The sequence below is a fragment of the Haematobia irritans genome, chromosome 1, assembly GCF_050003625.1.
Source record: "Haematobia irritans isolate KBUSLIRL chromosome 1, ASM5000362v1, whole genome shotgun sequence".
Classification (NCBI taxonomy): domain Eukaryota; kingdom Metazoa; phylum Arthropoda; class Insecta; order Diptera; family Muscidae; genus Haematobia; species Haematobia irritans.
The window spans coordinates 197,860,415-198,004,593 of NC_134397.1; the positions used below are offsets into that span (position 1 = coordinate 197,860,415).

Below are 144,179 nucleotides of genomic sequence, written 5' to 3' on the forward strand. Positions count from 1 at the left end.
TTATTATAACATAGATACACGATGGATAAAAATGGTATAAAATCAATGGAATGTAGCATCGCATATATCATAATCAGGGACGGATATGGACAAAAATTTTCTAGAATGTGAATACTAACAAACAGATCCCTTCATACAACTATTTTTGTTTGGAAAGTCACATACCGAATTTCAAACGAATCAAATCAATCACGGCCTAGAACCAGAGAATGAAGCCGACCCATTTTTGTTGGCGGCTAATACTAATTTTTTGCCTCCGGCGGAGACGGCTTGATGGCTAAGCCGATATAAATTTGTCTTATCGACGGCGGACAATTATACATAATAAAATCAATTTGATGTTATCCGAATGGTAATGACATTAGTTGTACAACTTATCTTACAATCACATGTACACATAATTCAAATGTTCTGAGCCAAATTTTTGCAAAATTATTATAAAGGGTGATTCTTTTGAGGTTAGGATTTTCATGCATTAGTATTTGACAGATCACGTGGGATTTCAGACATGGTGTCAAAGAGAAAGATGCTCAGTATGCTTTGACATTTCATCATGAATAGACTTACTAACGAGCAACGCTTGCAAATCATTGAATTTTATTACCAAAATCAGTGGCAGAAAATCCGCTTTTTTATCGACAAATTTTGTTCAGCGATGAGGCTCATTTCTGGTTGAATGGCTACGTAAATAAGCAAAATTGCCGCATTTGGAGTGAAGAGCAACCAGAAGCCGTTCAAGAACTGCCCATGCATCCCGAAAAATGCACTGTTTGGTGTGGTTTGTACGCTGGTGGAATCATTGGACCGTATTTTTTCAAAGATGCTGTTGGACGCAACGTTACGGTGAATGGCGATCGCTATCGTTCGATGCTAACAAACTTTTTGTTGCCAAAAATGGAAGAACTGAACTTGGTTGACATGTGGTTTCAACAAGATGGCGCTACATGCCACACAGCTTGCGATTCTATGGCCATTTTGAGGGAAAACTTCGGAGAACAATTCATCTCAAGAAATGGACCGGTAAGTTGGCCACCAAGATCATGCGATTTGACGCCTTTAGACTATTTTTTGTGGGGCTACGTCAAGTCTAAAGTCTACAGAAATAAGCCAGCAACTATACCAGCTTTGGAAGACAACATTTCCGAAGAAATTCGGGCTATTCCGGCCGAAATGCTCGAAAAAGTTGCCCAAAATTGGACTTTCCGAATGGACCACCTAAGACGCAGCCGCGGTCAACATTTAAATGAAATTATCTTCAAAAAGTAAATGTCATGGACCAATCTAACGTTTCAAATAAAGAACCGATGAGATTTTGCAAATTTTATGCGTTTTTTTTTTTTAAAAAGTTATCAAGCTCTTAACAAATCACCCTTTAGCAACTTGATACTGACGGATTTTGGGTGGAAAGTTAAACATTTTGACAAAAAATGCAACCATTATTAATAATTTTTTCTGATTCAAATCAATATTTTTGATTAATTGAGTCGAGATGAGTCGACAAATTCGGCGACGGCTTCGACTGGTAAAAACTAGTCGGCGGCGGCTAAAATCGGCGGCGCGACTCGGCGGTTCATTCTCTGCCTAGAACCCCATGAAGGTAAGTATATAGTATCTATGGGGACTATAGGTGCCGATATGATCCAATTTTTTTTGTGTACGAGCCCTGGTTCAGCACCTGTACCGGACAGTTTTGTACGGATATTTTTGTAACATTCTGTTTGTTACACATTGAACTATTGACCTGACCGCAAATATAGCGTATGTGTATTAGGGATTGTAATGACAAGTAGGTTCGGCCGGGCCGACACCCACCACCATGAATCAAATATAAGAGTTTCCTTTGAAAACTCCTGCGGAAAACTTGAAAATATATAGAATTTCAGATGGATTTGATAACAAATATTCTCACAAGAAAACATATTCCGCACACTTATGTGTGGACCTAAAATACGTCTAGATTTCCAATTTCAGGTAAATCGAAAAAGATTTGCTGTGTCTAGAACCCCAAGAAATCGGGAGATCGGGCTATGTGGAGGATATATCGAAAAATGAACCAATACAAACTATCTTCGGCATATTTGTTTATGGACCTGAAATACCTCTGGATTTTGAATTTCAGAAAAATTTCACCAAGCGTGGTGAAATGAGCACGGAGGACGGTGAACGCAGTGGACGCCCGAAAGAGGTGCTTACCGACGAAAACATCAAAAAAATCCACAAAATGATTTTGAATGACCGTAAAATGAAGTTGATCGAGATAGCAGAGGCCTTAAAGATATCAAAGGAACGTGTTGGTCATATCATTCATCAATATTTGGATATGCGGAAACTCTGTGCAAAATGGGTGCCGCGCGAGCTCACATTTGACCAAAACCAACAACGTGTTGATTATTCTGAGCGGCGTTTGCAGCTGTTAACTCGTAATACACCCGAGTTTTTCGCTCGATATGTGACAATGGATGAAACATGACTCCATCACTATACTCCTGAGTCCAATTGACAGTCGGCTGAGTGGACAGCGACCGGTGATCCGTCTCCGAAGCGTGGAAAGACTCAAGAGTCCGCTGGCAAAGTAATGGCCTCTGTGTTTTGGGATGCGCATGTAATAATTTTTATCGATTATCTTGAGAAGGGAAAAACTATCAACAGTGACTATTATATGGCGTTATTGGAGCTTTTGAAGGTCGAAATCGCGGCGAAACGGCCCCATATGAAGAAGAAGAAAAGTGTTGTTCCACCAAGACAACGCATCGTGCCACAAGTCATTGAGAACGATGGCAAAAAATCATGAATTGGGCTTCGAATTGCTTTTCCACCCACCGTATTCTCCAGATCTGGCCCCAGCGACTTTTTCTTGTTCTCAGACCTCAAAAGGATGCTCACAGGGGAAAAAATTGGCTGCAATGAAGAGGTGATCGCCGAAACTGAGGCCTATTTTGAGGCAAAACCGAAGGAGTACTACCAAAATGGTATGAAAAAATTGGAACGTCGTTATAATCGTTGTATCGCTCTTGAAGGGAGCTATGTTGAATAATAAAAATGAATATTGACAAAAAAATGTGTTTTTCTTTGAAATATGCTCCGCAAGCCAAATCTGAGGGTCCGTTTATATATATCCGACCTACATCGATAACAACTACTTGTGCCAAGTTTCAAGTCGATAGCTTGTTTCGTTCGGAAGTTAGCGTGATTTCAACAGACGGACGGACATGCTTAGATCGACTCAGAATTTCACCACGACCCAGAATATATATACCTCTTGGGGTCTTAGAGCAATATTTCGATGTGCACTCATAGAAAAAGTTTCGTTATATTAACGAAACGTTTCATTAAAAGTGAGCCAATGAAACAAATTCGTTAATACAATGAAATTTTTCGTTATTATAACGAATTTTCTGTTAATCAACGTAACGTTTCGTACTATTAACGATTTATTTCATTGTATTAAAGAAATTTTTTCGTTATATCAATGAAAAATTTTCGTTGGATCAATTTTAATGAAATTTTCTTTGTGTGTGTTACAAACGGAATAACACACACCTCCACCATCCTGTGGTGGAGGGTATAAAAAAGGTTTACTTGGATCCAAATAATTTAAAGAATTTTTGGTCATTAAACTAATTTATCGAATTTTCATTCGCTAGTTCCACCACCATCCTGTGGTGGAGGGTATAAAAAAGGTTTACTTGGATCCAAATAATTTAAAGAATTTTTGGTCATTAAACTAATTTATCGAATTTTCATTCGCTAACTCTATTTTAGTTCATGGCAATTGTTATGTTTTAATTAAAATGTCTCTGTGTCTTTAATAATTTTTAGTCTACATTATACTCAAAAAAAGGTTTCCTTGGATCCAAAGAATTTGAAAGAATTTTTGATCAGTAAATTAAAATTAGGCTACAGAACTAATTTATCGGATTTTCATTCGCTATTTGCAAACAAAAATCTTTTTCTTTTTACTTTAAGGAAATTTTGCCTTATTTCAAAGACATACGACTTTAACACATGGATGCAAATTTCCGAGATTAGTGTACTAAATTTAATGAAAAACATTTTTGAATCAAAGATTATAAACTTTCTTTTAATGGAAATCTAAATATTATAAAGAAATGAGTCCTTAATATTATGCAAATTACGTGTCCTAAAACTTTAAGTTTAAGTTAATCCTTCATATTACGTCAACATGTTTTTTTTCAATGTAGTTAAATGAACTAAAAAAGTTCAGAATTTCCCAAAATTTGTACATTTGACCATTTTTTTTTTCTTAAAACTGGGAAATTTTCTTTAACAAATCCATCTTCTTAAAGGTCCAGAAGGCGAAGCCTCCACCCTTATTACACCAAAACTAAGAGTCCAAACTTGCTGTCCTATATCAAAACCAAATGTTCCCCGAACATTTTGTATAACTCAAAATGTCTCAACATTTTCCTTGGCGGACATCTTTCCTAAAAGATCTTCAACATTAGTTGTGGTCAACATAGCCTCCGTCATACACTTGTTGCTCGAATTTTAAATTTAGAAAAGACAGCAGTATTTTATATTCTCTGTGTTCTAAGTTTGCATAGACTCATCATACTTTTGTAGCAGCATCACCTTGTCTCCCCTTAAGTGAAAACTAAATTTCAAACACACACACGCACATCAGACAAATGGACCCAGGGGGTGTTAAACATGGCAGAGGGTTGTGTTTTTATTCAATTTTCTATGATGACCATCGCATTGCCGTTGGCGGTTTGACGTGAATGTTTCTTAATCATGAAAAAAAGAAACTCAAAGTAAAAGAAATATTTTCATCGAATAAACTACGTAGGACCGAATTTAAGAACAAAAAAAAACAAACTGATGTGTGTTTTTTTCGATGAAAATTCCACGCAAAGAAAGTGGCTACGGAATTGCCTTTAGAAACCCAAATGATAGGTGTGTTGAGATTCGACAAAGCTGTAAAGCCAAATGATTTGCTAAACGCCACAAATGATTTAATTTCATCTAAGCGAACGTCATATGAAATCGTAAATCCGAAAATTGCCAAAGAATATCACCATGGCCAAAATTCGCCTACCCTATGAGAGCTTACTACCAACAACACTGTCAGTGTTAATACACTTAGAGAAAAGTTGCCTATACCGCTTAATGATACCCATCAAGGCGATACTGTTTGTCCGCAATTCTTGTTTGTTAGCGAAAAGCATAAGACAGACATATGACTACTAAATATTATAGTGGGTAACGGATATAAGCACATCTCATATAAGAAGACAACGGATATAAGGAAATGTAGCAGGAATCCCATTTCTTTTTGGTGCGAAAAATGTTTCATATGAGAAAAACGTGTAACGTAAGAAAAAACTGATAAAAGAACAATTTTGCAATACACAAGACCAAAATCCCGATATAAAAAATTTCCTATAAAAAACCTTTTTTATTTGTAGATTGTTATACCCTGCGCCACACTGTGGAACAGGGTATTATAATTTAGTGCATATGTTTGCAACACCCTGAAGGAGACGAAATAGACACATGGTGTCTTTGGCAAAAATGCTCAGGGTGGGCTCCTGAGTCGATATAGCCATGTCCGTCTGTCCGTGAACACATTTTTGTAATCAAAGTCTAGGTCGCAGTTTTAGTCCAATCGACTTCAAATTTGGCACAAGTATGTGTTTTGGCTCAGAATAGAAGCCTATTGAGTTTGGAAGAAATCGGTTCAGATTTAGATATAGCTCCATATATATATTTCGCCCGATATGGACTTATATGGCCCCAGAAGCCAGAGTTTTACCCTAATTTGCATAAAATTTTGCACAAGAAGAAAAATTAGTGTGCCAAATTTTATTGAAATCGGCTCAGATTTAGATATAGCTCCCATATATATCTTTCGCCCGATATGGACTAATACGGTCCCAGAAGCCAGAGTTTTACCCCAATTTGGTTGAAATTTTGCACTAGGAGTACAATTAGTTGTGTAGTCAAGTGTGCCCAATTTTATTGAAATCGGTTCAGATTTAGATATAGCTCCCATATATATCGTTCGCCCGATTTACACTCATATGACCACAGTGGCCAAACTTTTACTCCGATTTAATTGAAATTTTGCACAGAGATTAGAATTATCATTGTAGCTATGCGTGCCAAATTTGGTTGAAATCGGTTCAGATTTAGATATAGCTCCCATATATATGTTTTTCTGATTTCGACAAAAATGGTCAAAATACCAACATTTTCCTTGTAAAATCGCCACTGCTTAGTCGAAAAGTTGTACAAATGACTCTAATTTTCCTAAACTTCTAATACATATATATCGAGCGATAAATCATAAATAAACTTTTGCGAAGTTTCTTTAAAATTGCTTCAGATTAAAATGTTTCCCATATTTTTTTACTAACCTACTGCATTAGCTGACTTAAATTTTGTGTCTATAGATTTTGTAGAAGTCTATCAAATTCTGTCCAGATCGAGTTATATTTAAATGTATGTATTTGGGACAAACCTTTCTATATAGCACCCAACACATTTGACGGATGTGATATGGTATCAAAAATGTAGATCTACAAAGTGGTGCAGGGTATAATATAGCCGGCCCGCCCGACTTTAGACTTTCCTTACTTGTTTTTTTTACGATTATTTTAAATTGTAGCTAAGCAATTAGCGAACTAATGGTATCAAAAAAGACTATAAAACTAAGCCCCTACACGGACCAAAAAAAAACTGTTTTTCATATGTTTGGGTGTAAACATTAATTGTTTGGAACTCAAATTTTTTAACACAATATTTGTAAGTGCAAGCATACTATGTTCATAAACTAGCATAACATGTTTGGGACATATATGTTAATATTTTAGAACAAATTATGTTTGGGACATAAAATGTTTGTACATATAATATGCTTGGATGCAAACGTATATTAATTTAAAATTAGCTTATAAACACATATGTGTTTAGAAAGAGAGACCTATAGAGTATGCTGCAAGCAAAATAATTGAAGTAACCAACTGGCGCCTTAAAAGTATATATACACAAAGAAAATTTCATTAAAACTTTTTTCTACCAGTGTATGCCTAAGGTGAAACATAATATGTTTGAACAATACAAACAATATTTTGTTTGGACCAATATATGTGATTGAAGCAGAATGTGTTTGGGAGTATATGTTACAGAAGCGATGAAGAAGCATACACTCAAAAAAAAGTGAACTCTCTATTTCACTAAAGCCATATTAACTTTATATTAGTTCATAGAATCATTATGTTTGGAAAAAGTTTATTTTAGTCAAATAATTTTTTGTGTATGTTAGTTAAATGAACTAAAAAACGGGAAAAAGTTATACACAAATAAAGCATAAAGATTTCCTAATTTCGTATTTCTTACAAAATAGTTCATTATTTCTTAATATTTGTAAATTTTACCAAAAATGTGTCCATCATGTACTTCGTATGTCACTAAAGACATTCTTGCAATTTTGAACTCCAAGATTTCTCTTAAAACTACAAAATTTTCTTTAACTACTGAAAAAATTTAGTTATGTCTAATAAATTTTCTTGAATTTGTCGAAAAATATTTACTTATTTTTGCCATATCGGAGTGATGCCAGCGCTTGTAATACCGTTTAGTTAAAATTTTCTAAAAAAGTTCCAAATTTTCTAAAATTAATCGAAAGTTATCTTTCCTGGTGGGTTCACTGTTTTTTCAGTGTATACATTTGTATTTTTTATACAAATAAAAAAAAGCGTCTCCAAAAAAGTAATGAAAATGTTTTTTTGGATCCAGAAGTGGTGCAAAATTGACGCAGAAGCGATAAATTTAACATGGGCTTATCATAGGACGGAAGTCCTCCATTTCAACAGCCGTTGCACTGAATTTGCATCACTTCTTTAGGTGTGAAACGAATTCAATGTTTTGTATGTAAATTAAAAAATTCTGAGATATATTGTCAAATAAATAATTTTTATAATTTTTTATAATTTTTAATGAATTCTAACGATTGTCGGAAACGTTTGATCTCAAATATTTTCAAAAATTCACAATTTTTCCAGATTGGATTTAGCATTTTTTTCGACAAAATTTAAATGATTTGTACCATTTTATGAATTCTTACTCTGTTTTTTAACCTCTTTGAAACAAAAAAAGTTAAAATTATCCATTAAAAGTATGAATAAACCAAGTTATAAAAAATTGAATTAAAAGAACTTCCTGGGTAGTTAAAAAAAAGAACATCATTGGAAGTGCATCTTCTGGAAGTGCTTTTAAAGTTGTGCCTTTGGAAGAACTTCCAAATTTTTTTGCTGGGAATGTATATGCTTATAAGAAACGCATATATGAAAAAATTGCCGGATTTTTTGAATTTCTTATATCCGTTATCCACTGTATAGAGGCTAAATACTGCAAAAAATATAAAATTTATATGAGGGATTATGGGACCTAAATTTTGAGACACGCAATCTACACAACATTAAGGACAAACGAAGAAGATTTAATATTAGTTTTAATATTAAAAGAAAATCATAACTGTGACTTAGTTTCGTTAATTTTTATACCCTTCACCACTACTGTGGTACAGGGTGTAATAAATTTGTGCATTTGTATGTAACGCCAAGAAGGAGTAATCATAGACCAACCTTTTAGTATACGGATCGGCTTAGAATTAAATTCTGAGTCGATTTAGCGATGTCCGCCTGTCTGTCTGTCTGTCTGTTGATGTATTTTTGTGTGCAAAGTACAGCTCGCAGTTTTAGTCCGATTGTCCTAAAATTTGGTATAGGGTCCTGTTTCGGCTCAAAGACGATCCCTATTGATTTTGGAAAAAATCGGTTCAGATTTAGATATAGCTGCCATATATACTTTTCACCGATCTGGTCATAATGGGCATGTATATCAACCGATCTTCCTCAAATTCCGTACATCCGAATATTTTATGAGTCTCGAAAAACTTGCAAAATATCAGCCAAATCGGTTCCGATTTAGATATAGCTCCCATATATAGCTTTCGCCCGATTAACACTCAATTGCCCCCAATTTTTTGCTCCGATTTAGTTGAAATTTTGCATAGGGAGTAGAATTAGCATTGTAACTATGCGTGCCAAATTTGGTTGAAATCGGTTCAGATTTGGATATATCTCCCATATATAGCTTTCGCCCGATTTAAATCGCCACTGCTTAGTAGAAAAGTTGTAAAAATGTCTCTAATTTTCCTAAACTTCTAATACATATATATCGAGCGATAAATCATAAATAAACTTTTGCGAAGTTTCCTTAAAATTGCTTCAGATTTAAATGTTTCCCATATTTATACCCTTCACCACTACTGTGGTACAGGGTATAATAAGTTTGTGCATTTGTATGTAACGCCAAGAAATAGTCATCTTTTAGTATACCGATCGGCTTAGAATTAAATTATGAGTCGATTTAGCGATGTCCGTCTGTCTGTCCGTCCGTCCGTCTGTCTGTATATGTAATTTTGTGCACAAAGTACAGCTCGCAATTTAAGTCCAATCGTCCTCAAATTTGGCATAGGCCCGTTTCTTGGGACAGAGATAATCGCTATTGGTTTTGCAAAAAATCGGTTCAGATTTAGATATAGCTGCCATATATATCTTTCGTCCGATTTAGACTCATATGACCACAGAGGCCAAAGTTTACTACCGATCTTCGTGAAATTTTGCACAGAGGGTATAATTGACATTCTACCAATGCTTGGTAAATTTGATAGAAATCGGTTCAAATTTAGATATAGCTCCCATATATATCTTTCGTCCGATTTGAACTTATATGGCCACAAAAGCCAGAGTTTTGCCGTGATTTGCTTCAAATTTTGCACAAGGGGTACGTTTAATAGTATCGTTAAGTGTGTCAAATTTTGTTAAAATCGGTTCAGATTTAGATATAGCTCACATATATATCTTTCGCCCGATTTGGACTTATATGGTCTCAAAAGCCCGAGTTTTGGCCTGACTTACTTCAAATTTTGCACAAACGGTACTTTTAACGATACTATTGTATGTGCCAAATATGGTCAAAATCGATTCAGATTTAGATATAGCTCCCATATATATCTTTCGTTCGATTTGAACTTATATGGCCTCAAAATCCAGGGTTTTGCCGTGATTTGCTTCAAATTTCGCAGAAGGAGTACGTTTAGTAGTATCGGTAATTGTGCCAAATTTGGTTGAAATCGGTTCAGATTTAGATATGGCTCCCATATATATCTTCCGTCCGATTTGCACTCATATGATCATGGAGGCCAAAGTTATACTCCCATTTACGTGAAATTTCGCATGTCAAATTTAGCCAAAATCGGTTCAGATTATATATAGCTCCCATATATAAGTACTCTAGAGTTGGGGAAATATGGTAGACTGTTACACATTTTAGAACCATTTTCAAAGGAAGTTTCCTCCAATTAACTGTATAGCGTTAGCCGATTTAATTTTTAATTCTAGAGATTTTGTAGAAGTAAAAAAATTGTCTCCTTTATATAGCTTCCAGCAAATGTGAAGTAGTTGAGATGGTAACACAAATTTTGGCCTACATAATGGTGAAGGGTATAATATAGTCGGCCCCGCCCGACTTTAGACTTTACTTACTTGTTTTTCTTTAGTTCACAGATTCAATATATATTTTTTTACTTTAGAAAAATTTACCATGCTTCAAAGACATAGGACTTTAAAGGATGCACGCCATTTTCAAAGATTCGTGTCTAAATATAGTTAAAAATGTAAAACAAAGTTTAAGAAACTTCATTTAAATAAAAATTTCTTTCTTTTGAAAAAATTCGTCCTTAATATTTTGTAAGTTGCATGTCGTAAAATTTCGATTTTATAATCATACATTTTTGGTCAAAAGTTTTTTAAGTGTAATACATCCCCGTTAAAAAAATCTTAATTATTAATCATTTTGTTTAATTTTATTTTTTCTCATTTTATTATTAACGATGAAATTCATATGACATCGTTAGACACAGCTGCGATCGGTCGTCGTCGTCGTACATATTCGAGAACCTTTTTCCTCATAAGCCCCACCGGAAGAAAAATTGAAAAGTGCAATAGAAAAATAAACGAATTTGACAACATTTAATTTTGTACAAATAATGCAGCTTGTTTACAATGGCCGATATTAATGTTTTTGTCATATAATTTCCCATTTCACAAGTTTTGATACCTATGAGGTTTTGAGATTTTTTTTTGTTTGTGCTAAGTTGATAAAGGTTAAAAGTCTATTTATGATTGAATAATAGATAAAAAATAATTTAGTGTTGAAAGAACACTTTTACATGGTGAAATATTACGAAGGCAAGAGAAATAATTTCAAATTGTGTACACTGAAAAAATTATTAGCATATGCACAAATTTTACTATACAAAATGAACACATTATTGTAAAATTGAGCAAACTACTTTATTCTCAATGATGAAACGAAATATTTTCATTAAGGCAATGGAAATATTCATCAATAGTATAAAAGATTGATTAACACAAAATTCGTTATAATGACCAAAAATGTGTGGTTAAATGATAATCCAAGGGTGTTAAAACGGTCATAAAATTTCAAATTTTTTTAAATAAGAGTTAGGCGATCCCCTTTAGTTACGCCTTGCTATTAAGCAAATACCGACAATCAAAGTTCTGCTCAACCGAAAAAATTGTAATTACCTGATAGCAAGAAACTACTTTCCTAACAATAAGTTTAGGTTTCTGTTTTTAAAAAACAAATTTTCTGAAAAATGTTTACGTTTGATATAAAATCATCGCAACCATTTTGGGAGAAAGTTTCAGAGGCTCCAACATATTTAGGAATGTCAAAGTCTGCAGACAATAACGACAACGCCATGGCGTTTATGCAAATTTACCAAGTGATCAAATATGTGCAACTATTTTGGAAAAATGTGACTGTTTGGGCTTGTCCCTATAAATCCCGGAATGTACGGCACAATGTCCTGGATTTCTGCAACCATCTAGTTCGGAGATAGCGGCCATATCGGTTCAGGTTTTGATATAGCCCCTATATAAATTGATCCCCCCGATTTGAAGTCTTGAGTATCTCGACACCGCAATTTTCATTCTATTTGTTTAAAATCTGGAAATCTAGAGCTATTTTAGGTCCACAAAGAGGTATGCCGAATATGGTGTTTATCGGTTCATGTGGTCTAGACAATCCATTTTTTGTCCTATCGGGCTGAAACTCAAAATCTAGAGGTATTTTAGAACCACAATTAAGTGAGCCGAATATGGCGTCAATCGGTGCATGTTTTGGTATAGCCCCATATAGACAGATATCCCGATTTAGTATCTTAAGCATCTATATATCGACATTTTCATTCGATTTGCCTCAAATTGGAAATATAGGGTATTTTATGTCCCCAAAAAGTGAGCTGACCTATCTACTGATTTCACTTCTTGGTCGTCTAGACACCCTAGTTTCAATTTCACAGAAAAAAATATTTTTTATCTTCAATCACGAAATTAATTGAACCAATTAAAAAAGTATTAAAATTGAAAATTAATCAATTAAAAATAAAAAAAACAAGTATATACGGCCGTAAGTTCGGCCAGGCCGAATCTTATGTACCCTCCACCATGGATTGCGTAGAAACTTCTACGAAAGACTGTCATCCACAAATTTCAACTCACATGGTTGTTAAATATCATATACTACCACCACGTACCAAATTTCAACCAGATCGGATGAATTTTGCTTCTCCAAAAGGCACCGGAGGTCAAATCTGGGGATCGGTTTATATGGGAGCTATATATTATTATGGACTGATAGGAACCATTTCCTGCATGGTTGTTGGATACCCTATACTAACATCACGTACCAAATTTCAACCGAATGGGAAGAATTTTGCTCTTCCAAGGTGCTCCGGAGGTCAAATCTGGGGATCGGTTTATATGGGGCCTATATATAATTATGGACCGATATCGACCAATTTTTGCATGGGTGTTTGAGGCCATACATTAACATCACGTACCAAATTTCAACTGCATCAGATAAATTTTGGTCTTCCAACAGGCTCCGAAGGTCAAATCTGGTGATCGGTTTATATGGGGGCTATATATAATTATGGACCTATATGGACCAATTTTTGCATGGTTGTTAGAGACCATATACTAACACCATGTACCAAATTTCAGCCGGATCGGATGAAATTTGCTTCTCTTAGAGGCTCCGCAAGCCAAATTTGGGGGTCCGTTTATATGGGGGCTATACGTAAAAGTGGACCGATATGGCCCATTTGCCATATCGGTTGTTATTGACCTACATCAATAACAACTACTGGTGCCAAGTTTCAAGTCGATAGCTTGTTTCGTTCGGAAGTTAGGGTGATTTCAACAGACGGACGGACGGACATGCTCAGATCGACTCAGAATTTCACCACGACCCAGAATATATATACTTTATGGGGTCTTAGAGCAATATTTCGATGTGTTACAAACGGAATGACAAAACTAATATACCCCCCATCCTATGGTGGAGGGTATAAAAATTAATTAAAATTTTAATTGGAAAAAATTTTGTGATATTTTTTTTTGGGTGTTTGTAGAGCCTACATTTAAAACTACATTATTCCCTAACAATTAATTTATTTTATAGAAGCAACATCTTTGACTCGGAATCAAGAGCAAAACCCTTAAGAGATGGTCAACATTTTAGGATCCAAGTAAACTTTTTTTAGTGTACGCACATATCTACCATGCTACACACACTATACTTGTGAAAAATTACGGAATTAAAATTTGAGAGATATAAATAAAACCTCGTATATTATGACCAGCATTAAATTAATGCTTCGATGAATTTAATAAATGTTTTAAAGATTCTCTTTGATTGGCGGGATAGAAATAAATTTAGTTCCTTTAAGGGATTAGGAATCAAAATATGAATCATGTGTCACATTTCTCGAAAACCATGGTGTCCAAAAATATTGCATTATTGGTCACTTTTAGTTGAATACTCAATGGGTAAATTTTCAACAAAAAAAATTAAAATTGGTCGCCAAAATCAAATCAGTAAACTTTTTAGCTCTTATTGGATGTTAAACATAATATACTTCCCAGAGGCACTCACGAATTCATTGGGCAATAATAAAAAAAGGAAATTAGAATTAGTGAAAAAATTCGGTGAACCCACCATTTCCCTATAATATTGGAAGCAGCAAACAGTTTACTCCGCGACATAATTTTCGTTGTTTGATTGTAGAACTCAATAGGATCTAATATGAGCAAATGTTTGTTTAGCCAAAATCGAACAAAATGTTTATGTCTCCGTCTCCAGGAAAATCTTCAGACTGCGAATCCACAGACCTGGTTTATACAAACAAATTCTTAAATACTCCAGGATATAACCACGGTTGCCACAATTGGCAGAATTTTTGATGTTTTAGTAAATTTTGCAAAATATTCCTCTCTCACTAAGAGGTATTTTACAAATTTTTCTGGAAAAACAATTTGAGAAAATTTTCTATAGAAATAAAATTTGGAGAAACATTTATAAAGAAACAAAATTTGGAAAATTTTGACAAAATGTTCTACAAAAATAAAATTTTGACAAATTATCTAAAGCAATACAATTTTCACAAAAATTTCTATAGAAACAAAATTTTTATAAATTTTCTACAGAAATAAAATTTTAAAAAAATTTTCTATAGAAATAAAATGTTGACACAATTTTCTATAGAAATAAAATTTTGACAAAATTTTCTATAGATATAAAATGTTGACACAATTTTCTATAGAAATAACATATTGGACAAAATTTTCTATAGAAATAAAGTTTTGGACAAAATTTTCTATAGAAATAAAATTTTGAACAAAATTTTCTATAGAAAAAACATTTTGAATAACTTTTCTATGAAAATTTTCTATAGAAATTTTTATAAAATTGTCTATAGAAATAACATTTTGACAAAATTTTCTATAGAAATAAAATTTTGGACAAAAATTTCTAAAGCAATAAAATTTTGACAAAATTTTCTATAGGAATAAAATTTTGACAAAATTTTCTATATAAATAACATTTTGACAAAATTTTCTATAGAAATAAAATTTTGACAAAATTTTCTATAGAAATAAAATTTTGATAAAATTTTCTATAGAAATAACATTTTGACAAAATCTTCTATAGAAATAAAATTTTGGACAACATTTTCTATAGAAATAAAATTTTGATAAAATTTTCTATAGGAATAAAATTTTGACAAAATTTTCTATATAAGTAACATTTTGACAAAATTTTCTATAGAAATAAACTTTTAACTAACTTTTCTATGAAAATGAAATTTTGAACAAAATTTTCTATAGAAATAAAATTTTGGACAAAAATTTCTATAGATATAAAATTTTGATAAAATTTCCTATAGAAATAACATTTTGAGAAAATTTTCTATAGAAATAAAATTTTGGACAAAAATTTCTATAGCAATAAAATTTTGACAAAATTTCTATAGAAATAACATTTTTATAAAATCTTCTATTGAAAATTTTCTATGTAAACAAAATTTTGACAAACTTTTCTATAGAAATAAAATGTTGGACAAAATTTTCAATAGAAATTTTTATAAAATTTTCTATAGAAATAAAATTTTGACAAAATTTTCTATAGAAATAAAATTTGGACAAAAATTTCTATAGCAATAAAATTTTGACAAAATTTCTATAGAAATAACATTTTTATAAAATTTTCTATTGAAATAACATTTTGACAAAATTTTCTATAGAAATAAAATTTTGACAAAATTTTCTATAGAAATAACATTTTGACAAAATTTTCTATAAAAATAAGATTCTGACAAAATTTTCTACCGAAATAAAATTTTGATAAAATTTTCTATAGAAATAACATTTTGACAAAATCTTCTATAGAAATAAAATTTTGGACAAAATTTTCTATAGAAATAAAATTTTGGAGAAAAATTTCTATAGAAATAAAATTTTGACAAAATTTTCTACAAAAATAAAATTTTGACAAAATTTTCAACAAAAATAAAATTTTGTCAAAACTTACTATGGAAATAAAACTTTGACAAAATTTTCTATAGAAACAAAATTTTGACAAAATTTTCTATAGCAATAAAATTTTGGAGAAAAATTTCTATAGAAATACAACTTTGACAAAATTTTCTATAGAAATAAAATTTTGACAAAATTTTCTATAGAAATAAAATTTTAACAAAATTTTCGATAAGAAACAAAATTTTGACAAAATTTGCTATAGAAATAAAATTTTAACAAAATTTTCTATAGAAATAAAATTTTGACAAAATTTTCTATAGAAATAAAATTTTGACAAAATTTTTCATAGAAATAAAATTTTGACAAAATTTTCCATAGAAATAAAACTTTGATAAAATGTTCTATAGAAGTAAAATTTTGACAATTTATCTAAAGCAATACAGTTTTGACAAAATTTGATATAGAAATAAAATTTTGACAAAAATTTCTATAGAAATAAAATTTTGGACAAAATTTTCTATAGTAATAAAATTTTGGACAAAATTTTCTATAGAAATAAAATGTTGACAAAACTTTGTATAGAAATAAAATTTTAACAAAATTTTCTATAGAAATAAAACTTTGACAAAATTTTCTTTAGAAGTAAAATTTTGACAAAATTATCAATAGAAATAAAATTTTGACAAAATTATCTATAGAAATAAAATTTGGACAACATTTTCTATAGAAATAAAATTTTGGACAAAATTTTCTATAGAAATAAAATTTTACTATGGAAATACAATTTTGCCGACATTTTCTATAAAAATAAAATTTTGACAACATTTTCTATACAAATAAAACTTTAACAAAATTTTCTATAGGAATAAAATTTTAACAACATTTTCTATAGAAATAAAATTTTGGACAAAATTTTCTATAGAAATAAAATTTTACTATGGAAATACAATTCTGCCAACATTTTCTATAAAAATAAAATGTTGACAACATGTTCTATACAAATAAAACTTTAACAATATTTTCTATAGAAATAAAATTTTGACAAAATATAAAATATAGAAATACAATTTTCACAATTTTTTTTAGAAACAGAATTTTGACAAATTATCTATAGAAATAAAATTTTGACAAATTTTCTATATTAGAAATAAAATTTTAACAAAAATTTTTATATTTGACAAAATTTTCTATACAAATAAAATTTTGACAATATATACTATGGAATTAAAATCTTGACAAAACTTTTTATAGGAATAAAATTTCGACAAAATTGTCTATAGGAATTTGCAATAGCAACCGTGGATATAACACGGTAATTACCATTGTCTTTAAATGGTGGTCGCTAATAAAAAATCGCTAGGAGAACACTCATTTCAAAAGATCTCGAATGCGAAAGTTTTTAACTGGACTTTTTCAAATTGTGTACAAAATATAGCGCATTGTATATCCGTCCCGTAAAATGGTCCATATGTGGCTTGGCATTAATCGAGAAATATCATTATTGAGGAAAAATTATTTCACTGCTTCCGTTTCCCTTGTAGTCTAAACCCAAGAGTGCAGTACAGATCTACGAAATGCCATCATTGCGCTTGCAAGAAATAAAATATATTTATTTATCGTAGTATAGATATGATTTATTATCTTAAATTTCGAAATACCGTATAGAAATATTCTTAAAATTTAATTCATTTAAAAGTAATAGTTTGGTATATTGTTTTGTTTAGTTAGTTGATTCTATCAGAATCACAATACAAATGCAATACAAGTGGGAGTGTATTTTAAATTATTGTATATTTGTGTGAGTGTGTGTTTATGTGTACGTGTTTTTGCGAGTGTTTTTCTTGGTGTTAAATGTTTGAGTAGGTCTAGAAAATGACGACAAATCGTTTAGGCTTCATTGCCCATACGTTTGTCCTTCAAACGAGTACAATAGTAGCGATCACTATTCTCAATCCAATCGCAGACATTTGACACAGTGTGGAAGGCCGTACCTTCTTTACATTCAAATTCCACAGGTTTACCATGCACGCAACGATAATACTGAAATTGAAATATGAAATGAATTATTTTTTGAATGATTTTTGCACTAAAACAATCACAGTCGACACTTTTAAAATAAGTTTTGTTTTTTACAGTGTACTAAAACATTTTTAGATATACTCAATTTAATCATACCTTTCTACAATCCTGATGTGGCACATAATCTTTATGTGTACAATCGATGTGACTCAAATCTGGTTGAACCACCATAACCTCTGGGTCTGGATGTACTACTTCTGGCTCTGGTACGGGTGCAGTAGTAGTAGTAGTAGCCGGTTTTTTCGTAGCTTTCATGGGTTTCTGCAAACATAAATAGAATAAAAAAAATTAAAGTTGAATTTGTCAATATAATTAAATTATTCATTATTAAAACATATTTATTTTCCTTTTTCCAAAAATCTCCACAAGCCTGACTATTCATATGAGTGCCAAACTTTTTGCCAGGAGCATTTTCGAAATAGCTGGTTACCGTTTTTGGAAAACACTGTATACAATAGGCGATGTTATGTATACAAAATGAGATAAAAATGTTTGCTGGGTTGGTTGCGGGGATGATTTTTTTTTTTTGAATTCTGTCAAATATCTACCAAGTGTGACTGTACCGTAAGAATTCATTACGGATCAAAATTAATTGAAATGTGAATTACAAATATGTATGTACTGGGAATATCGAACAGATTCATTTTGGAAAGGTAAATAAAACCTTTAAATCCAAACCCTTTTCAAAAGTTATCTGGCTTTGTAAAATTTTTTATGTTATCCATTTCTAAAGCAGAAATGGAGAGAACGTTTAGTGCTATGTTTTTTTTTTTATTTTAGAAATAAAAGAAGAAATAGAGTATGTCTTAAAACAATTAATTATTTAATGCATATGAAATATGGATTAAAATATCAAAATTGTTTCTCTATGTTGTCGATAAAATTTGTGTAAACATTCAACACACAAAAAAAAAATGTTCGGACACAATCACGAAATTAATTGATCCAATTAATTTTTAATTGAAATGTCTTCAATCACGAAAATGATAGTATCAATCACAGTTTTATTTGGGCATAAAAAACCCTTTTAAAAATCAAAAAATGTATTGAATTCATTAACAAATTTCATTTTTAATTGATTCAATAAAAAATTTAATTGATGTTGATTGCAAAACTCAATTGACATTTTAATTAAAAAACTTAATTATTTTCAATTACTTGAATTGACTTTTTAGTTTGATTAACAATCGGTTGTTTGAAATAAGAGTTAAAAAAATGACCATCACTTTTTTAATAATTTTTATACCCTCCATCATAGGATGGGGGTATATTAACTTTGTCATTCCGTTTGTAACACATCGAAATATTGCTCTAAGACCCCATAAAGTATATATATTCTGGGTCGTGGTGAAATTCTGAGTCGATCTAAGCATGTCCGTCCGTCCGTCTGTTGAAATCACGCTAACTTCCGAACGAAACAAGCTATTGACTTGAAACTAGGCACAAGTAGTTGTTATCGATGTAGGTCGGATGGTATTAAAAATGGGCCATATCGGTCCACTTTTACGTATAGCCCCCATATAAAGGGACCCTCAGATTTGGCATGTGGAGCCTCTAACAGAAGCATATTTCATCCGATCCGGCTGAAATTTGGTACATGGTGTTGGTATATGGTCTGTAACAACCATGCAAAAATTGGTCCATATCGGTCCTTAATTATATATAGCCCCCATATAAACCGATCCCCAGATTTGGCTTGCGGAGCCTCAAAGAGAAGCAAATTTCATCCGATCCGGCTGAAATTTGGTACATGATGTTGGTATATGGTCTCTTACAATCATGCAAAAATTGGTCCACATCGGTCCATAATTATATATAGCCCCCATATAAACCGATCCCCAGATTTGGCTTGTGGAGCCTCTAAGAGAAGCATATTTCATCCGATCCGGCTGAAATTTGGTACATGGTGTTGGTATATGGTCTCTAACAATCATGCAAAAATTGGTCCACATGGGTCCATAATTATATATAGCCCCCATATAAACCGATCTCCAGATTTGGCTTGCGAAGCCTCGAAGAGAAGCAAATTTCATCCGATCCGGCTAAAATTTGGTACATGGTATTGGTATATGGTCTCTAGCAACCGTGCAAAAATTGGTCCACATCGGTCCATAATTATATATAGCGCACATATAAAACGTTCTCCAGATTTGACCTCCGGAGCCTCTTGGAGGAGCAAAATTCATCCGATCCGGTTCAAATTAGGAACGTGGTGTTAGTATATGGTCGCTAACAACCATACCAAAATTGGTCCAATCACACAAAAATTGATTCATATCGGTTCATAATAATGGTTGCCACTAGAGCCAAAAATAATCTATCTAAAAATTTTATTTCTAAAGAAAATGTTGTACAAATTTTATTTCTATAGAAAATTTTGTACAAATTTTATTTCTATAGAAAATTTTGTCAACATTTTATTTCTAGAGACAATTTTGTTAAAATTTTATTTGGTTCATAACATGGTTGCCGCTCGAGCCAAAAATAATCTACCAAGATTTTATTTCTATAGAAAATTTTGTCAAAAGTTTATTTCTATAGAAAATTTTGTTAAAATTTTATTTCTGTAGACATTTTTGTCAAAATTTTCTTTCTATAGAAAATTTTGTGAAAATTTTTCTTTCTATAGAAAATTTTGTGAAAATTTTATTTCTATAGAAAATTTTGTTAAAATTTTATTTCTGTAGAAAATTTTGTCAAAATTGTATGACTACTTTGTCAAACTGAATTATATACGTATTGGATCGATCTTTTTTGATTTAATATATACCACGTATGGACTTACATACAATTTAGAAGATGGTGTTAGGAGGTTATAAGATACCTTGCCATCGGTAAGCGTTACCGCAACTTAAGTAATTCGATTGTGGATGGAAGTGATTAGAAGAAGTTTCTACGCAATCCATGATGGAGGGTATATAAGCTTCGGCCTGGCCGAACTTACGGCCGTATATACTTGTTTTAATTAAAAATTTTAACATTTTCAATCATTGTCTTAATTAACTTAATATTTCTATCTTGATTAATTCTATCAATTAATTTATTAATTGAAAAAATCTTCAACTTTAATCAACTTTTTAATTAGAAATATTATGGTGACATTTTTTCTGTGTAATGAAACATATATAAACTCTTTATATATTATGAAGTCCAAAAATATACAATTATATTTATACTTTTAAAAAACATCGACTAGCAGATATAACAGGTTGGCTGATAAGTCCCCGGTCTGACACATAGATGGCGTCGCTAGTATTAAATGCATATTATTTTTATATAGTGCCAACCTTCAAATGATTCGTGTCAAAATTTGACGTCTGTAAGTCAATTAGTTTGTGAGATAGAGCGTCTTTTGTGAAGCAACTTTTGTTATTGTGAGAAAAATGGAAAAAAGGAATTTCGTGCTTTGATAAAATACTGTTTTCTAAAGGGAAAAAATACGGTGGAAGCACAAACTTGGCTTGATAATGAGTTTCCGGACTCTGCCCCAGGGAAATCAACAATAATTGATTGGTATGCAAAATTCAAGCGTGGTGAAATGAGCTCGGAGGACGGTGAACGCAGTGAACGCCCGAAAGAGGTGGTTACCGACGAAAACATCAAAAAAAATCCACAAAATGATTTTGAATGACCGTAAAATGAAGTTGATCGAGATAACAGAGGCCTTAAAGATATCAAAGGAACGTGTTGGTCATATCATTCATCAATATTTGATGAACAGTCTCCGAAGCGTGGAAAGACTCAAAAGTCCACTGGCAAAGTAATAGCCTCTGTTTTTTGGGATGCGCATGGAATAAATTTTATCGATTATCTTGAGAAGGGAAAAACCATCAACAGTGACTATTAAAGGGTGATACGGTCAAAATTTGGTCAATATAAACTTGACGTATTTCTTTCAATTTTGCATTTAAAAAACCTGCTCCTATTTTGATTTTGGAATTCACTCTTCAGTTGTCAAAATGCCGTCCAAGCAAGAAGAGCAGCGTATCACCATTTTGCTCGCGCATCGCGAAAATCCGAGCTACTCGAACGCAAAGCTGGCAAAATCGCTAAAAGTTGCCAAATCAACCATTACAAATGTAATTAAAGTGTTTGGGTAACGTTCGTCGACAGCCAGGAAGTCTGGATCGGGGGGAAATCTAAAACCGGAAGCCGCTGAGACGACAAAGAGAGTTGCCGGTAGTTTCAAGCGAAACCCTAACCTCTCTCTCCGAGATGCCGCAAATAAGCTGGGTGTATCGTCTACAACCGTGCATCGAGCCAAAAAACGAGCCGGACTATCGACTTACAAGAAGGTAGTGACTCCAAATCGCGATGATAAACAAAATACGACGGCCAAAGCGCGATCCCGGAGGCTGTACACGACGATGCTGACGAAGTTTGACTGCGTGGTAATGGACGACGAAACCTACGTCCAAGCAGCTTCCGGGACAGGAGTTTTATACGGCAAAAGGAAGGGGAAAGGTAGCAGATATTTTCAAACACATAAAACTGTCAAAGTTCGCAAAGAAATATCTGGTTTGGCAGCATTTTCATAGCTTCCGGGACAGTCAGCCAAGAAATTTACGTGAAAGAGTGTTTGAATAAACGTCTGCTGCCTTTCCTGAAGAAACACGGTTGTTCGTGTTGTACTGTTTTGGCCGGATTTGGCATCTTGCCATTACGGTAAAAAGGCCATGGAGTGGTACGCCGCCAACAACGTGCAGGTGGTTCCCAAGGACAAGAACCCTCCCAACACGCCAGAGCTCCACCCAATTGAGAAATACTGGGCTATTGTCAAGCGGAACCTAAAGAAGACCAAAAAAACTGCTATGGACGAGCAGCAGTTCAAGGCAAACAGGCTTTCTGCGGCGAAGAAGGTGGACAAGGTGGCTGTACAAAATCTGATGGCAGGTGTCAAGCGTGGGGCCCGGCAATTCGTATTTGGAAAAGCGAAAGCCTAACTGAATATTTTTCCTGAATTTTATAGTAATTGAACTTGAAAAAGAAATTTAATTTGATTTTTTAAATAAACGATTCCACCGATTTACACGCGTTTTCCCTTGACCAAATTTTGACCGTATATTATATGGCGTTATTAGAGCGTTTGAAGGTCGAAATCGCGGCAAAATGGCCCCATATGAAGAAGAAAAAAGTGTTGTTCCACCAAGACAACGCACCGTGCCACAAGTCATTGAGAACAATGGCAAAAATTCATGATTTGGGCTTCGAATTGCTTCCCCACCCACCGTATTCTCCAGATCTGGCCCCAGCGACTTTTTCTTGTTCTCAGACCTCAAAAGGATGCTCGCAGGGAAAAATTTTGGCTGCAATGAAGAGGTGATCGCCGAAACTGAGGCCTATTTTGAGGCAAAACCGAAGGAGTACTACCAAAATGGTATCAAAAAATTGGAAGGTCGTTATAATCGTTGTATCGCTCTTGAAGGGAACTATGTTGAATAACAAAAACGAATTTTGACAAAACAAAAATTAGTTTTTCTTTGTTAGACCGGGGACTTATCAGCCAACCTGTTATTAACCTATTTAGAAGTGCCTATATGTAATAGATGAGTTTAGTTAATATGGTATCATGATGAATTGAATAGTCTATGTGAGCCTGAAATAAATCGGGCTTCCACTTAAATCTAACCAACCAAACTAGTTGTTGCTTAGAATAGACGGAGGGTACGAAATGACGTCGACGACGAATCAAGTTTTTCATAAAAATAATAGAATTTTTCATGGTGACAACATTCTTCACGGAAAAAACCCTATTTTGTCTTCAATTATTAATTGAACTAATTAATTTTTAATTGAAATGTCTTGAATTACAGAAATTATGGTATCAATCACCAAAGTCAATTAAAAAATTAATTGTTCCAATTAAAAAAATAAATGATACAATTAGTATGATTCTGTCCCAATTAAAAACTTTATTGTATCCAATTAAATTTTTAATTGAGTTTTTGTTTTATTTTAAATTTTAAAAATTTTTGGTTATATATTTTTTTGTGCAAAACTGCAAAAAACTTTTTCTTACAGATCATAAAATTTTATTTTAATCAATACCATATCATCTCAGATGAAAACCATATTATTTTTATTAGCACTATATTCACTGGGAGAACATGTAGTGCGGTGAGAAGGTAGAAGGTGTGGTAGCCATGTACACCACAAAAATAACTCAAATCATATTATTTTGCTCTTCGAACATGATCGTGAATACCACCATGTTTCTTCTCAGCGTGTAGATCTATAATTTGATCTTCAGATCAGTAGACGAACTATCAATGCATATCATATCCTGACCTAATCAATAAACCCATTAAACTGTGACTAATTGATTTATTATCTAATATTCGATGTTTTCCCTTTTGTCTGACAATACTCGTGATTTTTTGTGAGTGGTCACACATCTTGCGCAGTTTTTTTTTTATGTCCTCAATCTGTCTTACCTTAGTGGTTGTTGTTACTGCAGTAGGTTTTGGTTTTGTTGTCACGGGTTGTGGACGCTTTGTTGTTGTTACTGCTGGGGGTAGTAGACTGCCCTCGTCGGGATTAGGTGAGGTTGCTGGTGGTTTGGCCCATTCTGGCTGCAAGACAAAACAAAATGAAGAAAACATTGCCAATAAGTATTATCATGAACGAGAATCTTCATCAGACACAAGACAAGAGTACAACAAAGATATAAGAAAATAAATTTATTTGGCACCTGTTTTCCCTTGGTTATAATGCCTTGAGTCGTATCAGCATTATCGTGATTATGATCATCATCAAATCACACCACATAATTTCACCATGCAATGAAATACAACTTACCCTAGGTGTTGTTTCGCGTGTTGGTTCCGGCACCCGGTAATTTTTCATATTCGTATACAATATATGCATCAAGGCATTGGGACGACCACACAAACCATGGAAGTCATCCATATCAATGGCCCATGTCATAGCACCTGCATAGCCCTTCTTCTTTATCCAATCCATTTTAATTTGTACTGATGCCTCATTTTCATAGCCAACCCATTGGGTGTCACGGTATGTATAGGGAACCATACCTTCATCATCCCATTCAACAGTCCAGCCATTTGATTTATCCTTGACCTCAGGGCATATTTCATAATAGGCCAAGAAGCCACTGGCATTGGTAAAGGGACCAGGAGCACCACCTCCAGCCTCTTTATTGATGTAGGTGCCCATATTGTAGTTTTTATTGGAACTGCTTAGCGTGAAGGTTCGACCATAGAAGGGTACACCAACGACCAATTTATTAGCAGGACAACCCATTTCTTCCCACAAGGCTAAGCCATCGTTGACATTTAATTTTTCATAGGCATACTGGTCATGTTTACGTTTATACAAAGGACTATGGACATCTGCAAATCCAGCCCAGTTGCCACGTAAATCATAGGTCATGGCATGGATGGCATCCAAAGCTCTGCAAATAAAATAAAAATGTTCTTCAATATACTCTAATATTTACATGCAACCAAGGAATATGGTCACCTCAAACATGTTGCAAGAGCATAATTTTACTTTTTCATGGGTGCATTGTTTTTGTGGCAATAATATTTTTTCTCTCCAAATGCTTGCTGAAACACATAGACATTTTTCGAAAAAATAATATGGTTGCGACAAACAGTTTTCATTTTCCTTGTGAAAAAGTAACATTATGCTCTTCAAAAATATTTCAATGGCATAATGTTAATTTTACACTGGAAAGCCACAATAATATTATGTTCTAGCCAAACATATACATGCTTACCGATATCACATAGAAATTTTCCGAGACAATAACATGGTTGGGACAAACATGTTACAAGTTCTCCTTAAAAATAACATTATGCTCTTCAAGCATATTTCAATAGGATATTGTTATTTTTTTTACGGGAAACATGTATAATTTTTGTCACAATAATATTATTTGCTCACCAAAAATATATATGTTTGCCGAAATCGGATACATAATATCCAAAAAAATAATATGGTTGCAACAAACATGATACCTGTGGAAAGTAACATTATGCTCTTGAAACATGTTTGAGGTCATCATACTTGGCGTACACGAAAAATAAAAATTTTACTTAAACAAAATATCTGTGTCTCTTTTAAGGAATTTTTAAGTTAATGTATACTTGAATGAAGGCCTACATAGACTTCATTGCCTTAATTACACATAAAGAAATTTTAGAAAAAAAATCGTTTGTGTTAATTTTTTTTTATTTATGATTAACTTACTCGCACAACTCTGGCACATGATAACCTTCCTGCAAACGGAATTTGGCCACTGGTACAGCCATAGTTATTTCCCATCCTCTACCTTCTCTATCAAAGGCTCTACGCAGCTCTTGAACAAAATACAAAAATTTATCCTTATCACCAAAGGTACCACCACGATCGGTAGCGCCAGGATATTCCCAATCCAAATCGAAGCCATCAAAATCATATTTCTTCATAAAGTCCACAACGCTGCGTATGAATCTCAAACGATTTTCTCGTACAGCTACCATTCGTGAATATTTCGAACCACCTTCAGCCCAACCACCAACGGCAATCTGTAGCTTTAGATTCGGATGCGTATGACGCAATTGTGTAAAATTACGGAAACCATTTTGTTCCACATCAATTTCTGGATCAATGATCACCACTTGCCATGATTTGTCATCGACTCCAATGAAGGAATAAACCAAATGGGTACACATTTCAGCGGGTATATCTTCGATGCCATAACGTCCCAAGCCTGGTCGATAAACAGCCCAATTGCTGAAATAGCAGACAATGCGAGCTGGTTGTTCGGAGGCTTCCACTGACCGAGAGGACAATGAAATTCCCACCAATAGAAGTAGTGGTAATATCAGGCTTTTGGCTGTAAGAGAAAGAAATAAAATGTTTATCAAGTGTATTGTTTTTTTTTGAATTTTTGTCTTCTAAAAATCTTGCAAAAATATATAGCTCGTATATAAACCGATCTGTAGATTTTAAATTTTTTTCTGTGCGGAATACTCTATATTCAGAAGTTCAAAATTAAACATCTTCCTCTAGGTTAGGTTAAATATGTACGGGTATATTGGTATAGTATCAATGAGTGCTGTCTGATTCTATGTTTAACGGATGAACGGGCACGGGAAACACAAAAATCGTAGAATAGTGCAAAGGTCGGAAGGGCGACGAAAATACTATGGGTTTAACCATTATTCATTAAATCTTAAGAAAATATACCATATACGAGATAAATCACATGAACTCTTAAAAAAATTTACTAAGAATTTTTTTTTATCAAAAGGTGAAGTAATTACAAATAAATAAAAATGCAATAAATAATTGAAACAATAAATTTTTAATTGAATTTAAATTTGTAAAAAATTGGTTAAAAGTGTTGAAAAATCGTTATCAAGTCTATTTTTATACCCCCCACCATAGGATGGTGGGTATATTAACTTTGTCATTCCGTTTGTAACACATCGAAATATTGTTCGAAGACCCCATAATGTATATATATTCTGGGTCGTGGTGAAATTCTGAGTCGATCTGAGCATGCCCGTCTTTTGAAATCACGCTAACTTCCGAACGAAACAAGCTATCGACTTGAAACTTGGCACAAGTAGTTGTTATCGATGTAGGTCGGATGGTATTGCAAATGGGCCATATCGGTCCACTTTTACGTATAGCCCCCATATAAACTGACCCCCAAATTTGGCTTTCGGAGCCTCTAAGAGAAGCAAATTTCTTCAGATCCTGCTGAAATTTGGTCCACATCGGCCAATAATTATATATAGCCCCCATATAAACCAATCCCCCGATTTGATCTCCGGAGCCTCTAAGAGAAGCAAATTTCATCCGATCCGGCTGGTACATGGTGTTAGTATATGGTATCTAATGACCATGCAAAAAATGGTCCACATCGGTCCATAATTATATATAGCCCCCATATAAACCGATTGCCAGATTTGACCTCCGGAGCCTCTTGGAAGACCAAAATTCATTTGATTCAGTTGAAATTTGGTACGTGGTGTTAATATATGGCCTCAAACACCCATGCAAAAATTGATCGAAATCGGTCCATAATTATATATAGCCCCATATAAACCGATCTCCAGATTTGACCTCCGGTGCCTTTTGGAGAAGCAAAATTCATCCGATCTGGTTGAAATTTGGTACGTGGTGGTAGTATATGATATTTAACAGCCATGCCAAAAGTGGTCCATATCAGTCCATAATCGTATATAGCCCCCATATAAACCGATCCCGAGATTTTGTTTTGGAGCCTCTTGGAGGAGCAAATTTCAGCCGAGTCAGTTGAAATTTGGTACATTGTGGTAGTATATGGCCGTTAACAACCATGTCTAACTAGCCATTATGAACATGATATGGGCCTTAAAATTGGTATTATAAGTTAGTGCATATGTTTGTAACACCCAGAAGGAGACGAGTTAGACACATGGTGTCTTTGGCAATAATGCTCAGGGTTGGTCCCTGAGTCGATATAAACATGTCCGTCTGTCTGTCTGTCCGTCTGTCCGTCCGTCCGTCTGTCTGTGAACACATTTTTGTGATCAAAGTCTAGGTCGCAATTTAAGTCCAATCGCCTTCAAATTTGGCACATGTTCCTAATTTGGGTCAGATTAGAACCCTATTGATTTTGGAAGAAATCGGTTCAGATTTAGATATAGCTCCCATATATATCTTTCGCCCGATATCCACTAATATGGATCCAGCAGCCAGAGTTTTATACCGATTTGCTTGAAATTTTGTACAAACATAACATTTAGTCGTATAGTCAAGTGTGCAAAATTTGATTGAAATCGGTTCAAATTTAGATATAACTCCCACATATATCTTTCGCCCGATATGGACTAATATGGTCCTAAAAGCCAGAGTTTTGGCCCAATTTGGTTGAAATTTTGCACAGGGAGTAGATTTAGCATTGTAGCTATACGTGCCAAATTTGGTTGAAATCGATTCAGATTTAGATATAGCTCCCATATATATCTTTCGCCCGATATGGACTTATATGGTCCCAGAAGCCAGAGTTTTATCCCGATTAGCTTGAAATTTTGCACAAGGAGTACAATTGGTAGTATTGTCATGTGTGCCAAATTTGATTGAAATCGGTTCAGATTTAGATATAGCTTCCATATATATTTTTCGCCCGATATGGACTTATATGGCCCCAGAAGCCAGAGTTTTGGCCCAATTTGGTTGAAATTTTGCACTAGGAGTACAATTAGTAATACAGTCATGTGTGCCAAATTTGATTGAAATCGGTTCAGATTTAGATATAGCTCCCATATATATTTTTTTCTGATTTCGACAAAAATGGCCAAAATACCAACATTTTCCTTGTTAAATCGGCACTGCTTAGTCGAAAAGTTGCAAAAATTACTCTAATTTTCCTAAACTTCTAATACATATATATCGAGCGATAAATCATAAATAAGTTTTCTTAAAATTGCTTCAGATTTAACGGTTTCCCATATTTTTTTTTTACTAACATTGTGTTCCACCCTAGTGCATTCTGTCCAGATCGAGTGATATTTGAATGTATGTATTTGGGACAAACCTTTATATATAGCCCCCAACACATTTGAGGGATGTTATATGGTATCGACAATTTAGATCTACAAAGAGGTGCAGGGTATAATATAGTCGGCCCCACCCGACTTTAGACTTTCCTTACTTGTTTTTATTTAATTCTGTGATTGATATTATCATTTTTGTAATGCAATTTCAAATAAAAAATTTATTAGAAAAATGAATTTCGTGATTGAATCAGAAAACATTTTTTTCTGTGTATGAGATACTTCTGACCGAATCTATTTTTAACGCAATTATAATATCGAAAATTAATCAATTGAATCGAAATGTTAAATTTAATAAAAATTTTAAAACGTGTTTGATAAATTTATTTAGGTGGATTTTGGCACCTATATCTATGTGTACATTATTAATATGAATGTATACACTGACAACGAATATACCTATGTATCTAATGTATGTTCATATAAAAATTGATAATTCCTATAAATTTAAATAAAAATCCAAACACACACTTTACTATTTGGCATTGTTCCAAAACGATACATACAATATTACGTTGAAACATGAAAGATTTTTTATGTTATAAAAGAATATATATTTTATATCAAAAATACAATTTAAGAGAAAACTAAGACGACTTTTATTTTTGCATTTTTTTCGATGTATTTCAATAATACAAATATTAAAATATCTTTGATGGCGTTGTATTTTGTAGCTTGCATAGACAGAAATAAGTTTTTTTTGTTGGAAAATGAACTACTTTATGCGTAAATTTATGGAACTTATTATACGGTCATTGAAATTTATACCCACGTTTATTTCATAAAATTTTTGAGACATATCGTAGTTAGAAATTTCATTGGGGTGTTGACCATTCCTTATAAAAAAAAAACAAAATAAATTGGTTGTTTTGGAAAAAAATTTTATCACAAATTAATTTCTATAAAAAATTTTGTCAAAATTTCATTTCTATAGAAAATTGTGTCAAAATTATATTTCTATAGAAAACTTTGTCAAAATTTTTTTCTATAGAATATTTTGTCAAAATTTTATTTCTATAGAACAATTTGTCTAAATTTTATTTTTATAGAAAATTTTGTCTAAATTTTATTCCTATAGAAAATTTTGTCTAAATTCTATTTTTATAGAAAATTTTGTATAAATTGGATGGCTATTGACCATTCCTTATATAAAAAAAATTGTTTGTTTTGGAAAAAATTTTATCACAATTTAGTTTCTATAGAAAATTTTGTCAAAATTTCATTTCTATAGAAAATTGTGTCAAAATTATATTTCTATAGAAAACTTTGTCAAAATTTTTTTCTATAGAATATTTTGTCAAAATTTTATTTCTATAGAACAATTTGTCTAAATTTTATTTTTATAGAAAATTTTGTCTAAATTTTATTCCTATAGAAAATTTTGTATAAATTGGATGGCTATTGACCATTCCTCACAATTTAGTTTCTATAGAAAATTTTGTCAAAATTTCATTTCTATAGAAAATTGTGTCCAAATTATATTTCTATAGAAAATTTTGTCTAAATTTTATTTCTATAGAAAATTTTATCTAAATTTTATTTTTATAGAACATTTTGTTTAAATTTTATTTCTATAGAAAATTTTGTCAAAATTTGACCAAAACTTCAAGAATTCTACCAATCTACCAAACAGTAAAAAATCTACTATTTTTGGTAGAATTCTACCAGATGTTGCAACCGTGGTGGTTAAAATTTGGTTAATACCGAGAATAGTATGATTTTTATTACTGGTAATGATAAAAGGAATGACTTTTAGTCTACACAGGTACACTGAAAAAAATATTGTCGTGAGGTCAAAGATTTCATGTCTTTAAAGTACGAATATAAATTTTGCTTAGCGTAGAAGACGCATTTCTCTAATATAAAGTGTTTTTCCTTGTCCAAAAGTCGATAAACTTTTCACTGAAGTCGTATTGTCCTTATAATTAAGTGATTTCACTTAAAAATGGGTATCATAACATGAAAGAAAAAATTTTTGGGCTAAGGTCAATTTGACTTTAATAATTCAGAAAAATTCTTTAAATTTAATTAAATTGTCTTTAAATTTGTTGCCTTTCTGCATCTTGACTACAAAGCAAAAAATCGTTCAAATATAGGACATGTTTTTCAACACTTTATTTTAAAGACGTTTTTACTTGAAACATAGCATAATTTCTACTGAAAGTCGAGTCTTAATTAGGGAAATAAAGTTGTCGTTAACTCATTTTTAAAGGACTTTAATAGCATACTACGAAAAAAAGCTGAAAAAACGAAATACTAAAATTTGCTTCCTGGGAACAAGTACACAAAACCCAAATTTGAAAGAGAATTGTGTCATAAAATTATCCTTACTTGTATTCTCCGCGACTTTGGCTCGCAATCAATACCAAAATTTTTAAAGTAAAGACAAAATCTTTGGACCCGGGCATGCTTTTTTTTTCAGTGTAATATATTATTTTTAAATCCCCGGTACTACTGCAAGTAGTAAGTTCTTGTAGTAGTTCATGTAGTAGTTAAAATAAAGAAATTTCATTGGGCTGTTGACCATTCCTTATATAAGAAAAAAAAACAAAATAAATTGTTTGTTTTGGAAAAAAATTGTATCACAATTTAATTTCTATAGAAAATGTTGTCAAAATTTTATTTCTATAGAAAATTTTGTCAAAATTTTATTTCTATAGAAAAGGTTGTTAAAATTTTATTTCTATAGAAAATTTTGTCAAAATTTTATTCCTATTGAAAATTTTGTCAAAATTTTATTCCTATAGAAAATTTTGTCAAAATTATATTTCTATAGAAAATTTTGTCAAAATTTTATTTCTATAGAAAATTTTGTTAAAATTTTATTTCTATAGAAAATTTTGTCAAAATTCTACCAAAACTTCAAGAATTCTACAAATCTACCAAACAGTAAAAAATCTACTATTTTTGGTAGAATTCTACCAGATGTGGCAACCGTGGTGGCTAAAACTTGGTTAATACAGAGAATAGTATGATTTTGATTACTGGTAATGATAAAAGGAATGACTTTTAGTCTACACAGGTAATATATTTATCTTACCTGCCCTTAAATCTAGGCTCTATAAATGTACAAGTAGGACATCCCAGCAAAAACTGGGTAAGCACTAGTGATTCTTTCAGTAATACCGGTAATCAAAAAGTTACTACTTGCAGTATTACCTGGGATTTAAAAATAATAACTTACCTGTGTAGGCAAAAAGTGATTCTTTCTATTAATACCGGTAATCAAAATCATATCTTGAGGTCCGGGTTCGGCTCTACAGTGGGTACCGTTAATAGTAGCGAGTAATGCCAAATTACATTTCAGAAAAAATTGCCAATAAAATATACCTTTGTTTTCTAAAGTTGTATAGTACATAATTTATATTACAAAATAACATCATTAAATAGATCCATGTCGTGGAGCGTGGTATAGTGTGTTGGATTACAAAACAACAGGGGTGAGTTCGCACTTTTTGGGTATCGTTATGGTAAAGATATTAGTTTTGGAGAGCTGGTATGCTTGCGAAGAAGTACTTATTTTTCGACTTCTGGTATGCTTGCACGGAAGTACTTTCCTCCAATGTCATGCCCATGTAAAAGTATTACTACTGATATATGCACGAGGAAGTTGTTACCAATTTGGCGCAGGCATACTTGTACTCATACCTGGTAATAGGAGTTTTTGCTGGGATAGATCGCATTTATAAATTTTTTTGCGATATATCAACAAAAGTTTTCATGTACAAATAAATGTGGGTGTAAAACAATCTAAGTTATAACAAATACTTCAACGCAAAAAATTTCACAAAAACTTTAACCCAAATATACAAAATCCTGAAAATAAATAATAGCATATTCTTTGTTTTTTTATCTTTAACCCAAAAATTAAATATTGCAGTTAATTTATAGATTACTTCTTTACCTAAAAAATGTTTGACAGTTTTACTACTGGTAATGCAAATTGTAATGAGATGTGGTTACTTAGTTTTTGCTGGATATTTTATCCATCTGCACTCCCTAGAATAACGGGAAAATATTTAGGAAGCTTAACGACAATCAACTCAAATGGTTCCTTATAGATTACTTCGTGGCAGTTCAGTAAGTATTGGAACATTCCATATTACTTTGCATACTAAAAGATGAAAGTCTTTAAAGTCATTGACAATGAATCAAATTCATTTTGTGGATGGATACTTCCAACACTAGAGGGATATAAATATAGTATGTTAACACAATCAAAAAGAAATTGATTGAAAGAATATGCACTGCAGCACCATCGCAATGTAAGAATTCAAGCCAACCAAATATTTAAACAACAAAGTGACAATTTGAAAATGTTAAATAAAATTATGTCTACGGTTAATCAATTGATCCAACGTGTATGCATTGTGTATTCTGAACACATATCAATTTTTTATTTTATTTTATTTTGGGTATTTTAATTTTGTGTTTGTCGCATGATTCCTTTCCGCTTTTGGCAACGTCAAAGCCAACTCATTGGCATTTAAATGATTTCTTCACCAATCATTGGACTAAACACAATTGTTTGGGGTGGATAAGTGAATGAACTTTATTTGTAAGTTTATTATTACAACTAAATAAAAAAAAACAAATCTTCCGACACGAACTTGTAATACTTTACAGGTCGAAATAATTTTTATCAAATTAAAATTATCTTTTACAAAGAATTTAATTTTGGATATTTTAATTTTTTTACGTAAATGAATAATTTGAAATCGTATAAACTTGAAGTATTGAAGATAAAACAAATGCATTATCTGATTCAGCGTACATAAATTTTAGCAATTAACTTCGAATGAGACCATATACGTTTTCCAACATAAATTTCTACATAGAGTGTAATTACTGATATCAACAATTCCATTGTTTTGCTTTTTCTAATTTTGCATAGAATTTTCCTGAAATTTCCTATGAAGCATTTAATAGTTTAAGCAAAGATAAAAATAATTTCCAATTCATTTCTATTGATGTTGCCAATTAAAATTATTTTCCTAATATTAGTCTCCCACTAAATTGGAGAATGAATATTTTGAATACTTGAAGTTATTTTTTAAACATCTTTCTAACTCAGAGGCACTGGTTGCAATTAGGGTTTTTTCCCGGACTTTTTCCATTCCCGGGAAAGCGGGAATTTTTTTCGAGTTTCCCGGGATCCCAGTCAAAGGGAAACCTGCTTTGATGTGGGTATGCCACATCAAAGCAGGATTTAGATATTTGAATAAATTAGAAATCGCCTAAAGCTATGGTTATAAGGCGCTACCTGGACGACTAACAATATATATTCTGTTGATCTCTTAACATACATCAGCCATAAATCATACTAAAATACGAACTATTTTGTAATACAAAATTTTTTTACAATGGTTAAGACAGTCTCTTTGGGTATAGCTTTCGGAAGCACACTATTAGTATAGAGGGATTTTTTGAACAATAAAGAACTATTTGGAAAATGAAAGAAACTTATGTCGATTTCACAATCGTAAAACCGGGTCACTATATGCACATATTCGATCAATATTCCCAAAAAGGAAACACTATCGCCTAATACCCCATTCACATTACACTTCCAAAATCCACTTTAAGTACATTTTAACTGTCATTTGCCTTATAAATAAGGGATTTAAAATCAATTTTTAATAGATTTCGACCCTAATGTGTATGAGGTATTAGCTTGAAATTAAAATAACTAACATATCTTAATAAAAGTTAGAATTTTCATATTTCATTAAAACATCCTGCAATAATTATGAAATTTTGAAATTATGCAATTGCAAACGTGGGTTACATAAGGTACGGGACATTTTACCTTTATAAAGGTTTTCTCAGTCTACCAGTCTATCGGAATGCCGGTTTACAGATATAAAGGGTGATACGGTCAAAATTTGGTCAATATAAACTTGACGTATTTCTTTCAATTTTGCATTTAAAAAACCTGAACACACCTCATTTTGAAGGTGTGTGTGTGTGTAGAATGTTGCTCCTATTTTGATTTTGGAATTCACTCTTCAGTTGTCAAACTGCCGTCCAAGCAAGAAGAGCAGCGTATCACAATTTTGCTCGCGCATCGCGAAAATCCGAGCTACTCGCACGCAAAGCTGGCAAAATCGCTAAAAGTTGCCAAATCAACCGTTACAAATGTAATTAAAGTGTTTGGGGAACGTTTGTCGACAGCCAGGAAGTCTGGATCGAGGGGAAATCGAAAACCGGAAGCCGCTGATACGACAAAGAGAGTTGCTGGTAGTTTCAAGCGAAACCCTAACCTCTCTCTCCGAGATGCCGCAAATAAGCTGGGTGTATCGTCTACAACCGTGCATCGAGCCAAAAAACGAGCCAGACTATCGACTTACAAGAAGGTAGTGACTCCAAATCGCGATGATAAACAAAATACGACGGCCAAAGCGCGATCCCGGAGGCTGTACACGACGATGCTGACGAAGTTTGACTGCGTGGTAATGGACGACGAAACCTACGTCAAAGCCGACTACAAGCAGCTTCCGGGACAGGAGTTTTATACGGCAAAAAGAAGGGAAAGGTAGCAGATATTTTCAAACACATAAAACTTTCAAAGGTCGCAAAGAAATATCTGGTTTGGCAAGCCATCTGTACCTGTGGCTTGAAAAGCAGCATTTTCATAGCTTCCGGGACTGTCAACCAAGAAATTTACGTGAAAGAGTGTTTGAATAAACGTCTGCTGCCTTTCCTGAAGAAACACGGTTGTTCCGTACTGTTTTGGCCGGATTTGGCATCTTGCCATTACGGTAAAAAGGCCATGGAGTGGTACGCCGCCAACAACGTGCAGGTGGTTCCCAAGGACAAGAACCCTCCCAACACGCCAGAGCTCCGCCCAATTGAGAAATACTGGGCTATTGTCAAGCGGAACCTAAAGAAGGCCAAAAAAACTGCTAAGGACGAGCAGCAGTTCAAGGCAAACTGGCTTTCTGCGGCGAAGAAGGTGGACAAGGTGGCTGTACAAAATCTGATGGCAGGTGTCAAGCGTGAGGCCCGGCAATTCGGATTTGGAAAAGCGAAAGCCTAACTGAGTATTTTTCCTGAATTTTATACTAATTGAACTTGAAAAAGAAATTTAATTTGATTTTTTAAATAAACGATTTCACCGATTTACACGCGTTTTCCCTTGACCAAATTTTGACCGTATCACCCTTTATGAAAATCATAAATTAGGAAGAGCAACATTCTTTTTAACAATTGGAAGCCCCTTAGAATCTGGGCTAGAACCTACGAATATGTATGTCCCACAAGTCAACTACTACTACTTGGTACCATAGTCATTCACATTATATTTCCAAAGACCACTTTTACTAGATTTAACTAGATTTCCACTTTAACTAGATTTCAACTGTCATTTGCCATATAAAACCCTTTATTATATATAAAATATCGTAAAAAAAAAAATCCCGAGAATTCCCGCACTTAATTCCCGGGAAAGCGGGAACGAAAAAATAGCAAATTCCCGGGAATTCCCGGGATCCCGTTCCCGGGACAAAACCCCTAGTTGCAATGCATCGAAAAATTAGATTGGATCTTTGAGGGACCGAATAATGGCTGCATTCTCCAAAGCAAAGTACTGTATCACAATACAATACGGTAAAAACGAGGGTAAAAATCTTTAAATTGGGGTTTTATTTGCTTTCGGATCTACTTTATACCCCTGATATGGATTTTACAGACTTTTTACTGTTCTGTTTGCTGGGAAAGAAATGTAGACGTAGTCGCAAAAAGAAATATTTTCTTATTCCCAATTACAACTGTGATTGATACTATCATTTTCGTGATTGGAGACATTTCATTTAAAAAAATTAATTGGATCAATTAATTTCGGCCAATTAATTAAGTTGGCCGAAGATCTAACAGGTTGACTGATAAGTCCCCGGTCTGACACATAGATGGCGTCGCTAGTATTAAATGCATATTATTTTTATATAGTACCAACCTTCAACTGATTCGTGTCATTTGATGTCTGTAAGTCAATTAGTTTGTGAGATAGAGCGTCTTTTGTGAAGCAACTTTTGTTATTGTGAAAAAAATGGAAAAAAAGGAATTGCGTGTTTTGAAAAAATACTGTTTTCTGAAGGGGAAAAAATACGGTGGAAGCAAAAACTTGACTTGATAATCAGTTTCCGGACTCTGCCCCAGGGAAATCAACAATAATTGATTGGTATGCGAAATTCAAGCGTGGTGAAATGAGCACGGAGCACGGAGGACGGTGAACGCAGTGGACGCCCGAAAGAGGTGGTTACCGACGAAAACATAAAAAAAAATCCACAAACTGATTTTGAATGACCGTAAAATGAAGTTGATCGAGATAGCAGAGGCCTTAAAGATATCAAAGGAACGTGTTGGTCATATCATTCATCAATATTTGGATATGCGGAAGCTCTGTGCAAAATGGGTGCCGCGCGAGCTCACATTTGACCAAAAACAACAACGTGTTGATGATTCTGAGCGGTGTTTGCAGCTGTTAACTCGTAATACACCCGAGTTTCCGTCGATATGTGGCAATGGATGAAACACGGTTCCATCACTACACTCCTGAGTCCAATCGACAGTCGGCTGAGTGGACAGCGATCGGTGAACCGTCTCCGAAGAGTGGAAAGACTCAAAAGTCCGCTGGCAAAGTAATGGCCTCTGTTTTTTGGGATGCGCATGGAATAATTTTTATCGATTATCTTGAGAAGGGAAAAACCATCAACAGTGACTATTATATGGTGTTATTGGAGCGTTTGAAGGTTGAAATCGCGACAAAACGGCCCCATATGAAGAAGAAAAAAGTGTTGTTCCACCAAGACAACGCATCGTGCCACAAGTCATTGAGAACGATGGCAAAAATTCATGAATTGGGCTTCGAATTGCTTCCCCACCCACCGCATTCCCCAAATCTGGTCCCCAGCGACTTTTTCTTGTTCTCAGACCTCAAAAGAATGCTCGCAGGGAAAAAATTTGGCTGCAATGAAGAGGTGATCGCCGAAACTGAGGCCTATTTTGAGGCAAAATCGAAGGAGTACTACCAAAATGGTATCAAAAAATTGGAAGGTCGTTATAATCATTGTATCGCCCTTGAAGGGAACTATGTTGAATAATAAAAACGAATTTTGACAAAAAAAAATGTGTTTTTCTTTGTTAGACCGGGGACTTATCATCCAACCTGTTACTTTATTTTATCGAAAAAGTATGTTCAGCGACGAAGCTCATTTTTTGATTCAATGAGCAAGTGATTTTGTAGTTAAAATAAGTCAGAAACGTTGCAAATTCTTCCAATACATCCACAAAAAGCCACAGCTTGGTGCGGTTTATGGGCTAGTGGAATCATTGAACCGTACTTCTTCAAAAACGATACAAATCATAATGTAACTGTGAAGGGTGAACGCCTCCGTGGGATACAGAAGATTGACTTGCATGACATGTGGAAAACAACATTGAAGCATTTATTCGTGTAATACCAGCCGAAATGTTGCAGAAATTATGCCAAAATTGGACTAAGCAGATGGAACCTTTGAGGCACAGTCGCGGTCAACATTTGCATGACATAATCGTCAAAATTCAATCAAAATCGAACTTTGCAATCATCTAAGAAGTCGAAAGTCGTCTTTTTCAAAGTATTGAAATTATTATAATTTTTTTTTTATTTGAAAATTTACTTTTTTTTATTTCGAAAATCTCGACTTATGATTCTCGTTGTAATCAATTGTGGAAATGCGACACTTCATATTAGATATTTTATTGTGGTCTTCGGAAATGATCACGATAATAACACTAGATTACACTGAACATGTACATTTGATGAGATGTAACTTTTTTATGTATTTTGATCTGCAGAATTCGAAAAAATGTTGAAAATTTTTTTATGAAACAGTTTTTGATTTATACCGTTATTTTTAGTATTTCGCTCTTTTTTCACTAAACAAATTATATCTCGAGTTAAAAATGTCCGATTATATCGCTGTTGGTACTTAAATGAAAGGTATTGAGATGACGAATAATCATGTATAATTGAATCTGTGATAAGTTAAGTGGTTCATCGATGCAAAAAGGACAAATTTTCAAAAAAATGATGTTTTACAGTGGCCCTTTTCCGCCGGAAAAGTACAAACCATTGAAAACTATTTTTTTTTCTCTTCATGGTCATATAGATGATACTCTAACGTAAGTAATAGGTTAAAAAGGCAAATTTTCAAAAAGAAAATCATGTTTTACAGGGGCCCTTTCCGCCGGAAAAGTACAAACCATTGAAAATAATTTTTTTTTTGTCTTCATGGTCGTATATATGATACTCTAACGTAAGTAATAAGACCAACGACCGAAAAATGACAAAGTTATAAGAAATTGAGTGAACAAATCCGATGTCAAAGCATGCAAATATGAGCAACTCATCCACACATAAATGCCACTCGGCCACACAAAAATGTGTGTGGGTGAGTTGGTCATATTTGCATGATTTGACATCGGATTTTTTCATTCAATTACTTATAACATTGTCATTTTTCGGTCGTTTTTCTTCTAGTTGGTCGTCTTACTTACGTTAAAGTATCATCTAAAAGGTGGTTAAATTGTAGGAGCCGATGTTGAATGTGAACCACACCTAAACGGCAAGTTTTTCCGAATTTTATTTGACATTTCTCTATTTCAGACTTACTCAATTTAAACCATGCAGAGATACACAATCCAACAACGTGCTAAATGGTTCGAAGAAATGGCAACAGTGGATGATCAATTTTCGAAGAAAATCATCTTCAGTGATGAGGCACATTTTCACCTCAGTGGATTCGTCAATAAACAGAATTGCCGCATTTGGGCGAATGAGAATCCAAGAGTGATTTTGGAAAAACCAATGCACCACAAAGAGCGGCATCATCGGGCCGTATTTTTTCCAAAATGAGGCCGGTCAGGCAGTTACTGTGAATGGTGTTCGCTATCGTGAGATGATAACGAACTTTTTATAGCCCGAATTGGAAGATATGGATCAGTGTTGCCAGGTCATTTTTGATTCTTCCCCCCAAATCTTAAGAAAAAACCCCTAAATTGGTCTAAGCTTTTTTCAAAAACCCCCAAAAAATGTCAGAATATAAAAGTGGTCCCAAAATTACGTGAAAAAAAATCCTGTAGTGATACACTTTAAAAATTAAATTTAACACAAATATATATCCTGAAAGAAGAGTTCTTTCCTGAGAAACGAAATTTTAGAAAAACTAAGTTTTCTTTTGATGCTAAATTTTTTTTTCGTTTGAAGTAAATAAAAAATAAAATTTGCTATTTAAGAAAATACTTTAAAACAAAAGAGATTTTCGTTTGTTTAAAATTTCATCCCTGAGGAATTTTTTTTTTCTTTGGATGTAATAGTACAATATGGATATCAATTTAAAAAGCGGGCTTATTCTTAAAAAGCTTTCAGCTGCTAAGTTAAAATACGATTGTTTTTAATTTTGTCAAATATTAAAAATGCCCTTTCAACAGAAGAGTTTTAAAAAGATAACGAAAATAATGCTATTGAATACTTGTTTGTATTTAGGATCTTCTTGTTGACTTTCCGCATCTTTTTTCTCATAACTTATGCTAGAATTGTTCCGAATTTGCTTGAGAATTGCTCCACTTTATAAGGTCTGAAATAATTTTTTACCCCCAAAAAACCCCCCAAATAAATTTTACCCCTAAAAATCCCACTAAACGTGAAAAAACCCCCTAAATTTGGGGGGAAAACCCCTAACCCGGCAACACTGATATGGATTGAACAAATTCAATGGCCGTGTTATCTCACGTAATGGCGATGTCAATTGGCCGCCAAGATCATGTGATTTGACACCGTTGGACTTTTTTCTTTGGGGTTATTTGAAAGAAAAGGTGTACGTCGATAAGCCAGCAACAATTCAAGAGCTAAAGGATGAGATAATTCGGCACATTAACGGCATAGAACCTCCATTATGCCTCAGCGTCATCGAAAATTTGGACCATCTGATGAAGGTGTGCCACCGAGGTCGCGGCGCCCATTTGGCCGATATATTTTTCCATTCGTAATTGAGTAATACCAATATATCATAATAAAATAAAATTACAATAATTTCCTAAATAGTTTGTGTTTTATTCAAAATCAACATCGGCCCTTGAAATTTTAACCACCCATTATATGACCATGAAAAGAAAAAATATGTTTTCAATGGTTTGTACTTTTCCGGCGTAAAAGGGCCACTGTAAAACATATTTTTATTTTATTTTTTTTTTTTTTTTGAAACTTGCCTTTTAAATATTTTTGAACCACTTAACTTATCACAAATCCAATTATACACGATTATTCGTAATTTCAAGAACTTTCATTTAAGTATCAACAACGATATAATCGGACATTTCGAACTTGAGATATAATTTGTTTAGTGAAAAAGAGCGAAAAACTAAAAATAAGGGGATATCTCAAAAACTGTTCAAAAAAAATTTTAAAAAATTGTTTCGAATTCAGCAGATCAAAATACATAAGAAAAGTCATATCTCATCAAATTAATTAGAATCTGTCCATCAATTTGTTTCACTTTATTCAATTAAAATTAATTCCAGAAATAACAGACACAAATATATATTCCGAAAATTACAACAACAATTGGGCATTGCACTACCATTGCCATATATCTTGAGTTTGTTTGGTAAACAAGCACTAATTAATGCATTTTGCATTAATGATGCACTACTTATTCATGCATGGGAAAGTGAGCAAAAAAGTTCATTAACACCGGTAAATAAAACCACTTGTGGATGCAATGGATCACATTTGCTTTAACATTTTTATAGTTTCTTTAAAAATTTTAATGCGGCTTTTGTATTGGACCCGTTTCACTTGTCTTAATATAGTTTTGTATTTTTTTTATTGTAGTTTTTGTACTTCTTCAAAGGTTTCTTCATATACTTGTTCCATTCAATTGGATTCTTTAATCACAACACATTCACAATCACGGCCTAATTAAAAACAATTTCTTTATGACTTTCTTACCCATTTTGACAATAACAAAAAAAAAGACAACGATCAAATAAACTAAAAAACGATCTTCTTTGCACGAAAGTTGGTTTGACAATAACTCGAAAGTGTTATAAAGTGCTGTCTTTTATACAAACATTATGGAAATGAGCCTGACTGCCGCCTCATTGTTTCTCCCTCACTCTCTGGAATGGTGATAGATGGGTGGTGCGTAGTTTACGGTAACGGATTACGAAAAAATATCGTTTACGAGATATTCTACCCTATAGGCTTTTAACTACTTTGTATGCTATATGGATGAAGTGATGAAAAGCTTAGCAAAATGAAATTTGTAGAACAGACGGACATAATTTGATCCCATCATTTTAAGAAATGCTACCTACACCAACACTCAAACATATGATAAATATCAACACGTTCAGGCTTATAGCATTATTTTAAATATTCTTTGTTAAGTTGCATTAATGTCGTATTGTCCGTTATAGCGCCCTCAATGCAATACAACAAAAACAAAATAAAATGCCTTCCGGTTCCTTTCGTGTTGGTTGTTGTTGTTTTTTTTTTGTCCCTTTGTTAGTTTTTAAGCAGAAATATGGGAATGGTTTTGTATTTCTTTTTATTTGTGGTTGGAATTTTTATCCTGATAAATGTATCATCCATTGAGTGAGTCATTAGGAGTGCTCCAAAGAACGCCGTTGATGGGACACAATCCAAAGACCAAATGTATGCGAATTGAATGCAAATAAGGATCATTATTGCCGTGAAAAAACATAATTGGGTCTATTTTGAAGAGAAGCATTTGTAAAGCTAGCGTGCTTTAGTACGACTTGTCAGGGATGTAAATGTTGGTACAATTGGTACATCTCTCTTCCCAAAAGTACAATTGTACTACAATCTATGATCTATTTGGTATAATTTGAAATATTCAGTTCATCTTCAAACTTGGTCTAGAAACGGCAATTTATAATTATAATAATTTTGTCCAATATACATGATCTTGTTCACATATTTCTCGGTACTGACTTAATTACAGTCAAATTGGATAAAATTTATCCATTTTAAACCCGGTGAGCAGGGCATTCATCGACGAAAATTGTATGTTATCCACCATTTGACAATCAAATGCAAAATTTCGGAAGATTGATGGCAAAATGCATTTTCAAAATATTCAAGATATCAAATATGGATTCCACATATCCCGAAATGAATTAAAATATTTATATATTTATTTTATTAAATATTTCCATTGATCTTTAGTCTTGATACTGAAGACATCTCGAAACTTCTGCCAGACCGTGGACAACTCCTGAGTGAAATAAATTTAACAAGTATATACGGCCGTAAGTTCAGCCAGGCCGAATCTTATGTACCCTCCACCATGGATTGCATAGAAACTTCTACGAAAGACTGTCATCCACAATCGAATTACTTGGGTTGTGGTATATTAAAACTTCTTAACATCGCTTTGTAAATTATGAGTTAATCCTTACGTAACTATAGACCGATATGGGCCTAGATATGCATGGTTGTTAACGGCCATATACTAGCACAATGTACCAAATTTCAACTGACTCGGATGAAATTTGCTTCTCCAAGAGGCTCCAAAAACCAAATCTCGGCATCGGTTTATATGGGGGCTATATACGATTATGGACTGATATGGACCACTTTTGGCATGACTGTTAAATATCATATACTACCACCACGTACCAAATTTCAACCAGATCGGATGAATTTTGCTGCTCCAAAAGGCACCGGAGGTTAAATCTGGTGATCGGTTTTTATGGGGGCTATATATAATTATGGACTGATATGAACCAATTCCTGCATGGTTGTTGGATACCATATACTAACATCACGTACCAAATTTCAACCGAATTGGATAAATTTTGCTCTTCCAAGGGGCTCCGGAGGTCAAATCTGGGGATCGGTTTATATGGGGGCTATATATAATTATGGACCGATTTCGACCAATTTTTGCATGGGTGTTTGATGCCATATATTAGCATCATGTACCAATTTTCAGCCGGATAGGATGAAATTTGCTTCTCTTAGAGGCTCCGCAAGCCAAATCGGGGGATCGGTTTATATGGGGGCTATATATAATTATGGATCGATGTGGACCAATTTGTGCATGGTTGGTAGAGACCATATACCAACACCATGTACTAAATTTCAGCCGGATCGGACGAAATTTGCTTCTCTTAGAGGATTCGCAAGTCAAATTTGGGGGTCCGTTTATAGGGGGGCTATATATAATTATAGACCGATGTGGACCAATTTTTTCATGGTTGTTAGAGACCACATACCAACACCACGTACCAAATTTCAGCAGGATCGGATGAAATTTGCTTCTTTTTGAGGCTCCGCAATCCAAATCTGGGGATCGGTTTATATGGGGGCTATATATAATTAAGGACCGATGTGGACCAATTTTTGCGTGGTTGTTAGAGACCTATACCAACACCATGTACCAAATTTCAGCCGGATCGGATGAAATATGCTTCTGCTGAAATTTGGTACATGGTGTTAGTATATGGTCTCTAATGACCACGTAAAAATTGGGTTATGGGTTCAATATTTCGACCTTGGACAAATAGTCGAGTCTGACTAGGATGTCCAAATAATTGGTTTTTCTAAACGGTTTTTGGTATCCGAATATAACCTTATTTAAATACCCGGTTTTTACTTCTTTATTTAACGAAACCCTTTTAACCGATGTCGGCTTTGAACACTCTAAGTCTGGGTCTCCATATTAGCAAAACCTGTTGGTCTAAAAAATTCTCTCCACCTCAATATACAAAATACTACTTATTCTCAAAACAAAGTAGTCATTTTGTTGTTTAGTATTTAATATCATCTTCTAATATGTTGTGAGATATTCTACTTAAAATGAATCCCGTTCTGACAATCTCATTTAATTCGGTGTTTATCTTAACGGCTTTCGTTTTTGCAAAATGAAAATGAGTGAAGATTTAAAAACGAAGCCATTGTGTCTATCAGCATTGCATTTTTTTATTCTTGTCATAAAAATTAATTAACTTAAAGGAGTTGTTCATAGTTTCCGTGGAAAGTTTACTTACCAGTTTGTATGTGCTATTGATAAGAGGATTGTTAGGCATAGTGTCGTCGTAAAAGGTAGCGATGCGCGTGAGTGTTTTTCGATTCACTCACGTGTACGAATAAACAACCTCCACGAAGCTAGTTTTTTAGAATGTCAAAGCAAATATCAGATATATATAATTTTTTTTGGCTTTAATCGAATAGAACCGCGAACTATTGGTTTTGTAAGCCTATCTAGGTTATGCACACAAAAATTCAATCACGAAATTATTGATCCAATTAATTTTTTAATTGAAATGTCTTCTATCACGAAAATGATATATTTGATTGAAAAAATAATTGAATTTCAATTAAATTTTATTCTTCAATTAAAAATTTAATTGATGTTTATTACAAACAAACTTTTTATTTAAAAACATAACTATTTTCAATGACTTGCTTAACTGACTTAGTTCTATTAGTTTGATTAAAAATTGATTGTTTCAAATAATTTTTTAATTTAAAATTTAAAAAATATTCCATAATTTTATCTAACTGACATCCGAGTTTGATTAAAAATTTAATTTATGAATTAATTAAAAATTTAAACATTTTTATACATTGATTTAATTGACTTAATGTTTCTAGTTTGATTAAAAGGTTTATTGTATGAAAAATTTTTTAATTGAAAATGATCGAATCAACTTTTTGATTGAGAATATTTTGATAATATTGTTTCTGTGTGAAGCTCTTATACACAGAAAGAAAATTTTTCTGATTCATGAAATTAATTGATGTCTCCAATCATGAAAATGATCACAGTTTTATTTGGGCATAGTATCAATCACAGTTTTAATTGGGCATAAAAAATACTTGATTAAAAAATTGATTGATTTCATTGACAAATATCAATGAAGTTATTACCCAGCAAAAAAGAGCTTCCACAAAAGTAATTTGGATCCCCAATTTGGATCATCTCCAATGAATTTTACATGGGCTTGTAATAGGACGGCAATACTCCATTTTTGGATCCTTAGCATTGCTTTAGAAGTTGGGCCTTGGAAGTTCATTTGGATGAAGACATTTAAAAAATTAAAACCCAAAATGTTTTTCCAATTTCAACTTTTATTTTTATCAGTACTGTTTGTAACACTTTTATTTTCTACCTAATTTTTAAAAATTGAAAAACTTCTTCGCTTCCACCCGGGGTTGAAAATTGGTCTGTTGGCACCATAACAAACGCCATTAAACACGATGCATCAAAACGGCTATTCAAATATTTGTGAAACTAATAACTACTAACTACTTCCTGAGATGTTTTTTATTATTATGAATAAAAACATAAAGAATGTTTTATTTTATATATGGTTTTTATTTTGTTTTTTTTTTTTTCGGCATATATTTTTGTATAAATATATTTTTTAAATTAAAAATCAATAAAAAAATAAAAATTATCGTAATATTAAAAATAACTATGAAAGTGAAAAAGTCTAAGGACACCGGTTCAAATTTTTATTTTTTTTTTTTTTGAAATATTTTTTTAGTTTTTTATTGATTTTGTATTTTTTCCGAAATTTAATTATGAAAAACTTTAATTTTCACTTAAAACGACCTAATTTCGTACTTTCTAACACTTTCCTTGTCCAAAAGGATTGAATCAGAAGTGAAAAAAATCTACAGGGGATCCCGGGATGCACTTTAAAAGAAATGTTTGTGGAACAACTTCCAATTTTTTTTCTAGGCAATTGATTCAATTAACATTTAATTGATATTGATTGACCATTTTTTAACTAAAAACGTAAATAACAGTTTGGTCTAACAAAGAAAAACACATTTTTTTGTCAAAATTCGTTTTTATTATTCAACATAGTTCCCTTCAAGAGTCATACAACGATTATAACGACCTTCCAATTTTTTGATACCATTTTGGTAGTACTCCTTCGGTTTTGCCTCAAACTAGGCCTCAGTTTCGGCGATCACGTCTTCATTGCAGCCAAATTTTTTCCCTGCGAGCATCCTTTTGAGATCTGAGAACAAGAAAAAGTCGCTGGGGCCAGATCTGTAGAATACGGTGGGTGGGAAAGCAATTCGAAGCCCAATTCATGAATTTTTGCCATCGTTCTCAATGACTTGTGGCACGGTGCGTTGTCTTGGTGGAACAACACTTTTTTTCTTCTTCATATGGGGCCGTTTTGGCGCGATTTCGACCTTCAAACACTCCAATAACGCCATATAATAGTCACTGTTGATGGTTTTTCCCTTCTCAAGATAATCGATAAAAATTATTCCATGCACACAGAGAAGGAATATGATCACCTCAAACATGTTTCAAGAGCAAAATGTTATTTTTGTATGGTGACCATGTAACATGTTTGCCACTAAAATGTTATTTTCTCGTCAAATATAACCTGCTTGCCGACATCAGATACATGATTTCCGAGAAAATAACATGGTTGCGAAAACCATGTTACATGGTCACCACCCAAAAATAACATTTTGCTCTTAAAACATGTTTGAGGTGATCATATTCCTTCTCTGGGTGTGCGCATCCCAAAAAACAGAGGACATTACTTTGCCAGCGGAGTTTTGAGTCTTTCCACGCTTCGGAAACGGTTCACCGGTCCCTGGCCACTCAGCCGACTGTCGATTCGACTCAGGAGTGTAGTGATGGAGCCATGTTTCATCCATTGTCACATATCGATGGAAAAACTCGGGTGTATTACGAGTTAACAGCTGCAAACACCGCTCAGAATCATCAACAACATTTGTTTTTGGTCAAATGTGAGCTCGCGCGGCACCCATTTTGCACAGAGCTTCCGCATATCCAAATATTGATGAATGGAATGACCAACACGTTCCTTTGATATCTTTAAGGCCTCTGCTATCTCGATCAACTTCATTTTACGGTCATTCAAAATCATTTTGTGGATTTTTTTTATGTTTTCGTCGGTAACCACCTCTTTCGGCCGTCCACTGCGTTCACCGTCATCCGTGCTCATTTCACCACGCTTGAATTTTACATACCAATCAATTATTTTTGATTTCCCTGGGGCAGAGTCCGGAAACTCATTATCAAGCCAAGTTTTTGTCCCACCGTATTTTTTCCCTTCAGAAAACAATATTTTATCAAAACACGACATTCCTTTTCTTCCATTTTTTCACAATAACAAAAGTTGCTTCATAAAAGACGCTCTATCTCACAAACTAATTGACTTACAGACGAATCATTTGAAGGTTGGTACTATATAAAAATAATATGCATTTAATACTACATCTATCTATGTTAGACCGGGGACTTATCAGCCAACCTGTTATATTCGAACACTTTCTTAACTGACTTACCCCACTTTCTTAACACTTTCTTAATCATTGCACCACGGGAGCCACCGTGGTGCAATGGTTAGCATGCCCACCTTGCATACACAAGGTCGTGGGTTCGATTCCTGCTTCGACCGAACACCAAAAAGTTTTTCAGCGGTGGATTATCCCACCTCAGTAATGCTGGTGACATTTCTGAGGGTTTCAAAGCTTCTCTAAGTGGTTTCACTGCAATGTGGAGCGCCGTTCGGACTCGGCTATAAATAGGAGGTCCCTTGTCGTTGAGCTTAACATGGAATCGGGCAGCACTCAGTGATAAGAGAGAAGTGCACCAATGTGGTATCACAATGGACTGAATAGTCTAAGGGAGCCTGATACATCGGGCTGCCACCTAACCTAACCTAACCTACCCCCATTTTCATAAAGCTCCGTTAACCAACTTTTAAACCATATTATGGACAAAGTTGTCATCTTGCCTTTATATTTCATAGGCCAGTCAGGAACTTAACTGACGAAAATTTTTCAGTGAAAGAAGATATTTGCAATTTACTTTCGGCTAACTGGCAGTTAAATGGCCGTTATTAGTGTTTTTATTTTGATTAAATTATAGATTGCTCCAAATAAATTTTTAATTAAAAATTTAAAAACAAATCTTTAATTTTTTTAACTGACTTACGCCCATTTTCATGAAGCTCCGTTAGGGTTTAACTGTCAGTTAACAGAAAATAAAATGGAAATATCTTCTCTCCGGTTAATTATAACTGAAAGATTTTCAGCAGTTAAGCTCCTAACTGAAATATGGAATATATAGGCAAGATGACAGATATATCCATAGCACGGTTTAAAAGTTCGTTAGCTAACGGAACACTAACGGAGCTTCATGAAAATGGGGGTTAGTCTTTTTAATTTTGAAAAAAAAGTTAATAGCGTCATCTATTTGTCTAATTAATTCTGTTATAGACTTAATTGATTTAATGTTTCTAGTTTGATTAAACAGTTAATTGTATAAATTAAATTTTTAATTGAAATTTTTAATTTTAAGTTTTAATTTTCAGCTTCAATTAACTTTTTGGAATTGGAAATATGTTAGTGATCCTTTTTTGTGTACCAACCACCCACAAACATCGCTATAATCATCAGTACACAAGTAACGCATACAACCAAGCATATCTTTTTATATTCCATGTGCATACAAGCTGATTTAAAGAAACTTGAAGCTAATGACAATAGATAGAACAAAAAAGTTTTTCATATAATTTCGAAAGGGCCAATTTAGAATGTCCGATATTACATAGTACAATGTTATGTGTTTATTATGAAATATCCAAATGTGTCATATTTTCGCCGTAAACCCATTTATTTTTCAGTTTGAGGTAAACGATAACAACTATGTGGTTTTAGATTAAAAAGGTTTTTACAAACGACAAAAATAAAAAGTTTGTAATTTTTTTTTATCGTAAATATGATATCACGCTCCCAACCCTAGGAACTTCCATTCTCCAAGTAGCATACTTTCAACCAATTGAAACTTCTATGAACTTATCAAGTGGACTTTTTTATTTGTATAGAAATATTTATAGAAAAAATTTCTTGAAGCAAAGAAATGATAATATACCATCAATTATCAATTAAAAAAATTAATTGATTAATTGAATTTGTGTGTTGTTCTTGTAAAAAATAATATGGTAATTTTTTAATTCATAGTTTCTTGTTCACTAGTTAGTTTCACTAATATTTTTTCTGTAATGCGGTTAAATACCACATATTTCAATAAAATTAATTAATTTAATTTTCAAATTCAAACTTCATTAATTTCATTTCATTATTTTGTGCCTCATATGGTTAATTTTGATATAGTTTTCCAAAAAAAAAAAAAAGAAAACTTGAAGTAAATACCATCCTAACTTCTATGCCTGAATTTCTTAAGGTAATTTATTCAAAAATATAATTTAATATACAATATTGAAAAACAAATTTGTACAAAAATATAAAATTATTCACCAAAACGCACATCAATATCATATATCAAACCATCAGCATTAGTTGTAGACGATGGTGGCGTGTCGGATTTTGTTGCACTTGATGTTGGGGCAATCGTTGTTGTAGCTGACAAAGGTGAAGTTGGAACAATTGGCTCTGGAGATGTAGAACTAACAATCATCCAGGGATTGATGAAATCTTCATCCGTTACAGGCGGTGGGGGAAAACGTGGGGGTTTAACTGAAATATTTTCGATTTTTAAATCAGTTTATTTAGTTCAATAAAAATTTATATCATACTTGGTTTATTGTGGCCTGGTGGTTTACCACCATGTCCTGGTGGTATACCCCCATGACCTGGCGGGATTCCACCATGACCTGGTGGTATACCCCCATGACCTGGTGGTATTCCACCATGACCTGGCGGTACTCCGCCATAAGAACCTTCATGTTTTCCATGCCGTCCGTGCCCGTGTCCATGTCCATGTCCATATCCATGCCAATGACCATCATATTCATGACTATCGGAATCGGAAGAGTCATCATCATAGTAATCGCTTAGATCTGGGCCATGGTGTCCATAATGTTTCTCTCGTTTATGTGGTTTATCATATTCAATATACGGCCAAAAATTGGAATAACTCTTCGATTCTTCAGCTTGTAAGTCATATGCCGGATTTATACTAATGAACAAGGTAAAAGATATATACACATATTCAAAACAATTTATTGACAGTTTATCGAAGGTATTTGTATGGTAAAAGTAGGTTTAAAGTTTGCATCAGATTTTTTGAACCTGCACCCTCAAAAAAATCGCTTTTGTAACATATACCCCAAAGACATTTTGCTTTAGTCATATACATTTTCAGGATTGGTCCAAACAAAATATTGTTTGTATAGTTCAAACATATTATGTTTCACCTTAGGCATAACAGGTTGGCTGATAAGTCCCCGGTCTGACACATAGATGGCGTCGCTAGTATTAAATGCATATTATTTTTATATAGTACCAACCTTCAAATGATTCGTGTCAAAATTTGACGTCTGTAAGTCAATTAGTTTGTGAGATAGAGCGGTTTTTGTGAAGCAACTTTTGTTATTGTGAAAAAAATGGAAAAAAAGGAATTTCGTGTTTTGATAAAATACTGTTTTCTGAAGGGAAAAAATACGGTGGAAGCGAAAACTTGGCTTGATAATGAGTTTCCGGACTCTGCCCCAGGGAAATCAACAATAATTGATTCATTGGATTCAAGTGTGGTGAAATGAGCACGGATAACGGTGAACGCAGTGGACGCCCGAAAGAGGTAGTTAACGACGAAAACATCAAAAAATCCACAAAATGATTTTGAATGACCGTAAAATGAAGTTGATCGAGATAGCAGAGTCCTTAAAGATATCAAAGGAACGTGTTGGTCATATCATTCATCAATATTTGGATATGCGGAAGCTCTGTGCAAAATGGGTGCCGCGCGAGCTCACATTTGACCAAAAACAACAACGTGTTAATGATTCGGAGCGGTGTTTGCAGCTCCATCACTATACTCCTGAGTCCAATCGACAGTCGGCTGAGTGGACAGCGACCGGTGAACCGTCTCCGAAGCGTGGAAAGACTCAAAAGTCCGCTGGCAAAGTAATGGCCTCTGTTTTTTGGGATGCGCATGGAATAATTTTTATCGATTATCTTGAGAAGGGAAAAACCATCAACAGTTAATATTATATGACGTTATTGGTGCGTTTGAAGGTCGAAATCGCGGCAACACGGCCCCATATGAAAAAGAAAAAAGTATTGTTCCACCAAGACAACGCACCGTGCCACAAGTCATTGAGAACGATGGCAAAAATTCATGAATTGGGCTTCGAATTGCTTCTCCACCCACCGTATTCTCCAGATCTGGCCCCAGCGACTTTTTCTTGTTCTCAGACCTCAAAAGGATGCTCGCAGGGAAAAAAATTGGCTGCAATGAAGAGGTGATCACCGAAACTGAGGCCTATTTTGAGGCAAAGCCGAAGGAGTACTACCAAAATGGTATCAAAAAATTGGAAAGTCGTTATAATCGTTGTATCGCTCTTGAAGGGAACTATTTTGAATAATAAAAACGAATTTTGACAAGAAAAAGTGTTTTTCTTTGTTAGACCGGGCACTTATCAACCAACCTGTTACACTGGTAGAAAAAAATGTTAATGAAATTTTCTTTATGTATATACATATATTTTTAAGGCGCCAATTGGTTACTCCCATTCTTTTACTTGCTAGCTTAATCTCTAGGTCTCTAAATTAATATATGTTTGCAGCCAAACATATTATATTTACAAACATTTTATGTCCCAAACATAATATGTTCTAACATATTAACATATATGTCGCAAACATGTTATGCTAGTTTATGAACATTATATGCTTGAACTTAAAAATAATGTGTTAAAAATTTTGAGTTCCAAGCATATCATTTTTACCCCCAAACATATGAAAAACAATCTTTTTCGTCCGTGTGGGTGATTAAATATAAATATGAAACATAAAGTCTATAAGGTAACGTAATAAATACAATATCTATAATTGGAAAATTGAAGTACACTGAAAAAAAAACAGTGAACCCACTAGGAAAAAACATTTTAGTTAATTTTAGAAAAACTAGATTAATTTTAGAAAATGTTAACTAAATTGTATTAGAAACGCAGATGCAATGCCGATTTCACAAAAATAAGTAAATAATTTTCGAAAAGTTCAAGAAATTTTATTGAACAATCTTATTATTTTTCACTTATTAAAGAAAATTTCATAGTTGGAAGGAAACAATTGGTGCTTAAAATTGCAAAATTGTCTTTAGTGCCATACGAAGTTCAAGATGGTCGCATTATTGGTCAAATGTATAAATTTTAAGAAATTTTCAACTATTTTGTGGGAGACACGAATTAGTTAATCTTTTTGCTTAATTTGTGTATAAATTTTATACCCTCCACCATAGGATGGGGGTATATTAACTTTGTCATTCCGTTTGTAACACATCGAAATATTGCTCGAAGACCCCATAAAGTATATATATTCTGAGTCGTGGTGAAATTCTGAGTCGATCTGAGCATGTCCGTCCGTCTGTTGAAATCACGCTAACTAACCGCACGAAACAAGCTATCGACTTGAAACTTGGCACAAGTAGTTGTTATTGATGTAGGTCGGATGGTATTGCAAATGGGCCATATCGGTCCACTTTTACGTATAGCCCCCATAAAAACGGACCCCCAAATTTGGCTTGGGTATCCTCTAAGAGAAGCAAATTTCATCTGATCCGACTCAAATTTCGTACATGGTGTTAGTATATGGTCTCTAACAACTATGCAAAAATTGGTCCACATCGGTTAATAATTATATATAAACCGATCACAAGATTTTACCTCCGGAGCCCCTTGGAAGAGCAAAATTCAACCGATTCAGTTTAAGTTTGGTACGTGATGTTAATATATGGCCTCAAACGCCAATGCAAAAATTGGTGGAAATCGGTCCATAATTATATAAAGCCCCCATATAAACCGATCCCCAGATTTTACCTCCGGAGCCCCTTGGAAGAGCAAGATTCAACCGATTCGGTTGAAATTTGGTACGTGATGTTAGTATATGGTATCCAACAACCATGCAGGAATTGGTTCATATCAGTCCATAATTAAAAATAGCCTCCATATAAACCGATCCCCAGATTTGACCTCCGGTGTCTTTCATCCGATCTGATTGAAATTTGGTACGTGGTGGTAGTATATGATATTTAACCATATCAGTCCATAATCTTATATAGCCCCCATATAAACCGATCCCGAGATTTAGTTTTGGAGCCTCTTGGAGGAGCAAATTTCATCCGAGTCAGTTGAAATTTGGTACATTGTGCTAGTATATGGCCGTTAACAACCATGCCTAACTAGGTCCATATCGGTCTATAGTTAACATATACTTGGTTTCCTCTGTTTTTGTTAATTTAACTAACGTACGCAAAAAGTTATTAAAGTCATGGAAACTTTCTTAAAACGTAATAATTCCATAAACTAAAATAGAATTAAAACTTTAGTGAAATAAAGGGTTCACTTTTTTTGAGTGTAAAATCAGAGAAAATGATTTATTTTAAAAATTAGTAAAATTTATTTATATATTAAAGAATTTAAAACCATAATAAATTATGATATTAAATGAGATAGGTACTAACAACAAAGGTTCTCGACCTTATAAGTAAATATTTTCGGACATATAATATTTTTAGTACATGTAACTAAAGTAAGAAAAAAATGATTAAAGTTAAGGAACTTTCAACTAAAACATAATAATTTCCATGAGTGTATTTCTCAAACGGGCCAGAGTGGAACTACTCAAGTTTCAATAAGCTTAGATTTTACACAAAAACAAATATTATCGAAAGCCCAACAATTTCATGTCCTTCAACTACGAATATCTTAGAATAGAAGACGCACTTCTGTTATATAAAGTTGTTTTACTTGACCAAAAGACAAACAAGTTTTTACCTCCAAGCAAAAAAAATCTGATTCGATCACAAAATTAATTGATTTTTGAATTGAAATTTCTTAAATCACAGAAATGATAGTATCAATTAAAAAATAAATTGAATATCAATTAAAAATGAATTGATACAATTAAAAAATTAATTTATACTATTAAATTTTGTGTTAAATACAATTAAATTTTTAATTGAATATTTTTAAAACTCAGTTAAAATTTTAATTGGAAAAATGTTCGTGAAATTTTTTCTGTGTTGTGTGGATGTGGATGCACATTGACTACCTAGAGAATGCTAAAGCAATCAATGCAAATTATTCTTCCATCATGAAATAGCTGAACTTAATTTATTGAAATATTTTTTTTTTGTCTGTTGTACGATACTTTTTCATATTTTTTCGAGAAAATTCAAAAACAACATTGCAAAATCAGCTTCTTATTGCCATCACTAATGTTAATGCCAATTTAACATAAAACATATCCGTCCATGTCAAGAAATGGACCACCACCCATGACTACAAAAATAGAATTCTCGTAAATATTTTCTGTCAAATTTCAAATAAGTAGTACCACATTTCAAACATATTCTTAATGTATTGTCTAATGATTTCAAACAAACAAGACATTTCTCATATAGCACGCGTTACTTCCTAATCAATATAGTAAAAACAAAAGGGCTATACATAGTCGGGCAGCACCTTTACCTATTCTACAAATAACACAGCACACATTTACTGCACTCTTATGCTATGATCACAAACGAATCCGTCGCCACAGCCAAACCAGCTAACATTTTAAGCTCATATTACACTCAAAAAAAAAAATGTTTACTTGAATCTAAAGATTTTTACCTTCACTTAAGGATTTTAGTATTGATTCTGAGCCGAAGATGCAGCTTCTTCAAAATAAAGAAAATTTTTAGCGACCTATCTGGCTTTAAATCTAGGACCAATAAAATTAAAATTAGCATCCTAAAATTTAGGTTGTGTAATCTTTAATATTACGTAAATATTTTTTTTAGTGTAGATATATCACTTCATGGTAGGATTATTTTCCAAAAACAGTATTCACATATTTGGAAAATGCTTCTGGAAAAATGTTTGACACTAATTTTGGCCAAATATTTGCCTAGTGTGACCATAGACTTACATAGAGCTCAGCTCAGCTCACTTTCAAATGATGGTGTTTAAAGCGTTTTGACCGCAAACAATTTCCAAAGCTTTGGGTATATTGACCTAAAAAAAAAGATTATGCAACCTGAATTTTAGGACACGCTATCAACACAATATTAAAGACAGAGGAAGAAATTTTAACTAAACAAATATTTATAGTATTTGCTTTAAATTTTTTCTTTGAATTGGACATGAATCTTTGAAATTTGAGTCCCTGAAAAGTCTCTAAAGTCGTATGTCTTTGTATTAACGCAAATTATACTTAATCCAGCAAAACTATTGGAAGTTGTTCCATAAACATTTCTCCTAAAGAGCATCCCACACTGAAAAAAATATTTACGTGATATTAAAGATTATGCAACCTAAATTTTAGGATGTGCAACTTACAAAATATTAAGGACAAATTTCTTTAAAATAATGACATTTTAATTAAAACAAAGTTTATAATCTTGACTTCAAATTTTTTTTTTTCATTAAATTTAGGACACAAATTTTGTAAATTTGCGTCTCTTCGTTAAAGTCGCATGTCTTTGAACTAAGGACATTTTTCCTTAAAATAAAGTAATACATTTTTGATTCAAAGAAATCGTCCTTAAATTAACTGAGATATTGGATCTTTAGATTTAAGATAAAAAAGCTTCAAATATAGGCTAAAACTTTTTTTGAGGATCTAGCAACTTTGGTTTAAAGTTTTTTTTGTTGGAATTAAGAAAATATTTTTACTTTGAGATATCCGATTTTTACTTTGTACGTGAAAAGCTTTATTAATAAACAGCGAAAATAAAATGAAAAATCGATAAATGAGATCTTAATACTAATTTTAATTTTATTGATCCTAGATTTAAGGCCAGATAGTTTGTTAAAAAATGTCTTTATTTTAAAGAAGTCGCATCTTTGGCTCGGAATTAATACCAAAATCCTTAAGAGAAGGTCAAAATCTTTGGAACCAAGTAAACTTTTTTTTTTTGAGTACAGAATCACGCATCAAGTTTTTTCCACTTCCGATGCAATCCTTTTGGACAAGTTCACAAACATTTCTTTTAAAGCGCATCCCGAGATCCCCTATCGATTTTTCACTTCCGATGCAATCCTTTGGACACAAAGTACGAAATTAGGCCGTTTTAAATGAAAATTTAAATTGGGCAATTAAATTTCGCAAAAAATAATTTAAAATCGACAAAAAAAAAGAAAAAAATCATCCCTGCTGGGAATTGAAACTGTGTGGTTTGACGTTTTCACTTCCATTGAAATTCTTTTGAGAAGGTTTTGCAAATTACAATAATTTTTAATTTTTTGTTGAAAAAATATATTTATAGAAAAATATATGTCGAAAAAAATAAAATAAAAACGATGTACGAGTATAACATTAAAAAAATTATTTTTTAAAAATTATTTAATAAAAAAATTGTCGCTGGTGAGATTTGAACAAGCGTTCTTTATTTTTTTCATGCATAATAATAAAGAACATCGCAAGAAGTAATTAAAGTATCATGCCGTGGTGTCATATTAGGTTCATGTCACAAACATTTGAATATACGTTTGGATGCATCGTATTCAATGACGTTAGTGGCTGAGTGTGCTAAGGCGTTCTATTATGGTGCCAACAGACCCAGGTTCAACCTCCGGTGTAAGCGAAGAAGATTTTCAATTTGTAAAAATTAGATTATAAGAAAATGAAAGTGTAACAAAAAATACTGATAAAAATTATATTTCTAAAGCAATGCAAAGGATGCAAAAATGGTGTGCTTCCATCCTATGACAAGCCCATGCAAAATTTATTGGACATGATCCAAGTTTGCACTACTTCCGGATAACAAATTGAGGATCCAAACTACTTTTTTGGAAGTTCTTTTTTGCTGGGTATTTATACTTATAGGTAAATTACAAGCATAAAGGAGGATAAAGCTATGACATCAAAAGGTCTTAAGCTTTAGCGATTATGTAAGGCATATTCTTAATATATTGGTTTTTATTGTGTTACGATAGACCCTTGTTTTCTGCTCTGTATACTAACAAATTTCTTTGGGTGTACAATTCCCTGATATTAAAAAGCCTACTTTTTACCATATTCACTACACCAAAATAATGTAACTTACTTGTATTCGAATAAAGATTTAGCACACACCAATGAATATGTGGCTAAGATGCACAGAAACTAAAATAAAACAAACAAAAAATCTCAATTAAATCAATAATTAAGAAAAAATGTATGTGGCGTCAGTCAGTATGTCAAACTGAGATACCGAATGCGTTACGCTTCTGATTGCGGTAAATTTGTTTTTGTTTTGTTTTTTGTTCGTTTATGATATTGAAACAAGTTTCCACATTCATATATTGTTAATGAGATATCTGAATAATTCTCATGTTTTATTTGTTTTAATATTGACTTTTAGTTGGCTTTGTTTTGTGTTGGTGCGTTTGTTACGGCAGTAAACTATTTTTAGCAAGTTTGTGCCTTGAATCTTTTGTTTTGACCCAGGATTACCATGCATCTAATTACCGTTACAGATATTTTCATCATTCTTTAATGTTAACGTTTTAACGACTTGCTTTTACGTTTTAGAATTTATTACTCTTTTTATTTTTTGTGTATATATTGTTATGATGGACAAAATATAAAAATTTCTTTGCGTTCGCTCCCGTTTATTGCATTTTATCGACTAAAGATTTGTTCATTATTTTTAGGTTTTAACTGAAATCTCAACTCATGCTGGTGTTTTCGTTTTATCTCAACGTGTAAGTGACGAGTTTTCAGTGCCTTTGTTTTTTTTTTGTATTGTGTTTTGTTTTATTTCTTTTTTATTTTTGTTACGTTTTTTTCTTTCTCTTGTTTATGGTTTTTGCAGCTTGTTTTTCTTTGTTTAATCGTGTACGTACTCTATGTGTTTTAACTTGAAAATGAATTGAATGAACTTGAATTGAAATGAAGATGAGTCGGGAAAAAAATGATTTCATATTTGTTCTTTATTATATATATTAATTTATTTATATTTTCAAGAGTTCGAAAACACCCAATATATGATTCATTGCATTGAAGTGACTTCGGAAACTTGTGCGTTTACTATATTCGCCATATGTGTGGCGAAGGTCACTTACCACCAGTGAACTATTTTCTTAACGAATCACAGAACAAGCTAGTATTAGTGAATGTAATAAAAAATAAAAGGGAGGATTTGTGTCAAAAAGACTTAACGATGAATCGCCTGCGGTGGGTATTTGTGACTTTATACTTTTCTTTTTCATTTCGGAGGTACGAAATTTTAGACAAATATAATTTTCCATTCTTATGAATTTTTTTTCTTTTCACCAAATTTATCCGGCTTTATGATGAGTGATTTAGCGATTAACACTAATATTTCATTTTTACGGACTAAAGAAAACTTAGTCTAAATATTTCGTTCTCTTCTTTCTGTGTACGACATTCCAGCTAGATCTCGTTAAAATTTGAGTCGTAGCCGCGTACAATGATGTGTTAGACGGTAGTAAATGGCTTTTGCGATACGCTTGCATCAGACGGAGAACAAGGGAGCACTTGATGTTGTCCATTCATCCATATGATTTCACAACCATATAAAAGTGTAGACCAATTTAGCAAAGCCGAGGTGACAAAGTTTAGCAACCTGCCAATCGGCTCGAACCACATTGACCCTTTGGTTAGGTGAAGTATAGCGACTCACTAAGACTACAGGGTGACTGATATGTATTGCAATCAACATCATGTTGCTATCAATTCTAAATAGCTTGTCTTAATTTTATTGTTTATAAAAGCATTATGATCTATTGCAATTAGAAATAAAGTTTTTTCGTGATGGCTTTCAAGAGTGATAGTGACTACCTTTAGAGTCCTCCAGTACTTAAATGTGAATAAATCTTTTGTTTCTCGCACTTTTTCAATCAAAAAATTATTTGATACAATTAACTTTTAATTCAAATTAGAAACGATTATTTTTTTTTTCATTTTTAGTTAAAAAAATAATTGATACAATTAACTTTTTAATCAACTCGAAAGACTAAGATAGTAAATAAAATAATGGAAATTTTTTAATTTTTAGTTAAAAATTAATATATTGATTTTTAGTTAAAAATGATTTTTTTTTTTTAATTTTTAATTAAAAAATTATTTGAAACAATCAACTTTTAATCAAACTGAAAACACTAAAAACATACTTTTAGTAATTGAAGAATTAATTTAGTTTTGCAATGAACATATATTGATTTTTAATTACATTAATTGAAGAGTTAATTAAAATTAATTATACAATGCGCCACACTGTGGAACAGGGTGTTATAAGTTAGTGCATATATTTGCAACACCCAGAAGGAGACGAGATAGACTAATGGTGTCTTTGGCAAAAATGCTCAGGGTGGGCTCCTGAGTCGATATAGTCCATCTGTCCGTGAACACATTTTTGTAATCAAAGTATAGGTCGCAGTTTTAGTCCAATCGACTACAAATTTGGCACAAGTATGTGTTTTGGCTCAGAATAGAACCCTATTGATTTTGGAAGAAATCGGTTCAGATTTAAATACAGCTCCCATATATATATCTATATCTATCTATATATATATATATATATATATATATATATATATATATATATATATATATATATTTATATATATATATATATATATATATATATATATATATATATATATATATATATATATATATATATATATATATATATATATTATATATATATATATATATATATATATAATATATATATATATATATATATATATATATATATATATATATATATATATATATATATATATATATATATATATATTATATATATATATATATATATATATATATATATATATATATATATATATATATATATATATATATATATATATATATATATATATATATATATATATATATATATATATATATATATATATATATATATATATATATATATATATATATATAGATATATATATATATATATATATATATATATATATATATATATAGATATATATATATATATATATATATATATATATATATATATATATATATATATATATATATATATATATATATATATATATATATATATATATATATATATATATATATATATATATATATATATATATATATATATATATATATGTTTCGCCCGATATGTACTTTTATGGCCCACAAAAAGAACAATTAGTACTATAGTTAACTGTGCCAAATTTTATTGAAATCGGTTCAGATTTTGATATAGCTCCCATATATATCTTTCGCCCGATATGGACAAATATGGCCCAGAAGCCAGAGTTTTACCCCAATTTGGTTGAAATTTGCAATTAGTAGTGTAGTCAAGTATGTCAAATTTTATTAAAATCGGTTCAGATTTAGATATAGCTCCCATATATATCGTTCGCCCAATATACACTCATATGACCACAGTGACCAATCTTTTACTCCGAGTTAATTGAAATTTTGCACAGGGAGTAGAATTAGCATTGTAGCTATGCGTGCCAAATTTGGTTGAAATCGGTTCAGATTTAGATATAGCTCCCATATATAGCTTTCGCCCGATTTACGCTCATATGACCACAGAGGCCAACTTTTAACTCCGATTTAGTTGAAATTTTGCACAGGGAGTAGAATTAGCAATGTAGCTATGCGTGCCAAATTTGGTTGAAATCTGTTCAGATTTAGATATAGCTCCCGTATATATGTTTTTCTGATTTCGAAAAAAATGGTCAAAATGCCAACATTTTCCTTGTAAAATCGCCACTGCTTAGTCGAAAAGTTGTAGAAATGACTCTAATTTTCCTAAGGTTAGGTTAGGTTAGGTTAGGTTATGTGGCAGCCCGATGTATCAGGCTCACTTAGACTGTTCAGTCCATTGTGATACCACAATGGTGAACTTCTCTCTTATCACTGAGTGCTGCCCGATTCCATGTTAAGCTCAATGACAAGGGACCTCCTTTTTATAGCCGAGTCCGAACGGCGTTCCACATTCCAGTGAAACCACTTAGAGAAGCTTTGGAACCCTCAGAAATGTCACCAGCATTACTGAGGTGGGATAATCCACCGCTGAAGAACTTTTTGGTGTTCGGTCGTATCAGGAATCGAACCCACGACCTTGTGTATGCAAGGCGGGCATGCTAACCATTGCACCACGGTGGCTCCCTTAATTAATTTTCCTAAACTTCTAATACATTGTGTTCCACCCTAGTGCATTAGCCGACTTAAATTTTGAGTCTATAGATTTTGTGGAAGTCTATCAAATTCTGTCCAGATCAAGTGATATTTAAATGTATGTATTTGGGACAAACCTTTATATATAGGCCCCAACACATTTGACGGATGTGATATGATATCGAAAGTTTAGATCTACAAAGTGGGGCAGGGTATAATATAGTCGGCCCCGCCGGACTTTAGACTTTCCTTACTTGTTTTTAATACATTTTTTATGACCAATTAAAACTGTGATTGGCACTTTCATTTCAATTAAGAAATAATTGAATCAATTAATTTCGTGATTGAATCAGAAAAAAACATTTCCTTCGTTGCTTCGTTTGCACAAAAGTGGCCAGTTACCGATTTGGTTTTCTCCGATTAGAAGCCTTTCGGGATTGAGCAGTTTGTGAAAAAACAAAATTTTAGAATTTACTTGCAAATGTACACCTTCGATTGGCCTCCAGACCTCAAGCGCCGTCGATGGTAATGGGTGGGTCGCCGCAAAAGCCGATGGTCGCCTCAACTAACGTGGGTTCAAAATAAATACCTAATATTATTGGGAAAATATAAATATGGTTATGATATGGCATCAGTGATTTTTTTCTTTACTTTCTTTACTTTCGTTAAAAATCATACCAGTCCAGAAAACAAGTATATACAGCAGTAAGTTCGGCCGGGCCGAATCTTAAATACCCACCACCATGAACCAAATATTAGAGTTTCCTTTGAAATTTCAGGAGGGCTTGAGGACACTTCCGGAAGATAAATTTAAAGATTTCACCTATGAGGACTATATCAGATTCTGGATTTATAAGAACCATTTTTGTTTTAGTTTTAGAGGAATTATTAACATCTCTTGTAAGTGTGCAAGAAAATTATAAAATAACGTCTTGATTTGAAATCTTGAATCTGTAGATTTTCACCCGAGAAGTAAAATTTGGAAATTTTACATTGAGTTTCAAGCAATTTTCATGATCAGTTGGCCTTCTACACCCTCAAGAAGTGAAGTCGGTCTATATGGAGGCATTACCAAATGGAACGATAAAAACTTAATCCGATACACGTTTTTGTAAGCCTCAAATACCAGAATATTTAGAATTTCAGGCAAATCAGAAAAAAACTACGGTTTCTAGAAACCCAAGGATTTAAATCTGGAAATCGTTCTTATGGGGGCTATACTAAAATATGGACCGATACTCACCGTTTTCGGCACACCTCTTTATGGCCCGAAAATACCTCTAGATTTCCAATTTCAGGCAAATTGGATAAAAACTTTGGATTCTAGAAGCCCAAGAAGTAAAATCGGGAAATCGGTCTATATGGGGGCTATACCAAAATATGGACCGATACTCATCATTTTAGGCACACCTATTTATGTTCCTAAAATACATCTAGATTTCCAATTTCAGGCAAATTGGATATAAACTACGGTTTCTATAAGCCCAAGACCCCAAATCGGGAGGTCGGTTTATATGGGGACCATACCAAAACATGGACCGATGCTCACCATTTTTGGCACACCTCTTTACGGTTCTAAAGTACCTTTTGATTTCCAAATTCAGATAAATTGGATAAAAACTGCGGTTTCTATAAGCCCAAGAAGTAAAATCAGGAGATCGGTCTATATGGGGGCTATAGCAAAACATGGACCGATACTTACCATTTTTGGCACACCTCTTTATGGCCATAAAATACCTCTAGATTTCAAATTTCAGGCAAATTGGATGAAAACTGCGGTTTCTATAAGCCCAAGAAGTAAAATCGGGAGATCGGTCTATATGGGGGCTATACCAAAACATGGACCGATACTCACCATTTTTGGCACACCTTTTTATGGTCATAAAATACCTCTAGATTTCAAATTTCAGGTAAATTGGATGAAAACTGCGGTTTCTATAAGCCCAAGAAGTAAAATCGGGAGATCGGTCTATATGGTGGCTATACCAAAACATGGACCGATACTCACCATTTTTGGCACACCTCTTTATGGTCATAAAATACCTCTAGATTTCAAATTTCAGGCAAGTTGGATAAAAACTGCAGTTTCTATAATCCCAAGAAGTAAAATCGGAGATCGGTCTATATGGGGGCTATACCAAAATATGGATCGATACTCACAATTTTTGGCACACGTGTTTGTGGTCCTACAATACCTCTAGATTTCCAATTTCAGGCAAATTGGATAAAAACTACGATTTCTATAAGCCCAAGACCCCAAATCGGGAGGTCGGTTTATATGGGGACTATATAAAAACCTGGACCGATATAGCCCATTTTCGAACTTGACCTGCCTGCAGACAAAAGACGAGTTTGTGCAAAATTTCAACACGATAGCTTCATTATTGAAGACTGTAGCGTGATTACAACAGACAGACAGACAGACAGACAGACAGACGGACATCGTTATATCGTCTTAGAATTTCTCCCTGATCAAGAATATATATACTTTATATAGTCGGAAATCGATATTTCGATGTGTTACAAACGGAATGACAAACTTATTATACCCCCGTCACCATTCTATGGTGGTGGGTATAAAAAAGGAATGAAAATGTTCCTTTTGGATCCGGATATGGACGAAATTGGCGCAGAAGCAATGAATTTTACATGGGCTTAAAGCGTCTTGAAATAGGCCGTATTCAAATTAACGAAATATGACATTAGTGTACAAAAAATATTGATTAATTTCTAGGGTTAAATATTTTTTAGAAATTTCCAATATTTTGTTTGTCCTTACTGTGTTTTATACCCGGTAAAATTCAGAAAATTTTAAATTACTGTGAAAACTAAGAGTTTTTATATATCACACTCAAAAAAAGTTTACTTGGATCCAAAGATTTTGACCTTCCTTTAAGGATTTTGGTATTGATTCCGAGACAAAGATGCGGGTTCTTTAAAATAAGGAAAATCTAGGATCTATAAAATTAAAATTACGATACAGATCTCATTTATCGAATTTTCATTCTATTTTTCCGGTATATTAATAAAGCTATTCACGTACAAACAAATGCCAGTTTAAAAATGCAAATTATGACGGATACTTCGAAGTGCACAATGTTTTCTTTATTCCAAAAAACTTTAAACCAAAGATGCTAAATCCTCTAAATAAGTCTTAGCCTATATTTGAAGCGTTTTTATCTTAATCTAAAGATTCAATATTTCACTTAATTTAAGGACGATTTCTTTAAATCAAAAATGTGTTTCTTCCCTGCCAACATTTTTTGAATTTGGGGGCGCTTCTGAGAATCCCCACTACGTCGAAAACAATCATATACGACATCAAAAACTCGTCGGAAAAGCGCCGTCACTATTGAGAAGTTGTACCACGCCAAGTTACTACGAAAAAGTTTCTCATCAGTGCAATTATTAGGTGCCTATTTGGATCAATTTCGAAGGACGCCAATAAGAACCCCCGCAAACTATCAGAAAAAGTGCATTTTAAGGTAATTGTAGAAGAATCATTGTGGTCAAGTAAAACACGATTGTGTAGATGTTTATTGATTTGATTAAACATTTATAATTTCTTATAAATATAACATTTTTCGGTTTATCTCATCACATTTAACATAATTTTTTGCATTAATAAAAGAATGATGTTGAGTTTTAAGTAGCAAGTTACATATTGCAGCGTCTCTCAGCCAGTTTGTTTATTTTCGATGGAGACAGCGTGCCTGGAAAAATATTTGAAAAAACGATAACTTTATTCTATTTGGAAAGTCGAAAATTGTTCACCATATACCTTTCACAATTTTAAGCGTAATATCTATGTTTTCAGAACTTTATTTTCGTTTTTATTTAAATAAAATATAACAAGCTGGTTGCGCTTGGCGTTTCACAAAAAATAAAATGGCTCTTCTAACAGTAGTGATGGCAAAATTTTCATGTACTTTTTGATATGCTTCCCCCATCACAGTTCGCGATGGTTGTGGTGACATTTACGAGTCTGTGGTAGCGATGAGGATGAAATGTAACTTTGAAACGCTGGCAGGGTTTACTTTAAGGAAAATTTGCCTTAGTTTAAAGACATGCAACTTTAACGAAGGGACGCAAATTTTCAAAATGTGTGTCCTAAATTTAATGAAAAAATTTTTTGAAGCAAAGATTATAAACTTTCTTTTAATTAAAATTTCATTATTTTAAAGAAATTTGTCCTTAATAGTGTAAATTGCGCATCCTAAAATTGAGGTTGCATAATCTTTAATATCACGTAAATATTTTTTTTTTTTCAGTGCACCTAAAGCAACTTTTTGTGAAGTGAAAATTAAGTCCATCTTTAGAAGAACATTTTTGGGTGTACACTAAAAGTATTGACTTAAGAAGAACATTCCAATTCATTTCATTATAACCAACAGCAATGGAGTTTTACTAACGAAATTCTTTGAGAGTATTCCTGTTTATATCTCGTAGACAACGAGCTTTATTTACTTTCTCATTGAATAGATTTTTGCTTTCATTTCAATAATAACCAAAAAAAAAAACCGGGCCATGCTTAAATACTTAATGGTAACAAGATCACGATTATGTAAATTTGTTATAATTGAATTTGACATGAAAAAGAAACAAATACTACAATCAATAAATCGATTAGAAGAAAGTTTCAAAATGAAATTAGAACATCTGATAAATTTTGTCTCATAGTCAGATATAAAATTTCATCTGAAAAAATATTCGGATGGGGTTGAGCTGATTTTTTTGTTTTCTCACTATTTTCAAACATGACTAAATTTTCAATTTTCTCTTTAAAAGGCAGAGACAAACACTGCCAAAAGATAAAAAACAACTGTCATTATTAAAATGTTTATGGGCGATACCTTCATACGTGCGTGGTATCTGAAATGTAGTGTAGTTTATTACGAATAAATCGCTAATTGTTACAGCGAACAATGAGTTGGCACGAGATACAATGATCACCAGACGAAGTCGAAACGTTTTGATTTTTCCAATTCATAACAGAGCATTTGTATCGTATTATGCCACAAGCAGTGTTATTGGAATTGCTATTTGCCAATAGTATCTAACATTGATCTTGAATCCCAGATATTTATGTACCTATACAAATTGGTAACGAGGGTAGATCATAAATTGAAATCTAAAAGATATATATTTGTGGCAATATTCGATTTTTGATGTCGATTAAAATCAAATAATCGTATTTTAATGACGTAAATTAACTTGAAAATTTCCAAGCCCAACAGTTATCCAAAGATATAGGGCCCCAAAATAACTTATATATACAGCAAGACAGACACAGAGGAATCTTGATTTGTTTAATGGATTTTTAAAGGGTGATACGGTCAAAATTTGGTCAATATAAACTTGACGTATTTCTTTCAATTTTGCATTTAAAAAACCTGAACACCCCTCATTTTGAAGGTGTGTGTGTGTAGAATGTTGCTCGCTCCTATTTTGATTTTGGAATTCACTCTTCAGTTGTCAAAATGCCGTCCAAGCAAGAAGAGCAGCGTATCAAAATTTTGCTCGCGCATCGCGAAAATCCGAGCTACTCGCACGCAAAGCTGGCAAAATCGCTAAAAGTTGTCAAATCAACCGTTACAAATGTAATTAAAGTGTTTGGGGAACGTTTGTCGACAGCCAGGAAGTCTGGATCGGGGGGAAATCGAGAGTTGCCGGTAGTTTCAAGGGAAACCCTAACCTCTCTCTCCGAGATGCCGCAAATAAGCTGGGTGTATCGTCTACAACCGTGCATCGAGCCAAAAAACGAGCCGGACTATCGACTTACAAGAAGGTAGTGACTCCAAATCGCGATGATAAACAAAATACGACGGCCAAAGCGCGATCCCGAAGGCTGTACACGACGATGCTGACGAAGTTTGACTGCGTGGTAATGGACGACGAAACCTACGTCAAAGCCGACTACAAGCAGCTTCCGGGATAGGAGTTTTATACGGCAAAAGGAAGGGGAAAGGTAGCAGATATTTTCAAGCACATAAAACTGTCAAAGTTCGCAAAGAAATATCTGGTTTGGCAAGCCATCTGTACCTGTGGCTTGAAAAGCAGCATTTTCATAGCTTCCGGGACTGTCAACCAAGAAATTTACGTGAAAGAGTGTTTGAATAAACGTCTTCTGCCTTTCCTGAAGAAACACGGTTGTTCCGTACTGTTTTGGCCGGATTTGGCATCTTGTCATTACGGTAAAAAGGCCATGGAGTGGTACGCCGCCAACAACGTGCAAGTGATTCCCAAGGACAAGAACCCTCCCAACACGCCAGAGCTCCGCCCAATTGAGAAATACTGGGCTATTGTCAAGCGGAACCTAAAGAAGACCAAAAAACTGCTAAGGACGAGCAGCAGTTCAAAGCAAACAGGCTTTCTGCGGCGAAGAAGGTGGACAAGGTGGCTGTACAAAATCTGATGGCAGGTGTCAAGCGTGAGGCCCGGCAATTCGGATTTGGAAAAGCGAAAACCTAACTGAATATTTTTCCTGAATTTTATACTAATTGAACTTGAAAAAGAAATTTAATTTGATTTTTTAAATAAACGATTTCACCGATTTACACGCGTTTTCCCTTGACCAAATTTTGACCGTATCACCCTTTATACCCTGCGCCACACTGTGGAACAGGGTATTATAAGTTAGTGCATATGTTTGCAACACCCAGAAGGAGACGAGATAGACTCATGGTGTCTTTGGCAAAACTGCTCAGGGTGGGCTCCTGAGTCGATATAGCCATGTCCGTCCGTCCGTGAACACATTTTTGTAATCAAAGTCTAGGCCGCAGTTTTAGTCCAATCGACTTCAAATTTGGCACAAGTATGTGTTTTGGCTCAGAATAGATTCCTATTGATTTTGGAAGAAATCGGTATATATATATATATATATATATATATATATATATATATATATATATATATATATATATATATATATATATATATATATATATATATATATATATATATATATATATATATATATATATATATATATATATATATATATATATATATATATATATTTCGCCCGATATGGACTTATATGACCCCAGAAGGCAGAGTTTTACCCTAATTTGCTTAAAATTTTGCACAAGAAAAACAATTAGTACTATAGTCAAGTGTGCCAAAATTTTATTGAAATTGGCTCAGATTTCGATATAGCTCCCATATATATCTTTGGCCTGATATGGACTAATTCGGTCCCAAAAGTCAGATTTTTACCCCTAGGAGTACAATTAGTGTGTAGTCAAGTGTGCCAAATTTTATTGAAATCGGTTCAAATTTAGATATAGCTCCCATATATATCGTTCGCCCGATTTACACTCATATGACCACAGTGGCCAATCTTTTACTCCGATTTAGTTGAAATTTTGCACAGGGAGTAGAATTAGCATTGTCGGTATGCGTGCCAAATTTGGTTGAAATCGGTTCAGATTTAGATATAGCTCCCATACATATGTTTTTCTGATTTCGACAAAATTGGTCAAAATACCAACATTTTCCTTGTAAACTCGCCACTGCTTAGTCGAAAAGTTGTAAAAAGTACTCTAATTTTCCTAAACTTCTAATACGTATATATCGAGCGATAAATCATAAATAAACTTTTGCGAAGTTTCCTTAAAATTGCTTCAGATTTATAAGTTTCCCATATTTTTTACTAACATTGTTATCCACCCTAGTGCATTAGCCGACTTAAATTTTGAGTCTATAGATTTTGTAGAAGTCTATCAAATTCTGTCCAGATCGAGTGATATTTAAATGTATGTATTTGGGACAAACCTTTATATATAGCACCCAACACATTTGACGGATGTGATATGGTATCGAAAATTTAGATCTACAAAATGGTGCAGGGTATAATATAGTCGGCCCCGCCCGACTTTAGACTTTCCGTACTTGTTTCTTCTAGAACGTGGCGACTAAAAAGCATTGTACGTACACTCAATTGAAAAGCCAGAATTTCTAGGACCGGTTATTCGCTGTCATAAAAGCCTTCCCACGCAGGTAGCTAGATGCGTACCGAAAACTCTAGATTACTTGGATTATGTGAACCCACCAGGAAGCAAAATGTTGGTTAGTTTTTGAGTAGTTTTTAAGTAAACTGTATTACAAATACCGATATCACAAAAATAAGAATGCTATTTGTTGACAAATTCAAGTAAATTTATTACATCAAATTAATTTTTCACTTAAAGGCTGGTACTCTGTTCGGTTTTCGCGTTGAAACTCCATACAAACCAAAAAATGCGAAAAACTAGCGAAATTTTTTCCATTTGTGATACTTTGTTTTTTTCGAGTTGAAAAACTGACGTAAATCGATAGTCAGTATTTTCATAACATGGCGCCATTTGCAATGTGCATTAAGAAATAATTTATTTATTAAACTGATTTTGGTGAATTTATAATGCAAAAGTGGATCGGATTATTATTTAAAAATGTAATCTGATCGATTGAGAAAACAAAGTATAACATGGAATTGTATTTCCGTAATAAACTAACAACCAAGATCTAGCCTCTTGTGGAACATAAATAATGTATAAAACATGAAATTTAATCACAAATGTTAACAAATAAAAGCTTTATTTTGTGAATTATATTTTACAATCATTTCATTTGTACTGGGCATCGGGATAATACACACAAAACAAAATGTTAACAAAAGGAGAACAGCAATTGACTCCAACCAACCAAGCATTAGAACTTTAACCAACATGTATAGTACCGGGGTAGCAATGAATGGAATCAGAAGAATTAATTGCTGTGTCCAAAAAATAAAATTGTAAAGCATTGTAAAATTAGATTTTTTAAATCCAAAGTTATTTGTAAAATAACTTCTGCATCTTCTTTTTCAATTTAATTATTATGTATGCGTGTATGTGTGTAAATCGAGCCACTAGTTGCCTATGTTTATGTAATCATTTCGTGACATTTTGCGATGTTGTCAATACATTTCGATGAAATAAACGCGCAAAAGTTCCAAAATGGCTGTTTTTTTCCTTCAAAATATATTGTCGGCACTATCATTTTTCAACGCGAAACAATGATTGAGTGGAACTTTTTTCGCACCAACAAACAGAGTACCGGCCTTAATAGAGAAAATTCGTAATTCTAGGGGAAAAATGGAGTTCAAAATTGCAAATAAATATCTTTAGCGCTATACGAAGTTCAAGATGTAAAATTTACAAATTTTAAAAAATTCTGAACTATTTTGATTTGGAAAATCGAATTTAGTAACACATTTTGCCTCATCTGTGTATAATTTTAACTTTTTTAGTTCATTTAACTAACGTACGCAATAAATTATTGAAGCCAAGGAAAAGTTCTCAAAACATAATAATTCCAATTAATTCTTACTATTTATGAGAAGTGTACGAAAATTTTCTTTTGCTTTAATTAGCACTGATCTTATTTGTAAGGTCATTGAAATTTATATCCACGTTGGTTCATGAAATTTTTGTGACATATTTGGAATACAAAAATTTCATTGGGTAGTGGAGTATCTTTAAAATAATTACAAAAAATTTAAACAAAACAAATTTTTTCAACAAACATAATTTTGCTATAACATACATCAGTTTTATAACTGACTTTTTTTGTCTATGATATCAACCAACAAGCTAATAAACCAGCTATTAGCATCAATCTTTGCCTGACGTTGATATGTCAAATAGAATATTTTCTAAACTGCACTCGTTAATAAAGAACAATATCTAATAAACAGCTACGGAAATAATGAATAATTACTTTTATTTCCGTTTCCCAATTAGCATATTTATAACGGCAAACAGCGCACACGTACATAATGTGGCTAAGGATGTTCAATGACCTTAGGGAGGTATGGACGAAGTTCATACAGGAAAAATATTTTGAAATATCAATCACCAATGCCAACTAAAATATTAATTAATACAACAACATTTTGTAGTAGATTTTTTATTAAAACTTTGGTTCGATCTTTTAAATTTTTAATTGAAAATCGTAAGAAAAAACAAAATTGCTTCAAAGAAATAAACGTGGTAAAAACAAGCTTTTCGCAAGAAAACCCGACATAATACCCATCAATACCCGATAATAGTCCTAATAGCGTACGTATAAAACCATTATTAGAATGTGAATATGTCTGTAAATAACCTTTACGCAGTTAATAAAAATACATTGCCATAACTATTAAATCCAACATAATTTCAAAAATAATACATTTTGTATTGATTAAATCCCTATACAGCGAAACCTATCAAACTTGGACACCTCCTGGGCAATGATTGTGCGACGTTTGCTACATTATCACATTAAAATGAATATTTCATAAGTGTACACCTCCCAAATGTGGGCAAAATTTCGCCCCCCGTAAGTGTCCACTTCTGAGTGGTTTGACTGTATATAAAATTAAGCATTAACTTTATATTTTACCATTTTATTTGTGTAGTTATACTTTTCGATCTTACTACTATCTACTAATACCACTATTCCAGATTTGATCAACATTTGCAATAACCTCTGTATAATGGGACATTTTATGCCTCATAAAATATCCTTGTATTTGGGCAGGACTTACGTCCTTACCGACGGCTAATACGGATTCAGCAAATTTCTCGGCATTCTCTTTACTTAAATTATCATATTGATAAAATCGGTTGAACATTTCAACTAACTGGAACTTTGAACAATGACCAACATATTCCTGGACATCAACACGACCAGGTCGAATTAAAGCAGGATCTAATCGATCGATATAATTCGTTGTCATAAAAACTATACGGGCTTCAGTTGATGCAACTCCATCTAGGCAATTTAATAAACCACTAAACGTTACTCGATTCAGTCCTTCATAAGCGGATTTTTGTTGGGTAACATCCTCTCGAGATGCAAATGCAGCATCAATGTCTTCAAGTAGAATTATGGATTGCTCGGGAGCAACATTTAGCAAGTGGTTAAGGCGATCGTCTGTTAATCCTCTTTCAGACAAATTCAAAAGACAAATACCATATTCCAATTCACCGGCCAATGCCGTAATAAAGCTGGATTTTCCACATCCAGGAGGACCATGTAACAAATAGCCCCTTCTATAGGGTATTCCTCTATCGGCATACCATTGAGAATTGTTGATGAACTCTTTGCAATCACATACAATTCTCTCCGATATACTTTTGTCCAGGACTACAGAAGTCAATGGGCGTCGTCGACGTGGATGACCAAACGGTCTCCATTCAGGACCCATTGCCGTGTACATTATTGTTTTGCCTTCAGTAGCTTGCAAAGCAAATAATCGTGCCTCCTCCAACATATTGAAATACATTTGTTTGTTTCTTCCGAATGCAGTTAATGTAACCGACTCCCATGGAACACCCATATGTAAATCTAAGGTCTGTTGTTCTCTTGTGCGTTCAACTTGTATCCAGACGCCTTCATAGCGCATCAAATGTTTTCCAATGCTAGGTATGAAGTCATATTTTGTTTTGATTTTTCCCGTCTCCTTCTGTACAAATGAAGTTTCCACACTCAAATGCTGGGTATCACGGGCCGCACGAGCTGTTATCCACTGAAGTAACCACTGATAGGACTTATCGCGACAAGGAACTTCCAATGTTATCATAAGGTGGCGCCTAAATAAAATCAAACCACCTTGAAGACCTTTGCGGAGAATAGCTGCACCTGCTCCAACACCAAATAAACCGAAACCAGCCCCAAAATAGGGATTCGTCGATAAACTACTAATGAGCTCGCTAAACATTTTTGATATATGTTTTTAAATTTCGGTGAATTCAACTACGTCCTGCGGTTGTGTTATGGCATCTTATGTAAATGCCGCTCAAGGTGTAAAGATGGAGTAACAATTACGGCGATGGATTTTACCAAATTGCTGACTGAAAAATTAAAGGGGGGAAAATATATGTTACCAAATAAAATTAATAAGTGTTAAGGAATAATAACTAACCAAAGAGTACCTATGAATATTTCAATTTGTCGTCAAATTAGGACCAACAAACGTTGACCATCTGACAATTCCGAGTAAAAAAACAGCTGATAGCTGAACTTGCATTTAGTGTCTGATTAGTCAGATCACGTAATGCGGCTGATATGGGAAAACGTGGACACAGTGGATCAATTTATAAAAAAAAATTTGAAGCCACCCTTTTAATCAGTTTTCCTCGTTGTCCCCGAACACCAAACCTGGCGATGTTTTTATGGACTGTTAACCAATATTACAGTGGTACTACGTTTTGTTTTCGAGCACGGTTGCCACAGTTAGTAGAATTCTACCAAAAATGGTAGATTTTTTAATGTTTGGTAGATTAGTAAAATTCTTCATGTTTTGGTAGATTTTGCAACATATTCCTCTCCAACATAGAGGTACAAAATTTTCTATATAAATAAAATGTTGACAAAATATTCTATAGAAATAAAATTTTGACATTTTATATAAAAATAAAATTTTGTCAAAAATCTCTATAGAAATGAAGATTTGACAAAATTTTATATAATATAAAATGTTGACAAATTTTTCTATAAAATAAAATTTTGGTAAAATTTTCTATAAAAATAAAATTTTGACGAAATTTTCTATAAAAATAAAATTTTGACAAAATTTTCTATAAAAATAAAATGTTGACAAAATATTCTATAAAAATAAAATCTTGACAAAATTTTCTATAAAAATAAAATTTTGACAAAATTTTCTATAAAAATAAAATTTTGACAAAATTTTCTATAAAAATAAAATTTTGACAAAATTTTCTATAAAAATAAAATTTTGACAAAATTTTCTAAAAAAATAAAATTTTGACAAAAATTTCTATCGAAATTAAATTTTGACAAAAATTTCTATAGAAATAAAATATTGACCAAATTTACTATAAAAATATAATGTTGACAAAATTTTCTATAAAAATAAAATTTAGACAAAATTTTCTATAAAATTAAATTTTTACTAAATTTTCTATAAAATAAAATTTTGACAAAATTTTCTATAAAATAAAATTTTGACAAAATTTTGTATAAAAATAAAATTTTGACAAAAATTTCTATCGAAATTAAATTTTGACAAAAATATCTATAGAAATAAAATATTGACCAAATTTACTATAAAAATATAATGTTGACAAAATTTTCTATAAAAATAAAATTTTGACAAAATTTTGTATAAAAATAAAATTTTGACAAAAATTTCTATCGAAATTAAATTTTGACAAAAATTTCTATAGAAATAAAATATTGACCAAATTTACTATAAAAATATAATGTTGACAAAATTTTCTATAAAAATAAAATTTTGACAAAATTTTGTATAAAAATAAAATTTTCAATAACAAATAAAATTTTGACAAAATTTTCTATAAAAATAAAATTTTGACAAAATTTTCCATAGAAATTAAATTTTGAAACAATTTCTATATAAAATATTGACCAAATTTACTATAGAAATAAAAGTTTGAGAAAATTTACACTAGCAATAAGATTAGGACTAAAATTTCTATAGAAATAAAATACTGACAAAATTTTTATAGAAATAAAATTTAGACAAAATAAGATTTTTTTTGTTTGGTAGATTTTTGGTAAAATTTGCTCCAGCACCTTTTTACTTCTTTTAATGAACTAATCTTAAAAGTTAAATGGAAAAGTTAAAGTTAAATTAAAACGATATTTTTTAGCAAACTCGAAAACTACTCTCTGGGGTAGTTGTGAGTTGCTAACCTGTGAATATTTCATTTTAAATATTTCGAATGTGCAAACCTATATACACGACTCCAAATCGATACAATTACGCTACAAAACGAGATCAGGTAGAATGTTGGCTAGTCGTCTCACAGAAAGGATACTCAAATCCTGTAACAGGGGCCTATACGCTGGATTCACATGAAAAATACTATGGAATTTATAAGGTTACAGGGAGGAGAAATGTGACGTCTGATATTTTTAAGACAAAATGGAGGCAAAGGCTGATTTGGTACTAAAGTGTAAAGACCCGTTCCACATATCTATAGAAAAATTAAATTTGTTGAAATTTTATTTTATAAAATCAGTAAACTCATAGCCACATTTTTGAATTTATTCACTTGTCAGTGACGCACTAGCTTTCTTAAGATGTTCATTGTACTGCTCCTGTGTCATTAGACTAGCTTTAATCTCTTCACAATGTTCTGGTTTAGGTAGCACAATAGCAACATAACCAGCTCCCTCTTCAGCTGTCATTAGACTTTCTGGATGTTCGGAATATTTCGTGTTTACCTCTACGAGCTTACTTCTCACACAACTGGGAATTTTGTAAACCTCTCCAGACTTAGTTGTCAAAAGGGCTAATGTTGAATCATGTTGCAATACCATACCGCCTTTTTTACCTTTGCCTTTGACAGTATTTTTCGCCCGATCGGTTTGTCCAATATCGAAATTAATACTAGCAACGCCTTTGCTAAAAGCCGGATGCTCTGGGGCCAGACAGATCAAACAAATGCGATTGGAGTGAAAGAGAACTTGATATGGAGATTGATCAGCTCCTATTTTAATATAGTAATAACGTGTGAAAAAACGATCCACTACAGAAGGGTAGTTGTCGTCATACTCATCAGTTATAGACTTAACTTCTTGCCCACAAATTGTTTGTGGTTCATGTTGAAAATAATAGTCAGCCAATGGATCAATCTGCATGATTCGGCAATGTTTTTATTTAGATTTATTGTTGTTCGTTTATACGTCTCTTCAGCTCTGCTTGTCTTTCACGTGCTCTAGCTCTATTGGCTGCCGATCGGGCAATACGTTCTTGTTTTAGGCACTTAACAACAGCACTATCAAAATCGTTGCAGATTCCTACAAATTTTGCAAATTTATTCTAAAATAAAAGAATGTGTGTCATATAAATATTCTGGTTATATAAAAACTATAAAGATTGTCGAACTTTCAGTTACTTACTTCGTCGTGGCACCTTTTTAATGCTTCAATCAATTCGTTACAATGGGGAGTGTGAAGATGTGGTGATAAATCTGTGTGCATCTTTTATCCCGGCCGGAAAATGTCGAAATTTCTTTCAACAGACAGACAGTTGGGGGACTTTAGAATAATGCTGAACGAATATGTGAAGACAGAGTAGTTAATCAATATGTAAATAAATAATATGATCAGCTGATATGTGTTCATAAAATTGGATTACGCACTCTAACGTATAGTGACGTGTTAGTTACAGAGAAAAGCTAAATAAAGGGTGATTCTTTTGAGGTTAGGATTTTCATGCATTAGTATTTGACAGATCACGTGGGATTTCAGACATGGTGTCAAAGAGAAAGATGCTCAGTATGCTTTGACATTTCATCATGAATAGTCTTACTAACGAGCAACGCTTGCAAATCATTGAATTTTATTACCAAAATCAGTGGCAGAAAATCCGCTTTTTTATCGACAAATTTTGTTCAGCGATGAGGCTCATTTCTGGTTGAATGGCTACGTAAATAAGCAAAATTGCCGCATTTGGAGTGAAGAGCAACCAGAAGCCGTTCAAGAACTGCCCATGCATCCCGAAAAATGCACTGTTTGGTGTGGTTTGTACGCTGGTGGAATCATTGGACCGTATTTTTTCAAAGATGCTGTTGGACGCAACGTTACGGTGAATGGCGATCGCTATCGTTCGATGCTAACAAACTTTTTGTTGCCAAAAATGGAAGAACTGAACTTGGTTGACATGTGGTTTCAACAAGATGGCGCTACATGCCACACAGCTCGCGATTCTATGGCCATTTTGAGGGAAAACTTCGGAGAACAATTCATCTCAAGAAATGGACCGGTAAGTTGGCCACCAAGATCATGCGATTTGACGCCTTTAGACTATTTTTTGTGGGGCTACGTCAAGTCTAAAGTCTACAGAAATAAGCCAGCAACTATTCCAGCTTTGGAAGACATTTCCGAAGAAATTCGGGCTATTCCGGCCGAAATGCTCGAAAAAGTTGCCCAAAATTGGACTTTCCGAATGGACCACCTAAGACGCAGCCGCGGTCAACATTTAAATGAAATTATCTTCAAAAAGTAAATGTCATGGACCAATCTAACGTTTCAAATAAAGAACCGATGAGATTTTGCAAATTTTATGCGTTTTTTTTTTAAAAAAAGTTATCAAGCTCTTAACAAATCACCCTTTAATTTAATGGCCGGTTACACCAAGCAACATTAAAAGCTATTTTGAAATGAATGAGGCTTTTCTACACCCAGAGAAATGGTTGATTGCAATTCGATAATTACAATGAGGAAATGATGTCAGTAACTTATTTATTGTTACAAGAACAATGTTTTGATTATTTTCCCCATTATACATCCAACACGACCATAAAAAAGTTCACAGGATCAAAACGAAATTCCCATAACCATTCAATTGGTTACAATAACCAATGCCGATAAATTTGGTTTTATGCTGCATAAAATTGTTGAGCTAACCACCAGCATAGTGAGACTTATATCATGGGAATAAACAAATGGCTGGTACAACCAAAAGTTGAGTATACTAATAGAATCTTAGTTCAATTATAGGACGGGCGTAAGTAAGGTAGTTGTTGCAACAAATAAATATTTATATCAACATCGACATGGTAAATGGTATGACGCTACAAAATTTGCAAAACGGGGAACAGCATTTACTTGATAATAGTCCGCAATACATTGAATAAAGTTTATCCCATAGAAAAGAAGTTGCCTTCAGGTAAGTATCGCACCGATTTATAAAAAAGGAATATTACAAAAGTTTCCATAAAAATTGCAGGCTTCATACACCAACAAACACAAATACTTTTCACGGCAAGCGAGTTTTTTTTATTGTATTAAGAATACAGGACGAGTCTAATGGTGTTTTCTTTTCTGAAAAAAGTGCTTTGCCTTCATTTTGTCTGTACAGAATGCGCATTTTTAAAATGTTACCGGCAACCTAAAAAAATGCTATCATTTCAGCGGGCAGAAAAGAATTCAAAGAAGGAAACAGGGCAATGGCAGCACTCTCGTTTGTTGGCAGTGCTGAAAATGCCCGTAATTTGCCTCTATGCGTGGCGCTATTTTCACAACAGGATTCGAAGCCTTTTCGCACTTTTGCCTGTTTTTTAGAAAAGAACCTAAAGAGTACATTTTCCGGGCAAAATGCAAAAAAGTGTGCATTTTTTACAAGAAAAGAAAACGCCATAAGTCGATCTGTATTTATATCTAGAGGCTTAAGCTGAGTACTATATTCAGTTTTCAAGCTGAAAACCAGCTTCTTTTCACGGTTACTTTTTTTAATTAATTAATATAGAAATATAAAATTATTTGCAATCAATTCCTTGGATCTTTTCCTTCCGTCTTCATACATATTTTTGTACTTTTAGTTTAGTGTTTTGGTGAAAAATCCGAACATAGTACTCACCTTTAAGGAAGAAATTTCTGGCAAGTATATATTGAATTAGGTTCTGTAGTTTGACCACATTATTGCAACCTAAAGGCCGGTACTATGTTCATTCTTGCGAAAAATTTTTATGGAAACCATTATTTCGCACATAGAAAGCGGCGTTTTTTTTAGGTAGCTTGGTGCGCTATTTTACAGGGAGCGATATTGGATTAAGTTGGTGGTTGTTGCTTGTTTTTACAAAATAACATTTTATTTTTCCTTGGGCAATTGATCTGCTATTCCTTTGATCCTTTGTATAGTTTCGGAACAAAAATATGGTCCGTGTTTGATTTATAAACCCGCACAAATAGTTTTTAATAAATAAATTATTTCTTAATTCACATTGCAAATGGCGCCGTGCTATAAACGTCAGTTTTTCAACACGAAAAAACAAAGTATCACAAATGGAAAAAATTTCGCAAATTTTTCGCATTTTTTGGCTTTGTATGGAGTTTCTACGCGAAAACCGAACAGAGTACCGGCCTTAATACCCTGCCAGCATTTCAAAGTTCCATTTCATCCTCATCGCTACCACAGACTCGTATGTGACACTGCAACAATCGCCAACTGTGATAGTATTTTGCCATCACTATTCGCATGAAAGTATTTTGCCATCACTATTGTTACAAGAGCCATTTTATATTTTGTGAAACACCAAGCACAACTAGCTTCTTATAATTTATTTAAATAAAAACGATAATGAAGTGCTGAAAACATAGTTATTTCGCTTAAAATTGTGAAAGGTATATTGCTGAACAATTTTTAACTTTCCAAATGGAATAAAGTGATAGTTTTTCAAATATTTTTCCAGACACGCTGCCTCCATTGGGAATAAAAGCACTGTCTGATAGACGCTACAACATGTAACTTGCAACTTGAAACTCAACTTCAATCTTTTATTAAAGCATAAAAATATGTTAAATGTGATGTGATAGTCGTATAAATGTTATATTTATGAGAATTTATAAATGTTTAATAAAATTAATAATCATCTAAACAATCGTGTTTTACTTGACCACAATGATTCTTTTACAACTATCTTAAAATGCACTTTCTCTGATTGTTTGAAGGGGCTCTTATTGGCGTCTTTCTAAATGTATCCAGAAGGGCACCCAATAATTGCACTCATGCGATACTTTTTTGTAGTAACTTGGCGTGGTACAACTTCTCAATAGTGACGGCGCTTTTCCGAGGAGTTTTGGATATCGTATACGACTGTTTTCGACGTAGTGGGGATTCTCAGAAGCGCCCCCAAATTCAACAAATGTTGGCAGGGTAATTACATGTGTTTCATCTTTTTTCAAAGCAAAGAATATAGCGAAGAATTAAGCAGTGTGTTCATTGTGTGTCGGCCTTAAGTTACAAGGAATGGCTTTTTTTTAATGCAATTGCCTATTTCGAAATACATCGAAGCCGCAAAATTACAAAATAATTGTGGTGCCACGCTACTCAGTGTTGCATTGAATTTGATTCTCATCAGTTTCTTAATTAAATCATAATATTTGGAACACGATATGCGAATCGCAAAACTTCCCTTCAGCAGATTGTGTCAAAATGGGGTCGCTCCAAAATATACGCGATTATTATGTTACTTCACAAGTACATTATTTCGATATTTTATACTTTTGATTTACTGCCAAGACATATAGCAATTTATTGTTAAGCACGTTTTATACAAGCTTTACAATATCTTTGAAAAATTGATTAATTTATTTTGAATTCGCAGAGGCAAGTCTCATCGATTTGAAATCGGAAAATTTTTGCAATTTGCGATGACCGGAATAAGTCTAATTGGAGAAATCGTATTTTGTCATCACTATTGTTAAAATACAAGAGCCATTTTATATTTTGTGCAATACCAAACGCAACTTGCTTATTATAATTTATTTAAATAAAAACGAAAATGAAGTGCTGAAAACATAGTTATTTAGCTTAAAATTGTGGAAGGTATATTGGTGAATAAAAATACGAAATTCCAAACGGAATAAAGTGATAGTTTTCATCAAATAAACATCTAAACAATCGTGTTTTACTTAACCACAATGATTCTTTTACAACTATCTTAAAATGCACTTTTTCTGATTTTTTTAAGGGGCTCTTATTGGCGTCGTTCTAAATTTATCCAGAAAGGCACATAAGAATTGCACTCATGCGAAACTTTTTTGTAGTAACTTGGTGCGGTACAACTTCTCAATAGTGACGTCACTTTTCCGGCGAGTTTTGGATATTGTATACGTGGTGGGGATTCTCAGAAGCGCCGTCAAATTCAAAAAATGTTGTCAGTCATGTATGCACGGCCGAAAGTTCGGACAGGCCGAACCTTATGTAGCCTCCAACATGGATTTCGTACCAAAATCAAATATAGACCGTCATCCAAAACCGAATTACTTCGATTGTGGAAACAATTAGTCCATAATCATTAGTATGGAGTGTAGGTTAGATAAAAAAACATAGTTATTACGCTTTAGAATTGTGAAAAGTATATGGTGAACAATTTTCGAATTTCCACATGGAGTAAAGTGATCGTTTTTCTGATATTTTTCCACACACCTGCCTCAATCAAGAATAAATACTGATAGACGCTGGAGCATCAGCAGAATTGTGAAAAGTATATGGTGAACAATTTTCGAATTTCCACATGGAGTAAAGTGATAGTTTTTCTGATATTTTTCCACACACCTGCCTCAATCAAGAATAAATACTGATAGACGCTGGAGCATCAGCCGAATGTAGCAGAATTGCATTTTATAAATCAACATAATTCCTTTTTAAGGCATTATCTTCAATGTGTTTTTATTCGTATAAATTTGAAAAAATGTTAGCAGGGGGGCTATGACAATACAAATTAATCGCTAAAATAAATTTATTTTCAACTCGAATACATAGACCAACCATTATCTAATGCGCTTTACAGATTATCAGTTATTCCGGACGACAGTGGTCGTGTCGAACATATCCCATATATTGTGCACATTATCAGTTAAGTCCGAAGGCATAATCGATACTGCTGCATGTTTATGGGATCGATAACACATTTACCGATTATTTAGTCATCGCCGACAAGTCGTATCGATCCGACACATTGTAAGATTCTTTACAAACACCGACATCCCGTCCGGAATAACTGATAATCTGTAAAGCGCATAAAATGTTTGAGCAGTTGACCCGGTTTTTGAATTTAACATTTTAATTTACCAACATCTTGTCAACACTGGCACAAAAACGCATCTTTCTAGCTACGTTCAATATTGTACGTTCTCCAATAACTTATTCGAAAGAACAGCAACACGTGCAACAAGACTCAATAATACCAAACATCTGATTGTATTCTAGTTCAAAACAGTGCACATTTCAAGAAATTTTTGAAAACCATATAATTCCTACCTATAATTTTTATAAACTACATCATGTCGGCAAATAAACGAAAAAATTTAAATGCAATGGAGGAAGATCCAAGTGATTCCAATTCTGAAACTGATAGCGATGAGGAGTTTGATGGGCCACATCCAGATGCATATACAGGAAACGAGGTATGCAAATGTAAATATGTTGCCTTCACGAAATGAAAAAGAAATATTTTTGGAATGTGTCGATCCATATATTCGCTTGATAAATACCTGTGGCGAACAAGGACTAAAGGTGTTTGTTTAATTCCAAAGAGTATTTTCTCTATCCTTTCATTATTGAACGCCACATATGTCTGCATATTGAGATTCTTGGTCTATGATTGAGATGAGTACATAACCACATTTATATATGTGCATTCTAGGAAGTTCAAATAGATTTTGAAGGTCGGTCTCCCATAGATCCTGACTGCCATGGTATTTCCCAGTTACTTCAAAGAGTATTTCTAAAGGCTCATGTTAACACAATGCAAATGGCTGATATGATCATAGGTAAGCTGTTAAGACTCTTAATATTTGTATGATGTATAACTGATTTACGAATCTACCATCGCAGCTCAAAATTTTGTGGGTAGTGTTATTTGTCAATGTGAAGGCGATATGGAAAGCGATGCCGACGATGATATGTGTGAAGATGGAACTATATTTGGTATTACCACAGTTCTTAATATTACAGCTAAAAAGGATGCCCCCTGCATTGAACAATTTCGTTCATTTGTTGTACAAAAAGCTGAAAAACACGCCCCAGATGCAGTCCTCAAACATTTTCGTGATGTATTGGGCAATGAGGCAAGGCCCGTAGGATATTTAATAAACGAACGTTTCATAAATATTCCTGCACAAATTTCGATACCATTGCTTGAGAGTCTGTATAAAGAAATCAATGGAGCAAAACAAAAAGGAATGCCCTTCAACTTTGTTTATTTTCTTATGATCATAAAATTCTACCGTAAAGAAGCCAAGAAAGGCAAACCCAAAGAAGATACTTATACCAATGCCGAAGAAGAACTAATTGCTGAGAAATCTGTTAATTCATTTGAATATTCCGTATCCGATGAGTGTGATATGGGCATGTCAGGTGATTGGTTAGAAGGTGATGCTACATTGACTCCTTACCGTAAGGTGGTATTATTTGATGCTAAAAATTTGCCGGAACTTATACTTGATATACAGAAATATATACATGGACAATGAAGTGGCATTAGTTATAGTATTTTAGTATGAATATTCCAAACAGGTATTTGGATATATTGATTCTACATATTTTTATATACATGAAATATATAAAGTAAATATAGTCTCTTAACTCGTAAATAATTGTAAATGTTTAATTTTATCTAAATGGATTTCAAATAGATATTGCATGAATATCTAGACCAATAAATCAATATCAATATTATTGAATATTTTCTTATTTATGGTTTCGTTTAAATTGAATAAGTTAGTTTAGGTTGAAAATGTTTGATTGAAAATGTTTCTTTGTTTTTTTTTTTATTAAATGGATTGTGCTGATTCGATTCGAAGGTCTGTTGAGTATGCTCAAATGTCCCAATAGTTACTTAGTACTTGCTTTTGCAATAATTATATTTTAAAACAAATTGATCCATAAAATATAATCAACTTAACTTCGACGAAGAAAACAAACTAAAAATGACCGAAATATGCTACATTATCAAAATTAAAATAACACGGTAAATGTTATTGGGTTCCAGTGCATAACGGCGACTTTTTATTACTGACAATTTAGCTATTTTTCCAAAAAGTTTGTTATTTCTATCCCCTTAAGGTCAGTACTATGTCCGCTTTTCGCGTTGAAATTTTCGCGTTTACTTTGTCAGAACAGTTCAATATAAATTAACTCAATTGATGCGCAGTTTCTTTTTCCTCTAGATTACGCAAGACTTTACATGAATATGCTTGTTTTCATTTATAGTTTTGTTTATATCGCGAAAAGTAGTAGCGATTGGTCAAGATTGAATAAAGCTAGTAAAAACCCAAACATTGTGTAGCACGTTGTTACTCCAGACCTCAATACTTTGCAAAAAACAGTCATGCAAATTGGTACTGGAATTAAGGTCTATTAATACATTATAGTAGTTTTACTATGGACATGTATTTTTTGTATTGGATTCCCAATAGATTTTACAAGGTAATCAGCAGTTTTCTTAAAGACAATCTCTAATTCAAATTAGGTTAGGTTTGGTGGCAGCCCGATGTATCAGGCTCACTTAGACTATTCAGTCCATTGTTATACCACATTGGTGAACTTCTCTCTTATCACTGAGTTCTGCCCGATTCCATATTAAGCTCAATGACAAGGGCTTAATAAGGAATATTCAAATTAGAAATAAAGCCAATTATAGCTAACGGTAATCGAATCAATGTTGTATGTATTCGATCAGCTGTTGTTTAAACATTCCTGTTCTCACCCAACAAATGGCAGAACAACAACTAGAAATAAAACAGTCAGGCAACATCATAATAAATCGATCAAGGGGATGAGGTTGCAATAGTTAAGGGGAGACCGGCAAATTGGCAGTCATCGTTGATAACGCGATTCATTATTCTCTCTAATTCACAATCACAGAGCGTGTTTGGTGTTTACCACACACAGATTCCAAGTTTAAACTGTCCCCTTTATATTGCCAACAAAGAAATTACTCATCTTCAACTATTGCACTTGATATCTAGCAAACAGGCAAGCTCAAATAACCAATAAACAAAAAAGATTGAAGAGAGACTGTTCTCGTTTGGGGATAAGACTTCGATAACACACTTTCAGTTTGCGGGCCAGTCAGTCCCTCGCATATAATAAAACAGTGACTGGCATTGCATTTTCAATTCCAGTTGGTCATAAAGTCCCGTCAGTTATAGTTGTGTTGTTGACTAGTTCGGTGGTACTCGAGAATACGGATACAAATTGAAGTTCTATAGAAAATAATAAACTTGAAAACTCTCCTTGGAAAAATGGGACTAGACAAGTAAGTATGCGATAAAATATTTACATAATAATTTCTTTATGTGGAAATGTAGTGAATAACAAAATCCACAGTATAAGAAAATCCAAAGTAAAATTGTCTTTATATAGTTGCATCTTTCGATGGAATACATTTGGAAAGCTGAGAAAGTTTGTTAGCTGCAGTAGAAGTGCTTCACGTAACAACCATCTGGTCTAGTCCTCATAAAAAATAGAGAAAATGACACGTTTTGTATTGTGTTCTGAGTTATGCTATTTGGAATTTCACAAATTCTTAAATATTCTAGATGCGTGTGGGAATGTATATGTAACACCTGCCATGACTTTGGGTTCGAACTCGAATATTTCCTTAATGCTGTTCGATTGAGGTCTACTGGCGCATAGGTTAGATTAAAATGGAAGATTTATTAGACATGTCGATTGTGGGACCATGGTGGGTCCGGTCTTCCATTTAGATCCTTTTCAAAGATTCAATGCAACTTCTTCGTATGTCTACTAATATTATTTCCAAAGACATTGGGGATGTTTGAACCAAGTTGGATTACATTTGATACGTCGATTCGATATGAAAGTAATTGATCGAGCTAAAAGCATTCACATATTGGCCCATATGTAGCCCTTTTTAAAAAAGATGATATTTAGAATCATATTCTCCTTATAATTCAATGTCGGCTTTTTCGTTAAAATCCGATTATTTATTTAATCAAAAAATCGGTAATACAAATCCAATACAAAATATGTAATTTAATATAGATACATATAATTTTATTAGGGGTAACATCAAAAGTCGATTTTCAAAAATGTTCTAGAGTCGAAAATTAACTATTCGACTTATCGACATTTTGTCAAAGAAAGTCAGAAAATGTCAAATAATCTGGAAGACGCATATAAACCATGTTAGCCAAAGTTGGTAGAATTCTACCAAAAATGGTAGATTTTTTACTGTTTGGTAGAATTCTTGATGTTTTGCTAGATTTTGCAAACTATACGTATCCAAGTAAGAGGTACATCAATTTTCTATAGAAATAAATTTTTTGATAAAATATTCCATGGAAATAAAATATTGACAAAATTTTCTATAGATATAACATTTTGACAAAATTTTCTATAAAAATAAAATTTTGAAAACATTTTGTATAGCAATAAAATGTTGACAACATTTTCTATAGAAATAAAATGTTGACCATAGGCGTAGGAAGGCCGCTGGGGAGGGGCTTAGACCCCTCAGAAAAAATTTACCCCCCCAGAATTTGAAAACCTATTTACGACTTTGTTTTGTAGTGGCAGTTGCCGATGGCAATATATAATCTTACTTCTTAACATTGTCTTCTAAATTGTAAGTTAGTTTCTTTATTATAAGGTGAATTAACAAATTTTGTGATATTTTCTCGAATAAAAAATTTTTATAACCCGAGTAAAAATTGAGGGATCTAATTTGATACAATAAGATATGAGTAGATCCGAAAAATGGTAAGATCTAATCGTATCTAATTACTATGGAATTAGATCTGATCAGATCTCATTACTGGCTTAGATCTAATGTCTTTTATATAATTATATATAGTTGGATTTGATGTTAGATCTCGTCTTATGTGGAATTATATATAATTATATCTAAGTCTGTCTCATCATATCTGGGTACATCTGCTTAGATCTAAAGTGGCAAATTTTGAGATCTAATGATATCTAATTTGATCCTCCAATTTGTACAAGTAAGTTTTTATGATAGCGCTTGTCTGAAACATTTGATCTCGAATATTTTCATAAATTATTAAAATATTAAAATTTTCTAGAAGAGATTTAGCATTTCTGCGGTAAAATTTTAAAAATTTGTACCATTTTATAAATTCTTACTCTTTTTTTTAACTATTAAAAATAACCATAAAAAAAACGAAAAAATTTAATTAAAACAACTTCCTGCGTAGTTAAAATATTTAACTTCTTTGTGAGGACTTTTTGATGTGCTTTTAAGGTTGTGTCTTTAGAACAACATCCAATTTTTTTTGCTGGGAAAAAGTGTGGAACTACTTTTAGTTGCTTTTTTATAAATTAATTGTATAGTTATGTTGAAGTCCCATTTTTTATTCATTTTTATAAAATAAAACGTTAATTGAACCTATAACTTCAGTTTATTATTTTTTTGCAATGTTCCCCCCAAGGAACATTGTCTAGCTACGCTAATGATTTTGACAAAATTTTCTATAGAAATAAAATTTTGACAAAATTTTCTATAGAAATAAAATTTTGACAAAATTTTCCAAAGAAATAAAATTTTGACAAAATTTTCTATAGAAATAAAATTTTGTCAAAATTTCCTATAGAAATAAAATTTTGACAAAATTTTCTATAGAAAAAAAATTTTGACAAAATTTCCTATAGAAATAAAATTTTGACAAAATTTTCTATAGAAATAAAATTTTGTCAAATTTTTATTTCTAAATAGAATTTTGTCAAAATTTTATTTCTATAGGAAGTATTGGTCAACATTTTATTTCTTTAGAAAATTTGGAGAGGATTATTTACTTTGCAAAATCTACCCACAAATCAAGAATTCTACCAATCTACCAAACTGTAAAAAATCTACCATTTTTTGTAGAATTCTACCAACTGTGACAACTGTGATCAAGAGTCGAATAGTTAAGTTGGAAATTTACCATAAAGTATATTTTTTAATTTATTTACAAATAGTGCTAAATTTAAAGTAAATAAAAACATGAGCTATAAAAACATGATTATAGGATTATGCATTATTGAAAATAAAGTAGAATCATCACATTATTACTGCATACCAAAAAAAAAAAAAAAACAGTGTCATAATTGGGGTATTTACAGCGTTAACCCTAGGTCTGGCCAGACCACATTTGACTTTGAGCGCTTAGTGATCGAAAGCTTATCGCCTATCCTAGGGTTAACTAACTCCTTCTAAGACCATCAGTAATGAATCTGAAACTACTGTGTGAAGAAAATTGTATCCAAACACATAATTTTTTTTCTTATTCAATCACGAAATTAATTGATCCAATTATTTTTTTAATTGAAATGTCTTCAATCACAGAAATGATAGTACCAATTAAAAAATTAATTGAAAGTCAATTAAAAAACTAATTAATACTATTAATTTTTGTGATTGATTTTTGTTTCAATAAAAAAATGGGTTGAATCTATTAAATTTTTTTAAACTTAATTAAAATTTTAATTGGAAAAATGTTTGTGAAATTTTTTCCTGTGAAGTTCGAGATTCGGAAATTTCCTTTAAAAACTACATCAATTCCTTTATCTTATTTGTCGAAAAAAATGTTTTGAAATCAAGAGATTATTAAAATATTTCCCCCTGTATGTACTGGATGATATGAAGTACTACTACGTCATGAATATACAAAATATCTTAAAGGTTAGAAGATACTATGGTTATCATGATCGGATTGCACTCTGAAGGTCGGGGTTTAATTCCAGAAGCAGATAATAACACCACACTCCTCTGAGTATTTCTGTCATGTGAGACCTCTCTATAAGTCGTTGTAAGGCATCAATTTCGGACTGGGCTATATAAAGTTCTCTTATCATTGCATGAATATAGAATAGCACTGTGAAAGAGATCTGGATTTCTGCATCGTCTTCGCCCTTAGAAAACATAATTTTTTATATTAGAAAATCTTTTCCTTAGATTTTTAAAATTAGGTTATAAAATAATTAAATTAGTTTAAAAAGTTGTTTTGAAAAATTGTTAATCAGTGAATACTGGATGTCATAAGTAATAGACAATTCTGCGTTGAGTTTGTTTACCTCAAGCCCATTTGATTCATAACATTGTTGTATTTTCTTTTTATTTGCAACGTAATTGCTGCTGACACACATTCTTTTTAATTTTTTTTTAATCAACGGACAGTATTCATATTTCCTTATTCAAAGTCAAGGTTATGTTTGTTTACGTTATTTTTTCTATAAACATATGTGTACGAGTAAATGACGTTTTTATGGGCAGAAAAGAAGAGCAATAATAAAGCAAAGCTTAAATAACAAGAAATATTAATTACTGAAACGAGCAATTAGATTTTGTGGTGGTGGCAGTGCAAGTTGATTATTCGATCGAAGTGGATTATTCGAGTTTTAAGATCTGTTTGTTCTTGTTTAAAATCATAGAAAGTGGATTTCGGAGAGGTTTTTCTGATTCTTTCTAAAATTCCATTCCATACCATATTCTTATATATATGCTAAATTAGTCCATCTATTTTAAATATGTCTTATGGTATGCCTGCGATAATAATACACAGCAGCGTTTATTGTAAAAATTAACATTTCGTGAAAAAATGGAGATCTTGATAAGTGTGCATCTGATCAAATTTGAAAAATTGCTATTTCCAATAATAAATTTTATATGAATTTGTATCTGGTTAGATCTAAAAAATGATATCTATCAACCCGAATTCTAAATTTTTTTCTTGGTATTGTAGGTAATTTTGTAATATTACAAAGGATTACATGTATAAATAAACAAAAGCTTATGATATACTCTGTGTTATTAAAACTCTTATTATGCTGGTAAAATATTCTAAATTCTTTCTAAATTGTTTTCTTGCCATTGTAGGTAATTTTGTAATATTACAAAGGATTACATGTATAAATAAACAAAAGCTTAAGAGATACTCTGTGTTATTAAAACTCTTATTATGCTGGAAAAATATTTTGTCATGATATGCCTATAATAAACGCCCATATGTGACATACTTGTATTCTGCAACAAAGGGTATGCTCTTGATAACTTTATGCTTGTCCCCACACATATTATTTCCTCCCAAGACTGATATAAAATATGTCATTAAACTTGTTATTTGTATTTATTGTTATCTTTAAGCACTTAGCATTCCATAAACTGCATTTGTTGTATGCCTGTATTTAGTTTATTAATAAATAAATCTTATCAATATGTTCCCGACTTGTAGAGTTTACAGAGAATTGACATTTTAGATGGATTTATAAACGTGTAAATACTATTTTCAAATATATTGCATGTGGATTATCAGATACTAAATGTTCCAGCTGCTTTAAGAATATTTGAAAATAGGCGAATAGTTTGATATAATAAATTAAAATTTATTATGCCCTCGTTGACCTGAATTACTGAAAATATACAAAAAAAAATAGGTTTGAGTCTTTTAGTGTAGACTCTTACAAAATACTCTTCGATGAAAAATATTCGTACTATATAAGCACTCCACAGCTCAAATCGATATCTTATCTCATTTGCACACATAAAATAAATAGATGCTAATTTTCAAGTCGATAGCAACGAATACAAATGCAGGGAAAACTCTATGATATTAAATATCAATATGAAAAAAATATGAAGTACATATCCTAAGAGAAATGGATCAATTCCAGGACTAGTCCCTGGTGGTGTGTGTATGGACTAGCCCCAGTTCTGGAATGGCCCGTTTAACATGGGTTTGTGATTGACAGGGTCTATTTACACTCTAGGACAATTTTCACTAAAATCTACCTACGCCTACCTACATCTACCATATGGATTTGTACATTTGGGAGGAAAAAAAATTTATAAGAAAATTTTTTGCTTAAGGGCGATACTAAGATTGTGTTTCACAGATAAAAATTAAAAACTTCCACAATTACTTTGCTTTACTATGTTATTTTAAAGAAAGGAAATTTTGAATTGGTGTTTTTGACCATTGCCTCCAAAATATGTTGAAAGCAGCCCAATTTCCTCATTTTCTGGTTTACGAATTCGCAAAACGCGAAATTGTATTGCTTAAAACTCGTAAAACTTCCTTCCATCGCAGATTTTTTTTATTCAATCACAAAATTGATTGTTCCAACTAATTCTTTAATTGAAATTTCGTCAAACATGAAAATAGTATCAATCGCAGAATTGAATGAAATAAACAATTTATATAATTGATACATAAGATTTTGGTCGCAAATAAAACATTTTTATTTTTTTGTTAATTTAAAAAAATTTCGACGTAAGTGTTTTATTATTATTTATTTATTCATTCACAGACTACAAGATATACAAAGATCTTTTAAATTACAGTATGTGATTAATGTTGGTAAGATAGCAAATGTATTTTGCGACTTAATTTATAAATTATAATTAATTAATAAATTAATAATTAACATAGACAATTTTCAAAATTTTTAAAATAAGCTACAAAATTCTAACAATAACGAGGGAAATTTTAATAACCAGTAATTTAGCAATAAAAGATGAATTGATAACAACGAATTGAATGGTCGCAGGTAAAGAGTTCCACTGACGAACGGCGTTGAAAAAGAAGTGTCATTCAGATATCAGGAGCTGGTGTTGTTTTGGAATTATTAAAATTCTTCTGTTTGATCTCCCAAAACGTAATTTGTCATAAAGATGTGTTGGTTCTTTGGTGTAGATAATCTTTTGCAGCAAAATTAATACTCTGATGTTTAATTTGTCATAAAGATGTGTTGGTTCTTTGGTGTAGATAATCTTTTGCAGCAAAATTAACGCTCTGATGTTTAACAGTTGCGCAAATGCTATACCATAAAGATATTTAATGTACGCAGCACAACTATCAAAGCGTTTGATACCGTACACATATCTAACGATTGCATTGTATGCTGTTTCAAGGCGACGTTTATAATACGCATCGGCACTACCAAACAATTCACAGCCATAAAGGATTATAGGAATGTGTTGTGGTTGTTTGGAAAATGATAAATTTAAGTTATACTAATGCAACCAATATATAAAGTTTTGCTCATTTTTAATTAAAAACAAGAAAGTAAAGTCTAAAGTCGGGCGGGGCCGACTATATTACACCCTTCACCACCATGTAGACCAACATTTGTGTTACCATCTCAACTACTTCAAATTTGCTGGGAGCTATATAAAGGTTTGCATTTCCAGATACAAATACTTATAATGGAGACAATTTTTTCTACTTCTACAAAATCTCTGAAACTAAAATTGAAATCGGCTAACGCCCTGGTATGAAACACAATGTTAGTAAAAAATATGGGAAATATGAAGCGAGAGAAATTTTAATGCAATTATACAAACGAGCATTTATGATTTATCAGGTGATACATATGTATTCGAGATATAGGACAATTTTAGTAATATTTACAATTTTTGCTACTTATCAGTGGCTATTTTACAAGGATATTGGTTAGTTCTCGCCAAGATATGTGGTCAAGTGTGGGTTGTGATATATTATTTGGTCAAGTCGGGCGACTTGAAGCCTTATTTAAAACTCAACCGTTCTGTGGAAATTCTGGCATTACTGTGTGTGACTAAGATATGGGGAAATCATCACAGAATTTTGTGTAAAGTGTGGGACTTTGGCCATATTTGTATAAACCAGAAGAACGAATATATGGAGGCTTTATCTAAAACTGAACCAAATTAGAACAAACTTCACACACTTAAATATCATATTAAATATATTCTCTGTGTAAACTATCCAGTCAATTGGAGGAAAATCCCATTGAAAATGGGTCTAAAATATGAAAAAGTCTACCATATTTCCCCAACTCTGGTGTACGTATATATGGGAGCTATATATAATCTGAACCGATTTTGACTAAATGTGAACTGCATAGTTAGAATAATAATTCTGCAGTCTCTGCTAAATTTCACGTAAATGGGATTATAACTTTAGCCCCCGTGGTCATATGAGTGGAAATCGAAAGATATATATGGGAGCTATATCTAAATGTGAACCGATTTCAACCAAATTTGGTACATTTACCAATACTATTAAACATACTCCTGGTGCAAAATTTGAAGCAAGTCAAGGCAAAACTCTGGCTTTTGAGGACATATAAGTTCAAATCGGACGAAAGATATATATGGGAGCTATATCTAAATTTGAACCGATTTCAAACAAACTTGGTACACTTACCCATACTATTAAACATACTCCTTGTGCAAAATTTGAACTAAATCACGGCAAAACTCTGGCTTTTGAGGCCATATAAGTGCAAATCGGACGAAAGATTTATATGGGAGCTATATCTAAATTTGAACCGATTTCAACCAAATTTGGTACACTTACCCATACTATTAAACGAACTCCTTGTGCAAAATTTGAACTAAATCACGGCAAAACTCTGGCTTTTGAGGCCATATAAGTGCAAATCGGACGAAAGATATATATGGGAGCTATATCTAAATCTGAACCGATTTCAACCAAATTTGGTACCCTTACCAATACTATTAAACGTACTCCTTGTGCAAATTTGGTACACTTACCCATACTATTAAACGTACTCCTTGTGCAAAATTTGAACCAATTCACGGCAAAACTCTAGCTTTTGCGGCCATATAAGTTCAAATCGGACGAAAGATATATATGGGAGCTATATCTAAATTTGAACCGATTTCAACAAAATTTTGTACACTTACCCATACTATTAAACGTACTCCTTGTGCAAAATTTGAACGAAATCACTTCAAAACTCTGGCTTTTGAGGCCATATAAGTGCAAATCGGACGAAAGATATATATGGGAGCTGTATCTGAATCTGAACCGATTTCAATCAAATTTACCAAGCATTGGTAGAATGTCAATTCAACTCTCTGTGCAAAATTTCACGTAAATCGGTAGTAAACTTTGGTCATATGAGTCTAAATCGGACGAGAGATATATATGGAAGCTATATCTAAATCTGAACCGATTTGGATAATATTTTGCAAGTTTTTCGAGACTCATAAAATATTTGGATGTACGGAATGTATGTACGCCAATTATAACCAGATCGGGGATAAATATATATGACAGCTATATCTAAATCTGAACCGATTTTTTCCAAAATCAATAGCGATCGTCTTTGTTCCCCAAAACGACCCTGTGCCAAATTTGAGGACGATCGGACTTAAACTGCGACCTGTACTTTGCGCACAAAAATACATGAACGGACAGACAGACAGACGGACATCGCTAATACTAAACGATGGGTCTCAGACTTTTCCTTCTTGGCGTTACATACAAATGCACAAACTTATTATACCCTGTACCACAGTAGTGGTGAAGGGTATAATGAACTGAGTAACATAATAAACAAAATCTTGGTTATCATTTTTGTTCACGATGCAATTTATAATGACTTGAAATAGGCCATAGTCAAATTGACAAAGTATGACGTTAGTGTACAAAAAATAAGGATGAATTTCCAGGGTTAATTATTTATTTATTCATTATTAGAATTATATGGAGGGATGAATTCTTTGAGAATTCGTAATCCAAAACAGACTTTTTAATTTAGATTTCCACCTGTGAAACTCGAACTTACGAAGTGTGTGATTGTCTTATTTTCCCAAGTCGGAGTGCTATATCTAAATTTAAACAAATATATTTTGCATGTATCCAGTGTGAATATCATCACCTATTTTTTCACCTGTATTCCTTCATGCACCACAAGACTTTCTTATGAGTATTCCATTTCTAATTCTAATTGGTTTTTTCCAATTAATGAATTATTGATAAAAACGAGCTCGTGGTCTGTGTTTATACCCTACGCCACACTGTGGAACAGGGTATTATAAGTTAGTGCGTATGTTTGCAACACCCACAAGGAGAAAAATGCTCAGGGTGGGCTCCTGAGTCGATATAGCCATGTCCGTCTGTCTGTGAACACATTTTTGTGATCAAAGTCTAGGTCGCAGTTTTAGTCCAGTCGACTTCAATTTTGGCACAAGCATGTGTTTTGGCTCAGAATAGAACCCTATTGATTTTGGAAGAAATCGATTCAGATTTAGATATAGCTCCCATATATATCTTTCGCCCGTTATGGACTTATATGGCCCCAGAAGTCAAAGTTTTACCCCAATTTGATTGAAATTTTGCACTAGAGTACATTAGTAGTGTAGTCATTAGTAGTGCGCGCAAAACTTGATAAGTTTTCCTAGTAAACTTTGCATGGTATTCATATGGATAGTTCAAAATAAAAATGTATTTCACCCGATTTTTTTTTTTTTGAATTGTGTTATAGAGCAATTGGTTTGGGAATATAGTTTCACGATGGTAACACACATTTATGTCTTCATATGTGATTAGATTATTTTCCAAAAAGCTGTAGCAAAGTATGGCGTTATAAATATGGTTGTTATCAGCATATTAAATCATCAACTATAGTAGTTCACGTGTTATTTACCGATGGACCACTTGACAAAATATCTATATAGGCAGTTTAAAGACAATTAATAACAACATATTAATGGCAACTATAAAGCTCATTTGACAATAAATTGTTTGTATAGTATAGTTTACTTGAAAAAGTGGTAGGTTAAGAGACCAGAAACCCCACTGAAGTAGACAAAACATTTGCTTCTGCAAAAATCTTTGGATCCTTTAAAAAATAGAAAATTAAAGGCTCTTATTATATATTAAAATATATTTTTCTGAATATATTGTAACTTTTCATTTTTCAGGTTAATACCATGTACAGTCCAAGTGGCTAAAATGATTCAAAAATCCGGCTGTGATGTCTTGTGCATCATTGACCGTCAGATACCCGCCGAATTGGTAGAACAATTTAATGAATTCCGTTCATTTGATAAGGCATTCGATAGCGTAGTGTCATGCTTCAAATCACCTAAATTAAATATGCCTGTGGTATACTCTCCATTACCCGAATTAAGTGATTACCATGATGTCCGGGCGTATCAACAAGCAGCCGCTAAATCTCTTCAAAGAGCTATTAAAGCTGGTTTCAAGTCTCCACTATTATTGGTTCCCGAAAGTAAAAAATTCCGAAATGTTGAATTATGTACTGTGCTTGGAGCTTTAGAGGAACTCTATGTGGTTCGTATTGGATTTTATGGCTGTAGAAAATTAAAAAAAAAATATTAATTTTTGTGTTTGTTTTTCAGCCCATTCAATTGCGTGAAGATGTTCCAGATAAACGTCAACGTATCAATAATCTGTCTGTGATGATATCGAATCCCAAAGCAGAGGATATTGTTAAAGAAGCCATTGTTTTGGAGTCAGGCAGATTTGTAGCTCGTGACATTGGTAAGTTAATTGCAAAAATTTATATTAAAATCAATTAGTTGAGGAGGAGATTTAAAGTAGTAACACTATAGGGAATTTGCAGGGATATAGGCTGCTTACATTCGTTGGATATTGTGTGCTTATCGCTTCTTATTGATTGATATAATGAAGGTTATGTTTAGCTTGACATGTGTACTTTTAAAATTTAAAACTGACCCAAAAAAATATTTTTTTGATTAAATCACGAAATTAATAGATCCAATTAATTTTTAATTGAAATGTCTTAATCGTAAAAATTATAGTATAGATAGGATAGAATGATAGGATACAATCACCGATATCAATTAAAAAATTAAGTGATAATTTTATATTTTTGTGATTGATTTTTTTAAATTTAAAAATTTTTTCAAACAGTTAAATTTTTAATTGAATATTTTTGAAAATCAATTAAAATTTTAATTGGATATATTTTAGTGAAAATTGTATTGCTTAAACCCTTTGGTCTTCCCGGACTCTAATAACTGGATTAACTTTGCAGCACAGTTTAATGATTTGGCTGCAATATTCTCATACATCCTGTTTAGTCTTTTCTGGTAAACTGATTCTAATAGAATATCTGCCGCAAAGACTTTTTTAAATAATTGTATAAAGGTCGGTTTCCCAATGTCTTCTTACCATTTATCGTTTAGATAAAACTTCCGATACAAAATGTTTACTAGCCGTTAGGCCATCCTTCGGTTAACTATTATTCTGAGGATGCTAAACTGGCCATAAGTATATTTATAACCCATTACAGATGTCATTTATAAGGGGTTTGATTATTCAGATACAATATTGACGCTGTTCAGGAGTAGGAATAGAAGATAGGTAGAGACTAAACAATGCTGAAAATACCACCCTAGAACTCCATATGTAGGAGTTCTGTGTCATGCCTTTGCATATCGAAGGTTTGAAATGGGTCAAGCGACTATATAACAGTCCTTTGGACCTTCTTTTTATAGACGAGTTGGGACGGCTTTTCACAATGAGGGGGAACAACTTAGGGGAATTTTGAACCACTCATAAATATCACCAGCATTACTGAAATAGGGGATAGTCTAGCACCGAAAAACTTTTTGGTGTTTGGTCGAAGCTGGGATTGAACTCATGACCCTTTGTATGTAAAGCGAGCATGCTAACATTTGCACCACGGTGGTTCCCTACTTTAGAATTAAACATAAATCTTTATATTTATGAACCTAATGGTTGAGCAGAGAGACCTGCCAAAGGTTACTTGCTTTGAGGGATTTTTTTATTTAGAAATTATGGTATTCATGGAACACATTAAAGTAACTCAATATTTCTATTTTTAGGTGTCGGTGATCCTGAACGCATGGCACCACCACGTGTTGAAGAATATGTTACAAAACTCTTCGATGGTCTGAAGGTAACAGTCATTAGTGATGTGAATACTATCACCAAGGAATATCCACTCTTTGCTGCCGTCAATCGTGCTGCCAATCATGTGAAACGCCATCAAGGACGTATTATTTTCGTAGAATATGTTCCTCCTCAAAAAGCTAGAAAGACTTTAATGTTGGTGGGTAAGGGTGTTACTTATGACACTGGTGGTGCTGACATTAAAGCTGGAGGTATTATGTCCGGTATGTCTCGTGATAAATGTGGTGCAGCAGCAGTTGCTGGTTTCATGCAGGTTTGTTAGCTACAAATACCTCTTATATTCAAACTTAGAAGGTTTCTTGTTTTCGTAGATTGTTAAAGAACAAAAACCCGCCGATGTTCATGTTATTGCTGCTCTCTGTATGGTACGTAACTCTGTTGGCGAAGAATGCTATGTGGCAGATGAGGTTATTACATCGCGTGCTGGTGTTCGTGTGCGTGTCGGAAACACCGATGCCGAAGGTCGTATGTGTATGGCTGATGCTTTGTGTCGCATGAAAGAAATTGCTGTTGCCGAACAATTACCTGATCCTCATCTTTTCACTATTGCCACTTTGACTGGTCATGCTTGTGTTTCCGCCGGTGAAGGATACTCCATCATTATGGATAATAGTGTAGCTCGTGCTGCCAATCATGCTCGTGATTTACAAGAAATTGGTACTTCATTCGGTGAACCGTTTGAAGTGTCGGTAATTCGTCAAGATGACTTCGATTTTAATGCGGGCAAAGTTATTGGCGAAGATATTCTTCAATGCAACAATGCTCCTTCATCGCGTACACCACGTGGCCATCAAGTGCCAGCTGCATTCCTTATGCAAACTACAGGACTTGATAAACATGGTTTGGAATCCGATAGACCTTTGAAATATACCCATTTGGATATTGCTGCTAGTGCTGGAGAATATCCAAAACTACCAACTGCTGCACCTATTGTAGCTTTGGCAAAGGCCCATTTATCTTAAATTAACACAAAAAAGTGGTAAAAATATTATTGTTTTCTTGTTCTGTTTCTCGCCCTCACCGGCTTTGGTGATTTTCTTGTTTAAAGTTTGTCAATCATTAAATTAATGTTAAAAATTGACAGACTGTAAAAGATTTTTATTTTAAGTATTACTCTTAAAAAGAATAAAAAAGTATAAACATATGAAAAAATTATCTTAATTTCATATGAGTTTTTTTCGGATAATCCCCCAGCATTTTGATGAATGATTGTCTACTATTTAAGGCCCTGGTATTACAGATATATTTAGTAGACCAGGTAGGGACGCCTTTTCTCTTATCGCAATTATTCCATCAGAATACGGGCAGGTTTCAGTCATAGTCGCATCCCGTTGTTCCGGAGCAATACTATGTTTAGCTCAATGACAAGGAACCCCCCATTTTATAGAAAAATTAAATGGCGTGAAACACCCCCAGAAATGTCATCAGCATTACGTTTTGATGAAATATGAAAAAAAGATATACTCCAATTAAAAACTTCACTGAGGTCCTGGGAGTCTGCTTCAGTAATATTTTTCTTTTTTGTGTCACATCGCTCTATATCCGGAGTAGACCGTGAGTTCTCTAACTTTACTCTTTTTGTGTTATATCACTTATCGTCAGTTCATTGGCAGTTTCTTCTTCAGCATTTTTAGTGTCAACCTTACTGTCTAAAATGCCTCAAATCGCCCAAGGCCCAATGCTTCAATACTGTGATAATTAAGCCTGAATTCCATCATCATTTCTGTTTGTATTCCAATCACGGGTTTCACAGGTGGTAGAATTCTACCAAAAATGGTAGATTTTTTATTGTTTGGTAGATTAGTAGAATTCTTGATGTTTTTGTCGATTTAGCATAATATACCTCTCCAACTAAAAGGTACATCAATTTTCTATAGAAATACAATTATGACTAATTTTTAAATAAAATGTTGACAAAATTTTCTATAGAAATAAACTTTTGACAATATTTTCTATAGAAATAAAATTTTGAAAAAATTTTCTATAGATAAAATTTTGAAAAAATTTTCTTAGAAATAAAATTTTGAAAAAATTTTCTTAGAAATAAAATTTTGACAAAATTTTCTATGGAAATAAAATTTTGACAAAATTTTCTATAGAAATAAAATTTTGACAAAATTTTCTATAGAAATAAAATTTTGACAAAATTTTCTATAGAAATAAAATTTTGACAAAATTTTCTATAGAAATAAAATTTTGACAAAATTTTCTATAGAAATAAAATTTTGACAAAATTTTCTATAGAAATAAAATTTTGACAAAATTTTCTATAGAAATAGAATTTTGACAAAATTTTCAATAGAAATAGAATTTTGACAAATTTTCTATAAAGGGTGATTTGTTAAGAGCTTGATAACTTTTTTTAAAAAAAAAAACGCATAAAATTTGCAAAATCTCATCGGTTCTTTATTTGAAACGTTAGATTGGTCCATGACATTTACTTTTTGAAGATAATTTCATTTAAATGTTGACCGCGGCTGCGTCTTAGGTGGTCCATTCGGAAAGTTCAATTTTGGGCAACTTTTTCGAGCATTTCGGCCGGAATAGCCCGAATTTCTTCGGAAATGTTGTCTTCCAAAGCTGGAATAGTTGCTGGCTTATTTCTGTAGACTTTAGACTTGACGTAGCCCCACAAAAAATAGTCTAAAGGCGTCAAATCGCATGATCTTGGTGGCCAACTTACCGGTCCATTTCTTGAGATGAATTGTTCTCCGAAGTTTTCCCTCAAAATGGCCATAGAATCGCGAGCTGTGTGGCATGTAGCACCATCTTGTTGAAACCACATGTCAACCAAGTTCAGTTCTTCCATTTTTGGCAACAAAAAGTTTGTTAGCATCGAACGATAGCGATCGCCATTCACCGTAACGTTGCGTCCAACAGCATCTTTGAAAAAATACGGTCCAATGATTCCACCAGCGTACAAACCACACCAAACAGTGCATTTTTCGGGATGCATGGGCAGTTCTTGAACGGCTTCTGGTTGCTCTTCACTCCAAATGCGGCAATTTTGCTTATTTACGTAGCCATTCAACCAGAAATGGCCTCATCGCTGAACAAAATTTGTCGATAAAAAAGCGGATTTTCTGCCACTGATTTTGGTAATAAAATTCAATGATTTGCAAGCGTTGCTCGTTAGTAAGTCTATTCATGATGAAATGTCAAAGCATACTGAGCATCTTTCTCTTTGACACCATGTCTGAAATCCCACGTGATCTGTCAAATACTAATGCATGAAAATCCTAACCTCAAAAGAATCACCCTTTAGAAATGAAATTTTGACAAAATTTTCTATAGAAATAAAATTTTGACAAAATTTTCTATAGAAATAACATTTTGACAAAAATTTTCTATAGAATTAAATTTTGACAGGATCGCACCATATTGATTGCTAGTACTTTCATTGCCCTTCGGCTATACCAGAATAGGTCGACGTTCTCTGGATTCGTGTTATATATTTCTTCCAAATGACTTGGCTAATGCTTGGAACACAAAACTAATCGATCAAATTTTTGGAAAAATTCTTATAAAAATTCCCGAATGAAAGATCGATTTCCGATTTCTGAATTTTACAATTCATTCAAGCGAATTTTACAATTCACCACACACATAAAGGGAGAAAAAAAAAAAACGATAGCCTAAAAGTATGCAAAGAAAATACCACAATGCAATTATTCGCCGGGCAAATGATTTATTCCATCGATTCATTAAAACTAAAGCATAGTTTTAGGCATATACAAACAATTCTATTTTCGCCGTATAAGGGTTAAGGTTTTGTACTCTACATTGATTTCGCTGATTTTAACAGTCAAAATTTTAGCATTAAACGCTGAGACGATGGACGGGACCCAATAATGAACTGAGTAAGGGATTCCGTTGTGGCAATTTCAATGTCCTAACAATGTTTACAGGGTTCATCATTTGGGAGCTAATGCCATATTGCTAAGTGTGCTTTAGAAAGGTTCTTTTTGCAGAGGTTATCACTATCGGCACAAAACACTTTCGAATAGACAAGCCTGCATTTCCATCTAGGAAGGGAGAATACCTCTGACCAAACATTTTAGCCTGCTTGCATAACTTCTAATAATGTATTAGAGCCAACACACTAAAAGAGTTCGCAAAGAGTTCAGATATTTCAAGTTCAATTTGCAAACTGTGGACAAATTCCTCTTTATATTTTAGGATTTCTTATAAGAATCATTTTTGGCAAGGGTGATATTTAGATTTGGGACTTTCTTCATGATACTGGATGAACTCTTACCAAAATGTTACATTATCCTTCTTTGGCGAGCAAAAATATATTTTTGCCACAAAAATGTTCCATATTCCCAATGAAAACGTAACGTTAGGCTCTCGTACCATGTTTATGGTGATCATCTAATGGAGGGAACCTCTAATATATTAACCTTTCCTATTATTTCCCCCATATTGATTGAGTTGACCTCGTATATGAAACTTTTCAACATCATCGATAGCGGACATTGGCCATCAAATGATAGGTCGTGCCCGTCGCACCGCAATAATAAGAACAGCAATAGCAAACAGATATTTAACTAAGAAAAACACCACTAGGGGACCAACGGGATATGATGCAATCACAGCAGGAGTGAGACACTCTTGACCGACATTTTTTCTGTAAAACTCCAAGCTAACGGTTAACATGGACAACAAGTAAGTGACCACTAAGCATTCTATTGGGATTGATTGTGTTCTTGGTACAATAGTTTGCTTGGCATTGCATTCCCATTGGTGGTACCTATTTAGGCTAGCTTTTGACTTTCTTTAGACTTTCCACCACTTTCCTATGCACAGTTCCCCCTCTTACCTACTACCCAAGCGAATGAGAGAAGAAATAGCCATAGACTATTCCCGGGCTATAAATTATGTGGCTGCCACTACAACTACTGGATATTTGTGTCTTTTGAACTATAGTGGTGGTAAACAATAATTTTCATCTTCTTTTAACCAAGGAATGCTTCCAAGCCATCAACAAGAATCTATGGGAAAATGCGGTAGGGAAAGGCGAGCTAGAGAGGAGAGTGTGGTCTCCTCAAAAGTAGGTAGGTTGGCTAGGTGCTCCGCAAGAATGTAACTAAACAAAATTGTCATGGCCATTAAATGGTGCTTGTGTGAAATATGCATTTACCTTCTCCAGTGTCTGGAATAACATCTGCTTTGGACTCATTCACGTAGTCACGTCGATTTGCACTGACGACTGGTCATCATCAGTGCCTGTCCCTGATGTGAGTGTTTTGCATGTAAATAGCTGGCATTCTAATGTATTTGGCCTAATAACGGTTTATGGCTTATTATTGATCGATCATCAAAGAATTGGGCCATAACAGTGATCTATGATGGGAATTGTAGTGCGTTTATAAATTATGTAGACTTGAGTTTATAATAGACAGGAATTTGTCTTAGTACGCTAGGAATACAAGAGCAGTAAATTTTCTAGTGGAGAAAATTTTTTTGTGGGGGCACCAAGCATTTAAATGGTCCTCAAAAACGATAAACATGTTCTAACTATTATGTAAATGATGGAATTTGAGAGCACTACATGGTCGGAAAAATAATGTGTTTTTTTACTTTTTGTAGAGAAAAGGGTATTTATAGAAAAGCGTTAAAATATGGTTCGTGAAAAAGAACCACGAATGCGAGAATTCCTTGGGAGGAGATACGACGACGAATCTGGACCTATTTGACAATAAAGATTGAATAAAAATAAAAACAAACAAGTATATACGGCCGTAAGTTCGGCCAGGCCGAATCTTATGTACCCTCACCATGGATTGCGTAGAAACTTCTACGAAAAACTGTCATCCACAATCGAATTAATTGGGTTGTGGTATCTTCAAAATAAAATGCGAGAATTCCTTGGGAGGAGATACGACGACGAATCTGGACCTATTTGACAATAAAGATTGAATAAAAATAAAAACAAACAAGTATATACGGCCGTAAGTTCGGCCAGGCCGAATCTTATGTACCCTCACCATGGATTGCGTAGAAACTTCTACGAAAAACTGTCATCCACAATCGAATTAATTGGGTTGTGGTATCTTAAAACTTCTTAACATCGTTTTCTAAATTGTGAGTTAGTCCATACGTGGTATATATTAGACAAACAAGATATGTATAGGTAAGTCTACAAATAATTACGAATCGATATGGACTTTTGCACGGTACGTAGAGAGCCAGAATTGAAATATGGGGGTCGCTTATATGTGGGCTATATACAATTATGAACTTGATATGGACCAATTTTTGTGTGATTGGGGATCCATTTATCTGAGGGCTATATATAACTATAGACCGATATGGACCTAGTTAGGCATGGTTGTTAACGGCCCTATACTAGAACAATGTACCAAATTTCAACTGACTCGGATGAAATTTGCTCCTCCAAGTGGCTCCAAAACCAAATCTCGGGATCGGTTTATATGGGGACTATATATGATTATGGACTGATATGGACCACTTTCGGCATGGTTGTTAAATATCATATACTAACATCACGTACCAAATTTCAACCAAATCGCATGAATTTTGCTCTTCCAAGGGGCTCCGGAGGTCAAATCTGGGGATCGGTTTATATGGGGGCTATATATAATTATGGACCGATTTCGACCAATTTTTGCATGGGTGTTTGAGGCCATATATTAACACCACGTACCAAATTTCAACCGAATCGGTTGAATTTTGCTCTTCCACGAGGCTCCGGAGGTCAAATCTGGGGATCGGTTTATATGGGGGCTATATATAATTATGGACCGATGTGGACAAATTTTTGCATGGTTGTTAGAGACCATATACCAACACCATGTACCAAATTTCAGCCGGATCGGATGAAATTTGCTTCTTTTAGAGGCTCGGCAAGCCAAATCGGGGGATCGGTTTATATGGGGGCTATATATAGTTATAAACCAATGTGGACCAATTTTTACATGGTTGTTAGAGACCATATACTAACATCATGTACAAAATTTCAGCCTGATCGGATGAAATTTGCTTCTCTTAGAGGATCGGCAAGCCAAATTTGGGGGTCCGTTTATGGCCCATTTGCAATACCATCCGACCTACATCAATAACAACTACTTGTGCCAAGTTTCAAGTCGATAGCTTGTTTCGTTCGGAAGTTAGCGTGATTTCAACAGACGGACGGACGGACATGCTCAGATCGACTCAGAATTTCACCACGAGCCAGAATATATATACTTTATGGGGTCTTAGAGCAATATTTCGATGTGTTACAAGTGAGTCTAAAAACTATCGTAACCTAACCCAACATATCGATATGAATCGGAGTCTAACATAACGTTCAATGAGTTTATATAGGAAAATTGAATACCGAGAATATAAATAGCCCAATAGCCGGAATATTTAGACTCCATAGAATTATCGCAGACAAGTGGCTAAGGCTAGCAGACTTGGAAAACGACGCCATTACATGGTCATTGTGACAGGCTATGGTAGAATTGCAGACGAACCAAACCGCAAAACCAAACCAAAACACTTAAACGCAGTAAGAAAATTATTAACTGATACAGGATGTTCAGAAGCCGAAATCGTAACGTACTCAAGCACTATGCTTGAGGAATACATATGTCAAAAATCCATTTTTTTGGTTAGAGGTCTTTTTGTCAAAAAAGAAATCTTTTCGTCGGGTTCTTGAAAAATATAGAATTTCAGGTTTATATGACGATAGTTTGCTGCCAAGCAAACATATACGGAAATCGGGAGACTTAACACATGGGGCTATAACAAAACATGGACCTATCCACACGCTACACTTATTTACGGACCTAAAATACCTCTAAGTTTTGAATTTCATGCAAATCGGTGTGTAGAAATCTAAGAATTCAAATTGATAGATCGGGCTATATGGGGGTTATACCAAACCATGGACCGATACACACGATATTCGGCACACTTATTTATCGACCCTACGAAACTATAGATTTTGAATTTAAGCCAAATCGAATAAAAACTCGAATGTCTAGACGCTCAAGAAGTGAAATCAGGAGATCGGACTATATGGGGGCTATAATCAAATGTGCACCGAATCACACCATATTCGCCACACTAATTTACCAACCAAAAATACCTCAAAATATTGAAATTCAGGCAAACCGGATAAAAATTGTAGTGTCTAGAAGCCAAAGAAGTCAAATCGAGAGATCGGTCTATATGGGGAGTATATTCAAATATGTATCGATACACACCCTATTCGGCCCACTTATTTATGCACCCACACTACTTCTTGATTTTGAATTTGAGCAAAATCGGATAAAAACTCGCATATCTAGACGCTCTAGAAGTTAAATCAGGAGATCGGACTATATCGAGGCTATAATCAAATGTGGACCGAATCACACCATATTCTCGCACACATATTTATGCACTCATAGTTCCTTTAGATTTTTAAAATCATGCAAATCGGATAGAAATTGATGAGTCTAGAAGTTAAATCGGGAGATCGGGCTATATGGTTCTTATACCAAACCACGGACCGATACACACCATATTCGGCTCACTTATTTATGGACCCAAACAACATCTAGATTTTGAAGTTCAGCCACATCGGATAAAAATTCGGATGTCTAGACGCTCAAGAAGTAAAATCGGGAGTTTGTGCTATATGGGGGCTATATCGAAATGTGAATCGAATCACACCATATTCGGCACACCTAGGGCGTTTTCGATTCGCAAAAAATATGTTGCCTTGGTGTTACACTACTTTTTCCCTAACTGACATTTCGCCCAAATGATAGTGTAATTCTAAAGTTATTGTTAATTTATAATATTGTGAGGTATAAAGGATCCAAAATCTATGACAGTGTCCTTGATATGTTGCAATCAATTTCGAGAATGTTGCACCTTTTTTCCCAATCGAAATCGCCATTATTTATACACCAAAAGTACTTTTATATTTTAAAATTCAAGCAAATGGGATAAAAATTGGAGTTGTTTAGAGACACAAGACCCAAAATCGAGGGGTCGGCTTGCATTCTATGGTGGTTGGTACAAAACTAAAATTTTTAAAACAGTTGTCAATATTGAAAAAATTCGGGATGTCGACTTTTACGAAAGTGAAATTTTCCAAACTTTCCAAAGGTTTAAATGTCGATTTTCATATATATTAAAAAGTCAAAAATTAATTGTCATTAATATCTCTATACAGCAGACGAAAATTCATCAAAAGTCGTAACGTCAAAAGTAAAAAATTTTTAAGAAGTCGAAGATTCAAAAAATCTAATTTTCCAAAAAATCAGAATGTCGACCTTTGAAAAAGTCGAACAGACGAAAGTAGGCTTTGTCAAACTTGCCAACCATCGAAAAGTTGATTTCGCCAAATTTTAAAAAGTCGAAAATTTTGAATGTTATCATAATCCCCACCACCCCCCCTCCCCTGTCTCGATGATAAGAACGAGAAATGACTTGTTCAGTCACTGGCGAAAGCTACATGATGCATTAAGGGAGAAGAGAGTGAGAACTAGTGTGGTTGTGAACAGATCGAGAAGTCTAGGAGTACTACTGACGAGTCGAAATTATAAATGACGCCCGCGAGTGAAGGAAAAAGATCGTTTGAAAATCACAAATCAGATCACCCTCAGGGACATACCACCATTTGCTTTATGCAATACATATTGATCACTCCATGTCTCGATGATAAGAACGTGAATCGTTGGAAAGAGCTCCATGATTCCTTGAGGGATAGAAGCAAAACATCCATTCCAAAGGAGAGTGTGCCGTTCACATAGGTATGTACGGTGGAGAAGTCTAAGACGCATCCCAACTGCATGAACCAATACTCTCCTCATCTCGATTATAAGTCATAAAATTGACTTGTGCAATCGCGGCGAGAGCTACACGATGCATAAAGGAAGAAAAGAGTGCGAACGGTTGATGGTGTGAATAGATCGAGGAGTCTAAGAGTTCTATTGACGAGTCAAACTTATATATGTTGGCCGATCGTGAGTGGACGAAAAAATTTGGGCGAAAACATTCACGTTTTCGCCCTCACCTTGCCTTGAGGGAGAAAAGAAAAATGCCCATCCCAAGGGAGTGTGAAGCGGGTGTGGATGTGGGCGGATCAGTGCTGCCGCTAGTGAAAAATTGAGTGAAGTAGATTTTGGAAAAAGTGGAGTAGATTGAATAAAATTGAAGTAGAATACATTTTTGAAAACAAAACAATAGAATTCATTTTATTATACCCTCCACCATAGGATGGGGGTATATTAACTTTGTCATTCCGTTTGTAACACATCGAAATATTGTTCTAAGACCCCATAAAGTATATATATTCTGGTCGTAGTGAAATTCTGAGTCGATCTGAGCATGTCCGTCCGTCTGTTGAAATCACGCTAACTTCCGAACGAAAGAAGCTATCGACTTGAAACTTGGCACAAGTAGTTGTTATTGATGTAGGTCGGATGGTATTACAAATGGGCCAATTCGGTCCACTTTTACGTATAGCCCCCATATAAACGGACCCCAAATTTGGCTTGCGGGGACTCTAAGAGAAGCAAATTTCATCCGATCCAGCTGAAATTTGGTACATGGTTTCAGCATATGATCTCTAACAACCATGCAAAAATTGGTCCACATCGGTGAATAATTATGTATAGCCCCCATATAAACTGATCCCCAGATTTGGCTTGCGGAGCTTCTAAGGGAACCAAATTTCATCCGATCCGGCTGAAATTTGGTACATGGGTAAGTATATGGTCTTTAACAACTATGCAAAAATTGGTCCACATCGGTTAATAATTCAATGATTAAAACTAAAAACTAAACTTAATTAAAGGAATAGGAAAAACAATTAGGTAATATGGGGAAAAATTTAAAAATTTGAAGCAGAACAAAAAGTGAAGCAGATTTTTGGAAGAAGGAGTGACGAAGTAAATTTTGTGAAAATGAAGCAAAATACTTCGATTGAAGTAGTAGCGGCAGCACTGGGGCGGATCGAGAAGTCTAAGAGTTCTATCTACATAAAAACTATGAAAAAAAAATCGTTAAAATTAGAGATTCTAGAATTAATAGTTTTTCATAAAAACTATTGAAATCGTAAAATTTCGTATTTTCAATGAAATATGTCTTTGGTTATATAACAATGAAAATTTTCGTTATTTTTACGATACATACGAATAACTTAATGATAAGATTGATAGTTGACTTTCTCAATTGTTGGAAAGAGGTTAGAGGGAGAAAAGAAAAACTTCCATTCCAAAGGAGAGTGTGAGCCCATCAAGAAATCTAAGAGATCTACAGAAGAGTTAAGCTTAAATATGCTACCCGTGAGTGAAGGTAAAAACCCAGGGCTGCCAATAAAATTTCAAGAAAAAATCGTCACATTTTTGGATAAAAATCGTCATAATCGGCACTTACATTTTAAAAATCGTCAAAAAAAAATCGGCAATATAAATAATATTAAAATTATACATATTTTTTGGGTAAACACAAAACATATACAAAACAGAAAGTTAATGTACACAACTATGCATTTCAAAAAAAAAAAAAAAAAAAAAAAAAAAAATATATATATATATATATATATATATATATATATATATATATATATCTATATATATATATATATATATATATATATATATATATATATATATATATATATATATATATATATATATATGTATATATATATGTATATATATATATATATATATATATATATATATATATATATATATATATATATATATATATATATATATATATATATATATATATATATATATATATATATATATATATATATATATATATATATATATATATATATATATATATATATATATATATATATATATATATATATATATATATATATATATATATATATATATATATATATATATATATATATATATATATATATATATATATATATATATATATATATATATATATATATATATATATATATATATATATATATATATATATATATATATATATATATATATATATGTATATATATATATATATATATATATATATATATATATATATATATATATATATATATATATATATAACTTTACCGTAAAAATCATTTTCTGGTTAAACAAAAATATTTCGTAATTTTTGTATAAAAAATCTATTTTTCTAAAATATTGTTATTAATTGAGTAACATTTTTATTTAAAAATTAAATATTTTGAAACTAAAGAAAAAGTCTCGTGTTTTTCAAAACAGGTGATTTTTTATGGTGTGTCTATATGTCTATATGTGGTTATTTTTTATACTGTACTAGAATTTTATCATAACTAGTTTCTATTGCACATTCTGAGTAAATCTTTATCAATTTTGGTATTAAAACAACTTGACTTATTTCATTTTAGATATTTTTTGAACAGAATATTCCATCCAATGAATTATTCTCCAGCTTTCACCTAATTTTAGTTTTTTGCTTAAAAATGTATATGTTTGTTGTTTTTTTTTTTTTTGTTTCCGAATTTTTTCCCAAAATTTTTCAAATTTATTTTAATATATTAAAAAATGTTAAAACTTTAACTCTCTAAACTATGTGTCTAAAGAACGTAGTAAATATTGTTAAAATCGGAAAAAATCGGAATTGTCCATTTTGTAAGTAAAAAATCGTTAAAATGCCGATAAATCGGCAAAATTGGCAGCCCTGGTAAAAACCCTTTGATGAGAGTGCATTTGTAAAATATAAACTCTCGGGCTCGTCGACAAAATCACGGTCACGAAAGAGCCAAACATACTGAGAATATTTACAATCAGTATCATAGACCTTCTAATACATAGATGATCCACTGTTCTCTTAAAAAAAGTGTCAGTTCCAAAAATTAATTTTCTGACATTTCGTTTTGATTTTTTCGTAGAGTCAGTCCCAAACATTAATTTTCGTGCATTTGCCGTTGTGTTGTTCGTAAAGAGCAATGCCGCTCAAAATTAAATTTCGTATTTTCGCGCTTTTGGTCACAATTTTTTGTTCAAATATGAACTTTTAATATATTAATTAATTTATAAATCCTCTGGTGCATCATAAACGGTTTAATTTTGTGTAAAATTGGCAAAGTACAAAAAGGAAAAAAGGAAAGAGATTATAAGCGTGCTCTTATTTTTCTCGTTTATTCTTAATCTTCGGAACTGTCAAACATAGTTTGACACCCATGGCTCATCTATGTCTCATCTATGTATCTATAATCAGTATCAATTCACCAAAAGACTCAAAAGTCTCGGGTGAAAGACATACTGAAAGAATGCATACTGCTCTGCTAATATTATGAGATCCCTCACCACCGCTTTTGAGAAAGGATTGGCATCCATCATTTAATTGGAGGGAAGTTTGTCAGGTTAAACATTTTAATGAGGCCTATTGTCCAGGAGTACATTTTGTTGAAGTTTAAGTATTTGACATTGTTAGCATTGAGTGTATCGATACATTCCATTTTTGTTTTAGTTTTTTCCCCATTCCATGGACTCTGCCAAGAACATATTACCACAAAGGCGAATCTTACCATCTTTCTCTTAACCATGAAACTAAATTCTATTGATCTATGTAAGCACTTCGTGTGCAACATCGAACAACACAGCATCCTGTTCGAAGAGTAGTTGTGATATCACGCCCCAATCCGTAGGCGGATGTTATCAAAACCTATTAGAAAATATAATTGATTGATTAATTATGTCTGGTGAATTTAATGACATATGGACATCATGAAAAACAACTTTAATCCTAAAGCCCCCAAAGAGATAGAGTGAGTGAGAAAGAAAAAAAAAACAAAACGATTTGTTGCAATCGAACTAACCGTAAAATCACAGAACTAACGCGATGACAACAACGATCCATGTTCTTGGTCTTGTAAACATTTTGTCAATCGTGATTTTCTTGATAAGTGGCCAATGAATGAAAGGGGGAGCGGTATCTGCTGTTCTACTGCTATGCATTCTTCTGACCATTATCATCTCACACCATTGGCATCCGAAGGCGCACACAATCGTGGCACATACATGCATACCTGGTATGGATAATTACTAATAATAGTATCAACGTCCACATGGATTATGTATGTTTATGTCTATATTTTGTATGGTAGACTTTATGCCGCTAAAATATCGAATGACACAATCACAACGAGGGTGATATGGACTATTTCGTTTATGTTGCTAATCATTTTTGATTGTGAGAATATTTAGTTAATTGTGTTCAGTTCAGTTTGTTAAAACGTATAGCTAATTAATTTACATTGTGACACAGGAAACATTTGTGAGTTGGTGATGCCACATCTTGCCAAATCTTGACACGCATCAACTAAGTTGAATTATATATATCCCAATGGATTATTTTATTAAAGTAGCGTCAAAAATGTCAATGCGAAAACCGAATATAGTAGCGATTTTAAATGATAAATTTACCGCTCCCATATAACAGGTTGGCTGATAAGTCCCCGGTCTAACAAAGAAAAACACATTTTTTTGATACCATTTTGGTAGTACTCCTTCGGGTTTGCCTCAAAATAGGCCTCAATTTCGGCGATCCCCTCTTCATTGCAGTCAAATTTTTTCCCTGCGAGCATCCTTTTGAGGTCTGAGAACAAGAAAAAGTCGCTGGGGGCCAGATCTGGAGAATACGGTGGGTGGGGAAGCAATTCGAAGCTCAATTCATGAATTTTTCCCATCGTTCTCTATGACGTGTTGCACGGTGCGTTGTCTTGGTGGAACAACACTTTTTTCTTCTTCATATGGGGCCGTTTTGCCGCGATTTCACCTTTCAAACGCTTTAATAACGGCATATAATAGTCACTGTTGATGCTTTTCCCTTCTAAAGATAATCGATAAAAATTATTCCATGCGCATCCCAAAAAACAGAGGCCATTACTTTGCCAGTGGACTTTTGAGTCTTTCCACGCTTCGGAGACGGTTCACCGGTCGCTATCCCCTCAGCCGATTGGACTCAGGAGTGTAGTGATGGAGCCATGTTTCATCCATTGTCACATATCGACGGAAAAAATCAGGTGTATTACGAGTTAACAGCTGCAAACACCGCTGCTCAGAATCATCAACACGTTGTTGTTTTTGGTCAAATGTGAGCTCGCGCGGCACCCATTTTGCACAGAGCTTCCGCATATCCAAATATTGATGAATGATATGACCAACACGTATCTTTAAGGCCTCTGCTATCTCGATCAACTTCATTTTACGGTCATTCAAAATCATTTTGTGGATTTTTTTGATGTTTTCATCGGTAACCACCTTTTTGGGGCGTCCACTGCGTTCACCGTCCTCCGTGCTCATTTCACCACGCTTGAATTTTGCATACCAATCAATTATTGTTGATTTCCCTGGGGCAAAGTCCGGAAACTCATTATCAAGCCAAGTTTTTGCTTCCACCGTATTTTTTCCCTTCAGAAAAGAGTATTTTATCAAAACACGAAATTCCTTTTTTTCCATTTTTCCACAATAACAAAAGTTGCTTCACAAAAGACGCTCTATCTCACCAAATAATTGACTTACAGACGTCAAATTTTGACACGAATCATTTGAAGGTTGTTACTATATAAAAATAATACGCATTTAATACTAGCGACACCATCTATGTGTCAGACCGGGGACTTATCAGCCAACCTGTAAAACCTGCCACCAGGTTTGAAATCTTATATATCCTATGCTGCCTTTTTAAATGTCCTTTATAAAAGTGGTTTATATTAGTTAGATTTAACTCTCATATTGACCAATCTACAAAAATCGGAGTTATGTGATTTCATCCAACTTTTGTTCTATGCTTTGGTATATCAGCTGGTATCCAGATCAAGAAACTCTGCGAATAGGATTGGGATGAGTCCAGAGTGATCTGGTGGTGAGCCGGGTAGGTTTAGCTGGGCAAGCGAAAATGTGACACGTGTCATGTTGCCCTTGGTAGCAGATGGGACACACGTTAGCTACGCTGCTATAAAATACTGATAGATAGGAATTGAGACGGCTGCACTTGCCTGATCTTAGTTGAGTTAAAACTACTGCCATCAGAGGTATCTTACCTCCGGTGCTATGGGCGGCGGTCGAGCTCCGAGAACAGGATTAAACTTGTAGCTTCTTACCACGTCAGCTACATTATCATCTTGAATCCCATTCAGACCTGTCCAGCATGCTGCCTGGTCTAGAGGATCTCTTTTTTAACGCTGGATCCCGCTCTCTAGAAGATCAACCCTTACATTTCTGGATGGTGATTGCTTGTCCACAAGATGGTGACTGCGATAACAACCCAGGAGATACTGCTTTCATAACATGTAAATGTGTCTTCGCACAGGGATGATCTTGGTCTCAACATAGAGGTGATCCAGAGGTGTACTGTGGAGACATCCTATCGCAGTTCCAAGATCAGCGGTCTGACAGGTCTACTTGTTTGAGGTTTCCACACTGGCTCTGCATAGTTTAACACTGACCGGCAAATTGACTTAAATGTAGCCAAAAAGTTTTCTTTGTCCTCATCCCAAGTGCTGCCGGCAAGCGTCTTGAGGACCATGCTTCTACCGCGGAGCTTATCCCAAATTGCAGTGGGGTGGGTAGACGATTTGAAAAGGTAGTCGAATGTAACTCCGTGAATCTTGGGTTAGTTTATAGTCGGAATTATGTTGTCTTTGACTCTAACATTCAACTTACTGCGTGCTTGCGCTGTCCATGTATTGAATAGTGTGGCTAAGGATTTGGTGGCGGATATTCCCAAATTTGTAGTAAGGTAGATGTTTAATCGATCGCATATGTCATCAACAATGGTCCGGATGTTATGATTGTACAGTCGTACACATATGATACAATCTCAAGTCGTCAGGAAAAGGTTGAATAGAGGATAAGTGAAGATTGAACTGTACCGGAGATTTCGCCCCATCTTAGGAAATTCCCTTTTCACTCTACAGGGTTTCGTCTTTTTATCACTAAATTTACACATACGACTACCACCTGCATAATTAAGAACCCAAAGTTGGTTTCCTGCCGGTAGGGACGTGTTCTCGATGTCCTGGAATAGTCTGGCATGGCTTACGGTATCGTATGTATTCGAAGGATAAAGAGCCCCAAGGACCATCTTATTACATAGCTTGAGCTGGTTGAGTCCCCCGTTATATATGCAATTTTCTCGGGGCTCAGAGCCTCAATCACCGTTTATGTATGCATTAACATAGAAATTCCTTCGGGTTCTTTGTCACTGTCACATAGCATAAAGGTGATTAATGATGGGGTTCGAGGGGGCTTTTATTGCTGAACGCAATCATCGGGGCTAGCACGACGTCCTTCTTCATGCTCGTCTGCGAGTCACACCGCTTTTGCTGGGAATTTGGGCCTCACGTGGGAAATTCGACCAACGGGTGTGAAGCGAGCGTCTGCTGCTTTGAACATCTTCTGACAAACATGCACATGTGAGGAGGAGGAAGCTCACTGAAGCGGCGATCTATGTACTCTCTGAAGCCATCTTATTTGGGTTTCTTTTGGTTCAGAAAGGTCCGGCGTGCAAAATGTGGAGTCATCTATCTGCTCTGACAAATCTATGTCTATTTGGCCATTACCCAGGAGATACTGCCAAGGTTCATGGTGGGCATTAAAGTCTCCTAGCTCCAATCGGTTATGCCCATACAACAGCCACTCATTGTGATGGCTATAATCAATTACCAACCGGCGGTATGTACACGTTGTATATCTCTATTTCGACAGTCCCAGAGTTGACTGCTAAACCCATACATACCATATAAGGGTCACTAGTGTCGGAACAAGCGTAATAGGTCTATACTGCATGGAACGGTGCAATATAAAAGCCTGGTCTCCACCTCCATTCTTTGTGCGAACCTTACGTAGCACATTGCCATCAAAATGGCCCAAGCAACAGCTCGCATTTAGCTTTGGATCGCCGTGACCTTGGTAGTCTTTTGATTAAAAAAATCTACAATCTCACCGATCTTACCTCGAACAACTGTATTCGGTGCCCGATACTTCGGCGGGAGATGTTGGGGGTCAAGTAGTGTAACGAACCACTGCTGCTGTCTTCGGCACAGCATCCTGCCACGTAGTCAGTATGACTATACTCCCGTAGCGTTTTTAGGCCGGAACAGTTCCGGAAGGGCCCCCTTTACACCCCACCGAAACCGAATGGTGGTGGATCTAGTTAAGGAAGAATGAACATTACGGAGAAGGCTGCCAGGGATGTAACTCCTCTAACATAAAAAGACGGACACTGATGTGGCAGTCGCTGGCCAATGAGGTGGACCCATCGCGTCAATCCGGTCCAGAGAACCCGTTTAGCCGCTGCGACATTAGTCATTTTTTTTTTAAATTTTGGAGGTTTTCTGCCATTTTTATACCCTCCACCATAGGATGGGGGGTATATTAACTTTGTCATTCCGTTTGTAACACATCGAAATATTGCTCTAAGACCCCATAAAGTATATATATTCTGGGTCGTGGTGAAATTCTGAGTCGATCTGAGCATGTCCGTCCAACCGTCTGTTGAAATCACGCTAACTTCCGAACGAAACTTTGCACAAGTAGTTGTTATTGATGTAGGTCGGATGGTAATGCAAATGGGCCATATCGGTCCACTTTTACGTATAGCCCCCATATAAACGGATTCCCAAATTTGGCTTGCGAATCCTCTAAGAGAAGCAAATTTCATCCGATCCGGCTGAAATTTGGTACATGGTGTTAGTATATGGTCTCTAACAACCATGCTAAAATTGGTCCACATCGGTCCATAAATATATATAGCCCCCACACAGAAAAAAATATCACCAAAATATTTCCAATGAAAAAGATAATTGAAGTTGAAAATGTTTTCAATTAATAAATTAATTGATACAATTAACATCATGGTAGAAACATTAAGTTAATTAAGTCAATGATTGAAAATTTTAAAATTTTTAATTAAAAAATTGATTGATACAATTAACTTTTTAATCAAATTCGGAAGACTAATTCAGTTTGAAAAAAGTGCTGATTTTTTTTTAATTTTTAATTAAAAATGTATTTCAAACAATCATTTGTTAATCCAAATAAAAACTCTAAGTCAATTCAGAAAGTAATTAAAAATAGTTACCTTTTTTAATTAATAAATTAACTGAGTTTTGCAATCAACATCAATTAAATTTTTAATTGAATCAATTAAAAAATTAATTGAAATTTGCTGAACAAATCAATTAATTTTTTAATCAAGAATTTGTTCTATGCCCAATTAAAACTGTGATTGATACTATCAATTTCGTGATTGAAGACATTTCAATTAAAAAATTAATTGGATCAATTAATTTGGTGATTGAATCAGAAAAAAAAATTTTGTGTGCATATAAACCCGTCCCCCGATTTGCCTTGCGGAGCCTCTAAGAGAAGCAAATTTCATCCGATCCGGCTGAAATTTGGTACATGGTGTTAATATAGGGTCTCTAATGACCATTGGTCCACATCGGTCCATAATTATATATAGCCCCCATATAAACCGATCCCGAGATTTGGTTTCGGAGCCTCTTGGAGGAGCAAATTTCATACGAGTCAGTTGAAATGTGGTACATTGTGCTAGTATATGGCCGTTAACAACCATGCCTAAGTAGGTCCATATCGGTCTATAGTTATATATAGCCATAAGATAAATCGATCCCCAATCACACAAAAAGTGGTCCATATCAAGGTCATAATTGTATATAGCCCCCATATAAGCGACCCCCATATTTCAATTCTGGCTCTCTACGTATTGTGTAATACATACCAGGTATGGACTAACTCACAATTTAGAAAACGATATTAAGAAGTTTTAAGATACCACAACCCAAGTAATTCGATTGTCGATGACAGTCTTTCGTAGAAGTTTCTACGCAATCCATGGTGGAGGGTACATTAGATTCGGCCTGGCCGAACTTACGGCCGTATATACTTGTTTTTATTAATATCTTTTAAATTGTAATATTTTTTTATTGTTGTTTTATTGTTGTACCCAATACTAAATAAATAAACACTTTTGTCCTTTGATGCCATAGTGATTTCAATATGTGTACCCCATGAGAGCATGTAAATAAAAATTCCTCTAGTATGCAAATTGGGTTGCAAAGAGTAATTTTTAATGAAATATAGGAAAATGATTGTTAAGTAAATTGAACGCTTCTCAAATATGGGAAAAATGTAGGTGACTTAGTAGTAAAATTTGAAGATTAAAATGTTGACTTTTTTGAGAAAATGTCGGTTAGTACAAAAGTCCATTTTTAACTATTATATCTCTAATTGATTATGCTCTCCACAGGGACCACATTATAAAGGGCCGATGTTGAATGTGAACCACACCTAAACGCCAAGTTTTTTTCCGAATTTTATTTGACATTTCTCTATTTCAGACTTACTCAATCCATGGTTCAAGGACGTCGTGAATGGGCAGAATGGTTCCAAGAAATGGCAACAGTGGATGATCAATTTTCGAAGAAAATCATCTTCAGTGATGAGGCACATTTTCACCTCTGTGGATTCGTCAATAAACAGAATTGCCCCATTTGAGCGAATGAGAATCCAAGAGTGATTGTCGAAAAACCAATGCACCCACAAAGAGTGACTGTTTGGTGCGGTTTATGGGCTGGCGGCATCATCGGGCCGAATTTTTTCCAAAATGAGGCCGGTCAGGCAGTTACTGTGAATGGTGTTCGCTATCGTGAGATGATAACGAACTTTTTATGGCCCGAATTGCAAGATATGGATATGGACGATATGTGGTTTCAGCAGGACGGTGCCACTTGCCACACAGCTAACGAAACAATGGCTCTTTTGCGCAACAAATTCAATGGCCGTGTTATCTCACTTAATGGCGATGTCAATTGGCCGCCAAGATCATGTGATTTGACACCTTTGGACTTTTTTCTTTGGGGTTATTTGAAAGAAAAGACGTACGTCGATAAGCCAGCAACAATTCAAGAGCTAAAGGATGAGATAATTCGGCACATTAACGGCATAGAACCTCCATTATGCCTCAGCGTCATCGAAAATTTGGACCATCGGATGAAGGTGTGCCACCGAGGTCGCGGCGCCCATTTGTTCCATACATAATTGTGTAATACCAATATATCATAATAAAATAAAATTACAATAATTTCCTAAATAGTTTGTGTTTTATTCAAAAGCCCTTGAAATTTTAACCACCCTTTATTTAAGGGATAAGAAAAAAACTTAAATTTAAATTTTAAAACTTTTCAATATAAATATATTCGGACTAACATCCTTTTGTATCTGTTTATACCAAAATGACATCTCCTTTTGGAATCAATTCATTTCAGAAGACAGATTAGGCTCATGGTGTCTGTACAAGTACTATATTCGTATCGAATCTTATGAGGAATATGTAAAATTGCATTTATAAATGTGGCTCAGTAGTCAGACCAGACCAGGTTTCAGATGCTATGATTTGTTTGTTGTTGTATGTTGCAAGCACAAACACTGGTCACTAGCAACATTCAAACGTTCGATGGAAAACGTTTGCTGTGGTAGCATCAGCAAACGACAGAAATGATCTTAAATGAATGCGGAAGCTTTTTCTTCAGGGTTTCGTAACCAGGTTTTTCTCATTATGTTTTCTCGTTGTTCCTCAAGTTTGTCGTTGCAATTTTGCAGTGCACATACAGCAGCAGCGGCAGTAGTAGCTGATGAACCTCACAGATCGCAGCTAAAATTCCCAAAGATGGTACATTGGTTTTTATTGGGAAATTGAGAAAACATAAAATCAAATAATTTTAAATATTTAATGAAAGTCTTAAGAATTCGATTTAAGTCAACATCAAAAGTCGACTAATCGATTTTGAAGAGCATGCAAGGTTATTGGGTTGATTTTGGAAATCATAAAAATGCGATTAGTAGCTTTCCAAGTTCAATTAGGATTTTATTTAAAACAAGTATATACGGCAGTAAGTTCGGTCAGGCCGAATCATATGTACCCTCCACCATGGATTGCGTACAAACTTCTACTAAAGACGATCATCCACAATTGAATTACTTGGGTTGCGGCCGATGGCAAGACATTTTAAAACTTCTTAACATCATCTTCTAAATTGTTTTTTGAAGCAACTTTTGTTATTGTGAAAAAAATGGAAAAAAGGAATTTCGTGTTTTGATAAAATACTGTTTTCTGAAGGGAAAAAATACGGTGGAAGCAAAAACTTGGCTTGATAATGAGTTTCCGGACTCTGCCCCAGGGAAATCAACAATAATTGATTGGTATGCAAAATTCAAGCGTGGTGAAATGAGCACGGAGGACGATGAAAGCAGTGGACGCCCGAAAGAGGTGGTTACCGACGAAAACATCAAAAAAATCCACAAAATAATTTTGAATGACCGTAAAATGAAGTTGATCGAGATAGCAGAGGCCTTAAAGATATCAAAGGAACGTGTTGGTCATATCATTCATCAATATTTCGATATGCGGAAGCTCTGTGCAAAATGGGTGCCGCGCGAGCTCACATTTGACCAAAAACAACAACGTGTTGATGATTCTGAGCAGTGTTTGCAGCTGTTAACTCGTAATACACCCGAGTTTCTCCATTGATATGTGACAATGGATGAAACATGGCTCAATCACTATACTCCTGAGTCCAATCGACAGTCGGCTGAGTGGACAGCGAGCGGTGAACCGTCTCCGAAGCGTGGAAAGACTCAAAAGTCCGCTGGCAAAGTAATGGCATCTGTTTTTTGGGATGCGCATGGAATAATTTTTATCAATTATCTTGAGAAGGGAAAAACCATCAACAGTGACTATGGCGTTATTGGAGCGTTTGAAGGTCGAAATCGCGGCAAAACGGCCCCATATGAAGAAGAAAAAAGTGCTGTTCCACCAAGACAACGCACCGTGCTACAAGTCATTGAGAACGATGGAAAAAATTCATGAATTGGGCTTCGAATTGCTTCCCCACTCACCGTATTCTCCAGATCTGGCCCCAGCGACTTTTTCTTGTTCTCAGACCTCAAAAGGATGCTCGCAGGGAAAAAATTTAGCTGCAATGAAGAGCTGATCGCAGAAACTGAGGCCTATTTTGAGGCAAAACCGAAGGAGTACTACCAAACTGGTATCAAAAAATTTGGAAGGTCGTTATAATAGTTGTATCGTTCTTCAAGGGAACTATGTTGAATAATAAAAACGAATTTTGACAAAAAAAATGGGTTTTTCTTTGTTAGACCGGGGACTTATCAGCCAACCTGTTAGTTAAAATTTTCTACAAATATTCAAAATTTTCTAAAATTAACTGAAAGTTTTCTTCCTGGAGGGTTCACTATTTTTTCAGTGTATAGAGCCATCATTGAAATATGGGGGTCGCTTTATATGGGGGCTATATACAATTACGAACACGAGTCTACCAAAAATGGCAGATTTTTTCTGTTTGGTAGATTGGTACAATTCTTGATGTTTTGGAAGATTATTCCTCGTACTAAGTTACAATCGGATCGGATGAATTTTGCTCCTCCAAGAGCAAATATAATTATGAACCGATGGACCAATTCTGGTATGATTGTTGGAGACCATATACTAACACCACGTACCAAATTTCAACCGGATCGGATGAATTTTGCTCCTCCAAGAAGCTCCGGAGGTCACATCTGGGGATCGGTTTATATGGGGGCTATATATTTGGACCAATTTTTGTATGATTGTTAGAGACCGTATACCAACACCATGTACCAAATTTCAGCCAGATCGGATGTAATATGCTTCTCGTTGAGGCTCCGCTAGCGAAATCTGGGGATCGGTTTATATGGGGGCTATATGTAATTATGGACCGATGTGGTCCAATTGTCGCATGTTTGTTAGAGACCTTATGCTAACACCAAAATGTACCAAATTTCAGTTAGATCGGATGAAATATGCTTCTCTTAAAGGCTCCGCAAGCCAAATCTGGGGGTCCGTTTATATGGGGGCTATACGTAAAAGTGAACCGATATGGCCCATTTGCAATACCATCTGGCCTACATCAATAACAACTACTTGTGCCAAGTTTAAAATCGATAGCTTGTTTCGTTCGGAAGTTAGCGTGATTTCAACAGACGGACGGACGGACGTACATGCTTAGATCGACTCAGAATTTCACCACGACCCAGAATATATATATACTTTATGGGGTCTTAGAGCAATATTTCGATGTGTTATAGCCCCCATATAAACCGATCCCCCGATTTGGCTTGCGGAGCCTCTAAGAGAAGCAAATTCCATCCGATCCGGCTGAAATTTGGTACATGGTGTAAGTATATGGTCTCTAATGACCATGCAAAAAATGGTCCATATCGTTCCATAATTATATATAGCCCCCATATAAACCGATCCCCATATTTGAAATCCGGAGCCCCTTGGAAGAGCAAAATTAATCCGATTCGGTTAAAATTTGGTACGTGATGTTAGTATATGTTATCCAACAATCATGCAGGAATTGGTTCACATCAGTCCATAATTATATATAGCCCCATATAAACCGATCTCCAGATTTGACCTCCGGTGAAGCAAAAGTCATTCGATCTGGTTGAAATTTGGTACGTGGTGGTAGTATATGATATTTAATAGCCATGCCAAAAGTGGTCCATATCAATCCATAATCATATATAGCCCCCATATAAACCGATCCCGAGATTTGGTTTTGGAGCCTCTTGGAGGAGCAAATTTCATACGAGTCAGTTGAAATTTGGTACATTGTGCTAGTATATGGCCGTTAACAACCATGCCTAACTATCGGTCTATAGTTATATATAGCCCCCAGATAAATCGATCCCCAATCACAAAAAATTGGTCAATATCAAGTTCATAATTGTATATAGCCCCCATATAAGCGACCCCCATATTTCAATTCTGGCTCTCTACCACGTACTAACTCACAATTTAGAAAACGATGTTAAGAAGTTAATATAACACAACGCAAGTAATTCGATTGTGGATGAAAGTCTCTCGTAGAAGTTTCTACGCAATCCATGGTGGAGGGTACATAAGATTCGGCCTGGCCGAACTTACGGCCGTATATATTTGTTTTTTGTTTTTTTTTTTTTTTAGTTGTATTTTTATTTAAAATTATCCAATATTTTGAAACATCTCCGATGTTCGATGTTCAGGGAAACTTTTTTTAGATGTAAAGAACAATGAACTTATTCGCAAACGAGTACATCAACAACATCTGTTTTTATTCATACGAGTATGACCTCAAGCCGAACTAAACAAATATAATTAACAGTTTAAAGGTCAACTATCAAACAACAACATTAATTATTTTTTTTTTTAAATTGATGCACTCACGAAAATTTACGTTGATGGCAACGTCGTGAGTGTGCGTTAGCGTGATTAACAAACCAAATGTCGTGCGTGAACGTAAGTCACGAATATAATTTCTTCGTGAATGTGTGTGAGTAACGAAATTCGGAAAAATACGCTCACGAAAATAATCCCGCCCTCGGACATAAAACGCATTTACAATTTTAGTGACACCTGGGATGTTAAGAGTTTAATACCGCTCTCGTTTTTAATCATGCTCACGTTTTTAGACATGTCGCTAAGGTAAATTACTCATCAAATTATTCGTGAGTCACGACATTTTTCGCGAGTCACGATATTTTTCGTGAGTAACGGTTTTATTCGTGAGACACGACATTTTCGTACGTGAGTGTGCGTGAGTACAAATTTTCTTTTCTTGAGTGTGCGTGAGTAAGATTTTTCCGTCGTGAGTGTGCATGGGCGTGAGTAAAATATTACTCACGTGCACACCTCTAGTACGCATCAATAACAATCCTAGAAAATTTGCGTTTGGTATTTTTTGAATCACTGTGCAAGAGTATATATATGGTCATCCAAAAATGAAAATCTAGTCATGATTTTAATGCAAACAACCGAAATCAACAAATGAAAACAATTTTCTCACTCTCAACTAGTGGCCATCCAATAAAACAGCCTCATTCGAAGCGAGATATCGGTATATTTAGAGGCTAATCAAGGGTCGTAAATTGATGAACATATGTGGCCCGGCAAGTTGCACTTAAAAGATAATCTCTGTACGTGAGTCTAAACTGAACTCATGTTTATTTGCGAAATATAACTCGATAATGATTTAAACAACCCATAGGTAATAAAAAAATAACATAAAAAGAAAATCGGCACAAAAAAAAATACAAAAAAAAATAAAAGTATAATAAAAAAAATAAAAAAACATCTTGGCAGCGGTGGGATTCGAACCCACGCCTCCGAGGAGACTGGTGCCTTAAACCAGCGCCTTAGACCGCTCGGCCACGCTACCCATTTACTTGAGAATTCATAGATACACACATACACCCAAGTAACATGGTGGGTGAAAAAAGTATCTGAGAAATTCTCATTGTGTTTTTAATAGAACTTACTCGGCAAACTAACAAACACACAAGACCACACGTGTGTGTGTGTGTCTCTCTTTTTTCGATGACACAGTGTTCTGGCAATAAAATTCTGATGTTAGCTGGAGCATTAAAGCGTTGAAAACAATGCATATATGAATAGTCTTGTCAAAATATTAAACAAAATTAGAATATTAGGGATGACGCATTATTATTGTCTTAAAACTGTAGGAGATCTCATATAGAATGCGGGTATCTTTCACGGTTGCCACTCGTGCCAAAAATAAGCTACCAAAATTTTACGAAAATTTTACCAAAAATCTGCAAAAAAAACTTATTTTGAAGTTTTTGATGGTTTTTTTTTTTTTTTGGCTATGATGAAAAAAATGTTTTATTATTTTATTTTAGTAGTTTTTCTCTATTTGCAATATTATCCCAGCAAAAAAAGCGTCGCCAAAAATGTAGTGAAAATGTTCTTTTTGGAGTGGTGCAAAATTGGCGCAGAAGCGATGAATTTAACATGGGCTTGTTAGGACGGATGTCCACCATTTCAATAGCCGGTGCACTGAATTTGCATCACTTCTTAAGGGGTAATGCGAATTCAGCATTTTGTGAATTAGGAAATTTTGTGATATTTAGAAAAATAAAACATTTTTTAAATTTTTTTATTATTTTTAATGCAGCCTGACGCTTGTCTGGAACGTTTGACATCAAATATTTTCAAAACTTCGCAATTTTTCTAGAATGGACCTAGCCTGTTTTTCGGCAAAATTGAAATAATTTGTATAATTTTATTCATTCTTAATCTGTTTTTAAGCTATTTGAAACAAACAAATAAATTTTCCATTAAAAATATAAAAACTCAAATTAACTTCCTGTGGAGTTAAAATAAAGAACATCATTGGGAGGATATTTTGGGATGTGCTTTTAATGTTTTGCCTTTAGAAGAACTTCCAAATTTTTTTGCTGGGTATATAAAGGGTGGTTAAAATTTCAAGGGCCGATGATGATTTTGAATAAAACACAAACTATTTAGGAAATTATTGTAATTTTATTTTATTATGATATATTGGTATTACTCAATTATGTATGGAATAAAATATCGGCCAAATGGGCGCCGCGACTTCGGTGGCACACCTTCATCCGATGGTCCAAATTTTCGATGACGCTGAGCATAAGCGTAGGAAGGCTTCTGGGGAGGGGGCTTAGACCCCTCCAGAAAAATTTTAGCCCCCCCAGAATTTGAAAACCTATTTACGATTTTACATTTTTCTAAAAATTAAACAAGTAAATACAACCGCACAAAGTTCCGCTAAAGACTTTCATGCACAATCGAATTACTTTGGTTGTGGTAGAAGTTGCCGATGGCAATGTTTGAAATCTGATATTTATAAAACAAATCTGTGGTTGAACTTTTGATTTAGTTGAATAACTAAAGCTCCTTTATTATTTTGTTTAGTCTGGTTTACTCAATTTAATTAAAAAAATAGTAAATCATAAATTAATATCTTAATAATGCTGCAAAAAAGCGTAGTCAAAAAAGAAGTGAAAATGTTCTTTTTGGGTCCGGAAGTGGTGCAAAATTGGCGGAGAAGCGATGAATGTAATATGAAATTGTCATAGAACGAATGTCCACCGTTTCAACAGCCGTTGCAATGAATTTGCATCACTTCTTAAGGTGTTATCCGAATTCAGTGTTTTGAATGTGAATTAAAAAATTTTGTTATATTTTCCCAAATAATTCATTTTTATATTTTTTATGATTTTTAATGCATTCTAACGCTTGTTTGAAACGTTTTCCCTCGAATATTTTCAAAAATTCTATAAAAATTTCTATAATGAATTTAGCATTTTTGTGGCAAAATTTGAATAATTTGTACCATTTTATTTATTCTTACTTTTTTTTAAAGAGAACAAAAAATTACGCATTAAAATATGAAAAAAATGAAGTAAAAAACCTCCTGTGTAGTTAAAATAATTAACTTCTTTGTGAGGACAACTCCCAATTTTTTTGCTGGGAAAAGTGTGGAACTACTTTTAGTTGTTTTATTATAAATTAATTGTCGAGTTATTTTGATGCCTATATTGTTATTCATTTTTATGAAATAAAACATTAATTGAACCTATAAGTTCAGTCTATAAATTTTCAGCTAGGGGGGCTATAGCCCCCCCTAGGAAAATTGTCTAGCTACGCTAATGACGCTGAGGCATAATAGAGGTTCTATGCCGTTAATGTGCCGAATTATCTCATCCTTTAGCTCTTGAATTGCTGCTGCCTTATCGACGTACACCTTTTCTTTCAAATAACCCCAAAGAAAAAAGTCCAACGGTGTCAAATCACATGATCCTGGCGGCCAATTGACATCGCTATTACGTGAGATAACACGGCCATTGAATTTGTTGCGCAAAAGAGCCATTGTTTCGTTAGCTGTGTGGCAAGTGGCACCGTCCTGCTGAAACTACATATCGTCCACATCCATATCTTCCAATTCGGGCCATAAAAAGTTCGTTATCATCTCACGATAGCGAACACCATTCACAGTAACTGCCTGAGCGGCCTCATTTTGGAAAAAATACGGCCCGATGATGCCGCCAGCCCATAAACAGTCACTCTTTGTGGGTGCATTGGTTTTTCGACAATCACTCTTGGATTCTCATTCGCCCAAATGCGGCAATTCTGTTTATTGACGAATCCACTGAGGTGAAAATGTGCCTCATCACTGAAGATGATTTTCTTCGAAAATCGATCATCCACTGTTGCGATTTCCTGGAACCATTCTGCCCATTCACGACGTCCATGGTTCAAATTGAGTAAGTCTGACCCTTGAAATTTAACAACCTTTTATTATGATCTCTCTTTTTAGCGAAATTTTTTTGGGTGTGTAAATGCCCCTTGAATTGTAAATGTGTCGAATTTTAAATGTTTTAACGATTTAGCTTGCACCAACATGGGAAAGTTACTACTTCACTAAAAAGGGAGAACTTACTCACAATGGACTTCGACGAAATGGACCAACATTTTTCAAATTTTATTTTTATATAAAATTTTGTCAAAATTTTATTTCTATAGAAAATTTTGTCAACATTTTATATCTATAGAAAATTTTATTTTTATAGAAAGTTTTGTCAAAATTTTAGTTCTATAGAACATTTGGTCAAAATTTTATTTCTATTCAACATTTCGTCCACATTTTAGTTCTTTAGAAAATTTTGTGAAAATTTTATTTCTATATAAAATTTTGTCAAAATGTTATTTCTATATAAAATTTTGTCAAAATTTAATTTTTTTTAAAATTTTGGTCAACATTTTATTTCTATAGAAAATTTTGTCAAAGTTTTATTTCTATAAGAAAATTTGGTCAAAATTTCAGTTCTATATAAATTTTGTCAAAATTTTAGTTTTATAGAAATTTTTGTCAAAATTTTAGTTCTATAGAAGCTTTTGTCAAAATTTTATTTCTATAGAAAATTTTGTCAAAATTTTAGTTCTATAGAAAATTTTGTCAAAATTTTAGTTCTATAGAAAATTTTGTCAAAATTTTAGTTTTATAGAAATTTTTGTCAAAATTTTAGTTCTATAGAAAATTTTGTCAAAATTTTAGCTCTATATAAAATTTTGTAAAAATTTTAATTCTATAGAAAATTTTGTCAAAAAATTTTTTTTTCAATAGAAAATTTTGTCAAAATTGTATTTCTTTTATTTTTATTTGTCAAATCTTTATATTTTATTTGCCAAAATTTTATTTCTATAGAACATTTTGCTAAAATTTTTATTTCTATAGAAAATTTTACAAACATTTTATTTCTATAAAAAATGCTGTCAAAATTTTATTTCTATAGAAAATTTAGTCAAAATTTTATTTCTATGAAAATTTTGTCAAAATTTTATTTCTATAGAAAATTTTGTCAAAATTTTATTTATACAGAAAATTTTGTCACAATTTTATTTCTATAGAAAATTTTGTCAAAATTTTATTTCTATAGAATAGATTGTCAAAATTTTATTTCTATAGAAAATATTGTCAAAATTTTATTTCTATAGAAAATATTGTCAAAATTTTATTTCTATTGAAAATTTAGTCAAAATTTTATTTCTATGGAAAATTTTGTCTAAATTTTATTGCTATACAAAATTTTGTCAAAATTTTATTTCTATAGAAAATTTTGTCAAAATTTTATTTCTATAGAATATTTTGTCAAAATTTTATTTCTACAGAACAGTTTGTCAAAATTTTATTTCTATAGAAAATTTTGTCAGAATTTTATTTCTACAGAATAGTTTGTCAAAATTTTATTTCTATAGACATTTTTTTCCAAGATTTTATTTCTATAGAAAATTTTGTCACCATTTTATTTCTATAGAAAATTTTACCAACATTTTATTTCTATAAACAATTTTGTTAAAATTTTATTTCTATAGAAAATTTAATCAAGACTTTATTTCTATAGAAAATTTTGTCAAAATTTTATTTCTATAGAAAATTTTGTCAAAATTTTATTTCTATAGAAAACTTTGCCAAAATTTTATTTCTATAGAAAATTTTGTCAACATTTTATTTCTGTAGAAAATCTTGTCAAAATTTTAGTTTTATAGAAAATTTTGTCAAAATTTTATTTCTATAGACAATTTTGTCAAATGTTTTTCTATAGAAAATTTTGTCAAACAATAAAGCGATTTTAGATGATTAATATTTGTTATTGTTCTCTAATATCTAAAAGGCAGCCTTCGTAATCACAAAAGTCTTATTTGACTTTTTCCAAAAATTTATTGTATAGGTGGTTTCAATTGGGCTATGCCACAAAAGTTCGTATCAGAATACCCAATTGCAATAAAAGTTCTCAATAAATTCCAAATTTGAAGTATACAGGATATGTATTGATCACATCAAACTTTTCATATATTTTAATATGATAAACTAGCAATTGGGATCGGTTCCGCTTGATAACCATTTTTTTGTTTTGTGAAGCATAGTTGTTCGTCACATATTCTGGAGATTTTCGAGAAGCGTGTGAATATAATTTTTGTTGTGTATTTATTTTCATTTCATCGAACATTCAATCTATTCAAATTTTATAATTTCGTTTATGGACGGACACTGCTGTACACCTACTCCACAACACCTGCCCTGATGTCTGACCAAAAAATACGGATAATTTTGAAAGAGACATACTTGTAGACGACGATACAGACAACGTTGACTGGGAGCATATTTGTGGGTTACTTGATACCCCAACGAACGTATTTTAATGTTGATCACGATGACAACGACATGGTTGTTAACAAATATTTTTTGGCAATTTTCTCATCGTTTAGATGAAGTCACAAAGGATGATGCTGTTGGCGGCAGCGGCTGCTGCTTTCGCTTATTTGTGAGGTCCATGGAGGTGGTCGGTCGGTAAACCTATCGATTGTTGTTGACAATACTATAGCATTGTTGGGAGGTCAATTAATGATGTTGGCCTACAGAGACATATCTTGTGGAGGATACTCCATCAGAAGTATGGTGATGATGACGATGATGCTGAGCATAATTTTATGAAATGTATTAAATTTTAGACCATATGGTATGATTTCTTATTTTTTGGATTTTATTCTTTGCATGCTGTGTCAAAACAAAAAGTGTTAAAGTCAAGGATATTATAACACTTGTGGGTGAAAGGACTCTATATGATGGGGTAAGAGGAATCTTGGTATACTCTACAATGATTCAGACTATTAAAAATGGATTTGAACGGTTTTATTGGAACCCAGCAAAACATCTGATTACCAACTAATCTTGGAGGTAACTAAGTTGAAAGTTGGTAAGCAATTACTATTAAAGAGAAATCTTGGTTAATTTAACATTATTTCAAACCACACGGTAATGCTAGCTGCATATTTATTTTGCTGGGAATGATGAATATGACGAACAGGGCCATAATTTTCTATAGAAATAACATTTTGACAAAATTTCCTATAGAAATATAACTATGACAAAATTTTCCATAGAAATAAAATTTTGACAACATTTTCCATAGAACTAAAATTTTGACAAAATTTTCTATAGAAATAAAATGTTAACAAAATTTTCTAAAGAAATGAAATGTTAACAAAATTTTCCATAGAAATAAAATTTTGACAAAATTTTCTAATGAAATAAAATGTTGACAAAATTTTCTATAGAAATAAAATTTTGCAAAAATTTTCTATAGAAATAAGGTTCAAGTGTGGTTCATTGTTGGGTTTAATGAACTGCCTGAATTTATTCTGATGATTGGTTGTTGTTGTTGTTGTTGTTGTTGTTGTTGTTGTAGCCCCTGTGGAAATGGTATAGAAAAAAAAAAACAAAACAAAACAAACAAAGGATAGACGATTACAAACAAATACAGGGATTACACATTTCAAGCATCCACATCGAGTTCAAGGAATCGTGCTGCCTCAACTGGATGTGTCCAAAGCGAAGCAGGTGTCAGATCTGTCGGTCTAGCAGGACATTCGAAGAGGTGCCTCGTGATATGAGGCGAGTGTCCACAATTCGGGCAAACATTCTGAATTGCCGGGTTCAATACGGAGAGGTAACTATTTAGATACCTAGAGATCCCCGATCTTAGCTGGGATAGCACCGACCTGGTTTCTCTAGGAAGCCGTCTCTCATTTTCACTGATCGGTGGTGGCCTACCTCCCAGTACAACACTGCACTGGTAGGAGTTGATCGCATCTTGAACCGCTGCCGTGTGCACTGCCCTCAATGCCGTCCTTATTCCCTCATCACTGTCATCGCCGATCACATGTTCTATTGACTGCAAGTCCTTCCTAAAATCAAACCGAATGGGTCTACCCCTCTCGGTCGTTGCCCTCCTTGAGGTGGCGTGGTTTGGGTGGTTTACACTTCTACACTTTATCAGGTGCTGTTGGGTGAGGAGGGTGCAGTGTTGCCTCACCGATAGCATTTTGGACTCATGATGCAGATGCTGTTCCGGGGTCTTGGAGTGACATCCGGTCGTAATCCGCAGCGCAGTATTTTGCACCGTCTGGAGATTTCTCCATTGGGTATCGCTAATACTGGGAGTCCAAGCAGGGGCTGCGTAATCGATAAGGGGACGACCAATAGACTCGTAGGTCTTTTGTTTCGCCTCTTTATCTTTCCCCCAGGTGCTACCAGCCAATGCCTTCAGGATCTTGTTTCTGCTCCCAACCTTCTTAGCTACCATTTCCGCATGTTTACCAAAGAGGAACAGGCTATCAAACGTCACACCAAGAACCTTGGGGTTCTTGGTAGTGGGGATACTCTGGCCACGAATGTGGATATCGAGTTCCATGTTCACCTCTTTAGTCCACGATGTGAAGATGGTCGCTGTGGATTTGGGGGCAGAAAGTTTCAGATTCCTGTCGTCAAAGAAATCCCTAAGTGCAGGTAAGTAGTCATTTATCCTCACCTCAAGCTCCCTTATGTCTCTACCTGTGGTCACTATGGAACAATCATCCGCATAGGTTATCAGGTGGACATCTGGTGGTGGTTGGGGAGCTCCAGCCACGTAGAAATTGAAGAGGAGGGGGGACAATACACCGCCTTGAGGTACGGCCTGTTTGTTCCTCCTGGGCGTTGATCTTTTTCCTCTAAATTCCACATAGGACTGTCTGCCAGCCATGTAGTTCGCCAACCATCTCTTGAGATTATTGGGAAGGGTGGTTCCCAGAATGTCTCCCAAGAGCGTGGTGTGGTTCACCGTATCGAACGCTTTAGACAAGTCCAGTGCTACGAGAATCGAACGTTTATGCGGCCTCTTACTGTTTAGTCCCTCTGCAATGTTGGCTGTTAATTCACACAAAGCAGTGGTTGTACTCCTGCCCGAGCGGAAACCATGCTGATGTTCTGCCAACATTAGATGTTCTGAAAAGCAGGGCAGTAAAATAGCCTCCAGAATCTTCGTTACGGGGGACAAAAGAGTAATTGGTCGATACGAGTCTCCAAGGTGTGCCTGTTTCCCTGGTTTCAGAACAGGAACAACCTTCCCTATTTTCCAGATGTCCGGTATTTCAAGGGTGTTGAGACAAGTATTGAAGATGTGGGTCAGATATCTAACACCATTCTCTCCAATATGTTTCAACATCCTCGTAGCCAAACCATCTGGGCCAATCGCTGTGGAGCTCTTGGCGGCCTTTATCGCCTGGAGAACATTCTCCCGACTGATGACCATAGGTGGGTTGTCCTGTGTGAGGGCACAGAAGACTCGCCTTTGCTTTCTACTTGCACGATCGACTGATTGGGGGTGCTCGACAAATTGTCTGCAGAAAGCATTCGCTGCACCTGTGTCGTCTTTCGGAGTTTGCCCCCCAAACAATATGGAAATGTTATCCGTAGGTTTGGGGTTCGAGAGGTTCCTGATCGTAGACCACAGCCGTTTGGATCCGAGATCAGACTCCTCCAAATGCTTGCGCCACTTTTCTCGCTTGTGGGTGGCAACAAGTCGGTCGATCTCCTTAGCGAGACTCGGGATCCTAGGGTCAGCTGGGTCTACTTTCCGGATCTCGTCCCTCTTATCCGCCAACCTTGATGCTTCCATGGGGAAATTCGGACGGATGTCGGGGATCCATCCCGCTGGTATGCACCTTTTACACGCCCTATTCAAGACATCCCTGAAGAATTTCTCTCCAGCCGGCGCTGACGTTGGCAGGGGGGCAGTGGCAAACTCGTACTCGGTTAGCGAGGTAAAAAGCTCCCAATTAGCTTTACCAAAGTTCATAAACGTCTTCTCCTCTGGAATTACGGTGTCTGTCCCTAAGTCAATAGACACTGTGATCGGGAGGTGGTCGGAATTCATGGCTATGTCTACATGCCATGAGGTCTGAGCCACGAGGTCAGAGCTAACCATGGTGATGTCAGGGGAGCTTCGGCAGGTGGCCGTTATGCGAGTCGGGTGGTTTTCGTTCAGTACACAGAAATCTGTGTCATCCACCTGATCCGCAATCAATTCTCCTCTGGCATCACATCCAAGCTCTGAATACCAGCTGTCATGATGCGCATTCAGGTCGCCTAACAGGATAGTACGCACATTGTTGAGGTGGGGCCTCAACATAGGTTTGTATCCTGTCTGGCAAACAGAATCGGGAGGAATATATACGTTTAGAATACATATATCTTCCTCCCCCACCGTGACAGTTATCCCCTGTATCTCCAAATGGGGATCGGTCGTGGTCAGTGGCATGGGTCTGTATCTCACGGAATCATGGACAATGAAGGCTATTCCCCCTCCGGCATTCCTTTCTCTGTCTTGCCTAATCACAGAGTAGCAGGATGATCTCGTGAGACCATTCCTGCTGGAGAGCTTGGTCTCCTGGAGCGCGGTTATGAGAATACCCCTCTTGTCCATGAAATCCGTGATTTCAGTAATCTTCCTTGTCAGTCCATTACAATTCCACTGTAGGATCTTGAGACCACTCAACTGGTTCCCAGCAGTGGACGGGACAGTCCGAACTATTGAATGGGCTGACGAGGAAGAGTCTATGGTAGTCTGTCGTGGATGTCGGGTGTTAACTATGGGGTGGGGTTGCTGAAATTGTTGGATTCTCCGGCAGCAGGTTCCAACAAAGTCAGGGGTATATTGATCAGAATTCCTGAGGCCTGAGCATCTCAGGTGCGTCGAGGTCTTGCAGATGGAACACCTAACCGGTTTAGCTGCCTATGTGTATCTCTTTCTGCAAGCCTGACATGTCTCTGGACCAGATATACTGTTATTTACGGACGGACTCGGATTTGACAAAAGTGTTGATGTGGTTGTATCGTGTGATGATGTGGGGGGATGGGTCATGACAGGTGATGTGGGGTCTGCAGTCACAACGTGAGAGGGTCTCACTGTTGTGACTACAGGAGGGGGCGACATGGGGGGCAAGCGCACACAGGTGGGACTCTTGAATGTAGGATTGTAATCACCTACATTCCTGAGTCCCGAGCAACGCAGGTGTACCCAGTTGTGACATTCGCTGCACATCACGGAGTAACCTCCGCGCGTGACCTGCCGCGAACAGACCGGACACACATACTTCACTGGACCTGGATTGCTTTCAATGTCGCCAGCACGAAGGAGAAGAATTCTGAGCAGACTGGCTGGCAGACTCTGCCCAGGAGGGAAAAAGGGATGGGGAATGGGATGGGATGTTGGATGGGATTTGGGAAAGGGGTGGGGACGGGTTTTCTATACCTACTTGATTTCCCAAGGGGAAGTTGCAGTCCTTGGACAAGGACGTGGTCCTTGTGTCGACCCCGGTACGAAGAACCGACTGCAGTGAGGGCCGTTCTGATGATTGGTTGATAGTTTTGCTGCAAGTAGAGGATGCTGATGAGGAATGTGGTAATTCCGAAACGTGCGTCCATCCAACCATCTTGTAGTCTATAGGGCTTTGCCCAAATAAATTTGACAAACATTCTTTTCCTCTGTTGATTAAGCTACATTTGTAGTTTAGTCTATGTATGGTTTTAAGCTGAACTAAAAAAAAAAAGAAATAAAATTTTGCAAAAATTTTCTATAGAAATAAAATTTTGACCAAATTTTCCATAGAAATAAAATTTTGACAAAATTTCCTATAGAAATAAAATTTTGGCAAAATTTTCCATAGAAATACAATTTTGGCAAAATTTTCTATAGAAATAACATTTTGACAACATTTTCCATAGAAATAAAATTTTGACAAAATTTTCTATAGAAATAAGATTTTGACAAAATTTTCTATAGAAATAAAATTTTGACAAAATTTTCTATAGAAATAAAATTTTGACAAAATTTTCTATAGAAATAAAATTTTGACAAAATTTTCTATAGAAATAAAATTTTGACAAAATTTTCTATAGAAATAAAATTTTGACAAAATTTTCTATAGAAATAAAATTTTGTCAGAATTTTCTATAGAAATAAAATTTTGACAAAATTTTCTATAGAAATAAAATTTTGACAAAATTTTCTATAAAAATAAAATTTTGACAAAATTTTCTATAGAAATAAACTTTTGACAAAATTTTCTATAAAAATAAAATCTTGCAAAATTTTCCATAGAAATAAAATTTTGACAAAATTTTCTATAGAAATAACATTGACAAAATTATTTATAGAAATAAAATTTTGACAAAATTTTCTATAGAAATAAACTTTTGACAAAATTTTCTATAAAAATAAAATCTTGCAAAATTTTCCATAGAAATAAAATTTTGACAAAATTTTCTATAGAAATAACATTGACAAAATTATTTATAGAAATAAAATTTTGACAAAATTTCCTATAGAAATAAAATTTTGACAAAATTTTCCATAGAAATAAAATTTTGACAAAATTTTCTATTGAAATATAATTTTGACAAAATTTTCTATAGAAATAAAATGTTGACAAAATTTTCTATAGAAATAAAATTTTGACAAAATTCTCCATAGAAAAAAAAGTTTGACAAAATTTTCTATAGAAATAACATTTTGACAAAATTTTCTATAGACATACATTTTGACAAAATTTTCTATTGAAATAAAATTTTGACAAAATTTTCTATAGAAATAAAATGTTGACAAAATTTTCTATAGAAATAAAATTTTGACAAAATTTCCTATAGAAATAACATTTTGACAAAATATTCTATAGAAATAACATTTTGACAAAATTTTCTATAGAAATAACATTTTGACAAAATTTTCCATAGAAATAAAATTTTGACAAAATTTTCCATAGGAATACAATTTTGACAAAATTTTCTATAGAAATAAAATGTTGACAAAATTTTCCATAGAAATAAAATTTTGACAAAATTTCCTATAGAAATAAAATTTTGACAAAATTTTCTATAAAAATAACATTTTGACAAAATTTTCTATAGAAATAACATTTTGACAAAATTTTCCATAGAAATAAAATTTTGCAAAAATTTTCTATAGAAATAAAATTTTGCAAAAATTTTCTATAGAAATAAAATTTTGACAAAATTTTCTAATAGAAATAAAATTTTGTCAAAATTTTCTATACAAATAAAATTTTGACAAAATGTTCTATAGACATAAAATTTTGACAAAATTTTCTATACAAATACAATTTTGACTTCCGTGACTTTCAAAATTTGTATCAAAGTTGATAGTCGAGTCCAATATGTATCTGCAAATTAAAGATTAACGAATTATTCTTATTTTAGATTTTTATTCCGCGTTGATTTTTCCACACAAACTAATCGAACAAATTAAGCGTTTCCAACTTCACTAAATTTCAATTATGAATTCCTTTCAAGAGTAGCTCTCTAAAACAAGGATAATATTTCAATTCATTCATTTACACAATGACCGGGTAAAGCAGTTAGGCAGACAAGACAGCCGAAAAATATGAAAAATGGACAATGGCCAAATCACAAAAGATGCCCACACAACGACATGGGAAAGTTCCGAAAAAAAAAAATATTAAGATGTATTTTAACACATAATAAAGATGCCAAGCAAAGACCTCAATGCTGCGACAACTGATAGCCTATGGCCGTGGGACAAAAAGTCAAGGAAATTGAGATGCCTAACGAAATAATATTTCTGCATAAACTCGTAAATAATAATTTTTGGATAACAAAAGGAAGTTTAAATTAGGGGCGCCAAATGGTGGTCTAAACCAAGAAAACCAAAAAACAGAACACCCGAAAGGACACCATGAAAGAATGGTCATCTATAATAATGCTGATGGTGGTATTGTGACCGTTGTTGATATTGGCACAATATCCAGTCACTTTCACCTTTCATTAGGTCCACGAACAAACCTTGCAATATTACAATTGAAAATTTAACACTCCTACCATTGTCTTCATTATGAACTTTAGAAGAATAAAAAGATGTAGTAAAACTGCTAGTCAATTGCTGCCACAGAATGACCATCATAATCGATCCTTTTGTATTGATTTACAGTCAATTGTCCATATGGATAGTTAGGGAAAATTTTGTATTGCCAATATTCGGGTCACGTTGTATGATTATTCCTTCATCATTATGATTGGGAGGTATTTTTAGTGTAAACACATTTCGATATGACAGGCCATAAATTTTAAAAATATTTGTTTTTATTCCTAAGGAATGTCAGCATGAAAAATGGAAAAGAAATTTTTGAGAGAGTTCTCACAAACTACTAAGAATTAAAAATAATTTTTCTATTACTTTTGGTTCATTGATTACTATCTTTATTAATCGTAAACGATCAGAGGCTTAACATGTTAATTGCTAAGGGTTTCCGATTTTAATTTGAGTTGTTTCGGGAAATGTGATACAGTGTTACTCAGTTTACAATTATTTATTTGGGATTCGATTAACACATTTTTTTTATCAAAATTTGGAAAGTGCAAAAAGTTGACAATATTTCTAACCTAACCTGAACTATTTTTTTTATATATTTTACGGCCATTTTCATGTAGCTCCGTAACGTAGCTTTAACGGCCAGTTAACAGAAAGTAAATTGCAGATATCTTCTCTCCAGTTAACTTTAACTGAAAAATTTTCAGCAGTTAAGTTCTTAACTCGCATATGGATTATATAGACAATATGACAGATATATCCGCAACATGGTTTAAAATTTCGTTAGCATACGTAGCACTAACGTAGCTTCTTGAAAATATGATTTTAGGTGGCCTACCAGGTTCCAAAGATTTCATCTTTCCTCTAATGACTTTGGTATTGATTCCGAGCGAAAGAAGCGTAGAATTTAAGTGAGGATACATTAAAAAAAAAAAAAATTTCAATTCTCTTTTAAATTTGAGTTTTGCGTACTTGTTTCTAGGAAACAAAGTTTAATTTGTTGGTTTTTTTTTAATATGCTATAAGAGTCCATTTTTAATTCGAATCACATAACTACACCCTCAAAAAAATCGCCCCTGAAACATATACTCCCAAACAGTCCAATTTTGGTTGTTAACGGCCATATACTAACACCACGTTCCAAATGTGAACCGGATCGTATGAATTTTGCTCCTCCAAGGAGCTCCGGAGGTCAAATCTGGGGAACGGTTTATATGGGGGCTATATACACCCAGCAAAAAAATTTGGAAGTTCTTCCAAAGGCACAACTTTAAATGCACTTCCAGAAGATGCACTCACAATGATGTTCTTTATTTTAACTACCCAAGATGTTCTTTTAATTCAATTTTTTATAACTTAGTTTTTTCATACTTTTAATGGGTAATTTTAACTTTTTTTGTTTCAAATAGGTTAAAAACAGAGTAAGAATTCATAAATTGGTACAAATCATTTAAATTTTGTCGAAAAAAGTGCTAAATCCAATCTGAATTTGTGAAAATATTTGAGGTCAAACGTTTCCGACAAGCGTTAGAATCCATTAAAAATTATAGAAATTATAATAATTATTTATTTGACAAAATATCACAGAATTGTTTAATTTACATCCAAAACATTGAATTCGGATCACACCTAAAGAAGTGATGCAAACTCAGTGCAACGGCTGTTGAAATGAAGGACTTCCGTCCTATGACAAGCCCATGTTAAATTCATCGCTTCTGCGTCAAATTTGCACCACTTCCGGATCCAAAAAGAACATTTTCATTACTTTTTTGGCGACGCTTTTTTTGCTGGGTAATTATGGACCGATATGGATCAATTCTGGCACGGTTGTTAAAGATCATATACTAACACCATGTTCCAAATTTCAACCGGATTGGATGAAATTTGCTTCTCTTGGAGACTTAGCAAGCCAAATCTGGGAATCGGTTTATATGGGGCCTATATATAATTATGAACCGATGTGGACAAATTTTTGCACGGTTGGTAGAGACCATATACCAAAACCATGTACCAAATTTCAGCCGGATCGGATGAAATTTGCTTCTCTTAGAGGCTCCGTAAGCCAAATCGGAGGATCGGTTTATATAGGGGCTATATAAAGGGTGATTCTTTTGAGGTTAGGATTTTCATGCATTAGTATTTGACAGATCACGTGGGATTTCAGACATGGTGTCAAAGAGAAAGATGCTCAGTATGCTTTGACATTTCATCATGAATAGACTTACTAACGAGCAACGCTTGCAAATCATTGAATTTTATTACCAAAATCAGTGGCAGAAAATCCGCTTTTTTATCGACAAATTTTGTTCAGCGATGAGGCTCATTTCTGGTTGAATGGCTACGTAAATAAGCAAAATTGCCGCATTTGGAGTGAAGAGCAACCAGAAGCCGTTCAAGAACTGCCCATGCATCCCGAAAAATGCACTGTTTGGTGTGGTTTGTACGCTGGTGGAATCATTGGACCGTATTTTTTCAAAGATGCTGTTGGACGCAACGTTACGGTGAATGGCGATCGCTATCGTTCGATGCTAACAAACTTTTTGTTGCCAAAAATGGAAGAACTGAACTTGGTTGACATGTGGTTTCAACAAGATGGCGCTACATGCCACACAGCTCGCGATTCTATGGCCATTTTGAGGGAAAACTTCGGAGAACAATTCATCTCAAGAAATGGACCGGTAAGTTGGCCACCAAGATCATGCGATTTGACGCCTTTAGACTATTTTTTGTGGGGCTACGTCAAGTCTAAAGTCTACAGAAATAAGCCAGCAACTATTCCAGCTTTGGAAGACAACATTTCCGAAGAAATTCGGGCTATTCCGGCCGAAATGCTCGAAAAAGTTGCCCAAAATTGGACTTTGCGAATGGACCACCTAAGACGCAGCCGCGGTCAACATTTAAATGAAATTATCTTCAAAAAGTAAATGTCATGGACCAATCTAACGTTTCAAATAAAGAACCGATGAGATTTTGCAAATTTTATGCGTTTTTTTAAAAAAAAAAGTTATCAAGCTCTTAACAAATCACCCTTTATAATTATGAACCGATGTGGACAAATTTTTGCACGGTTGGTAGAGACCATATACCAAAACCATGTACCAAATTTCAGCCGGATCGGATGAAATTTGCTTCTCTTAGAGGCTCCGTAAGCCAAATCGGAGGATCGGTTTATATAGGGGCTATATATAATTATGGACCGATGTGGACCAATTTTTGAATGGTTGGTAGAGACCATATACCAAAACCATGTACCAAATTTCAGCCGGATCGGATGAAATTTGCTACTCTTTGAAGCTCCGCAAGCCAAATCTGGGGATCGGTTTATATGGGGGCTATATATAGTTATGGACCGATGTGGACCAATTTTTGCATGATTGGTAGAGACCATATACCAAAACCATGTACCAAATTTCAGCCGGATCGGATGAAATTTACTTCTCTTTGAGGCTCCGCAAGCCAAATCTGGCGATCAGTTCATATGGTGGCTATATATAATTATGGACCGATGTGGACCAATTTTTGGATGGTTGTTGGAGACCATATACTTACACCATGTACCAAATTTCAGCAGGATCGGATGAAATTTGCTTCTCTTTGAGGCTCCGCAAGCCAATTCTGGGGATCGGTTTATATGGGGGCTTTATATAATTATAGACCGATGTGGACCAATTTTTGCATGGTTGTTAGAGACTATATACCAACACCATGTACCAAATGTCAACCGGATCGGACGAATTTTGCTCCTCCAAGAGGCTCCGCAAGCCAAATCTGAGGGTCCGTTTATATGGGGGCTATACGTTAAAGTGGACCGATATGGCCCATTTGCAATACCATCCGACCTACATCAATAACAACTACTTGTGCCAAGTTTCAAGTCGATAGCTTGTTTCGTTCTGAAGTTAGTGTGATTTCAACATACGGACGGACGGACGGACATGTTTAGATCGACTCAGAATTTCACCACGACCCAGAATATATATACTTTATGTGGTCTTAGAGCAATATTTCGATGTGTTACAAACGGAATGACAAAGTAAATATACCCCCCATCCTATGGTGGAGGATATAAAAATATTTTCGTGAGGTCAAAGATTTCACGTCTTTAAAATGCGAATGCAAATTTTGCTTAGCATAGAAGATGCAATTCTCTAATATAAAGTTTTTTCCTTGTCCAGAAGTCGATAAACTTTTCAATAAAGTCGTATTGTCCTTATAATTAAGTGATTTCACTTCAAATGGGTATCATAACATGAAAGAAACAATGTTTTGGCTAGGGTCAACTTGACTTTAATAATTCAGAAGAATTCTTTAATTTTAATGAAATTGTCTTTAAATTAGTTGTCTTTTTGCATCTTGACTACAAAGCAAAAAATCGTTCAAATATAGGACATGTTTTTCAACACTTTATTTTAAAGATATTTTTTACTTGAAACATAGCATAATTTCTACTAGAAGTCGAGTCTTAATTTGGAAAATAAAGATGTTGTTAACTTATTTTTAAAGGACTTTGATAGTATATGAAGAAAAAAAGCTGAAAAAGCGAAAAATTAAAATTTGCTTCCTAGAAGCAAGTACATAAAACCCAAAATTAAAAGAGAATTGTATCTTTAAAGTATCCTTACTTGTATTCTCCACTTCTTTGGCTCGGAATCAATACCAACATTTTTTAAGTAAAGACAAAATCTTTGGAAACGGGCATGATTTTTTTTATCACTAAACGTTTATATTATTTCAAAAATATCACGAAATTCATAAATTCTATTAATTTTCCATGCAACCTTCATAACGAAGTCTGGCACTAAAACTCGTTTCATGAGCTGAGACATACACTTTTCAGTTTTCATTATCGAAATGTGAGGTGAAAAGTTTTCCTCCATCAATTTATTGCTTGGTGAAAATTTTCTCTTGGAAGTTTCGCGAAACCCAACATCAACAATGACAACAACACACCAATAGTGCAACAAATAAAAACCCACTCAAGTTGTCACTGTGGCCCCGCCGCACGATTATTTTTGACATTAACCTCTTCGAAGACCAAACTCAATATATGCATCCATTATACACGGTCATCCCCACACTCCGATGGACTCCTACTCAGAAATATAACAAGATGAAAATTTCTTTCAATGCTAAGCCACCAGCCAAGGTGCAGCATCAGCAACGGCCTTAGTAAATCCATTGCCACCATCACCATCAGCAACTATTTGTTGGGGTGGGGGAGAGGGGACAATGTGAACATGCAACAAACTCTCTTGCCATTTTTTTTATGGTTTATGTGGTGTGGCTTAGTTTGGCGTTGAATTTAATGTCAGTTCAGTTTTTGTTTTCTTTGCAAACTTTTGTTTGGAAATCGGAAAATTATGGATTTGTTTACTTTCACCTGACAATGCTACTCCAACAACAGCAGAGTAATAAGTAAATGCTTCAAGATTGTCGGCTATTTGGTTTTTGGTGGCCTCTGTTGTCAGCGGTTTTGTTGGGCAACATTTTAAAGTTAAATGCATATCCAATAGAAAATCTATTAATTTTTAGAAAAATTTGTTTGAGTAGCATGTCTGCAAGGTGCGGGCCAAAAGTAATTTAATTTTATTAAAACTTTTTTTTTATATATAACTAATTAAAATATATATAAATTTATTTTTATTATAATACAAATTTTAATTAAAATATTCGTAATGGTAAGTATTAAACTAAATGAAATCATATAAAATTGAATTATTAAATATAAAGAGAGTTTATTGAAATAATTTAAACTAAATTAAAAATTGCATTTGTAAATAATTATCACCTAAATTAAATTAACCCTTAAATGGACAAGATCACCGATTCCTCCAAAAAAAGATATAATATGCATAATGGTAAAAAAAAGAACACCTGCATATTACGTTTTTAAAACATATGTGTTTTTTTGAAAAAAATAGTGATTGTATATTAAAAATACAGTTCACATTAAACCAATTTTTTTTACAAATGAACAATTTGTTTTTAGCAGAGAATATAGATATTTTTACAATACACAGTTTTTTTACAAAACAATACTTTCATCTATGGTAAATATTATTTAACTTCCAATTTGTGGTTTTTTGAAATTTTGGTTAAAATTTGATTTTTAATTTTGACTGCAGATTACTCAGAAATATAACAAAACATATGTATTTTTATACACTGCACCACACTGTGGAAC

The 144,179-nt window shown here is 33.7% G+C and overlaps 8 protein-coding genes and 1 non-coding gene across 14 annotated transcripts; 3 read left to right on the forward strand and 6 right to left on the reverse strand.

Moving 5' to 3' along the window:
* Window positions 1-17,546: 17,546 nt before the first annotated feature.
* Cht5 (Chitinase 5) lies at window positions 17,547-42,645 on the reverse strand. Its single transcript, XM_075292519.1, has 6 exons — window positions 42,564-42,645; window positions 26,232-26,859; window positions 24,816-25,431; window positions 24,452-24,589; window positions 18,114-18,278; window positions 17,547-17,978 (listed from the first exon to the last, which is right to left on the reverse strand). Exons 1-6 carry the CDS (start codon window positions 42,565-42,567, stop codon window positions 17,826-17,828), a joined length of 1,704 nt encoding a protein of 567 aa, XP_075148634.1. The 5' UTR covers window positions 42,568-42,645; the 3' UTR covers window positions 17,547-17,825.
* An 8,168-nt stretch (window positions 42,646-50,813) lies between these two features.
* Window positions 50,814-59,437, reverse strand: LOC142222387 (uncharacterized). Of its 5 annotated transcripts, none has more exons than XM_075292525.1 (5): window positions 59,037-59,437; window positions 58,648-58,706; window positions 51,287-51,570; window positions 51,188-51,223; window positions 50,814-51,128 (listed from the first exon to the last, which is right to left on the reverse strand). In XM_075292525.1, exons 1-5 carry the CDS (start codon window positions 59,070-59,072, stop codon window positions 50,902-50,904), a joined length of 642 nt encoding a protein of 213 aa, XP_075148640.1. In that variant the 5' UTR covers window positions 59,073-59,437; the 3' UTR covers window positions 50,814-50,901. The 5 variants fall into 5 exon arrangements, with proteins under 5 accessions (XP_075148640.1, XP_075148639.1, XP_075148638.1 ...); XM_075292524.1 differs by having other exon boundaries at window positions 51,266-51,570; window positions 59,037-59,436; XM_075292523.1 differs by having other exon boundaries at window positions 51,188-51,265; window positions 51,308-51,570; window positions 59,037-59,432.
* A 13,670-nt stretch (window positions 59,438-73,107) lies between these two features.
* Bcs1 (mitochondrial chaperone BCS1) lies at window positions 73,108-74,805 on the reverse strand. 2 transcript variants are annotated; one of them, XM_075292526.1, is made up of 2 exons: window positions 74,650-74,805; window positions 73,108-74,578 (listed from the first exon to the last, which is right to left on the reverse strand). In XM_075292526.1, the coding sequence occupies exon 2, from the start codon at window positions 74,443-74,445 to the stop codon at window positions 73,162-73,164; it is 1,284 nt and encodes a 427-aa protein (XP_075148641.1). In that variant the 5' UTR covers window positions 74,446-74,578; window positions 74,650-74,805; the 3' UTR covers window positions 73,108-73,161. The 2 variants fall into 2 exon arrangements, with proteins under 2 accessions (XP_075148641.1, XP_075148642.1); XM_075292527.1 differs by having other exon boundaries at window positions 74,660-74,742.
* A 1,896-nt stretch (window positions 74,806-76,701) lies between these two features.
* LOC142222389 (protein Abitram) lies at window positions 76,702-77,357 on the reverse strand. Its single transcript, XM_075292528.1, has one exon. It carries the CDS (start codon window positions 77,355-77,357, stop codon window positions 76,761-76,763), a length of 597 nt encoding a protein of 198 aa, XP_075148643.1. The 3' UTR covers window positions 76,702-76,760.
* Window positions 77,188-77,806, reverse strand: LOC142222390 (COX assembly mitochondrial protein 2 homolog). The gene is made up of 2 exons (XM_075292529.1): window positions 77,619-77,806; window positions 77,188-77,538 (listed from the first exon to the last, which is right to left on the reverse strand). The coding sequence occupies exons 1-2, from the start codon at window positions 77,697-77,699 to the stop codon at window positions 77,383-77,385; spliced, it is 237 nt and encodes a 78-aa protein (XP_075148644.1). The 5' UTR covers window positions 77,700-77,806; the 3' UTR covers window positions 77,188-77,382.
* A 5,570-nt stretch (window positions 77,807-83,376) lies between these two features.
* On the forward strand, window positions 83,377-84,916 carry LOC142222391 (protein BCCIP homolog). The gene is made up of 3 exons (XM_075292531.1): window positions 83,377-83,630; window positions 83,870-83,996; window positions 84,061-84,916. The coding sequence occupies exons 1-3, from the start codon at window positions 83,508-83,510 to the stop codon at window positions 84,696-84,698; spliced, it is 888 nt and encodes a 295-aa protein (XP_075148646.1). The 5' UTR covers window positions 83,377-83,507; the 3' UTR covers window positions 84,699-84,916.
* Window positions 84,917-86,033: 1,117 nt separating this feature from the next.
* Dip-B (Dipeptidase B) lies at window positions 86,034-100,067 on the forward strand. The gene is made up of 5 exons (XM_075292532.1): window positions 86,034-86,485; window positions 96,905-97,277; window positions 97,346-97,487; window positions 98,819-99,159; window positions 99,218-100,067. Exons 1-5 carry the CDS (start codon window positions 86,472-86,474, stop codon window positions 99,866-99,868), a joined length of 1,521 nt encoding a protein of 506 aa, XP_075148647.1. The 5' UTR covers window positions 86,034-86,471; the 3' UTR covers window positions 99,869-100,067.
* A 25,002-nt stretch (window positions 100,068-125,069) lies between these two features.
* TRNAL-AAG (transfer RNA leucine (anticodon AAG)) lies at window positions 125,070-125,151 on the reverse strand. The gene has a single exon. It is a non-coding gene; the product is annotated as a tRNA-Leu (tRNA).
* A 15,249-nt stretch (window positions 125,152-140,400) lies between these two features.
* On the forward strand, window positions 140,401-140,943 carry LOC142243000 (uncharacterized). Its single transcript, XM_075314449.1, has one exon. It carries the CDS (start codon window positions 140,401-140,403, stop codon window positions 140,917-140,919), a length of 519 nt encoding a protein of 172 aa, XP_075170564.1. The 3' UTR covers window positions 140,920-140,943.
* Window positions 140,944-144,179: the final 3,236 nt, after the last annotated feature.

What these genes read in the sequence shown, in the direction of transcription:
- LOC142222389 (XM_075292528.1), bottom strand. Translation starts at nt 77,357, where the DNA reads ATGCAGATTGATCCATTGGCTGACTATTATTTTCAACATGAACCACAA.
- Dip-B (XM_075292532.1), top strand. An exon ending in ATTTGTAGCTCGTGACATTG is followed by an intron (nt 97,488 to 98,818) that starts GTAAGTTAATTG and finishes TTCTATTTTTAG; the next exon opens with GTGTCGGTGATCCTGAACGC. An exon ending in CAGTTGCTGGTTTCATGCAG is followed by an intron (nt 99,160 to 99,217) that starts GTTTGTTAGCTA and finishes TTGTTTTCGTAG; the next exon opens with ATTGTTAAAGAACAAAAACC.
- Bcs1 (XM_075292526.1), bottom strand. Translation starts at nt 74,445, where the DNA reads ATGTTTAGCGAGCTCATTAGTAGTTTATCGACGAATCCCTATTTTGGG.
- LOC142222390 (XM_075292529.1), bottom strand. Translation starts at nt 77,699, where the DNA reads ATGCACACAGATTTATCACCACATCTTCACACTCCCCATTGTAACGAA. An exon ending in TAAAAAGGTGCCACGACGAA is followed by an intron (nt 77,539 to 77,618) that starts GTAAGTAACTGA and finishes CTTTTATTTTAG; the next exon opens with AATAAATTTGCAAAATTTGT.
- LOC142222391 (XM_075292531.1), top strand. Translation starts at nt 83,508, where the DNA reads ATGTCGGCAAATAAACGAAAAAATTTAAATGCAATGGAGGAAGATCCA. An exon ending in ATGCATATACAGGAAACGAG is followed by an intron (nt 83,631 to 83,869) that starts GTATGCAAATGT and finishes TGTGCATTCTAG; the next exon opens with GAAGTTCAAATAGATTTTGA. An exon ending in AATGGCTGATATGATCATAG is followed by an intron (nt 83,997 to 84,060) that starts GTAAGCTGTTAA and finishes CTACCATCGCAG; the next exon opens with CTCAAAATTTTGTGGGTAGT.
- LOC142243000 (XM_075314449.1), top strand. Translation starts at nt 140,401, where the DNA reads ATGCATCCCGAAAAATGCACTGTTTGGTGTGGTTTGTACGCTGGTGGA.
- LOC142222387 (XM_075292520.1), bottom strand. Translation starts at nt 59,072, where the DNA reads ATGATGAAAATATCTGTAACGGTAATTAGATGCATG. An exon ending in TAACGGTAATTAGATGCATG is followed by an intron (nt 58,707 to 59,036) that starts GTAATCCTGGGT and finishes GTTTTATTTTAG; the next exon opens with TTTCTGTGCATCTTAGCCAC. An exon ending in ACCAGGCCACAATAAACCAA is followed by an intron (nt 51,129 to 51,187) that starts GTATGATATAAA and finishes AAAATATTTCAG; the next exon opens with TTAAACCCCCACGTTTTCCC.
- Cht5 (XM_075292519.1), bottom strand. An exon ending in CACGCGAAACAACACCTAGG is followed by an intron (nt 24,590 to 24,815) that starts GTAAGTTGTATT and finishes TTTGTCTTGCAG; the next exon opens with CCAGAATGGGCCAAACCACC. An exon ending in CACATCAGGATTGTAGAAAG is followed by an intron (nt 17,979 to 18,113) that starts GTATGATTAAAT and finishes TTTCAATTTCAG; the next exon opens with TATTATCGTTGCGTGCATGG.